At 42.7% G+C, this 142,327-nt stretch overlaps 12 protein-coding genes across 14 annotated transcripts; 9 read left to right on the top strand and 3 right to left on the bottom strand.

The window, feature by feature from the left end:
- Positions 1-11,025: 11,025 nt before the first annotated feature.
- Positions 11,026-20,179, bottom strand: LOC131268656 (WD repeat-containing protein 35-like). Its single transcript, XM_058270897.1, is given in 4 exon segments — positions 11,026-13,411; positions 13,413-13,928; positions 13,993-14,075; positions 19,357-20,179. Coding segments are annotated over 4 exon segments (3,576 nt in total). The 3' UTR covers positions 11,026-11,257.
- Positions 20,180-30,465: 10,286 nt separating this feature from the next.
- LOC131268646 (peroxidase-like) lies at positions 30,466-32,488 on the top strand. Its single transcript, XM_058270885.1, has 4 exons — positions 30,466-30,818; positions 30,936-31,655; positions 31,725-32,055; positions 32,126-32,488. The coding sequence occupies exons 1-4, from the start codon at positions 30,466-30,468 to the stop codon at positions 32,486-32,488; spliced, it is 1,767 nt and encodes a 588-aa protein (XP_058126868.1).
- A 4,836-nt stretch (positions 32,489-37,324) lies between these two features.
- On the top strand, positions 37,325-39,341 carry LOC131268637 (peroxidase-like). Its single transcript, XM_058270874.1, has 4 exons — positions 37,325-37,664; positions 37,788-38,511; positions 38,581-38,911; positions 38,979-39,341. The coding sequence occupies exons 1-4, from the start codon at positions 37,325-37,327 to the stop codon at positions 39,339-39,341; spliced, it is 1,758 nt and encodes a 585-aa protein (XP_058126857.1).
- A 2,503-nt stretch (positions 39,342-41,844) lies between these two features.
- Positions 41,845-43,916, top strand: LOC131268627 (peroxidase-like). The gene is made up of 4 exons (XM_058270861.1): positions 41,845-42,193; positions 42,347-43,070; positions 43,141-43,471; positions 43,554-43,916. Exons 1-4 carry the CDS (start codon positions 41,845-41,847, stop codon positions 43,914-43,916), a joined length of 1,767 nt encoding a protein of 588 aa, XP_058126844.1.
- A 1,380-nt stretch (positions 43,917-45,296) lies between these two features.
- On the top strand, positions 45,297-46,827 carry LOC131260363 (ribosomal RNA-processing protein 8). Its single transcript, XM_058262063.1, has 4 exons — positions 45,297-45,433; positions 45,491-46,128; positions 46,222-46,458; positions 46,527-46,827. Exons 1-4 carry the CDS (start codon positions 45,353-45,355, stop codon positions 46,738-46,740), a joined length of 1,170 nt encoding a protein of 389 aa, XP_058118046.1. The 5' UTR covers positions 45,297-45,352; the 3' UTR covers positions 46,741-46,827.
- Positions 46,776-49,306, bottom strand: LOC131260362 (death-associated inhibitor of apoptosis 2). The gene is made up of 3 exons (XM_058262062.1): positions 48,681-49,306; positions 47,334-48,600; positions 46,776-47,261 (listed from the first exon to the last, which is right to left on the bottom strand). Exons 1-3 carry the CDS (start codon positions 48,867-48,869, stop codon positions 47,173-47,175), a joined length of 1,545 nt encoding a protein of 514 aa, XP_058118045.1. The 5' UTR covers positions 48,870-49,306; the 3' UTR covers positions 46,776-47,172.
- Positions 49,307-49,695: 389 nt separating this feature from the next.
- LOC131261448 (splicing factor 3A subunit 1) lies at positions 49,696-52,653 on the top strand. 2 transcript variants are annotated; one of them, XM_058263481.1, is made up of 4 exons: positions 49,696-49,862; positions 49,937-51,632; positions 51,768-52,191; positions 52,268-52,653. In XM_058263481.1, exons 1-4 carry the CDS (start codon positions 49,751-49,753, stop codon positions 52,367-52,369), a joined length of 2,334 nt encoding a protein of 777 aa, XP_058119464.1. In that variant the 5' UTR covers positions 49,696-49,750; the 3' UTR covers positions 52,370-52,653. The 2 variants fall into 2 exon arrangements, with proteins under 2 accessions (XP_058119464.1, XP_058119463.1); XM_058263480.1 differs by having other exon boundaries at positions 49,937-52,191.
- Positions 52,654-53,745: 1,092 nt separating this feature from the next.
- On the top strand, positions 53,746-55,466 carry LOC131261478 (acetyl-CoA acetyltransferase, mitochondrial). The gene is made up of 2 exons (XM_058263521.1): positions 53,746-53,888; positions 54,056-55,466. The coding sequence occupies exons 1-2, from the start codon at positions 53,868-53,870 to the stop codon at positions 55,274-55,276; spliced, it is 1,242 nt and encodes a 413-aa protein (XP_058119504.1). The 5' UTR covers positions 53,746-53,867; the 3' UTR covers positions 55,277-55,466.
- Positions 55,467-57,032: 1,566 nt separating this feature from the next.
- On the top strand, positions 57,033-77,250 carry LOC131260595 (receptor expression-enhancing protein 1). Of its 2 annotated transcripts, XM_058262362.1 has the most exons (7): positions 57,033-57,312; positions 67,247-67,319; positions 67,402-67,599; positions 68,445-68,558; positions 73,154-73,395; positions 73,472-73,589; positions 77,155-77,250. In XM_058262362.1, the coding sequence occupies exons 1-7, from the start codon at positions 57,281-57,283 to the stop codon at positions 77,248-77,250; spliced, it is 873 nt and encodes a 290-aa protein (XP_058118345.1). In that variant the 5' UTR covers positions 57,033-57,280. The 2 variants fall into 2 exon arrangements, with proteins under 2 accessions (XP_058118345.1, XP_058118343.1); XM_058262360.1 differs by lacking the exons at positions 73,154-73,395; positions 73,472-73,589; positions 77,155-77,250 and adding an exon at positions 69,283-70,430.
- Positions 77,251-91,193: 13,943 nt separating this feature from the next.
- Positions 91,194-92,627, top strand: LOC131259080 (uncharacterized). Its single transcript, XM_058260499.1, has 3 exons — positions 91,194-91,262; positions 91,344-92,088; positions 92,152-92,627. The coding sequence occupies exons 2-3, from the start codon at positions 91,345-91,347 to the stop codon at positions 92,500-92,502; spliced, it is 1,095 nt and encodes a 364-aa protein (XP_058116482.1). The 5' UTR covers positions 91,194-91,262; position 91,344; the 3' UTR covers positions 92,503-92,627.
- A 560-nt stretch (positions 92,628-93,187) lies between these two features.
- Positions 93,188-95,164, top strand: LOC131272779 (gastrula zinc finger protein XlCGF28.1-like). Its single transcript, XM_058274632.1, has 3 exons — positions 93,188-93,363; positions 93,514-94,268; positions 94,345-95,164. Exons 1-3 carry the CDS (start codon positions 93,223-93,225, stop codon positions 94,463-94,465), a joined length of 1,017 nt encoding a protein of 338 aa, XP_058130615.1. The 5' UTR covers positions 93,188-93,222; the 3' UTR covers positions 94,466-95,164.
- Positions 95,165-107,219: 12,055 nt separating this feature from the next.
- LOC131268610 (disco-interacting protein 2) lies at positions 107,220-141,403 on the bottom strand. Its single transcript, XM_058270838.1, has 22 exons — positions 140,727-141,403; positions 140,371-140,633; positions 139,951-140,337; positions 139,834-139,917; positions 138,543-139,767; positions 137,828-138,479; positions 137,575-137,749; positions 129,866-129,943; positions 126,720-127,052; positions 119,439-119,567; positions 118,023-118,968; positions 117,001-117,959; positions 116,278-116,414; positions 115,653-116,208; positions 113,328-113,554; positions 112,787-113,252; positions 112,602-112,692; positions 112,357-112,519; positions 111,052-111,549; positions 109,983-110,219; positions 109,557-109,911; positions 107,220-109,485 (listed from the first exon to the last, which is right to left on the bottom strand). Exons 1-22 carry the CDS (start codon positions 141,401-141,403, stop codon positions 109,382-109,384), a joined length of 8,742 nt encoding a protein of 2,913 aa, XP_058126821.1. The 3' UTR covers positions 107,220-109,381.
- Positions 141,404-142,327: the final 924 nt, after the last annotated feature.

The raw sequence follows: 142,327 nt of genomic DNA, 5'->3' as shown, positions 1-142,327 counted from the left end.
GAAACATCTGCTGTATCAGCGGACTAAATGTTGGAAGACATTGTGTGGTAAGCGCAAGTGCCACAGTGTTTCTTAGTTAACATGATTTGCAACTTACTGTTGGCTATATTTCCGAATCTGACGTAATTCGGATCGATGAATAAATGTGCCAGCGACGAGAGTAGTGCATGTTCGAAGTGCAACGTAGAGTGCAGACATTTCTAAAGGAGAAGATCGTCGGACACACCGCTTTGCCACAATTTTCTATCAGGAAGATCGTGAGCATCGTAAATTGTTTGAATTTCAATGTAAGTGCAACATCAGTATGATCTATGCAGATATGTTTTAGGAAGAATTATTTTACTTTTAGTCATTTTAGTTGAAAACATGGGATAATAAAAATCTTTTTCGTTCCGGCAACAAATGTTGGAGACAGAAAAACTCGCTCTGCTTGGTCCTTTCGCTGGTCGGTTTTCATTATGTTGAGGTACAAAATTCCCACTCAATAGTTTGAGGACGGATTGCTTTTTGTGCCACATTTAAATTTAATCATCATGCAAATTAGATCTTGAGCTTCATAATCCCTATGTCATCCGGGGATTTCCGATCTTCTTTGCTTAGGGGCATCTTATTGCTGGGTAGGTTGTAGATAACTCAGAAGAATCGTCTCGCCAGAAGACGAATCCGAAACGAGGCCAGCGCTACCTCGCCTTGATTCAAATTGTTTTTCTTTGCCACAACTTTTCTCGATCTTAAAAATTGTTAGTTTTTGATATCGAAGCAGTCTAGAAGGCTGCATATATAAAGAAGTTCACCTAGTTAGTTGTAGAGTAACCAGTCAACCGGAAACATATGCAATAAACCAGATTCCCTAATTACAAGAGTTTTGAATTGAACTGATGGTTGAATTCGTGTCAGTATGAAATTTTTAGTATGTTGAAGGAAATTTGTCTTTCTACGTTTTGACCTTACATCCAAAACTTTTCTGTGAAGCTCATTTAAGAAATTCACTGAAGTAAGCTAAGGAGCAATATGGGCTCAGCTATCAAATTCATTAATTTTCAATGTAACATATTTCGTCGAGTCGCGGTTTAGTTTCTATTCACTTTCTTTATGTGCTTTCTTTATTGCATCATCGGTAATCTTGCCAACAGTTGTACATAGTGTTGAGCAAGTGGTGAACTCACTTCAGAAGTGAAGGATACACTGCACTACTTGTATCCTTGGAGATCCTGAAGGACTGACCTTGCCCCAGTGAAAACACTGCCTTCACCGATCCTCACTCTTTCACGACTCCGCGAGATGGTCGAATCCCCCAACAACCAGGCACGAAGCTTGCTTCTTTCGTCTCCTCCTTGCCGTGGAAGGTTCCGTTCGGCGGAGATGGTTTATGTTTTGCGGCTTCTGTTGGCTTTGGTTCCTTTGGTCCGTTTGGTACATTGCCTCACCTTGATCCCCCTAAGCGTCCCTCCTACGTCTCTTGGGTTTTCAATGATGCCGCGACTTTTGACTTTGAAATAGACTTTCGACATCATCGTTCATCTTATCAAATTTGAAAGTTACAAAAATAAAAGAGGAAGTGTATAATTTTGGTAAGGAAACTAAACAGATCTTAACGTGAAATAAAGGAATGCTGTTTCAAAATTGAGCCGTGTAATGTATGATTTGTTGCGTAAGCAAATTGTATTTAATTAATTAATGTATTTAATTAATTGTTAGTTTTTTTTCGAAACTTTAATAAATTATAAAAAAGTTTTGGAGTTCGTTTACCGTAAAAGGTATTCAATTTGTTTTAATATTAATTCAAATCGCTACTATCTGCGAATGTGCTGCTTAGTAGAATGTGTTTTTGGAAAAAGATATATTAATCAACATAAAAGCTAATTTGTTTCTACATGCCATACAATATTAGTTGTTACATTGATTGCTGTAAACAATAAACTAAGTTTCTTAAACATCTCTTTACAGACTGTAAAAACTCAAGGAGCTGAAGTATTTTGCGTAACGATTGAAGAGATGGAAAGATCAACTGGTAAAAATAATCGTTACAAGGAGGACGATAAATCAGTCTTCGAACAAGACGCATCATTTTCGGGAAAAAAGATACTTGATGCTGATTCGATAACAGCAACGGATCCCGGTATTTTAAATCTAGCAAATCAGCAAGAAGGGGTCAAAACGAATGAAGTGATGCATCCACCCCAGCAAACGCCTATAGCCCAAGTTTCGTCAACGAACGATGATGTTAGCAATTCTGGAACGTTCGATAAGAGCGATTCTAGCAAAACATATGGAGGAAAGGATAAAGCATTAAAAGACTCCAATAATGGTACTTCTGCAAAACAAAGAAATCTAGGTATGATAGACTCTCTTGTTGGTGCAACCTATCAGCAAAAGCTGTCCATACCGGTCATATGTCGAGTTGCTACGCTGATTCGAAAAGATAAGCAGTTAATCTTCACAATAACCAATGACGATGAAGAAGGTGGATTGTTTGACGACATCGTATTTAAATCCAACGTTGGAGACCTTCTCATCCAAGCTAAACACAAGGAAAAGAAGAGCAACACCATCACATGGGACGACCTTATAACGACGGAAAAAGATGCGCCGTTTGCGATTAGGAAGTACTTGAAATGTTTTTTGGGGACAGAGTGGGTTGAGAGGGAAAAGCAGCCCGTATTAGTACTTTGTACAAACATTGGACTGCACGAAGATGTCAAAACGTCCGTTAAAAAATACCCTTTTGGCACAAATATCGTTGATACTATTCTCAAATCCATCACTAATGATGCCTATAAGATTGATTTGGACATCTTGAAAGACGAAACCAAAAACAAATTATTGGACTACTTAAAAGAAGACTCCGAATTAGGAAGTCTCGCAAAGTTGATTGCACAGCATATTTTCCAGAAAAAAAATGTCGATTTTCGTAATGATTCGGTTCAAACAAAATACCGATCTATCATAGAAAATGAGATTGCCGTAAAGAAAAGTATAGGCCACGAATGTTACGAAGTAAATGCAGGGTTTTTCAATGATAATGCGGAATTTAAAAGACTTTTTGAACACGAATACAAACTTCAACAGAGAGAACAAATAATTCGGGATGATATGAAAGAGAAAGGCATTAAGCTTGAAAAGGCAAAACCAACAGAATCTCAGAGCAGAGAGGACAAGAACAATCCTAAACGAATATGCAATTCGGATGTAGCTGATCTTGCGACACAGCTAGCCCAACATATTTTCCACGAGAAAGATATTGATTTTCAGATTACTGTATTAAAAAAATACCAATATGTCATAGAAAAGTTTATTGCTACAGACAACAAAAATCGCAAAGGTTGTTACGTAGTCGATGAAAACAATTTCACTAAAGTGGGTGGTAAGGATTTTAAAAGGTTCTTTGATATGGAGTATCAAAACTTGCTCAACCCAGAGCCTCTAGACATTTGGGGAGATGTTCAAAAGAAATGCATACGTCTAAAGAAAGAAAAACAACCAAACAACAGCGGCAAAAAGGAATTACCAAAACCAATAGAAGATGATCAAATCAAGAAGTTTTTCAAATCATTTAAGATAGTTTGCAATACAAAACACGAGGAAGACCAAGTCGTTGCCAGCATTCTTGAAAGCGAAGTGTTATCCAAAAACATAAGAGAACAATCCTCTGCCGTGTTTACTTTTAACAAAGTTGGAATGTGGGTTTTGAAGAGGATGATAGACAAAAGCAGGACACCTATTCAACGACGGGATGTGGATGAGCTGTTTATGAACATTGAGTCATCGTTAAACTTCTCGCAGTTAAAAGCCTTATCAAACTCTAATTGTAACAAATTGGATAATTTGGGACTTCAATGCAAACGGGAAGTCTTGCAAGAATTTAAATTATACAAAAACCTCAATTCGTTACTTGCAAAAATAGAAACTAATAGAAATGAGGAATTCAACGTGGATATTGATGAGTACAACTACCCCTCGTGGGTTGTACCTCAAATAATACAGACTATCGATTCCAAATTGGATTTTCTATTTTTAGAAGACACACAGTTTGAACCACGAAAAAAACAGGTAATGGATGTCTTTGGTGTAATGAAAAGTCCTCTTATTTTGGTCATTGAATACACAAGTATGGCCAATATTAAAGGGTATATAGAAGGGCGGGTTGAAGGCATGTCAACAAAAACTATCAAAAAGATCATACTTATCGACCAAACTTATAATGCTTTAGAGGTTGAACGGGATCTTCTTTTCCGAGATCTGATAGACGAAAGCAGAGCAAAAATAGTCAATCAAACCAAGATCATGAATTTCTTTGGAACCGAAACATCAATCAGTGAGCTTATCCTCGATGAAGATAATCTTAATTTTGTTTTGGATTTCGAACAGCTTTCCAGTGAATCACGAATAAAATGTAACAAATTGAAGGATAGCTTTGGAAAAGTTAAAGAAATATTCATTCATAGAAAATGGGAGCGATGTGATAAAAACGAATTACGGGAAACATCCAGTTCGAGCTTTTGGTCTGCCAGAAAAGAAGGTACGACTCTTACCAAACTATTTCCTGGCAGTGAAGATGATAATAAAATCAGTTACAACACATTTTTAGATTATAACGGTGAAAATTTAAAGTTTCTATTGCATGGAAACAGCGAATACACACATCCCCCTGGTGTTGAAGGAAACACTCAGCACCAAGTAAAGTCCAATAAAAGCGATCCTAAAGTGCATGTAATTTTCAACGAAGCAGGTTCGGGGAAATCATTCTACCTGACTTGGTTAGCTACGTATCTTCAAGATGAGAGTCCGTCTTGGTGGATTATTAAGTTCAATCTTAACGAATATTCCATGGTATTCGATCAATTGCAAAAAAGGGGTGAATTTGAAGCTATGAGTGAATTGATCACGACCAGATTTCTTTTTCAGCTTGTCTACTTAGCTTGTCTTGTCGATAACATGTTTCTAACAGATTCAAATGAGAAATCCAAAAATACTCGGGCAATTGCGGAAGCACTTATTTTTTCGAACGGTTGTTTGAAGCTGGATGAAAACAAAACGAAATCCGTATCTTCTGAGGAATTAATATTGCTTAGAACATTTGAACATAAATTCAACAGCAAACAAATTGTTATTTTGATGGATGGGTTTGACGAAATCGCGCCATATTACAAGACGGTGGTCCTAAACCTTGTATCCACGCTTAAAACCTTTGATGGAATTCGTAAGGTGTACCTATCTAGTCGTCCGTATGGTTTGAGAAACGAAGTAGAAACCGCATTAGAAGATTGCGCATGCTACCGTTTAGTGGAATTCGACCAACAAGATCAATATTCTTTTATTGATCGATATCTTTCAAAGCACTTTGACGGATACAAATCATCAGACGACGCAAAACAAAAACAAAGAGGGACATGTTGTGTTGTTTTTGCAATTTTAAGAGAGATCTTGGGAGACCTTATGGAAACCCCTCTGTTTGTATCGATGGGAATAGAGCTGTTGATGCCTATGGTGAAAAAGTATATAAGTGTAGAAGAAGAATCCATTTTTAAACAAATTATTGAAGATTGTGAGAACAGTTTTGAACTTCTTGGCATGGTGGAAAGTTTTGTTGAAAAGAAGCTTGACATCTTGAACATTGAGAAGACTGGTTTAACTATTGCTAGTTCTAAAACGGTCGTGGCATTGAAAAATACAAAACAAATACACGAAAAGGACAATGATACCCACTCACTGTTGGCTTTGTACACAATTATACACGAAAATGATATAGAGAAATTATTGACGGTTGAAACGCAAAATACTGCACTACGGTACATGGAAAATGTTAAAAAAGGTTCAGAAAAATTAGTTCTTATCGATGGAGTTGTAAATAACACACCGATCTTCAATCACAGGTTGTTTGCAGAGTTCTTTGCAGCTCTTTGGTTTTATTCGAATCAAAATACTACCGGTGTTAAAGCCTTCCTGAAACTTAACATTTATGAGACGATGGACAGAATAGAAATAAGACAATTTTTAGATAGAATGATTTGTAGAAAAAGTCCACTTCATATGGCAGTTCTTGATGGTTCAAAAGGTAAAATAGAGAGAATTCTAACTGAAAACAAAAACTTCATTACTGCTAAGGACGATTGGGGAAGAACTCCGTTGCAATTGTCATTTCTACTTCCTCCATCCGAAGGCCATAAACAAATTGTTGAATTCTTGTTGCAACGGGTTGATGAGAATAGCGCGAATATACAAGACACATATTTCGAATGGTTTTCATTGGATTATGCATATTGCGTTGACTTCTTATTTCCACGTTTCAACAGGGAATCATTGTACAACTATGACGGTCCAGACTACGTAGTGGCATTATTACACAAAGGAGCTTCTATTGATACTCCTGAAATGTTATCTAGATTTTCTACAAAAGAATATTTTATGATCATCGTATTCGTGTTGATTATTGAACTCTTCGTAGAAAGAAATTACAACCCGAACTTTGAAACGATTTTCACGAAATTAGTAAAGAATTTAGGATCGGATAAGGTACTTAATTTAAAGATACCGATTCATGAGCCGTATCAAGAAATGGAAATTTTTTTTAAACCATATCCAAAACTAAATCAACGCATAAAAAAAATGATGGAAGACTTCTCCAGTAGTATACCAATTTTAGAGTATTACATCTTTATGGATTCTGTAATGTCGAAAATTATCATTGAAAATTTTAATGAAATCAAACTCAAACGACCTAATGAATACCATTTCAAGTTAGCATTAAAATGTCGTTCGGTTAATGTTCTTCAGTATTTTATCACAGGTCATCGAGAGTATTTGAAAGTGATAAAAGACAATTTTGAGCGGGAAATGTGGGAATTGCTTGTATACTTGCAAAATGATGAACAGGAGTTTAAATATTTTTTCCACATATATTGCACTCGGCATAACATCACTTGCCGCGAAAACACTCCACTTCAGTCTGAGAAATGGAACAGAGGATTTTCATCGCAACACGATCTTATGGAAAAGTTTCCTTCAAAGTTTGAAATAAGAGACGCTACAGGTATTGATAATGGTACAGAGTTTTTGATTGCACGAGCATTGCACCTCGATAATGCATCCGCAGTCGAATATTTATTGCACAAAACAAAAACAAATCTAGACAATCGTTTCATTAGGCAAATTTACATTAACTGTAAAATAAAGTGGTATTGTCTAAGCTCATATCATTTCCTTCTCGATAACTGCATAGATCTTACTAACACTGATGAAAATGGTAGAAATTTGTTACAATTTGCGGTATGTTACGGTGATTCAAATTTGGTAAAATGTCTCATGGAACATTACAGTTTCCAACCGAAGGAAATAAATACAAGAGAAAACAATTGGAACGCTTTCTTTTACTGCGTATCAAGTTGCGGAAGGGATGATAATAACAAAAATATCTTCGTTTATATGCTAGAGAAAGATCCTGTGAACTGTTTTAGTCAATTGGATGCTAAAGAAAAGAGTGTTTTTTATTATGCAGCTAAAAATACCAGTAAGATTTCTCATTACATCATTCAAAGAAGATTTGAGAAGCAGTTGGAGGATTTGAACTCAGTTGAGATCGTTGATTTGATAAAATTATTCAAAGCATCAAGCTTGAATGCAAAGGACATGTTAGAACATCTTCAGTATCCACATTTATGTGATGAAACGAATTGTCAATTGATTTGTGATACTCTGGAATCAGTCGGGGAACTTCGATACCACGATGAAAAGGGTAGGAGTCTTTTACACATCGCCATTTTGGAAGATTGGGATGTTTTAGGAAAACGTCTCATTGTAGATTTTGGCTTTGGTGTTAAGGAAATCAATGAAAAAGAAAACAATTGGAACGCATTTTTCTATTGTGTGTCAGAAGACAAACGTAATAATGAAAGCAAAACACGTAGTTTTTTGTATATGATGGAAAAGGACCCTATTGATTGTTTCGAATATCTGGATTTGAATGGAAAAAGCGTTTTTTATTATGCCGTCAAGAATAATCGTAACATTTCTGATTACATCCTTCAGAGCAAATTTAAGAAGAGGTTGCAACATTTTAGTTTCGATCAGATTATTGATTTGATTAATGTCCTCAAAACATTAGGTTTTGATGCAAAGGACATGTTAGAATATCTTCAAAACACACATTTGAAAGATGAAACGAAATGTAAATTGATTTGTGAAACTCTGGAATCAATCGGGGAACTTCGATACCACGATGAAAATGGTAGGAATCTTTTGCACATTGCCATTATGAATGGTTGGCATGTTTTGGGGAAATGTCTCATTGTAGATTTTGGTTTTGGTGTTAAGGAAATCAATGAAGAAGAAAACAACTGGAACGCTTTCTTCTACTGCGTGTGCAACAGTGTAAATGCTTCAAACAAACTGAAAATATTCACTTATTTGATGGAGAAAGATCCTTTCGACTGCTTCGGTCAACTGGATTTGAAGGGAAAGAGCGTCTTTTGGCATGCGACGCATAATAATGAAGAAATTGGTAAGGATATTTTCAAACGAGAGTGTAAATTGCAGGTACATCTTCCTATCGAAGAGCGAATCCCTGTGTTGATGGACAAGTTAACAAATTCTCGCCTTAACAGCCCCGACAAGAATCTTAAATTTGAGCAAAATGATTTGTTTGAGGAAAAGCCACTTAAGATCTTTTGCGATTACTTGAAAACAACTAGAGAACTGAACGACAGTGAAAAACACACGGGTAGGAATCTTCTGCATATCGCTTGCAGGAAGGGTTGGTTAACTTTGGCGAAATATCTCATTGAACATTATGGTTTTGATGTGAAGGAAATCAATGAAAAAGACGATAAAAATAACGCTTTCTTCTACTGCTTGAGCAACAGTGAAAATGCTTCAAACAAACAGGAAATATTCACTTATTTGATGGAGAAAGATCCTTTCGACTGCTTCGGTCAACTAGATTCGAAGGGAAAGAGCGTCTTTTGGTATACGACGAAAAATAATAAAGAAATTGGTAAGGATATTTTCAAACGAGAGTGTAAATTGCAGGAACATCTTCCTATCGAAAAGCGAATCCCTGTGTTGATGGACAAGTTAAAAAGTGGTAACCTCAATGGCTACGGCAAGATTCTTAAATTTGAACAAAATCATTTGGTTGATGAAAAGTCGGTAAAGATCATATGCGATTACTTGAAAACAACTGGAGAACTGGACTACAAAAACAAAACAACGGACAGGAATCTTCTGCATATCGCTTGCGAGGAGGGTTGGTTAACTTTGGCGAAATGTCTTATTGAACATTATGGTTTTGATGCGAAGGAAATCAATAAAAAAAACGATAACTGGAACGCTTTCTTCTACTGCGTGTGCAACAGTAAAAATGCTTCAAACAAACAGGAAATATTCACTTATTTGATGGAAAAAGACCCTATCGACTGTTTCGGTCAACTCGATTCGAAGGGAAAGAGCGTCTTTTGGTATACGACGAATAATAATAAAGAAATTGGTAAGGATATTTTCAAACGAGAGTGTAAATTGCAGGAACATCTTCCTTTCGAAGAGCGAATCCCTGTGTTGATGGACAAGTTAAAAAGTGGTAACCTCAATAGCTACGGCAAGATTCTTAAATTTGAACAAAATCATTTGGTTGATGAAAAGTCGGTAAAGATCATTTGCGATTATTTGAAAACAACTGGAGAACTGGACTACAAAAACAAAAAAACGGACAGGAATCTTCTGCATATCGCTTGCATGAAGGGTTGGTTAACTTTGGGGAAATGTCTCATTGAATATTTTGGTTTTGCTGCGAAGAAAATCAATGAAAAAGAAAACAACTGGAACGCTTTCTTCTACTGCGTGTGCGACAGTGAAAATGCTTCAAACAAAAACAAGCTGGAAATATTCACTTATTTGATGGAGAAAGATCCTTTCGACTCCTTCAGTCAACTGGATTCCGAAAATCATAATGTGTTTTATTATGCGTTGTTGGATAATGTTCTCATTGCAGACTTTATTATACGAAATGAGTTGCCTGCAAATAATTCCGTTTCGGTTAAAGAATGGGCTTCGATGTTTTCAAAACGGTTAAGTGAATCAAAACTAACGGGTACGGATATTGATAGATTTTTAACAGATTGGAAGCAACTTTCTACTGTGGACGCAAAACATGAAATTTACGTCGAAATTAAATCAAATTTTGAAAGGATGAATTGACGCAGAATTAACAGCAAGCCCAAACAATGTCAATAATCTAGACGAATTCGATTAATCCGTCGAGATAAATAGATGCGGCCGCAAAGTCAGATGTTGTCGACTTGATCGATTTGTTAGTTGTAAAATAGAAATCTTGTAAATTTGATAACATATTAAAGAATACAACTAATTATTACCAAACTTGTATTAGAAACTATGTTAATGTAAGGACCAGAAACTTATTGAGCAATAAACTCGCACTTAAGTTCTACCTCAAATAAACAACATGCTTGATAGTATTTAATCAAAATATCCGAAAGGTGTGTTTCTGGGTTTGTGGTGAGTTTTTTCGTTCCTAGGGCTTTTGTATAACTTCACTTCATGGTTCAAAATTTATAAATCAAAATGTAAAGTTTTCTTGCCCTCGCTAAGGATATTAACTGTGGTTCTACTTTAGAAACCCTCCTATCGGTTCCTGCGCTGTAGGTAGGCAGAGTAAGTATTTTTAAATAAGAAGGTAGGTAGAGTAAGTTTGAAGAAGTTGTCCAGTGTCTTATTTACCTATTTAACTTTATTACGTTTCATTTTCTTTCTACTAGGAGTAATTTCATCATAGGTTGTCAACTTAATCACGTTAATCATCCAGTAATTCGTTACCAATCATTTAAACCATTTTTCCACGGAGTCCTTCTGAGTTTATTTTGGTGTGTTACATTTATTGCAATTGAAAGCGTTATCGACGTTTCATACTGCCCGATGATTGGTTTCCCAACAATATCTAAAACATCTTCTTTGCATATTCATAATAATTTGAAAACTGTCATACTTAATTCTTTTTTAAACCTTTTCGAATGTAGCTTCCCAAAAATGTAAAAATGTTGATGTTAAAAGTAATATGATAAATGAAAATAACATAATGGGAACATCGCATCGTAGGTATTGTAACTATCAGTTAACTGTTTCATCTGTTGGGAAACAATAGATTTGAATAATGTGTACTAACCTTAAGAAAAGATCATGATAAACGGAGTGTTCGATAAACTTGAACGCAGGTACGTAATAAGCATGTGTGTTTGTGTGCAGTAAAACATTAAATCTCCACCGCTCCCTTCGCCGGCGCGATCAGCCAGAGATGGCAGAGGGGGCACGTCTTGCGTGACGTCATTTCCAGCGGGTGCGCGACGTGGTAGCAACCGGAACACTGCCAGGCGCCGGTCGGATTGGTCAGCGGCTGTCCGGACGCGATGCACGGCGGAAAGCGATTGCCGCAGCTGGGACAGAGCGTGCTGCAGTCGGCCACCGGCGTCTCGCAGGTGTAACAGCTGACGTGCTTCACCTTGTTGTCCTTCGGGTCGTAGCGCGAGAAGATGCTGATGGCCAGCTCCTCGTACTGCAGCCGACGACCCTCGGAGATCGTCTCGATCGCCTCCAGCTTGATGAACGCCTTCGAGCAGGTGCCGAACGAGCGATCGGCACAGCTGGCCAGGGCGAGCAGCGCGTACAGCACCTCCACGTCCAGCACGTCCTCGTACTCGCGCAGCCGGAGCGCGCTAATGACGGCGCTATGCAGCAACCCGGAGCGCAGTTGTCGCTGTGCCAGCAGCATATAGTGGTACGCCTCCGCGTGGTGCCATATCTGCTCGATCAGCACCGCATCGTCCGGATTGAGCTGGGCCAGGACCGCCGCTCGGCTTGGGCCGCCCGCCTGCAGCGCCATCTGCTTTTCGATGTACTCCTCCGCGAGCAGCCCCGACAGCACGTACAGCTGCTTGATGCGCACGTAGTCGGACTTCTTCTCCACCTCCGCCTCGGCCATCTTCAGCAGCAGCCGGGCGGAGTCCAGGTAGCGGCCCGCCTTCCGCTGCAGCTCGATCGCTTCCGGCAGCTTGCCCTCCTGCAGCAGCTGGGCCGCGTGCTTGCTCAGCAGCGTGTTGATCTGGGGCATCTTGTACTTTTGCGCCAGCTCCACCGCCAGTCCCCACTGCCGCAGGCCGATGCAGCTGGAGACGGCCGACTTGACGTCGCCCAGCTTGAGGTAGGCGGCGACCGCCTGCTCGCACATCCCCACCGTGGCCAGCATCTGGCCCAGCTTCGCCAGCTGCGGGCTCTTCTCGGGGAGCTTGTGCATGCAGCCGACCAGCTCGTCGTACTGCTCCAAACCGTACAGCGCGTCCATCAGGCCCTCGATGTGGTGCGCCTTCTCGTAGTACTCCTTGGCGCTGCCCCAGGCGCGCATGTTCATGTAGTGGTGGCTGATCTCGCGCCACGCGTTCTCCATCTGCTGGTCGGACGTGCCCGGCCCGAGCCGATACAGCTGCACCGTGCGAAACCAATCGCACAGCGTCTGGCGCAACCGAACCGCGCAATCCCGTCGATCCACGTCCATGTACAGGTTTTCCGCCTCATCGAACTCGCCGAAGAACGCGCCGATCTCGGCCCGCTGCAGCGCTTCCAGCTGGATTGTCCTGAGGCGCTTGATCAGCTGAATGCCCGGATAGTTGCTGCATCGCACGAACGCCGCTTCGGCCGTCTCGAGGTCCAGCTTCTTCAGCGATGCCTCCGCCAGCAGTCTCCACAGCCGCGGGTGTGGGTTATCCTCGATGAACTGCTTCGCCTCGGCGATCCCGACGTGCGCCAGCAGGTCCTCCGTGTCGCGCAGCGATTTGACGCGCAACTGCACGAGATGCTCCTTCACGTTCGGCGTCGCACCACCCTTGATGATGTCGTCCAGCAGGACGCCCGTGATTTCCAGCTCCTCAAAGTGGCAGATGTAGCCGGAGCAGGTGATCGGTTCCTCCGGGTCGGCCCCGCGCAGGATGTACATGCGCGTCTTCTCCATGATGGCCAGCAGCTGCGGGTTGTCCTTCGCCCAGCAGATGGCCCACACGTCCTTCCGTTGGATGTGGCCGCTCGATTGCTCCAGTTCGTTGCTCGTTGTGTCGTCACGGAGAGTCAGCGTCGTCAGCACGCCGTTGCAGTCGATCATGGCCGCTCGGGTCGAGTTACAGTTGATCGCCAGCTTATAGCTGCGCGTCTGCAGATAGTGTCGGTTGCGCAACACCAGATGGGGCAGTGTGTACTCGTGGATGAGGCCACTCTCCCGGCCGATCAATAGCAAACTCTCCGACGATGCCAGGCAACAGATGGGATCCTGGCTCGGGTCCACCTTGGGCGGGATTTCGTGGACCGTTTTCGAGTCGAGATCGTTTAGCACTTCCAGGGCGGGCGTGTCGTCGATGTGGTACGTTCGACTTGATTCCGCAAACCGCCAGGATCGTCCCGTAATGGTTCCACATACACGAAATGGCCTGCACTCCCGTATCCACCACAACCGGCGTGTCGTCGTTTTCGTGCCGCATCAACTGCATTCGACCGTTTTCGTAGCAAATTGCCAGAACTGGACGACTCGGCGAGGTGCCCTTATGGAACCTACAAAGGCCCACCATCGTAATGCTCTTCGACGGCGTAAGGTACACACACTGTATGTGCAGCTTCATCACGAAGATGCCCTGGTTGTCGTACAGGTGAACCTCACCATTTTTAATGCTGAATAGGAGCAGTCTCCCGTCCGGACTCCATTGTTCGCCGGTCAGCGATACGTTCTTCAGTTCCTTTCCCCAGATCCGGTTACCATCGACCGAGCCAACGATGACAGTGCCATCTTCGTAAACGATGCATATCTTCTGCCCATCGCTCGTCCATGCCATCCCCTTTACCGTCGACTTTTTACGATCGTTCGTCATCTCCTCGTACCAGGAACCCTGGAAAGGATGGTATATCAAAAATATTGAACAGCCCGATGGCATATAAATCCCACCAACCGACCTTGTACAACATCCACACCATAACGACGTCATCCTTGTCGGACGAGAAGGAGGAAAGCGGACGGAACAGTCCGGATTGCGAATTCAAATCGAATCAATGGAAGTGTGACAGATTCTAATCCGGGTTTCTAATCAAATTTTCGATGCCGATCGTTATTTTTTGCCCTACTTTGTTCAGATGTAACTAAAAATCTCAAATTTGGAAGATCATCAGCATCGAAGAACAATATCGTTACAATGTGAAACGAAAATGTCAGGAAACAGCTAGTGGAAAAGAGAAAAACTGGACTGCTGTTATTTCCCCCCGTACTTTCCAGATTTTCATCATTACAACTTTGGCTTCGTATCACCGTTTAGAGGACATACTGCCTTAAAAATTCCTCTTCATCAGTTGTTACGTAACATGGAATCGAACAGTCATACCTTCATACAGTCTAGTGATGAGAAAACTCCAAAATTTCAGGAGCAGATCAGATCATTTGCTCTCAGTCAAAGATCGGATCAGATCAGAAGAGCATAATCGTACTCCAATGCCATGCCGCTACGGGTAAGGCTGGTGTCATTGCTTTACCGCACGATGTTTTGTCGGACGACAGGTCCGCCAATTTTCCTGTAATTTTTCAATTTCTAAGGCGATTAAATGAATTTTATTATTTTTCTTAGATGAAAGCCACAACTCCGAGTTTATAAAGTCCAACTTTGTTGACAGATAAAATCGGATGCGTCCATCCGATAAAATCAAATGATTTTGATTTTGCCGTGCGGAGAAATCGTGCGAACCTTGCAGCTGTCAAATCCCATACATTTTCGCCTGTCGAAAGATCGTGCGGTAAAGCACTGACACCAGCCTAATGGCGTCACTAGGATCATAATGGAGCAGATCAGATCACATCGCCATAGGCCCGCCGGCAAAGAGCATATTGGATCAGATCAGAACACATCGCCTTACCGCTACGGGTAATGGCGTCACTAGGATCATAATGGAGCAGATCAGATCACATCGCCATAGGTCTACAGGTAAAGAGCATATTGGATCAGATCAGAACACATCGCCATACCGCTACGGGTAATGGCGTCACTAGGATCATAATGGAGCAGATCAGATCACATCGCCATAGGTCTGCCGGCAAAGAGCGTATTGGATCAGATCAGAACACATCGCCATAGCGCTACGGGTAATGGCGTCACTAGGATCATAATGGAGCAGATCAGATCACATCGCCATAGGTCTGCCGGCAAAGAGCTTATTGGATCAGATCAGAACACATCGCCATAGCGCTACGGGTAATGACGTCACTAGGATCATAATGGAGCATTTGCTCTCATATTTTCGGATCAGATCAGATCATATAATCAAGAGAGCAGATCGGATCATAAGAAGCTATTCCTTCTTCTCATCACTAATACAGTCCTTCATAGAGCCCCGCCCAGGTAACCACGAGCTGTCATCTTTGGAACATTCAGTGTTTATACCATGTGCGAGAGCGAGAGCGCACGACTAAGGAAGCAATCCCACTGTGCCTCTCCCTTTCCACCGCATCACACAAATTTGTAAACAAAATCAGAAGCAACGTTGCAAGCTTTCAGCACTTCGGAAATTTTGATTTTATCAAAAGTGGTGTCCATAACTAGTGAAAATGGCATACAAAAACAACTTTCTAGGGCAGCTTAAGCGTTCAGGTAATTTGTACAAAGTGAATGGGAAAAGATTTGATCAGGAGAGCCAACATTCTTGTGGAATGGATCGTAAGTGTTTGTGCTTGTGCTGCTCAATATTTGAATGCGAAATTTAAATAAATGATTATTTATTTTAGAAGCTCCAAGTACCAGTGTGGGTCAGCTAGAGATTAATGATGATTCTTTGATCGTCTTCGATCTAGTTGTCGAAGAAGGCCTCGGAAGAAGAAACGCGTTCTGGAGACGATCACGGTCAAGACGAAATCTCAAGAATCGATGGTTTACCGGATAACGTGAGCAGTGTAGATAGCTTAGATAGTAGTACAACACGACGATGGAGGAATGTATAAGGTTTTTGGCAGTTGTTCAAAATTTGTTTAATTCGATTGTGAACAAGATGTTAGATATTTTACGAGAGAATCAGCTGCCGAAGAACGATTGTACTCTTTTGAAATCTAATAAGACCGTCGCGAACATTATTGCAGTGAATGGTGGTCGATATTGGCACAAAGCCATCCTATGTAGGTTGTCCAAACGATTCAGGTAAGATGATTGAAATACTAGTCGAATGCGCTAACACGTATCGTGATGTTGAATTATTATTTATTTCTAGCAATGTGAAATGTCGATATCTCTAAATTTATGTATCGATGGGTTGCCACTACACAGACGTGGCCTGAACACGTTTTGGTCGATTCTTATGAACATCCATGAGCTACCAGAAGTGGCTCGGTGGCAATCTTCAGCGGCTCGTCAAAGCCGCTAAGGGTCGAAGAGTTCCTAAGACATGTCTGCAGGAGCTTAACGACTTTGATTACGGAGCCATCACCAACGAAGTGCAACATGAGATAAAAGTTCGTGCAATTATTGCTGATGCAGCGGCACGAGCATTTATTAAAGGTAAGACTTTCTTTCTCTCTAATTGTTACTTTACTCATCTTTGTTACGTCCGTTTTCAGGTGTGACAAACTTCAATGAGAAACATGGTTGTTTAAATTGTACTACCGAAGGCGAATATAATTTGAATTCCCACACATTAGTTTTGAAGGGCGTTTGTTAATCTATGTGAACCTACTGGCCTAAATGTTTGACTAGGTTTGTTTACCTCACTGAGTGGAACCAATACCAGGGAAATAAAATTCAAGCTTGCGGCCATTCAAGTAGATGAGGAGGGTCAACATCTATTTATACGTTAATCTCATTCATTAGTGGAGTAAGTTAAGAAACTACTAATCAATCGAAAGAATAATATAAACATGTAACATATATGGGCATCCAACATACACAATAAATACAAAATATTGTTTTTTCGTTAAATAACGACACCGATTCATTTTAATTAGAGTTTGACTTTAAAATATTTCTACACATAAAAGAAATATCGTTAATTAGTATACATAAACACTAGAGAAACCAATAAACAAAATGGAAATCACAATAGTGTAGTTAAAAAAAAACCCAATAGCAAATCACTTTTCAATTTTCAATTCACAATCATTCCATGGAATTATGAAAAGCACCATACGGATTTGGAAAAGTAGCCAAATCAATGAAACACACAATGAAAATGATGCTCCACCAAGTGATGCGCCGACATGAATCTCCACGGAATTACCCAAAGCAAGCAACCAAATTTTGATCCACAAAACGCACCTGCAAAACCAAGATCAAAAAGAAAGATTTGGCACCTGCAAAACCAAGATCAAAAAGAAAGAATCGTTTGGTGGCAGCATATAATGAATCAAAGCAAAAGCAGTGCATCAGCATACAGATACATACAGATAAATTGCGGCTACTGTTACAGACTGGTGCTTTTCGTTGTGCCAACTGTGGTCATCACCTGTTGAAAATGTTTGTTGATAGATATTGTCAATTAAGCTACCAATCGTCGAAGCGGAGCGTGGCTCATGTGATTTGGTGAGCCGACAACAACATACCTCTTCTTGTGCCAAGCAGTTCGAGTCTCAGAAGCAGCAAACACCAACACAAGTAAGTAACAATACTAGTTATAAAAAGATTTGAACCAAATGATCCATATTCCCCTCTAATAGGTTGGACAATAATAGTTGCAACTAAATGACAAGCGACCCAGGTAACCACGAGCTGTCATCTTTGGAACATTCAATGTTTATACCATGTGCGAGAGCGAGTGCGCACGACTCAAGGAAGCAATCCCATTGTGCCTCCCTTTCCACTGCACCACACAAATTTGTAAACAAATTCAGAAGCAACGTTGCAAGCTTCCAGCACTTCGGAAATTTTAATTTTGTTAAAAGTGGTGTCCATAGCTAGTGAAAATGGCAAACAAAAACAACTTTCTAGAGCAGCTTCAGCGTTCTGCTAGTTTGTACTAAGTGAATGCGAAAAGATTTGATCAGGAAAGCCAACATTCTTGTGGAACGGACCGTAAGTGTTTGTGCTTGTGCTGCTCCAAATGTGAATACGAAATTTAAATATATGATTATTTTTTTCAGAAGCTCCTAGTACCAGTGTGGGTCAGCTAGAGATTGATGACGATTCTTTGATCGTCTTCGACCTAGTTGGTTCAGAAGAAGAAACCCGTTCCGGAGACGATCATGCTCAAGACGAAGTCTCAAGAATCGATGGTGTACCGGATAACGTGAGCAGATTAGGTAGATTTAGTGGAAGTACTTCGAAGTAAGACAACGCGACGATGGAGGAATGTATAAGGTTTTTGGCAGTTGTTCAAAATCTGTTTCATTCGACTGTGATCATGATGTTAGATATTTTACGAGAGAATCAGCTGCCGAAGGACATGCTGTTTAGTTTGTCCAAACGATTCAGGTAAGATGATTGAAATATTAGTCGAATGGGCAAATACACGTATTGTGATGTTGAATTATTATTTATTTCTAGCAATGTGACTTTACCTGCTTCGATGTCTCTAAATTTAACTATCGATGGGTTGCCACTACACAGACAGATTCTTATGAACATCCATGAGCCTCGGTGGCAGTCTTCAGCGGCTCGACGAAGCCGCTAAGGGTCGAAGAGTTTCTAAGGCATGTGTGCAGGAGCTTAACGACCTTTTGGATTACGGAGCCATCTGTTGACTGGCAGAGTTTTTCTTTCGGTATCGCTTGGGTCTGCTGCTAGTCTGCTTGGGTGTTAATACACGACTGACACGAGTTCAGCTTTTATTCAGTATCTTTTCTACACGTTACTACATTCGGGTTACCGTTTATACGCATTAATCCAATTCGCTGCATTTGACGTTTATAAATAAGAGTTCATTTCTCAACACCCTCTCTCAATCCAATTCTCTCTCGTAAAAACTTAAATTGGATTGCTTCCATGGGCTTTGTAAAAATATCTGCTAACTGTTCTTTAGTTCCTATACGTTCTATTTGCATAAATCCTCTTGCAACGAGTCTAGCCTTGTACTTAACGGAGCCATTTCCATTATCTTTCACTCGAAAGACCCATTTCGTAGTGAGGGGTTTTATACTTTCAGTCATAGACACTTTCTTCCATACATTATTCCTTTCCATCGATGTAAGCTCCTCCTTAATGACCACCCGCCATTGGTCCCTCTCTGAACAAGAGATTGCCTCATCAAAAGATTGGGGATTGGGATCTTGGCAAACTGCAGAAAAACTCATCTCGTAATCATTGTATCGTTGTGGTAATTTCCCTCGTGTCTTCCTTTTAGTTGAGTGACCCTCACCGACATCATTGTTGGAATACGGATAATCATCATTTTCCTCGGACTGATCCGAAACTGTCTTGAAACTATCCTCACTTTGGGCATGTCGTAGAACCGACTGCGCCCGAATCTTATAACTTGCAAACTCCGTGCGCACATCCTCAACTTCCTGCTGCTTTTCCGCGTTCGCTTTCCGCAACGCGCCTATCTCGTCCTCCAGTGTAAGGTTCTTTTTGAGAAGATTGCTTTTCTCTACCTCCAGCGCACCGCACACCTGCTCCTTATCAGCGGCCATCTGCTCCAAGTCGACACGATTGTTTTCCACCCTCTGCTTCAGGCGATCGTGCTCGTCGCCCAACTCCTCCAGCTGTCTCATCAGGTCAACCCGCTGGTGTTCGCTCTGGCGCAGCTTACCCTGCATCGTGTCGGCCTCCTGCTTGAGCTCGCGCGAATGCTTTTGCTGTGACTCGAGACTTTCCTCCAGCAGGACCAACTGCTGCTTGAGGCTTTTGATCGATTGCTCCTGCACGTCGATCGTACCCTCCAACTCCCTGACCAACGTTTTCTGCGCCTCCAGCTTTGTGTTTAGCTCGTTCAACGACCGCTCGTACGCTTCCATCTCGAGGCTGAGTACGTTGGCTTTCTTGACCGCTAGCTTGGTACGGTCGAGCTCTGCTTTCAGCTCCCTTTGCAGCTCCTGCTCGTCGGCAAGTTCCTTTTCTTTGGACTTTAAGCTTGCCTTAAGGCGCTGATTTTCGGCATCGATTTCTCGCTTTGCCAGCTGAAATGCGTCCTTTTCACGCTTCAAATTTTGTATCTGCGTTTGGTACTCCCGATGTCCCATTCTTCTATGCCATGTATGCTCACAGCTTTTCGTTTGAAACGCATACTCGCACGTGTATAGTTTATATATATTTCCTATAGCTATCGCTACAGCTACACACTTTCCGTTAGCATCATTGATAATACATTGATTATCCATAAATATAACTTTAAATCCCTTTTTTGTCAACGCACTCACAGAAATTAATCCTGTTGTTAAGCTAGGCACATACAAGACATCAGAAATATCGATCGTTCTTAATTCGTCATTGTCCGCAAGACAATTAATACGACCGCTACCAAAGCCCGCAGCTTCCACCTTTTTGCCATCCGCCATCGCCACTTCGGAACCTTGCGTGATTTCTAACTTCTGGAAAAAATCTTTAAAAGAAGTCATGTGCTTCGAAGCACCGCTGTCAATATACCATTCTTTTGGCTCTCCCTGGCCCACAATCCATGCGACGGGTTCGCTAGTATTAGTTACACTATTTGCATTCTCGGAACATTGCTTTTTAAACAGTCTGCAATTTTTCTTGAAGTGCCCTGGCTTATGGCAGTGATAGCAATTCTTAACCTCGGCCCCGGGGCCATTTTTCTTCTCATAGTATTTTAACACTGCGTTCAACGCCATCCCACCTTCACTGGAGTTTGTTGCACCTCGTTCCTTCCGCTTTTCGAATTCGCCGAGAAGCTTCGATTTTACGAACTCTAGCGACAATTCATCCAACGGCTTCTGTTCCAACGCTGTGACGAGGGGATCGTATGATGGTGGCAGTGAGCACAATAGCATCGCCACTTGCCATTTCTTCGGTATGGGTTCGCTGGAACCAGCAATCCGTTGCAGCAATTCCGAAAACTTCCGCACGTGCTCCTCCATGTTCCCTTCTTCGCCAAGTTGAAGAAGTGTTAGTTTCTTGAGCAGGTAGATTTCTGACGCCTTCTCATGATATGCTTTCAGCGCCTTCCACGAATCCTGTGCCGTTGCGCACTCCCTGACCAAACCAATTTGATCATCATCGATGTGGAGCCCAATAGTTGCATTCGCTTTCGTATCATCTTTTGTCCATTGTGCCGTTGGACTTTTTGGTTTTACCTCTGAAATAACGTACCAGAGTTCCTCCTTTTTCAGCAGCATCTCGATCTTATAGCGCCATGTCTGGTAGTTGTCATTTGTTAGCCTTGACACAGCTACACGAAATGAATCCATCCTGAACTGTCTTTTGTTCGCTTGTTGGCTCGAACAAGAATCCCTTGCAATAAACCGCAATTCACCACAAATTCAGGCTACCACGATACTTTCTAGACAACTGGGCCCATAACCTGTTGACTGGCAGAGTTTTTCTTTCGGTATCGCTTGGGTCTGCTGCTAGTCTGCTTGGGTGTTAATACACGACTGACACGAGTTCAGCTTTTATTCAGTATCTTTTCTACACGTTACTACATTCGGGTTACCGTTTATACGCATTAATCCAATTCGCTGCATTTGACGTTTATAAATAAGAGTTCATTTCTCAACACCATCATCAACGAAATGCAACATGAAATAAAAGTTCGTGCAATTATAGCTGCTGCTCTGGCACGAGCATTTATTAAAAGTAAGACTTTTTTTCTCTCTAATTGTTACTTTACTCATCTTTGTTACGTCCGTTTTCAGCTGTGACAAACTTCAATGGGAAACATGAAAGTTGTTAGTGTACTACCGAAGGCGAATATAATCCGAATTCGCACACATTAGTTTTTAAAGGGCGATCGTTACTCCATTTGAACCTACTGGCCCAAATGTTTGCCCCGGTTTGTTTGCCTCACTGAGTGGAACCAACATACAAGATACCAGGGAAATAAGCTACTAGCTAGCGGTCACCCAAGCAGATGAGGAGGGTCAACATCTATTTGTACGTTTATCTCATACATTGGTGGAGTAAGTTTAAGAAATGATCAATCTATCGAAAGAATAATATAAACATGTAACATATATGTGCATCCAACACTCACATTAAATACAAAGTATTGAGTTTTCGTTCCATAACGACATCTATTCATTTTAATTTTAATTCAACACTGAAATAATTTTACAGATAAAAGAAATATCGATTATTTGTATACATAAACCCTAGAGGAACAAATAAACAAAATGGAAATCACAAAACCTATCTTGACAAAAAAAAAATATCATATCATGAAGCTTTTTCAACAGGTGATGACTGACCACAGTCATTCCATGGAATAACGAAAAGCACCATTCGGTTCGAAAATTAGCCAAATCAATGAAACACACAATGAAAACGATGTTTCACCAAGTGATGCGCCAACATGAATCTCCACGGAAATACCCATAGCAAGCATCCAAATGTTGGCCCACAAGACGCACCTGGAAAACCATGATCAAAAAGAAATACTTAATCGTTTGGTGGCAGCACATAGTGAATCAAAGCAAAAGCAGTGCATCAGCGTACAGATACATACAGATACATTGCGGTTACTTTTACAGCCGACTGGTGCTTTTCGTTGTGCCAAGGAATAACTGTGGTCAGCCATCACCTGTTGAAAATGTTTGTTGATAGATATTGGCATTTAAGCTACCAATCGTCGAAGCGGAGCGTGGCTCATGTGATTTGGTGAGCCGACAACAACATACCTCTTCTTGTCCCAAGCAGTTCGAGCCTCAGAAGCAGCAAACACCAACACAAGTAAGTAACAATACTAGTTATAAAAAGATTTGAACCAAATGATCCATATTCCCCTCTAATAGGTTGGACAATAATAGTTGCAACTAAATGCGCAATACAGCGGCTGATCCCAAAGAGTGGGAGATGCAAGATCGTCAAGTGGAACTACAAACTATTTTAAATTCACCGTTTTTTTATTTCATATCGCTATACTTTTTCACCGGGATTGACCGTCGGTAAAAATGGCCGCCTCCATGAGTTGTCAAAACTCAAACGGCTGGGTTACAGTTCCTAATGTAGCGGTTTATTGGAAGGTGGAAAAACGTTCTAAAGATCAGACAGAATGTTCCAAAGATGCTTGTCAATTGTTAGTTGGGGAGACCGGTGGAAATACAGCGGCTGATCCCAAAGAGTGGGAGATGCAAGATCGTCAACTGGAACTACAAACTATTTTAAATTCACCGTTTTTTTTTTATTTCATATCGCTATACTTTTTCACCGGGTTTGACCGTCGGTAAAAATGGCCGCCTCCATGAGTTGTCAAAACTCAAACGGCTGGGTTACAGTTCCTAATGTAGCGGTTTATTGGAAGGTGGAAAAACGTTCTAAAGATCAGACAGAATGTTCCAAAGATGCTTGTCAATTGTTAGTTGGGTGGTTCAAATATCTCTCACTCCCCTCGAAACCTAACTACATTTGCCACAGTAGGAAGGTTTGATTTACATATGGTCAAAATTTTATTCCGGATATTTTTCTACAATGTTACTGCCGATTTTTAGTGCGATTGATTCATATATACAACCGGACGCACTTACAAATAAATAGTATCCAATCAAACATATTTTTTTATGGTTTATTTCATCGCAAACACGTTTTTTGCTCACCAATTAGATTTATTTTTGACCATCGTATTTTTCCATAGTAGCCGTCAGCATTTCTGCTGTCTAAAGACAAATCAGTGTAGTGATGGGATAGCTCCAGAAAAGAACGACATTTATTTATTTATTTATTTGTATAGTCGTCGGATCTCATAGGTCTTCACGACACAACTTAAGTATATTCTAGTTACAAAAACGGGTTAAAACGCGTGATTACAGAATCGTTATACGAGGCGAAGACGTAGGCGCTCACGAAACACTGACGTAGAAAGATTAAAGTCACATAAGTCTAATACTGAGTTCAAATTGTTGCACATAACTTGTAGCGGGTCGCATTGCCCATAGTTTGTCCTGGTACGTTCAGTACGGAAATGAAACCTCGTACGAAGTGATCTGCTGGGTGCATAAAAGTTGACCCCACCCAGAAGGGCAGGGGAGTCGATTTCGCCTTTCAGCAGTTTAAATAGAAACGTACACAGCATGTCCTGACGACGCTTGTCAAGAGGATCCAGGCCCAGCAAAAGACATCTTCGCATCCGATCCAGCAAAGGAGCGAGTCGTTTCGTATATAAAAAATATGGTATTATAACACCGTAATCTTTATTCATTTATTCATTATTTTATGCTGCTGATTAAGTCACGGACAAAACGAATATTAGAATTATATTCGCTGCTCGATCAAATATTACTTCTTATAGTTGACTCGTGCGTAGGAAAGATAACTTGATTGCTCAGGCAAGTACGCAGTAAGGCCTGAAATTGGCAAGTGGTTAATGCTAGTCTACCTGTCCCGTGTGAGCAAGGAGCTGGTATTCAGGTGGCTATATGATTTCACAGCGTATGTAATTACAAGCTTTCAAACAATTTGTTACCGGTAAATGATTTCTCCGGAGCGAACAGCTTTCGTCAAATTGTCTGCATGCCAGTCACTTGCCACTTACGAACGAGTGGGTCAATCTTTAAGCACAATGAATCTTCATAATGCAATATTTGTTTTTTGTTTTGTTTACCTATACCTTTTGTTTTGTTTACCTGTATCAGCTCAGTGTTGATAGCTGCCAGCAGCACTTGGAGTGCGTCGTGTGCAGTAAAAATATAAGTGCGAAAAATAGTTGTGTTTTCAATCTTACCAAGCTCGTTAATAGATAAGATTGGTTAATAAAGTGTTTGCTTTCATTTAAACATGTAAAGCAGATAAAAATCGATCGTGCTTTAGTATTGTCAACGCTCTTCCACTTGTTGCTGGCAATTGAAAGAAGATAAGTATTCCATCTTTATATTGTGCATAATTGTACATAATAAGTGATATAGTCTTTCTTCTTTTGCAGGTTTTGCCAGAAGTTGACCTAGGAGTAGAGCCAGTGAAGTGTAAAAAGAGAAATTAAATTAATAAAACGGTAACATAACCTAAAGGTAAATTCCAAAATAGTTGTTGTTTACATTTTCGTATGACATTTCCCTCGTGGGCATTGGGAGACCCGGAGGGTATGGGGAAAAATGTGGGAAGGGAGGAACGAGGAGGGGTAACCCATAACAGAAGGGGAGTGAGTTCCTTCCCCTCATTTTTCGAATTACTGAACGCCATATATCAAAAAGACTCCTATTGCTTGCCGTTCAGTGATTCAAGTATATGGCGTTCAGTAATTCTAATGTATGGCGTTCAGTGATTGCATGCAAGTTTTTGTACACCGGGGTGCCGTCCGCAGATGCCGCGATAGTGGCGAAGACCTGTCGCTCGCGAACTTAGCCAAATTTTTCGATCCCGCTCTCGAATTTTTCGATGGAGAGATCTTTTTTGGGTGATCGAACGCGCGCACCCTGCATCACGCTCGCTCCCGTACAAGGGGAAGCGCACCGAGCTCAACATTTTTCCATTGCGGCACATCGCGTTGTGCGTGTGTCTCAGTCGCTGCGTGCATCCGTCGCTGCGTCCTCCGTCGCTTCAAGCATGAGCTTGCATTTCTCCATTAGAACGATGGAGATATGAATATTGTTTACTCCTTCGCTGCGTTCATCACATGCGTAGAGCGATTTTGCTAGATCGACGTAAACAAAGCAACACGGTAAGTTCGCTTAAGTTTTTCGGCGATAATTACATATAATTTTTACATTTCACCTATTGCAGGGTAGTATATCTAGTATTCAATGAACTATCAACTATTCAACCTACGATCCTAGCTAGTTGGAGACATCTTTTTACGCAGAATGATAAGTTCCGGAGCAACGCACCTGACCGATAGAAGCTGAGCAAAAAACTTCCTCAACTAGCAGGTAAGCTCTGCAGTGAAGTATGTATATTTCATACGAAATAGTTTATTGTATAGTGTGTATGCTGTTCTTGATGGATTATCGATGTTAACTTACTTTTTGGTGTTATTGGATTCATAAGAAATCGAAAAATAAAAAGATGAAAACGCAACAACAAATTTCGTCCAGTGTATTCATTCGCGCAAGGGCTGTCACGTCACAGCCGCGCGTAGAAGCGAAAGAAAAAATCTCTCGGAAGTAACTCTCGGGTCTGGGGCTCTCGCGCGCTCACCTCTCAAAAATTGCACGGATGCAGCTGCTATTCCCCGCGGGAAACGGGACTCATCTCCCCTTAATTTCCACCCGTTTCACACTACTTCCACCATTATTTCAACCCCTTGTTCAACAAACTGCTATACCACCCGTCCCTATGCGTCATGCACTCCCCTTGTTTCGCCTTTCCCGTCCACGATTCAACGCAGCGAGCAGCTGCGATCGTGAGCGATCTTCTCCTCCATTCCGAATCCTACCTCCTGCTTCAAACAAAGTGATTGAAGCTAAAGGTATATCGAAAGTCTAATTTTTGACATTTGTATCCTTGTCAACGTTGTATAACCATGCAAATATGTTGTCGATTCAATTTTTCGACCAAAAACATTGAGTAATTTTGATACAAAATACATAAAATAAATCCAAAATATTTGTTGCAAAGATTTAGACTATCAGTTTGGTTAATAGTAGCCAAGAATCTGCTTGGCATGAATAGTTTTGACATTTCTGTTTTCTTTCACATTTACCACATAACCTTGAGTTCAACAATCTTGGTATAAGCTATCGAGACGTCATTGCTATGTTGTGATGGTGGCTATGTGAAGTAGAATGATGCCAAAAAATGTGCAAAAAGTGTGTTAATTTGTGATGTGTGGTGAGAAATCTACCATGAAATCAATGTTGGTAAGTAAGATTCCTTATACAGGTAAGTGTTATCCATAATTAGTTCAGTATTCAGGGTAAGTGGAGTAGCATTGTAATTGTCCATTTAAAGGTTCTAATGGAATGTGATTACTTGTCTGTTCTTTTCTTTCCAGAAGGTATGTAATTAGAAACTGTATTAATGAACAAACAAGGAAAATAAAGTTATTAAAATGTAAGGAAACATTGCGTGTTGTATTGATTTACGGCATGATGACTGGGTTGGTACACACGAATGGTTGGGGAAGGGAGAAGGGGAGAGGAGAGAGTGGTGTGAAGAGAGGACTCACTCAATTCAGGGGAGGGTCGCTCAAAATCGCTCACGTTTTGACTGAATAAAACTACTCTTTTTCAGTCATTTATTCAGTCATTTAATCAGTCATTTCTGTCCCGCAGGGACTGGCGGCTTAACCTTCAGGTCTACGACCAAAAATACCTACGTTAACATACGACCGCCTACCCGGGTAGGCCATACGTTTTGTATGGGGGTTTGCATTTTGCTGTGCTTCAAAGCTAATATGTTTTGTTCTAGATGCCGTAGTGAGTTCAAATTTTCAGTGATGATACTTAAGAATGTTTTCTAACACATCCCATTCAAATAATAATATTAAAAATTCGATAAGTAAGTAATTTTTTCATTTAAATATATTTTATCCCATAGTACTACAATCGCCAACATGTAAACCATACATTTTCAATAAGTAATTGTGTTTGTTTATACTTCTTAAGTTTCTGGTGAACTAACTTCTAGGTGCCTTTCAACATTTTTGCTTATAAAGTGAAATTTCAAAGATTTAGAAATATTTTTCCATTAAATTTTACGTTTTGGAAATGTTCATGTTCCTCAGTAAATTCAGTGGCAAATCTGGAGGAAATTCTTCATTATACATCGTTACATTGATATTTAAGCCTTAACATTTTAAAACTTAGCTCATATACATTAATTCGATCGTTTTATTTCAAACGATAACAGTTTCTTTTGTATTTAATTCAACCCGTTGCATCATGATTTTCTTGCAATTAATAAATAATTATTTTGTGTAACAAATGATGAAAGTTCACCTAGAAGATGCCGCTGTGTGGTCCAAAATGTAGCATAATTTGCATATTTGTAGATCGTCTTCGAGTTTATCTCATTACTTATTGTTCGAGGAGTAAAACAGTCTTTCATAGTGTGTCTGAGATAAATTAGGATTGTTTTCAATATAAATATAAAAAGAAAAACCCGAGGGGCACCTCCTTTCACCTACTGGTGGTTTGTCTTGGTACAAACTCTTTTAAACTCTCGTGCAAAACGTATGACTTACCCGGGTAGGCGGTTGTAGATTTAAGGGGTATAAATGGAAAAATGGTGTAAAAAAATACTTAGAATAAAAATAAAAAGTCGGTTTTCGGCAGAATGATACAAAACATGTTGCTTGAGGCATTCCTGGAATTTCGAGTCGATATAACTGTTCAATTCGAAGTAATTGCAAAGAAAAGGGCAAAACTTACCCAGGTAGGCGGTTGTAGATCTGAAGGTTAAAATATATAACCGATTCGTGTTGCGCGCAATATGACGGCTATTTTAGCCCCGAGAGCCTTTGCGTACAAGATCGAGCAGAATCGAGCAGAATTGATCAGTGCTCGACTTTCGTGAGAGGGGGGGGACATCATACTTTGTTTTTACCAATTTTATAATTCAACTATATTCAATTGATATCTTTAACACACAATAACAACAATTCTTTATTCATATCGTTCAGCAATAATATCGACTCGATTAAGATTTATTAAGGCAAATAATTATTTATTCTACTTTTTTTCTATTTTTCATTCCAGACTTATCTCTGCATTGCATAGAACGTGTAATTCGTGGGTAGTCAGCAAAATAAAGTGGTAAATAAAATGAAAACCAAACTAAAATAATTTTCGTTCAGCGTATTTATTCGGCGCACGGGCTGTGACGTCACAGCCAAGCGTCGGAGTGAAAGAAACAAATACACCGCGGGGAAAAGTAACTCAAGGCCCTGGGGTGCTCGCGCGCTCACCACTGAAATAGCCCGCGAAGACGCTGCTATCGCGGGGAGTTGTCGCTGCCGGCTATTATTTGCAGATAGCCGGCTATAACCCGCTCAACTCGAGTTTATAGCATTCAAATGGGTAGTTGGGCTATTTTAGCCCCGAGAGCCTTTGCGTACAAGATCGAGCAGAATCGAGCAGAATTGATCAGTGCTCGACTTTCGTGAGAGGGGGGGGACATCATACTTTGTTTTTACCAAATCCGCTATCTTTTCAGAATTTGAAATACCGTTGTTCTGTGTTTTGCACCATTTGCTTGAATACCAAGTTTCGTTTCAGGCATCCTTTTTGTTTGAACAGGCGGTATTTCACCTCAGGCCAAAATGTTACAAAAGCTGCAAGGCATAATAAAGATAAACAATCCAGAATGTACGAATCCTACAAAAAAACTGCCATCACGGAGAGATGCAAACGTAGTCGTGCTGTACAGACGTTGAGCTTCAAGTTGTTAAGGGTGCGTGGGGTAATATGCTGGTAAAACGCACTTTTTCCAATTTCTTATGACAAACGCGTTTGGTCGCAAAAACAGTATTCACCATATGAGTTTGATAGCTCTACATACACTTCTTTAAGGATTAAATAGAGCAAAAGCATTAAATTGTTATTTTTTTTGTTTTTATACATGGCTTATATAGTTCGGTTGATTAAAATCATAGCTTGAAAGTGCATACAAATACTTGTAGTTCTATTAAAAATATATTCATCTATGAACGGAAAAATGTGATTCCCTTCTAACACACTTAGCACAACACTTCTCGAGCCGTAATAACCTTTCGTGTGTTGCCAAACTCACGAGCTAAATTATAACGTACAATGTTACACGAGCAATAGCCATGCCAAGACATTCGAAAGACAACGGCATCAGCTTTATCAAATTCAAACGATTATTAAAAGGGTACTTTACACTTGGCATAAGCTATTTCCATTGCGCTTGGTTTTTCCAATCGCTTCCTTCAATATAAAAATGAAATTTCAATCAAAACAGTCGATTGGGGGTTTCAAGCTTGAAAAACACAAATTACCACGGCGTTGCGGCGCAGTATAAAGGACAGGAACTTTCGGTAGCTTTGAGAGTTCAAATGAAGACAACAGTTGTAGATCTGTCGCTCGTTGTTTGATCAGTCTGTAAACCGGCTGGGATATGTTTAGCTACAAACTGCGATACATACAAGACGAGTACTACCAAAAATACCACTGAAAAACACCTATCCTCAAAACATGCAAAATATATCACGCCAACAAGTGTATCTCGAAGTGATACAAGAGTGTGGATCGAGCGAAAATATAAAGATATACTGCTTCAAAGGAAGGTGCTGTAAAAAAGGAAAACAAAGATACAATAAGAAGCATAAGCAAATAGATTCTGTTTCCTGGTATTCAACGTTGATGATAAACAACCCTCGAATGCCATTCGCGGTGTATAAATAATCATTTTTGTGCCAGTCTAAATTTATTCTTGTACAATTGTTCCAAAAGTCAAGACGATGGAGTCCAACGGGATACTCATCTTACTCGTGATAACGGGGCTTAAGGAGATCCTAAGCCAGTGCACTAGCTCTCCTTACAGATCGTTTAATGGAACCTGCAACAACATACAAAATCCAACATGGGGAACGGTGAATACGCCGTTCTCCCGCCTTATACCCGCGAACTACGGCGATGGAAAATCGAGCCCTCCAGTAGCGAAGGACGGCACTGACCTCCCGAATGCCCGACTACTTTCAGTCGAAGTGTTCGAAGAGGACGTACAACACTCTCCAGATTTCACTCTGGTGAATATGCAGTTTGGACAGATTGTGGCCCACGACATGGCTCTAATCCGCGGTAAACCTAATAAGTTTCGAAAAATTATACTTGCTGAATTTAAACGCACAATGAAGTTAATTTTTACTCTAACCAGTTTTTGAATCACATACCAATTCCCTATCACTCTTTTCGTTCTGTATTTAGCTAGTGATACAAGCCCCTGCTGCGCAAACGGGCGATTACAACCAAACCCTGGATACAGATGTATGGCCATACCAGTGTCAGACCGGGATCCTGTTTTCTCTGCTCGTGAAATAGAGTGTTTAAATATGATCCGATCGATAAATACCTGCGATTTAAATCCTGACTGTACACAGGCTGAACAGATTAACTCCGTTACCTCGTTCCTGGACCTATCCGTAGTGTACGGTAACAGTGCTAATGAAAGCATTCAGCTTCGATCGCTAGATTCGGGGCTATTAAAAGTTGAACAACGCGTTGGACAGGAATGGCCACCGAGGCATCCAAGTGCATCCACCACTTGTAGCCTGCGAACTCCGAATGAAGCATGTTATCTTACTGGCGACGGTCGAGCTAACCAAAGCCCACACCTGGCCATGTTGCAGGTGACTTTTGTGAGAGAGCACAACCGCATTGCAAGAAGATTGAAGACGCTCAATCCAACTTGGGATGATGAGAAATTGTTCCAAGTAGCTAGGCGCATCAACATTGCTCAATATCAACATATCGTGTACTATGAATGGCTTCCAGGTCTACTTGGCCAAAACTACATGTTGAATGTTGGACTCCAATACCAGACGACTGGTTTCAGCAACGATTACAATCCCAATGTTAATCCATCGGTCATTAATTCTCATACAACGGCCGCATTCCGATTTTTCCACTCGTCCATTCAAGGCATTTTGAAGTAAGTTCGACTCCGTAAAAGTTATCTGCCGATAAAAACCCTTAAGCCTCAATTATCGTGATCTTCTAGATTCTACGAGGAAAGTCGAAAATCGTTGACAAAGGTTGACATTAACGACCACACGAATAACCCCACAATCTTGGAGCAAACATCGGATCGGTACCCCGATCTCTTGCGCGGAATGACCACACAACCGATGGGATTGAACGACATCAGCTTAGACCCTGCTACCAAGCATTTCCTCTTTAGATTCAACAATATGTTTGGCATAGATCTAAAGGCACTCGATATACAGCGTGGACGCGATCATGGTCTACCAGGGTACAATGATTTCGCAAATTACTGTTACAAAACACGCGCCACAAATTGGGATGATTTCAAGCTGTCGCTGCTTCCCGGTGTAAGTATACAAATTATGTGGAAACGTGTTTTTTCAAACCTATCATAAATTCGTTTAATTGTTTTCGCAGGCGGCACAGCTTCTCAGCATTTATTACAATTCTGTTGATGATCTTGATCTATCGGTGGGCCTGGCATTCGAAAAGAAGATCGATGGAACCCAAACTGGACAGGTCATGAGATGTATTTTGACCGAACAATTCTTACGCACACGTAGGGGAGATCGTTACTTCTACGAAAATGGACAAGCGGCTGTCGGATTTACGACCGTGCAGCTGCGGGAGATTCGTAAAGCAAATATTGCCCGAATTTTGTGTGACACTTCGGCAGATGTGCAGCAGATGCAATCCGCGGCATTCCTGTTACCGTCCAGAACGAATCAAATTGGCCCGTGTAGTGCACTTCCCACACCAGATCTCAAGATTTTCACATAACGTTCTTCTTTGAAAATGGAAACACACCGGGAGCATTCACACCTTCGCAGCTTAATGAGATCCGCAAAGCCAGTATTGCGCGTCTACTGTGCGACAATAGTGAGTTCCAACAAATAATGGATGTCAACCCTCCGGTATCGCACCGAACCCATCCAGCATTAAACGTTACCCGTTCAATCGCCTACCTAGGTAGTTTTGGGAATTTTGTTTTGTTTTAACTCTTGATTTGATTGACGTATCGGCATGAAACTTTTAGAATGCCTAGAAAAACTCATTTTGTATCGTTTTGCTAAAGAAAAAAAAAATTCCAAAGAGTGTAAATAATTTTTATTTGCGTTTACCCGGGTAGTCCATACATTTTGTATGGGAGATTCCGTTTTCCTGTACTTCAGACTAAATAACTTTTTATTGAGATGTCGAATCGATTTGAAATTTCCAGTGAAGAAACTTGAGGGTATTTCCCAAATCATCGTTTAACTTTTACAATTTTAAAAATTCATTAAGTATGTTAATTTGAGGTTCAAAAAAAATTAATCCTTCACATCTACAACAATTTATCTTGTGTAGTTCATATATTTTACATAGAATTTTGCTTTTTCTGTATTTTAGTACTGATATCTTTGCTCTTAGATACTTAACTACTTGAATTGAACGACCAAAAATGAATCCGCACAAATCACTGGAGCACCAAGGCAATTGAGCAAATTGAATAGATCGGGAACCTATTAACATGTTCCGTACCGCGTCACCCAAATATGGGTGACAGCAGTTCTAGTACTAAAAAGTTTTTGACCCATAAATAAATGAAAATGCAACATAAAAACTATTGTAATATTTTATATAATTTTTTGGCAAGCCAAGTTTTTGCTTGGCCTTCGAAAACAATCGGTATAACAAATATTATAAACAAATTGTAATTAAAAAAAATGTACTAAAAATTGTGCTAAAACGCTTGGTACGCAACGTGCTAAAAAACGAAATACAAGAATGATTAATATTTTTCTTTGGTACAGTTATACATAAGGTTTGTTACAAAAATAGTTATAACACGTAAAACTGTTTACGTGTTCCCTGTTCTCATAAATTCATGTATTTTGGTTCCTGCATTAGCGCCCGTATCGTGGAAAGTGCGGATTCATTTTTGGTCGTTCAATTTCCATTGTGCGGCATTCGCGAAAAAAAATAGTACAGGTCTGAAACTTTCAAAACTTCATTGTTACTTTTTACTAATACTACTAAAAATATTAGTTTTTCGCTGACGCCACTAGAGGCGCCACAGTAGCGCGCTTTCCTTGGTTCAATTTAGTTATGGTCATGCTTTACCTTCATGCTTCAGAGGAGAACAGAGTTTTGTCCGTTATTTTATTCATTTTGCGTCGGAAATGCTGTTCCAAGTAATTCTTCTATGTGTCTGTTCGGTTTTATCTATTCTAAGGTTTGAGTTTTTCCATAACTCTCACTTTTACTTAGCTTTTGTTGTACTTTGAATCACACACATAGTCGAATAGAAGCGGATTAATAAACGTGTTTGTGGTGCACATTTTCCGAACAAAATGATGTGTAGCATAATTTTATTTAATATTAGATTAAGATTTTAAGACCTAAACGTAAGGCATAAATGTTTAAATTATAGAATTCATATTTCCGAATGAAAGAATCCTATTTGAACATTTAACATTTCTAAAACATGTTTGGAAAAAAAATGAATAAATTTCTGAAAATTTCAAGCAATTCAGTTTCAACGATCAAAGATATTTATACTGAAATACAGAAAATGCAAACTCTTATCTAAAATGTTGGAGCTACACAGGTTTGGGTCATAGATGTGACGGGTGAAATTTTTTGGAACCTCAAATTAACATACTTAATGAATTTTTAAAATTATAAAAGTTATACAATATTTTGGGAAACACCCTCAAGTATCTTCACTGAAAATTTCAAATCGATCCGACGTCTAGATAAAAAGTTATTTAGTTTGAAGTACAGAAAAACGGAATCTCCCATACAAAATGTATGGACTACCCGGGTTGAACGTCTACGTCACTATGGTAACTATGGTTGAACGGGTGACGGTTAAGCTGCTGATAGACGAATGCAATATTTCAATGCAATGAAATAAAACTTGACATTTGTACCTTAAATGACAGTCATTGGAATATTTCTATTTTCATTAAAATATTGCAATGATCTAAACGGGGTGGTTTAGCATCGAAATATTGCATTCACTGTTATTTTTGGTAGAAATGTCATTGCATTAAAATATTGCATCCATCTATAGGGGGCCGGGTTTCGGAGGGAGTCGTGTAGTCGTGGTTTTAGGCACCAGTCAGAAATGGCGTGGGTTCGTATCCCACCGCTGTCACCAGATGTAGCGGACCGGGTTTCTTTAGATAAATCTTCCTTTATTCATTACGCTAAGCTAACTGATTTGGCGATGCGCTCCAAGGTCCATCGGGGCCTTGGATCACACCGCCCAACTTAAGGCTAGTTCGGTTGGGCTCTTTCCCTCCCGTGCCCAACCGTCCTACTCTAACAAGCCACAGGGCAATGCGCGCGTGGGACACGACACCGATCGACGGTGATCGATGGGCTGCGCTGTTGCTAACGCCAGGTTCCCCGCGTACACTGACCCGTGGCTGAAATGCGATGTACGCAAGATTGCATCGCTTCACATCTATTAGCAGCTTTAGATGTGCGTTTTTGGAAATTGAATGCTTTTAAAATTGCTTTAAAAAAAATAAAACATAAACAAATGTATATAGCACAGGATTCGGGATACATTTCCTAAAAAGGACCAGATGATTTAAAGGAAACCGAAAGCGCCAGCCGGATATGATATCATGTTTTCAAAGTAGTACCCTTTTGAATAGAGTATCAACTTTCTAAACAGTAAAGTTACATAAAAATTGGTAAAGGTTACTTATTTCAAAATCTTCCGTTTAGCTTTTTGTACATTTTCATTCTTATTTTAGTTGAGTTTTACAGTCTTCCACCATATAACAGGAACATCTCGTGCAACAGTCTTAATCTTCATTTTTTGAGACTAAACCTGACATCGTGAACAAATCCAATATTGATTGAAATATTTTTTTTGTATAAAGCACTAAAACTTTCTTACGTGCCGGAAAAAAAATCAGTTGGCGGGCCGGATTTGGTCTGCGGGCCAGACTTTGCCAACCCCTGCTCTAGCATATGCGTTCACCCTCTTGAACAACATTCAACATTAAACACAACTAAGAGGATTTAGGGCACGAACAGTTGGCATCTAAACAAGCTTGGAAAGTATACTTAGGATCTACCCAACGGTAAATAAATCGAATTTTATATATCTAAGCGTCTATAAAAATCCACAATCTTTCCAGAATTTGAAGTACCGTTGTTCTGTGTTTTGCACCATTTGCTTGAATACCAAGTTTCGTTTCTGACATCCTATTTGTTTGAACAGACGGTATTTCACCTCAGGCCAAAATGTTGCAAAAGCTGCAACGCAGAATCAATAAACAATCCAGAATTTACGAATACTACAAAAAAACGGCCATCACGGAGAGATGCAAACGTAGTCGTACTGCACATACATTGAGCTTCAAGTTGTTAGGGGTGCCTGGGGTTTCTTATGAAACCGCGTTTTGGACGCGAAAAAAGCATTCACCTTCAGTAACTAAAATATTGTTACCATATGAGTTTGATAGGTCTACATAAACTCCTCTAAGGAAAAAATAGAGCAAAAAAAATTTTTTATACATGGCTTACATAGTTCTGTTAAATAGAATCAGAACTTCAAACTGCATACAAAAATCTCGGTAATTATGTAGGTTACTTGTAGTTCTATTAAAAATATATTCATCTATGAACGGAAAAATGTGATTCCCTTCTATCACACTTAGCACAACACTTCTCGAGCCGTAATAACCTTTCGTGTGTTGCCAAACTCACGAGCTAAATTATAACGTACAACGTTAAATGTTAAATGAGCAATACCCATGCCAAGACATTCAAAAGACCAAGATTATCAAATCCAAACATTCATTAACACGTTAAGCGCTACGTCGGCCCCATGCGGTCGACAGTGTTCTTCCCCGTAAGCCGGCGTCGGTCTTTTCGGACCGACAGAGCCCGTTGGGTAGGCCGGCATTTCTACGAATCGCTGGCAGAACGGAAAGCAGTGCAATTTGGGTATAGCGCTTAACATGTTAAACGGTACTTTACACTTGGCATAAGCTATTTCAATAACGTTTCGTTTTTCCAATCGCTTCCTTCAATATAAAAATGAATTTTCAATCAAAACAATCGATTGGGGGTTTCGCTTGAAAACTTGAAGCTTGAAAAACACAATTTACCACAGCGTTGTGGCCCGGTATAAAAGACGGGAACGTTCGGTAGCGTTGAGAGTTCAAATGAAAACAACAATTGCAGATCTGTCGCTCGTTGTTTGATCAGTTTGTATATCGGCCGGGATAAGTTTAGCAACAAACTGCGATACAAGACGAGTACTACCAACAACACCAGTAAAGCAAAGCGATAGTTCAAACAAAAATACCACTGAAAAACACCTATCATCGAAACATGCAAAATATATCACGTCAACAAGTGAGCATGGTATCTCAAAGTGATACAAGAGTGTGGAGCGAGCGAAAATATAAAGATATACTGCTTCAAAGGAAGGTGCTGTAAAAAAGGAAAACAAAGATACAATAAGAAGCATAAGCAAATAGATTCTGTTTCCTGGTATTCAACGTTGATGATAAACAACCCTCGAATGCCATTCGCGGTGTATAAATAATCATTTTTGTGGCAGTCTAAATTTATTCTTGTACAATTGTTCCGAAAGTCAAGACGATGAAGTCCAACGGGATACTCATCTTACTCGTGGTAACGGGGCTTAAGGAAGTCCTAAGCCAGTGCAACTCTCTTTACAGATCATTTGATGGAACCTGTAACAACATACAAAATCCAACATGGGGAACGGTGAATACGCCGTTCTCCCGCCTTATACCCGCGAACTACGGCGATGGAAAATCGAGCCCTCCAGTAGCGAAGGACGGCACTGACCTCCCGAATGCCAGACTACTTTCAGTCGAGGTATTCGAAGAGGATGTGCAGAACTCTCCAGATTTCACTCTGGTGAATATGCAGTTTGGACAGATTGTGGCCCACGACATGGCTCTCACGCGCGGAGGTAAAAATTTGTTTCAAAAAATTATACTTGCTGAATTTAAACGCACAATGAAGTTAATTTTTACTCTAACCAGTTTGTGAATCACATACTAAGTATCTATCACTTTTTTCGTTCTGTTTTTAGTTCGTGATCCAATCACCTGCTGCGCAAACGGGCGATTACAACCAAACCCCGGATCAAGATGTATGGCCATACCCGTGTCAGACCGGGATCCTGTTTTCTCTGCTCGTGAAATAGAGTGTTTGAATATGGTCCGAACCATAACTACTTGCGATTTAAATACTAACTGTACACAGGCTGAACAGATTAACTCCGTTACCTCGTTCTTGGACCTATCCGTAGTGTACGGTAACAGTGTTAATGAAAGCATTCAGCTGCGATCGCTAGATTCGGGGCTAATGAAAGTTGAACAACGCGTTGGACAAGAATGGCCACCGAGGCATCCAAGTGCATCCACCACTTGTAGCCTGCGAACTCCGAATGAAGCATGTTATCTTACTGGCGACGGTCGAGCTAACCAAAGCCCACACCTAGCCATGTTGCAGGTGACTTTTGTGAGAGAGCACAACCGCATTGCAAGAAGATTGAAGACGCTCAATCCAACTTGGGATGATGAGAAATTGTTCCAAGTAGCTAGGCGCATCAACATTGCTCAATATCAACATATCGTGTACTACGAATGGCTTCCAGGTCTACTTGGCCAAAACTACATGTTGAATGTTGGACTCCAATACCAGACGACTGGTTTCAGCAACGATTACAATCCCAATGTTAATCCATCGGTCATTAATTCTCATACAACGGCCGCATTCCGATTTTTCCACTCGTCCATTCAAGGCATTTTGAAGTAAGTTCGATTTCGTAAAAGTTATCTGCAGATGAAAACCCTTAAGCCTCAATTATCGTGATCTTCTAGATTCTACGAGGAAAGTCGAAAATCGTTGACAAAGGTTGACATCAACGACCACACGAATAACCCCACAATCTTGGAGCAAACATCGGATCGGTATCCCGATCTCTTGCGCGGAATGACCACACAACCGATGGGATTGAACGACATCAGCTTAGACCCTGCTACCAAGCATTTCCTCTTTAGATTCAACAATATGTTTGGCATAGATCTAAAGGCACTCGATATACAGCGTGGACGCGATCATGGTCTACCAGGGTACAATGATTTCGCAAATTACTGTTACAAAACACGCGCCACAAATTGGGATGATTTCAAGCTGTCGCTGCTTCCCGGTGTAAGTATACAAATTATGTGGAAACGTGTTTTTTCAAACCTATAAATTCGTTTAATTGTTTTCGCAGGCGGCACAGCTTCTCAGCATTTATTACAATTCTGTTGATGATCTTGATCTATCGGTGGGCCTGGCATTCGAAAAGAAGATCGATGGAACACAGACTGGTATGCTCATGCGATGTATCTTGACCGAACAATTCCTGCGCACACGTCGAGGTGATCGTTACTTCTACGAAAATGGACAAGCAGCTATCGGATTTACGGCCGTCCAGCTGCGGGAGATTCGTAAAGCAAATATTGCCCGAATTTTGTGTGACACTTCGGCAGATGTGCAGCAGATGCAACCCGCGGGATTCCTGTTACCGTCCAGAACGAATCCAATTGGTCCATGTAATGCTCTACCAACACCAGATCTGAAGGTTTTCACGTAACTTCACAGGTGTCACAAGTGAAATAAATGGATAGACATATTGTGATTAATTTCAAAACACTATCTTAAAATGTAAAACGTATTTTATTTATGTTCAGAGTCGTGACAGAAATCTTACGTGCTATGTAATTAAAATAATACAATACGAATCGGTGAAAAAAAATTAAAAAGCGACTGTTTTAAGAACATAAAAACACTTTTAACTTTTTTTGAGGACGATCGTTCGACCCTTGGGATCCTGGGATACAGTAGAAATAGGAAAGTTAGGGTCTCAATCGGGCAATAGCGGAACATAAGTTAAAGTGTTACAGCGGAATATAAGTTCCGCCAGAGGGGGAGAGGAGTAAGTAAAAGCAAGTCATGTGGAGCGACAGATAATTACTGATGAATGGAATAATAAGAAATAAACTTATTTTCAGAACCCGGTGTCACCTCCCCGTGTTGAACCACCGGTTCAAGAAAATCACCTCAACAACTTTGTGAGAAAAGGTAGAACAGATGGGTAGAATTATAGCAGCAGAGCCCCTAGTATATGGTAACAAGATCGATCACAGTCCTGCAAGGGAATACACAGTGGCGGGTTTACACTTATGGAGACCCTAAGAGGGAAAATGAACGGGGCCCCAATGCAATATAGTAAAAAATGAAAAATTTTCGTCTTTTTTGCATACTTTTCATCAAATTGAATGTTACCAATTGCTGTTCCCTACAATCAGTAAATTTTCTGGTGAATTCCTCGATGTTTGATTTACCAATTTTCTTTAACAATGCTTATTTAATAAATAAAATATTTAAAAATTAGGTATTTAAACTTCCCACTTCAAGATCCGCTTAAAGTACTCGTTTGAACACGTGCGTTGTTTTAGAACTGTTGTACCCAAGCTGGTTAGTTGAATTCACTGAATATGTTTCTTTATTTATCTTAACTTGTTTCCTACTCGTCTGATCGATCCGCACGTGGTTCAGTTCGTACCGGTACTACATCTGTCGCTCTTCGATCTGTCAAGCCCTTTCGTCTGTGGAGCCTTTGTTTCATCCAGCATCCATTATCGTTATCGTAGTCGGATTATCGCACCTTCATTTGCACCGGGTGCCACAAGAACGAATAACGATTTTAATTTTGAATGGTATGCAGGGTTTTCAAATACAGTTGGTCCCCGCAGTACGCGAATGTTTGGGACCGAACGCAATAGCGTATATCGAATTTTCGCGTATTGCGGATTTCCTCTGCCATATCGTTTATTGAAGTACTCATATTGAAGAGTTGACACTGAGAGGGAACCGCTTATTTAACATATCTTTTATCCAAATAACTAATAAGTGTTCCATTTTTTATATTGCATAGTTATATCTCTGTTAAAAAATGCATATTAAAAACTTCATTCTACCAAAACAAAGTAAAATTGACTAATCAGAACTCGAGCAACGCTACGAGCTGTCAGTTTTAAAAAATCGCGTATTGCGAATTCGCGTATATCGAGTATCGCGTACTGCGGGGACCAACTGTATACGGCATCATCTAACAGGATATTTCCTGGTGAAAAAACCTGTTGTTTTAATGCAAATACATAGTTGTATCCAGTTAATTGACAATGAAACTTTTTTCTTCCGTTAACCTTCGACTCTGATTATATACCGGACAATAGTTTCATTATTTCGTTATGGTTCATTGAATTACATTTAACAGCATACAGTAAAATTACCCATTGTTGTGAAACTGACCCCGTTCCAATTTATTCCCTGTCGATCATTAAAGAATGTTGATGAATTCTATAGAATGTTTGTTTAAGTTTAAATCTTTCGCATTTGACCCTTGGACGTTGAGGGCCCCTCCCCCCACACATTGTTGACGGGCGTTTTTTACCCAAAACTAGCTGCTATCACCGAGGGTCAGTCGCGGCGTGTATTGATTTACGCTATGCTTGTAACCAACGTTTTCGATAACTGAATTGAGATGCAGTGAACTGAGCCGCTTATCAGGGAAATCAGTGATTTTGCATACTAGAAGTCGTGGGACATCCCCAACGGCTCAGCGTAACATCTCCATGTATTCGAAAACCGATACCTACGGTATATCTGTAAAGCATAATGGCTCAAAACCGATATCAAACGACGAGACACACGGCTGCGAGCAACTTCCAATCGTCCAATAAAATCCTAGACCGCAAGTGGAGGTACATCGTACATACCTAGCGTTGGGGTTGAATTCTAAAAACAATGGAAAATTTATGTAACAGTTTTGATTGAACAGACTGTTAACACATGACGGGAAGCCACACGCCAAAATTTGACAAGTACGACCCCGTTTCTGCTGGCAAATACATAACATGGAAAAAATAAACATTCTCAACTTGCGAGAAGCTACTAGAATAAGCAAACAGTAAACAGATGCTTTACTTAAACCCTGGACAATGATGTAGCAAAACAACTTTCGAACGCCATTCGCTCTGTATAAATAGGAACCATTTTCATGCCAGTCTAAGTACTAGTCTCGCTCGAAAAAGATGTCAATGAAGTCCTACAGGATACTTATCGTGCTAGTGGTAACGGTAATCCAGGAGATCCAGAGTCAGTGCACCAATTCTTCTTACAGATCGTTTGATGGAACCTGTAACAACATACAAAATCCAACATGGGGATCGGTAAATACACCGTTCTCCCGCCTTATACCCGCGAACTACGGCGATGGAAAATCGAGCCCTCCAGTAGCGCAAGACGGTAGTGACCTGCCGAATGCTCGGCTCCTTTCAGTCGAAGTGTTCGAAGAGGAAGAACAAAACAGTCCGTATTTCGCTCTAGTCAATATGCAGTTTGGACAGGTTGTGGCCCACGATATGGCATTTGCACGCGGAGGTAATACTGATATCCTCATGTTAATACTATCACTTCAATGGCGAATTTTTAGTCATATCATTTCAGAAGTCATTTGTCCCTAAAACTGTATTTTACTCGGATTCGAGACTGAATGACGAATTTTCAGTTAATTATATTAAATGGTCTTTTCAGTTTTCGATCCGGTTACATGTTGCGCGAGTGGTCGTCTCCAACCAAATCTTGGATCAAGATGTATTGCCATACCAGTGTCAGACCGGGATCCTGTTTTCTCTGCCCGAGGAATAGAGTGTTTGAATATGGTCCGTACAACAACTACCTGTGATCTAAATACTAACTGTACACAGGCTGAACAGATTAACTCCGTTACCTCGTTCCTGGACCTATCCATAGTGTACGGTAATAGTGCCAATGAATGCAATCAGCTGCGAACGCTGGATTCGGGGTTGTATAAAGTTGAACAACGCGTTGGACAGGAATGGCCTCCGAGGCATCCAAACGCTTCCATCACTTGTAGCCTGCGCACCCCAGCCGAATCATGTTACCGTACCGGTGATGGTCGAGCTAACCAAAGCCCACACCTAGCTATGTTACATATCACTTTTGTGAGAGAACATAATCGCATTGCAAGAAGATTGAAGACACTCAATCCAACTTGGGATGATGAGAAATTGTTCCAAGTAGCTAGGCGCATCAACATTGCTCAATATCAACATATCGTGTACTACGAATGGCTTCCAGGTCTACTTGGCCAAAACTACATGCAGAGTGTTGGACTCCAGTACCAGACGACTGGTTTCAGCAACGATTACAATCCCAATGTTAATCCATCGGTCATTAATTCTCATACAACGGCCGCATTCCGATTTTTCCACTCGTCCATTCAAGGCACTTTGAAGTAAGTTCGATTCCGTAAAAGTTATCTGCAGATAAACACCCTTAAGCCTCAATTTTTTCTATTCTTCTAGATTCTACGAGGAAAGTCGAAAATCGTTGACAAAGATTGACATCAACGACCACACGAATAACCCCACAATCTTGGAGCAAACATCGGATCGGTACCCCGATCTCTTGCGCGGAATGACCACACAACCGATGGGATTGAACGATGCCAGCTTAGACCCGGCGACCAAGCATTTCCTCTTTAGATTCAACAATATGTTTGGCGTCGACCTAAAGGCTCTCGATATACAGCGTGGACGCGATCATGGTCTACCAGGGTACAATGATTTCGCAAATTACTGTTACAAAAAACGCGCCTCAACGTGGGAAGATTACAACCTGTCGCTGATTCCAAATGTAAGTAGAAAAATTATGGATGCTAACGAAATATATTATTTCAAGCTCTTTATCATAATTGCTTGCTTTTTCGTTATCACAGGCTGTGGAGCTTCTCAGTATTTATTACAATTCTGTTGATGATCTTGATCTATCGGTGGGCCTAGCATTCGAAAAGAAGATCGATGAAACACAAACTGGACTGGTTATGCGATGTATCTTAACCGAACAATTCCTGCGCACACGTAGAGGGGATCGTTACTTCTACGAAAATGGACAAGCGGCTGTCGGATTTACGGTCGGGCAGCTGCGGGAGATTCGTAAAGCAAATATTGCTCGAATTTTGTGTGACACTTCGACAGATGTGCAGCAGATGCAATCCGCAGCATTCCTGTTACCGTCCAGAACTAATCCTCTTGGTCCATGTAGTGCACTTCCCACACCAGATCTCAAGATTTTCACTTAGTTTAGAAAGCCGACCAGAAGCAACCGATAAATAACGATAAACTTAATTTAATTTCAAACTGTTGCATCATTCTACATGTAACTTGATTGCAAACCTTACAATCTTTGATCTTTCGTAAGCATGAACATTTTCTGAATAAATACGTGGAGATGATTCAAGAGGTTTTTCAAATCTCATGTGCATCAGTAATCCCTTTGAACAAGTAGCACAGCAAAATAAACTACCGTTACTTCAAACATAACTCACCGACGCACTTCCGCTGGATTCAAGTCCTGAGCCGGATACTGCAACATATGGCCTAAGTTGCCGGCCCTTTACCCCTTAGAGGTCTACATCACCAGGTTAGCTTGCGAAGGCCAAGGAAGCTGGATTCAATTACCGTAATAGTGTAAATGCTCGCAGACGTAGAAGAAGAAGAAGTCGAGAACCTGCAATGGCCGAAAAAAGCAACTGCGGTACGGTTATTTAATGGAGATTCAGTTGTTTCGATGTTGTTTTACCACTAATATTGTTTTGTGGGAAATAATTGTAGATAATACGTACCTTAATATCCAAGCCATTGCTTCCGCATATGTTTACGAACACTATTTACATTTTGCATCATCATAATCTAATCACTACTGCTGTTTATTTTTCTCAGCTGTTGGCATCGAACATTCAAATCTCGATTGCTGTTGCGTTAAGTAAGAGGTTGCTGGGAGGAAGCAATACTTGCTTCAAGTAACTTAGGAAATGAGGATCTGAAGACTCGAATAGCCTAATATCCTTTGGAAATCTTCGAATGAAAGACCATCGTTACGATCCGATTGGACATCACATCTTGCGCCCACACTACTTATCCAGTAAATCCACAGAATCGTATCCCGTTTGATTACTCCATAAGGTAAAGCACATTGTTGACGAAAATCAAATTTGGTTCTATTGAGCTGTTCCAGTTTCGTGAAAGGTGTAACAACTGGATCCGGGGATCTTCAATCGACAGTGTTGGATTTCTGTTTATTTGTTCTAAACTTACATAAATGAGGGAAACTTAAACATTAGGTGAATCAAGGAACATGTCTGATTAACACAACTGTTTATATTTGGAAAAGATTTGAAACTGTTCAAGTGATGGATAGAATCAAAATTGCACAGGGTGATTCAAAAACAGTTCAAACTAAAACACATTGTACATTGTAAGTTTGAATAGTATTTCATCGATTATCTTGAAGTTTAATTTAGACAACGACAATTTCGGCACTTTACTCAGTATTCGTTCTTTAATACAATGTTTAATAAACCTTTTCTTTGGTAAATATAAAAAGCCAACATTCCTACCCCCTTGCGAATGACATTTGGTCTTCTGTCATACAAAACAGCACGTGCAGTTTGTTTACATCATTTTCCGAGCTTAGTTTGCTTTTTCATTCCCGGCTACTCGAGCTGCAGTAATAACCATGAGCAAAATATTTAACGAATGTGATTGGGAAGATGATTTACCGAGCATTGGGACCAATTTTAGTTTTTCCAGAAAAAATGTGAGTATGATTCTGGTTCATTTATATCATGGAATAACATACATATTTTATGTTTAGGATAACAAAAAACAGAGAGATAATAGTACAGATAATGCTGGATTTACTAAACAAGGAAACAAACAAAATATGCCGATAGGATGGTCTGTCCTAATTTCCAAACAGACTAGAAGCGAAGGTGATGAAGGATCTGTTAAGGCGAAGAACGGAAATACGGCTGTAACAGAAACAAATGGGAAAGGTACCAATCCTAAAAGCCGTAAGCGGAAAGCTCCGCAAACAGAGAACGTTGACAACGATGCTGCTAGTACTGCAAATAACGGTAAAAAATCTTTCGGAAATAAGAAAAGCACAAAAAATCACGAAAGTAGCAATTTACCGAGGAAAGACATAAAAGAGAAAGTCAAGAACACTGATAACCAAAACGGTGTAAGTACCGTCCAAAATTCAGTTGACACTCAAAAGAAGGATAATGCAGCTGATGATCATGATTTACGCAACAAACTAGTTGCACGCCTGAAAGGATCCAGATTTCGTTTCATCAACGAGCAGTTGTATAAAACAACAGGAGAAGAAGCTAAAAAGCTTTTCCAAGAAGATCCGGATTCGTTCACAGCCTATCATGAAGGATATCGGCATCAGATTGCGCAATGGTCAATGAATCCCTTGGATCGTATAATCAAGAGCATTAAAAAACTGTGAGTATCTTTTCAATTGATCGTGAATGTAGTTGCGCAAAAAAATGGCCCAGTTTAAGATCTTTCTTCACATGTATCAATTTAACATTTCAGTCCAAAGGATACAATCGTCGCCGATTTTGGCTGTGGCGAAGCGCGATTGGCACAGTCCATCCCGAACCAGACATATTCACTTGATCTGGTATCACACAACAGCAGCGTTATTGCTTGTGACATGGCCAATACTCCACTGGAGAGTAATTACGTAAATGTCGTCGTATTTTGTCTTTCGCTGATGGGTACAAACTTGGTCGATTTTCTTTTGGAGGCGAATCGGGTACTGAAGGTCGGGTAAGTTGATTCGGCGTTTTATATTCCATCGGAGTTGTCCTAATTGATGACATAACTTTTTTTTACAGAGGTTTGCTGAAAATCGCCGAGGTGTCCTCTCGCTTTGACAACGTTAATGAGTTTGTTGCCAATGTGAAAAAGTGTGGCTTCGCGTTGGTGAACAAAGACACGAAACACAAACTATTCTACTTTATCAACTTTAAAAAAGAACGTACGGTTATTAAAGGTTCGATAAAAATCAAACAATTCAGCTTAAAGCCCTGTTTATATAAAAAACGATAGAGATGTATAGCTGAAATAAAAAAATATATGTATAATCTGGTTCTTTTTTTCAGTTTTTATTCAACTTCAATCCATTTTGCCGAGGTATTCTAATGTGTATTTAAATAGGAATAATATACCAAGTTATGTTTGAACAGTTCATATCGCAGTTAAATAAAAAGGAGTCCTCTAGTCCGCAATAGTTCACGAGGCGACTAGGCAAGATTTTGACTTTGAGCAAAGCATGTCAAACCGTCTTGTCGGTGAAAATATGATTTTCATTTTATCCTAGCTTTTCTATTTTAAAATAGAAATGAAACAACAAAAATATGTCAACTCTGTCCAGAGATTCGTCGTGTTATGAACGATCAACGGGGGACTGCTGCATTTCTCGGAAGTATATTCGTCGGTGGATCTACAGATGTCTCGGGAACGAGGCTCAACGTACAACGTTTACGAAAGGAACGTGCGTACCCGACCTTTAATGAGCGCCCGACACACAGGACATTTTACCACAGCAGGAGCGCACTGTACGCAGGATACTAAAAGAAGGAATAGAAAAAAAAAATCAGTACAATCCTTATATTATTTAAAGGGTGCCCTACTTGACTTACCTAGATGACCGCAAGGGCAAAACACAACGCCTACCTCGTCCGACATACAAATTTTACATTCTCTTGCATCTTTTAGTCGTTTATTTTCCTCCTCCAAGCGAATTGTGGCCTCGTCCGACATCTTTTTTCCCGTGACGGTGTTAAGACACTCAGGTACGCTCGAGGTTGAGCGTGGTTCAATTTCCTGCTTGTCGCAGGGATCGGTTGGTTTGGGTCTAGGAAGAACATTGTCGGATTGAGGTATCCCAGGTTTAGATTGCTGCTGGGCAGCTGCCACAGAAGACGTTATTGCCGTGCTTATCCACTGTGTTAGTTCATTTTCAATCCGACGTCCCATACGGGACGAGGTAGTGGGTTGTAAGTCTTCCTCATCGATTTGATCGTCTAGTACCGCTTCCACGAGCTCGTGACAGTGAAGGAACGGTTGACCGAGCGTGTCTAACCGACGTTTAGTAGCCGCCCGAATGCGCCCCATATTAAGACCCATCTGCAGAGCCATCTGTACCGGTTCGGTGGTGAGAGCGTCGTCGAGTGTCATGGATGGAACGACAGGACCGTTTGAAGAGCTTTGTGATTGCTCGAGATGCTGCTGCTGCTGTTGGGGGATCGCCGAGGACTGACTGATTTGTGACTGTACGTTCTCGATGAACAGTTGCCCTTTGACTAGTTGCACGAACTGACACTTTGGAAAGCACCGTGCGTGTTCGAACCAGGGATCATCATCGACCAACCAGAAGCGTAACCCACCATCACAATGGAAACAACGTACTTCATCCGCAATACCGAGATAGTAAAATCCTGCCTGCGCAAGCCGTGCCGGATCCTGCACGTGTCCCATAGTCCAGCGTTTAAACGTCCTAATACGAGCATCTAGCGTGCTTAGCTCGGGCATGTGCGGCAATTGTACAGGCTGGATGCCAATGGATGGATCCGGCAATGGATCGGATCTGATAGCATTCTCTAGCACCTTTTGACACATGGGAAAAAACTTTTCGTGTTCGACAAACGGATCATCTCCTTCCTCCCAACGTCCGATCACACCGGCACAGTATGCACACTGAACCTCATCCGATTGGTGGGTGTAGTAAAAGCCTGATTTCGCCAACGATTCTTTGCTGATGAACGACACAGGCCAGTGGACGAAGGAGGCCAATCGTAGCCGCTCATCTTTCACTTCATTGCCTTCCAAGATGCGACAATTATCGGTACGTTCCGGATATAATATAAATATGCATGCAGGACTGAGCATTCTGTGTGATTCCTGAACCTAGAATAGATAGGAAGCGTTATAAATCAGAACATTTAACACTCTTCTTTAACTTTGCAAAACGAGCTCACAATACTCACATCGATTAAATCGGTGCCAAGCTGTAGTACTACGCCACAAAAGTAACATTTCGCTACTCCCGGTTCAGTCGCAAAGAACCCAGCTTTAGCTAAATCACGTGTAAGTGCCACCGTGGCGCTTGCATCTGCCCCGATCGGCCAATTACGAAAGCTGAACAATCGATTTGTTTCGGCGTACATCTCGGCCATGTTTGTGCGCTTATGTTTGATTTATGTGCTATTCTGGGTTTTTTTTTTCTTTCGGAAGACGAATCAATCGAACCACTGCTACCGTCCGCTTCGTCAGCTCTCTCCAAACTCGATGAAGAGGTTTGGAAAGTTCACAATATGAGGGGATTTTTTCCGCGATCAACAACTTCGCGGGGATTCCACGAAGCACACTATGATTTGTTGATACTTTTACTTAATCTCTGAACAGATGATTCACCATTAAACTTGTACAATATGTATATCGATGGCTTCACTAATATTTTTACATCATCGATTTTAGCGCGCATGAAATCAGCTTGCGAATACTTTGAAAATAAGGTTATTTATAGGAAGCGGGTGTTTGGGAGAAGTTCAATAGATTCATTATGTTTATTCTACACCATAAACACTTTTTTCGATCGAATTATACATTTGATATGATTTCTGTACGAATGTTTGGATTCTGCTAGTGTTGGCCGAATCGCGATTCGGAAGATCCTTGAAAAAGTTTTGAACAATGACGTTCAGGTTGATTAGGCCAGGGTCTGCTAGAATTCCTTCTGCTACACAAAAGAATTACATTACGAAAATTTAGTTCGTAACATATTGAAATCTCACATTCAATAAAGATTTTTCGTTTAACCAACACGATATATTGAGTCTGTTTTCAAAACACTCTAAACATGAAACTGAAAACCTCATATAAACTGTTCAATTTATCAATTAGGGCATGTTTAGTAGACCCCGACTTAACCAACAAAAATTACAAAACTTTTTCTGGCAACACTGCCATTGAGTTTAGGTTTGACGTTTGCTGTTGAGTGGCGCTTGGTTTTTGCGGTATCCTTTGCTGATTGTATCGGTGAAAAATAGTTCAGATTATGGCTGATGTACAAAATAATGGATCCGAAAAAGAGCTGGACGTGGATAAACCAGCTCCAACTCTCTCTGGTCCCATAGTAGGCATTATTTACCCACCCCCGGAAGTGCGAAGTAAGTACGATTACTCGCTACAACGCGAAGGCCCGTAAACATAACATTTGCACATTTCAATTGATTGTTTGCAGATATCGTCGATAAGACGGCAAGCTTCGTGGCCCGCAATGGTCCAGAGTTCGAGAGCCGTATCCGTCAGAACGAGCTCGGCAATCCGAAGTTCAATTTCCTCAGCCCTGGTGATCCGTACCATGCGTACTATCAGCACAAGGTGCAAGAAATCCGCGAGGGTCGCACGGATGGCCCAGCCGCATCCGCTGTGTCGGCGGGGTTGCAAAAGTTGCAGGTAACAACGGCGACACAACAGAAGCAACAGGAGCTGCTGAAAGCGGTCACCGAGCAGCAGTTCGTTCCTAAAGATCCACCACCCGAGTTCGAATTCATTGCTGACCCACCCTCAATTTCGGCCCTGGACTTGGATATTGTTAAGCTGACGGCGCAGTTTGTCGCCCGTAATGGGCGACTATTTTTGACCAACCTGATGAATCGCGAGCAGCGGAACTGCCAGTTTGACTTTCTTCGACCACAACATTCACTGTTTCAGTACTTTACGAAGCTGCTCGAGCAGTACACCAAAATTTTGGTGCCACCGAAGGATCTGATGAACAAGTTGAAGATTGAAAGTACCTCCGGAAAGAGTAGCATGAACGTGGTATTGGAGCAAGTAAAGTATCGGGCCAACTGGATGAAGTACCAGGAGATGCAGAGCCGGCGCGAGGAGGAAAAAGTGGAACGTGAGCGTATTGCATACGCGCAAATCGACTGGCATGATTTCGTCGTGGTGGAGGTGGTAGACTACCAGCCATACGAATCGGGTAACTTCCCACCGCCGACCACTCCGGACGAGGTCGGGGCGCGAGTACTGATGGAGGAACGTTTGAACGAGGAAGATCATGACATCGAGATGCAGATCGAATCGGACAACGACGATAGTGGTGACGAGCGGGTCCGTGCTAACGACAACGAACAGGTGAAATTGTCGCAGATGGAAAATTTGGTTGGCAAAGGATCACAAAAGGACAACACGCAGGTGCAGGACATGGACGAATCGTCTAGTTCCGGCGAAGAGGAGGCCGATCCTCGCCAGAAATCCCTTGCGGCCCCTGTTGCACCGCCGATGCACGATAAGGTTATTGTGAAGAAGTACGATCCGAAGCAGGCACAAAAAGCTCAGAAACCGGTGGCGGCTGCGGTGGATGACTATCTCATCTCGCCCATCACCGGCGAGAAGATTCCCGCGGCAAAGGTAGCGGAACATATGCGCATCGGACTGCTTGACCCGCGCTGGGTCGAACAGCGCGACAAACACATCGATAAGCTGGCCCAAGATAATGTGTACGCACCGGGGACGGCCATTGAGGCAAGTCTTAAGCAGTTGGCGGAACGGCGTACGGATATTTTCGGCGTTGGTGATGAGGAGGCAGCGATCGGTAAAAAACTGGGCGAAGAGGAGCCCCGGAAGGATGATCGGGTCACCTGGGATGGACATACGTCGAGTGTGGAAGCGGCCACGCGTGCAGCGCGCGCTAACATTACGTTGGAAGCACAGATTCATCAGATCCATAAGGTAAAGGGGCTGATACCGGACGAGGAAAAGGAGAAGATTGGACCGAAGCCAATTCCGGGATCGGTGGCTGCACCTCCGAAGAATTCGCAGCAGCAACAGCACCAACAGCATCAGCAACAGCAACAACAACATCAACAACATCAGCAACACCATCAGCAGCAGCATCAGCAGCATCAACAGCACCAGCAGCATCATCATCAGCACCAACAACAGCATCAACAACACGCATCTCAGCAATCACAGTCTTCGCAGCTTTTACAACAGCAACAGCAGCAGCAACAGCTTGCTCAGATGCAGGCCCAAAAGGCAATGCCACAACTTCAGCAACATGCCGTCCCGCCGCCGGTTCCTCCGATGATGATGATGGCAATGGGACCGCCGCCCTTTGCGGTGGGTGCTTATGTCCCACCGTTGGCGCCCCACCAAGCACCACAGATGACACCCGGTGCCGCCCCAGTAGTAGCCGATCCCCAGCAAATGTCTGGACACGACATGCAAGGGCTCGACGAACCACCGAGCAAGAAATCGCGTACGGAGGATAACCTTATCGAGGAGAGTGTGTTTATGCAGCGACACGGTGCTATTGGCCCGATCACTATTCAGGTGCAGTGTCCTAGTATGACCGAAAAGAACGATTGGAAACTTAGTGGACAGGTACTGTCTTTGACGGTCAACTTTTCCGACACTATTAGCTCGGTGAAGGCGAAAGTGCAAACGGAGACTGGAATGCCTCCGGCGAAGCAGAAGATTTTTTATGATGTAAGTTTTAAGTTTACTTTATGGCATATAGCATAATTTTAATACTTTTTTTGAAATTTCTTTCCTTTCTTTGCAGGGGATGTTTTTCAAAGATAACAACACCATTGCCTATTATAATCTTATGAATGGCGTCACTGTGGCTTTGCAGCTGAAGGAGCGTGGTGGAAGAAAGAAGTAAACTAAATCATTTTCCCTAGTGTGAAACATTGTATGTCCAGTTCAACAGATAATCTAAATTTCATTTGCAGATAAAATAGCATTTAAAGTGTTTAGGAATAAAATGTCATATGCCAAGTCCCGTTTTGCAAGACTATGTATTAGACAGATTATACAAAAATGCATTTAGAATGATTATCTCGCATATTCCAACACCTATATTCAAAATAATTGTAACTATTTCTCACCACGTTTGGTTTGATTACCTGCAAAAGGTTTAATAAATTCGATAAACTGATGCCGACTAGCAAATTTGTCTTTTTATGTCAGAAACCAAATCACAAATAATCTATTTAACTAAATAATGAATTATGCAAACTGAACACTTACATGACGCTATTGATTTCGTTGGTAAAGAACAAAAATCGTTCAAAGCAGTACAGTTTTGCTTCAACACCGACGCTGATGAAAGTTGAAAGAAAATATTTCGTTCGATTTAATTCAACTCAATTAAACATACTCTGGATTTTTTTAAATTAACCCCTCTATCAAATTTGATTAAAAAGAGACAGCTGTATTACTTCATCAATCCACGGATAGAAGTCATTTCAACCACTACATGCATTTAGGGTAAAGTGAGGCAAAATATCCCCCCTTAATGGCCTTATCACACTGGTCACCAATGCATTGCAATGGTGGCATTGGTAAAGCCACTGGATCGAGTAAATCCGATCGAATCGATTCGATCGAAGCCCGTGCTGAGACAGACAGTTTTCTTTGGCCCAATACAGCTAAAACCATGCCGGTGCATTTTACCCCAACTGGGCATCTTGCCTCACTTTCCCTTACAATTCACATGTTCTGTTGTCGACTTGGCAACACTATCGTGTAGCGCAGGGATGTCAAACATGCGGCCCGCGGGCCACATGTGGCCCGCAAGAACATTGGGTGCGGCCCGCGACCCCTTTGAAACATTACATCGAAAGAAAGAAGATAACAAATGCGGAGCAATAAGTTAGCTATTGTAATTATATACCTTTACTTTTCTAAAATCTTTACCAAAATACACAATAGTGTTGAACTGCAACATATATTTCAATAAACTTGATTTGAATTCGTTAAAACGATTGAGCAACAAACCCTCTCTTTTACTCAAAATTGGTAAATTTTATAAGAAGTAATATAATATGAAAAAATGTGAAAATGTAAAACTGTTAAGATAAAACCACATTGATAAGAACATATTTTCATCACTCTAATCAATTATATGGTTTGGCCCGCGAGCCTATTTTGGGAGAAAATGCGGCCCGCGAACCTATTTTGGGAGGAAATGCGGCCCGCAAGGTGAAACGAGTTTGACATCACTGGTGTAGCGTATTCTTGAGTATCGAGCTGAAAGGTAGATTTGGACGTGCTTACAAATTAAGCTTATCAGGTCTGGTCAGTGATACGGAGTTCGTAGTCGAGGTCTGCTGTTTTTATTCTGGTGTGCAGCGTTAAACACGAGTTCAAGATTCAAAATGGTCCTTAAACTTGCTCAGGTTAGTTTTTCTACAGAGAAATGCAAGAAACCGGTTCTAGAAAAAAGATTGCTAGAGTATTGGTGGTTATGAGTAAAAGAATTACGTCGAATTTATGTTCGCAGGCAAAACAACTTGCCATTTATGTAATCACTTACGCTGCGTTTGTTGTGATCGTTCGATTCTAGCTGGCCAGCCGTACCATCGGAGTGCGTGCATACTCGACCTCCGGCAAACGGAACGAGGTGGTGATTGTTTCGGCCACCCGTACACCGATCGGAAGCTTCCAGAGCAGTCTCTCCTCACTGTCGGCCACCCAGCTCGGAGCGGTCGCGGTTGAATCGGCTGTAAAGCAGGCTGGCATCGCCAAGGAGGACGTCCAGGAGGTGTACATTGGCAATGTGAATGCGGCAGGTTTGGGTCAAGCACCGGCCCGCCAGGCGGTCATCTTTGCCGGATTACCAAAGTCTACCATCTGCACGACGGTGAACAAGGTGTGCTCGTCCGGCATGAAGAGTGTCATGCTCGGTGCGCAAACACTGATGCTCGGCCAGCAGGAGGTGATCGTCGCCGGTGGCATGGAGTCGATGTCAAATGTCCCGTACTATCTGAAGCGCGGCAGCACCCCGTACGGAGGCGTCAATCTGATCGACGGCATCGTATTCGATGGACTTACGGACGTGTACAACAAGTTCCATATGGGTAACTGTGCGGAGAACACGGCTAAGCAGATGGGCATCACGCGCAAGGATCAGGACGATTTTGCCATCAACAGCTACAAACGAAGTGCTGCCGCATGGAGCTCGAAAGCGTTTGATGCGGAAATCACTCCCGTACGTATCGCCGGAAAGCGTGGTAAGCCCGACACGGTCGTGGCAGAAGACGAGGAGTACAAGAGGGTGAACTTCGATAAGTTTGGCCAGCTAGCTACGGTGTTCCAGCGCGAGAATGGCACCGTCACGGCAGGAAATGCTTCCACGTTGAACGACGGGGCGTCGGCCGTTGTCCTCATGACCGCAGAGGCAGCAGAACGATTCAAGTGCAAACCGTTGGCCCGCATTGTGGGATTTGCCGATGCGGAAACGGATCCGATCGATTTCCCGATTGCACCAGCACTGGCCGTGCCGAAACTTTTGAAGCAGACCGGTGTGCGCAAGGAGGATGTGGCCATGTGGGAAATCAATGAAGCATTTTCGCTCGTCGTTGTTGCTAACCAGCGTAAGTTGGACATTGATCCGGAGAAGGTGAACATCCATGGTGGGGCCGTTTCATTGGGACACCCGATCGGAATGTCTGGTGCTCGGTTGGTAACTCATCTTACGCACGCCCTCAAGCAAGGCCAGATTGGATGTGCATCGATCTGCAACGGTGGAGGTGGCGCATCGTCGATCCTGATCGAAAAGCTGTAAGATTCCAGAGAATGGGTAACAGAGTGACTAGCTCTGATAAATTCCCGGTTACACATTTGTGGGTATACAAAAAGTGCATTTATTAGAATAGCTCTGCCGAAGGCAAGTCTGCAGGCGCCATAAAATCAATCGATATATTTTTCTATGCTACAAGCGGTTTTAACAAACGTTCAATAAAATTGAAACAATATCATTTTTGTTTCTTTTATTTCCCACTGCGAACCGTCAGCATCGATACAACGGAGGATAGGACGGAAAAGCCACTGTTGACGCTGTATACCCACGATCACTGTTCGTTGTGCGATGAATTAGTTGAGCAGCTAGAAGCCGAGTTTTCTGGACGATACCGACTGGAAAAGATAGATATCACAGAAAAGAAAAATGTTCGATTCTTGCGATTGTACCGGTACGATATCCCGGTGCTGTTTCTAAACGGACACTTCCTATGCATGCACCGTTTAAATGCCGATTTGCTTCGCAAACATCTGGATAAGTTGGAAGCATAAACAAATAATTAATTGTTAAAGTATTAAAGTATTTTTTAACGAACACGATTATTGGCCCCAAGAGTAGACTAGTAGGGGTGGATGGGGTAATACGCACCCCTTAAGGAAAACTATAAAATTTTCTAACAACTTAGCTCTTGATTGTTGATTTTATCACTGGATAGGATTCATAAAGGTTCAAACTAGTTACCAATTCAGGAATGTTTTTTTGCTAATAAAAACGTATTTTTTCAGTTTTGAAAAAGTTCAATTTTTGATCGATCTGTATCTGGTTGAGGAAAAACGCACCTTTGCTAGGGGTAATACGCACCACAACAAAGGGGCAATACGCACCACAACAAAGAGGCAATACGCTCCACAACAAAGAGGCAATACGCACCACAACAAAGAGGCCACATCCACTGTCAAATAAAGTGTCAAACTGGTGCATTTTACCCCGACATACTGGGTGCATATTGCCCCCATTCATAGTTCCCCACATTTTCAACTAAAATATGAGTAAATTTGCATACTTTCCGAAATTTTCATGAATAGTCTCAAGCACTGATCATCAATTCACTAAATTTCGTATTCCTCGTGGGTAAATATCGGTTTTTGCACTTAATATTCCTTAGCGGAAGGGTAAGTCACATTATAACAAAAACTGTCTGAGCTGAGAATCATTTTGTTTTGCGTTTATTTCTCGTTTCTGTTGATGTAGAGCTATCAAACTCACAGGGTGACCATATTTCAAGTTGATCTTGCAGAGTGACTACTTTTTACGCGTTGAAAACTCGTTTTTCAATGGAAATGGGAAAGGGTGCGTATTGCCTCAGGGGTGCGTATTACCCCAGCCACCCCTACCTCAAGGGTTAACTGGATGTTGTTGGATTCCGAAACATCGATTGACGTTTGCGTTGAATGTCGCAGGACATACGTATGTCCTTTCAAAAAACATTGAATAATGAAAATCGTAATAATAATCATTTCCATATCTTCGTACACAAACAATAACTAAAATTATGTTCTCGTTTGATGGGAATGTACATTATTTTTTGGAAAATATCGGTTTTCCAACATGCATTTTGAATTATTTGTGAAACGATAGCCTGACTAACCACATACACTTCGCCTCGGTATTATAAACCATCCTGGTCGCGTTGTTTTGTTTCCCATATGACTTGCTCTCGCGCCTCTGCTATGGTTCCTTTGATTGTACGTCCATGCGCGCTCAAACAAGTTTTGTCCGTTGCCGTTTCCAGTCGTGGTTACGGAACGTCGCGATTCGCGTCCGGTAGTGTATGGTGTTTTTTACCAATGCTCAATATTCTGTGTAGTTCACCGGGTCGAAGCGCGTGTGTGTAAAAGTGCTGTTATTGCCTCACAAAGTAGTACCAAAATCGGTTGAAAAAGTTGAGTGTTGTTTTGATTTGGTTTCGGTATCGATCGCTTGGCTCAAGGTTTGCAGTTTTCACAGTGCAAGATAGATGCATGAGGCAGAATAGCTGAACGCGCAAACATGATAAGCGCAATAGTTTCCCGTTTGGTGATGTGAGTGTCAAAAATCATCGTAATCGAAATGCGGCATATTTTCGGCAAAGTCTGCTGGAGTATGCATTGCGTGTATTTCTTTCAATCAGCCCGTCATCAAGGTTTTACGGCGGGCGAGCGAGCGAGCAAAGCAACACTTGACTACAATATTCCTGAACAAAATCGCAAAACTCCTTTTATGGAACATGGCCGAGGACATAGCGGGGCAGAATGGATGCAGTATGGCTCCGTGGCAGTATACCGAGCATTCGCCGGATTGTATTAGTCATCGTATCGCTGCAAAAGGCCAGGGAAAAGTTGGATGCTGAACAGAAACTGCAAAGCACTGCGAGCTGACGACAGCTGAAATATCGATCCTATGCAGCCTTCGCCGGAGGATGGTCGAGAGAGAAGATCTAGCGAAAGAGAGTACGAGTGCTAGAAAGAGATATCTCGGTACCAGGAGACACTAGCTTGAAGACGAACCTTGTTCCTGTGCAATCATCTGGTGTTTCCCTTCTTGGCAGTCAATTTAAATTGGTAAAAACAGTCCTTTTGCAGTCGATTCTACTGTCTCTTCGGAAAAAGTTTAAGAATAATGGTTACTAGGGTAATCAGAAAGAAGGATCCATGGATCTCGTTGTTAAAAGCACATTTGTTTACCTCATGGCCCGCCGTTAGGTCGTGGCAAAAATGAAAACTTTAAGTTGTCGAAAAGGGCACTTGCTACTTCTCAATGTTCATGCGTGTGCACAATGTGATGTAATTTCTCATTACATTTGTGGTCGACGGACTGGAACGATGAAAAATGTATTCATGTGGCTTTTAATGTTATTTTACGTCATACGCTGTAACAACAATAACAACAACAAACGGTACACCACGTTCTAAACTGGCTTTGTTTTGATATTTGCCTGCTGCCCGTGACGAGCTTTCTCTGTTTCGTCACATCTTGCAGAAGGGTGCGCTGGGAGTTAATTTTCCTCACAATGCGATGACAAAGCCAAAATGTCACACTCTGCACCTGCTTAAATTTTTCCTGTTTTGTATATGCTATATTCTCGAGCACGTGCACCACGTATTCCATATCGTAGATCTCAGAACGTAATTGTTTCATTCGTAAAGTAGATCCTTTGATAATGAATTCAGCATTTTCAGATGCTCAATACTGTTTTGCACACATGGTCGACGACGTACAACATTGGCAACTGCCAAAAGTTGCACTTTCAATTAGGAATGTTGTATCCATGGCCGAGGCACAGCAGTCGGTTTCTTAATCGAGGTGATAATCGAGGCCAGACTGACTGTCACCAGATGTTTTTTTGCCTTTTACAGTGTGAAAAGGTGTATTTCTACTTATGGCTTATGGTTGCAATGATGTTTATTGAGTTTTTGACTTTTCGATTGCACTGTTTCGTGAATATGAATATAAGCTATATATGTTGGTAGCCGTTGTTGCAACGATTTTGAAAAATTGTGTTGGCTATCCTATTCGAGGTATTGAATGTAAAACATGATATCGTAAGAATTCTAAATAATATTTTAAACATTCAAGAATTCAACCATGATGGTTCGCTACTTTTTTTGTTTAATTTTATCCCTACGTTTCCTAGACATTCTTCATTTGTATGTAAACAATCTTCTGATTCGTTTCCTTGTACAAGCAAACAACATCATTCCACAATTTGGACCATATTAAAGTGAACTAGCTGATTTGATAGTTACACCATGTAACGAAATCACTCGGATTAAGAGAAGTAAGGAAAAATGTTGACCAGATTCCAAACATTCAACCAAAAGCACAACGCCACATGGTTTTCCGCCGGTTAAGGCAAAAACCAGTTCGATATTGATTTTTGCTTTCCTCCACGAACACTGCGGGAGTTCATCCTTTGTTTGTTGTTTATGGGAAGCTGTTGACCGACGTCTGAGGCACATGATTGGCTACCGGATCACCTTCAATGTTCTTTCTCTCTTTTTCCTAGCAGTTGTTTTTACAGAGAGGTTGGTCCTAAACTGAGAAAAATACAACTTGCCCTAGAACCATGCTACCATACGCCTTGAAGCATATCAAGCATGTGATCAGCTGTTCTATAAGAGTTACGCATTTATGAACCATGTAGGTTATGCTTGGCTCCATACAAGGTGGTAGGAAACCACCACGGAGTTAGTCGTCCATTAAGACAGTGCCAACAGCTTGCCGTCACGAAATCAAGTTCGTTTCGTTAGGCCCAGCTCTTCTCCTGTTGCTAAAACCAACCGGAATCGTAACCTTCAGCAGTTCTCGTTATAAACACTCGGCATTGGTAGAGGTTGAAAGGAAGCGCAAAATTTGCGTGGGAAACCCTGAGAAAGAAGAAAAGGAAGATAAACAGCAACAGACTGGAACGGTATGAATAGTTTGCCCTCAGAAGAATCTTAAGATAGGCACCGGGATCTGAGAAATTGTTCAAAGTCTTTCCACGTACCTACAGTTCTACCAACTATTTTAGTTTTGCAAGCAAGTGAAGGTATGCCACGTCCAAGTGACTGTCGCACACTCCAATTTGTTCCTAATTGAAACGACGACGGCAATGGTAACGGCGATTTGCTGAAAGTTGCATCGTCCGCATACTGGGAAGAAAACCGGGTTGGACGGGGACGATGATTTCATTCATGATCGTTGCCCACGTTGTGGGTTAAATGAAAACGAATGGTCCGCCTCGGAGGTTGTTCAGTTCTGCCCATGGATTATGCATCTCTGAAGATGGAAAGAAGAAATTTTGGAATTAAAATCTTGGGGAATAGTGTTTAAAGGTCGCATATTTTACTTAAAAAATATTGACTGTATTCAAATAGATAATTATGCATTAAACTATACCTTATTTTTATCGTTTTAGTTCAGTTGCTTCCGTTTTGTAAAAGAACCAATTTAATGTTGAGCTTGAACATATTTGATTACTTTAAGAGTAATGAAAGGCTTTCTGCATGTTTAAGGGTTCCCCTATAGTTAATGGTAAAACAATGTTCGACACTGACTTAACATTCAAGCATTTTGTCCTTCTACTTGGCGGTCAGGGCTACCTACCTACGTTCCCAAATTGGAATTTGGATCCCAACGGTAACAAATGATGACTATTATTTATGGTTTCACCGTTACCAAATATGGAGAAATGATGTCATTGAAGCTTCCTTGCTTTGTCCTTGTCGCCAACCAAACTGGTTAAGATTAGCTTTTAAAAAGAAATAAACTGAAAACTACCCGGTAGTTTAGCATAAATTCCTTTTCAACGTTTTTTTAATAATCTGTAAATTTGTCATTTCGATGGCTTGTTTGGTTCGATGCTTTTTCCCACGACACGAATTTATTACCGATAGTAGTGTCTCGTTTTTGAACGCACCTTATAAGCGTCACTTGCTTTTCGGACCCTTTGATCCGTAAACCGGTGCTGTTCCGCATCGTCTCACGAATGCCATTTCCTGCCCTAGTCGTGCGTGACATGCACGTACCTAAGCTTCGGTGGGGTTCCCTTGTGTCGGCGATCCGATTTACCGCAGTTCAAGTTCACGATCGCTCTTCAATCAGACAGTTGTTGACCCGCCGCCGTGGAATCGTAGTTTGGCCGCTCCTTCACTTCGATTGAATGGCATAACCGGTTCTAGTCGATCGGGGAGACCATTTATTTTGTCTAACTATCGAAACAGAGAGGATGATGATGGGGTGTTGCTTAGAGGTAGCAAGTTTATGAGTTTTGTTTGAATATGGATAATTTAATAAAAAATGACAATCATAGCAGATTGTTTCGCAGAAAATATCAACAGAAGCACATGCGAAAGGCCGGTGTTTGAATGTGTATCAATGTTTGAAATTTTAGTTTTTGGCTCTTGTAACTCTAGTGTTTTGTGATTTAAACAAAGTTTGTCTTAGAAGTTTGAAGGAGATAAGTATCAAAAACTGAAAAGGCCACTTTATTATATAGATATAAATAGCTTTATATACATTATGTTGGAAAAATATTTGCTTATAATGGAGGAACCGACTACTGTTTGTTTAATTTCGAGAATGTTTGAATGTTGCCAGAACGACGCCCTTTTCGTTCGGTTGGTTCATATGCTAGAGATTTTCCGCCGGATGGCCCTGTGTGCAGTTCGTAAACCGAACACACACCCACAAAACACGCAAAGAGCTTCCACCTCTCTCCTCAATCCAAACCTCCTGGAAGCTATGGAAAACATGGAAACGCGACCGAATTATTAATTTACTGCCAACAACGGGCCACCCATCCATCCGGTGTTGTCGGCACGGGTTTATTGGCCCGTTTTGCTCACCGGTCGCGGTTGACGTCGTCAGTGTAAACAAAGCAACACTTCCACCGGCCGGTTTTCCGTAGCCAACTGGAGTTATGAACTGCCTGAGTATCCGCGACGTTAGATTATGCGCGAAGGGGCACGTGTGTCACTTTTAACAGCGTCCGCCAAAGTCCGCCGATCTTCGTTCGTTCGTTTGTCCGTTTTACTTTGAAGGAATGGATACCAAATTCGTAGTTCCCGTTGACCGGTGCTTACTACAGCTGGTAGTTTGTCAAACGTATGCGTGTGGGAGATTGATTTTCTACCTTACACCCACGTACATCAGGTGTTTGACCTATTTATTTTTTCATTTTACACCGGCTTACTACTGACGACTTGTGACATTCTAAAAATTCAGACGTCGTTGTTGAGCCTCTTTTACGATAGACAAAAAATGCTAGATCAACTGTTTAAAGTTAAGCCGGATAGCATTTGTCGGCAGTTTATTATGTTGGCAAGAGAGAAAGTGATCAACTTAATTTTCGGTCGGTCTTTTAATGGTATATTGGAAACTACTCTTTTAATAACTTTTCTTCAATTAATTTAATGTTTTCATGGTTGCATAATATGTTTGAAATCGCTTTCTAATTATTAAACCCTTCGATCAATATCGATTGCAATGGCCTCATTATAGTTTGAATAGGTGACAAAACCTACTTTTACAGATGGCATCTGAAATATAGGCAGTTTTAGTCATACGAAAAGATCAGACTGAAATATATTCATCAAATATACATGTATGTATAAGCTTTACATGTGAAAAGTAATAATGACAAAGTAGACTCACAGTATTCCAAAAATCTAACTAAAACTCGGACACAAGTAGATTAATTAACATATGATTTGTTGGATCTCTGTTGGATACCAAAAGAAGCATTTGCTCATTTGCTGAAGCATCTTAAGATCATTAATTTATTTGATCCTAAATAATTTGTTTGACCTCACTGGCGCTCATTTTTTTTTTGCAAGAAAACGTGTTTAAACATGTTGTACTTTTATTTGTGCACCACCAATTGGAACAACCGAAGATACGATATCAGTTTGTGTGTTTGTTCGGCACACGCAAACCCTTTGAAAACTCCTTCACGTTGACTTGATGATCTCATTTTTCGATAATGTCATTCCTTCAAAATGCGTGTAGAATTTTCTTTATGTCGATACTGAAAATGTGATACTGGAATATGAATTACATAGCTGGCCATTTTTTTTTGTAATGGTTGCTCACCCAAGACACATTTTATCGTAGAATTATCTACTTTTCCAAGCGGACCCGTCAGGTTAAAATTTAGTATGAAATCATTCATCAATCATTACACAATTTACAACCTTCAGAGGGTTAATTGTTGTGGAAAATGATCTACAAACTTCCAAACGATCGTATCGGATCGCCGTTGACTGCTGATTGTTGCTCGTAACCGACCGATCATGCGCAGAGGTCCTTTTCTCTCAGATCATCTCAAATTTTTCTTGTTTCTATCGGCTGCAGTTTTCTCTGCTTCTCTCTTATTCTCATTTTTCCCACTCTCTTCCGGCATCCATTTTCACTCACAACGGGTGGTGGCCACCCTAGAGTGTTTTCCTTGTATTCCCAGTCTAGTGTTTCCGATGCTGTGCTACGGATCCGGCGTAGAACACAACACTCGCGGTGATCGCGGTTCGTTTAGACGTTATTTTCGTTTTTTTCTGTTTGGAATGTGTGTGTATGTGCGTTTCTTTTGGTTGGTGCTTTTAGTTCAGTTTGCTTTTTTCCTTTTTCGTATGGATTTTTTGACAAATTTGAATAAATCCTAGTGCTTTTTAAGTGCAAATTATCGCAAGTCTGAATTCTAATGACGTAATTTAGTTATTGGTACGCGAAAAAAATATTTTTTGAATAATTTTTGTTACAATTTTGAATGTGAAGGAATAAAACCACATGTGCTCAGTGACGATCTAATTGCGAATAACAATCTTTGGGCCAAACCTACACAAAATTAATTGAAAAAAAAAAACTGTTTCATTCCTTATTTCCTCGCACTGGTCAGCGATTTTTCCTTCGGGTGGCCCGGCTATCGAAGTAAGCAAGTTTGTGCGAGTTTAAAAATAAGTGTGTTATCCTGTGAATTATTATGTCCGTCGGCTTTGTTATACCGTACCGTTCGGCACGCAAAAGGGAAAGAGAGACGAGGAACAATTCTATCGGATTGAGAAACACGTCTAGAGCATATTGTGTTGGATAGTTTAGTTGCACACGACATGAGCCATCAACAATTGTGCCGGCGGCTGCACAGGGTAAAGAAGACATAGCATTTTTTTTAAAGATCAGCACCGGGTCGAGACGACACGTCACGGCACCATCTTCGTGACAATTTTGGGGTTGGGTGGTCGGGTTCGATGGGGCGGGTTGTGATGATATGTGCGAATTTTAACCCCTGTTTGCCAATCGTCTCGTGGGCAGTACGTTAGGAGGTTCCTTGCATAACTGTCTGTCTAATATTATTTTAGAAAAAATGCTAATCTTGGGATTTTATAAATCATATGCACAATAATAGAAAAATCGTATGTATGACAATTATTGTCGACAGCATAAATTATGAAATTCGGGAAAACCCATCAACTTATTACTAACAATCAAGCGGAAGATATTTTCCAGTTATACGATCACATGGAGACCGATCAGTAGGATGAATCGCTCGTTGAAGACTACGACAACAGCTCGTTTCTTGATGGTTTACTGTGAAGGAAATCTTTGTGCCACATTTTCCTCCTCATCATGGAGGCCCTCATGCTGGTGTCATTTAAAAAAAACCGGAACAACCTAGTCGGTACCAATGGGTCGTAAAGCCCGGGTTCAAACGGTCGATCGTGGATGTGTGTATACAGTCAGGGAAAATGGAAAAACCAACTAAACATTCCGGAGTGGGCGAAAGAGACAGAGAATATACAGTCGGTTTTCCCTATGCGTTAGTTGACGCCGGAGTGATGTATCTTTTGTTTGGATTCTAAAATTAGTTCCGGAATGGGGTAAAAAGAGTACCACGCCACAGGGCAAACCCGTACTTATCCTCTCGGGAAGAGTGTGCGTGTCAGACCAGGGGAGAATCAGGGTAACAACGTACCCATTGATTGCATGCTTTTCGCATTTGTTTGTGCCTCTGCAAGTGTGCACTTGCATTTCTTCTGCACGCACAAAATCATCGGACGGTTAGCTGCATAATGGACCCCGAACGAATTGTGCAGGTTGGATTTGTTCACATGCAATGGACTTTGGGCCACGGGATGTCGAAAACATCAACGCACTTTCCTTCACTTTGATTTTCGAGTTTTCGAATGAATTGTCGGCTTTAATATTGTTAGTAAATATTTATGTTTCAGTCTAAAAATAACATGAAAGTGGTTTAGGTATCTGATATCATGGTTTTTCTATTTATTGTATAGCTTTGACTTTTCATTTAAGAATCTGGTAAAATTTGTTTAAAAATAACACAAAAAAGTAGAATTAATTTTATACATAAATAAGTTGTCATAAGAAAAATCATCTCGAAATTTCGTAACATATTTCATTTAAAACAATTCCACTATGGTGAATATTCTCACTTAGAAACTGCAATTGTTATGCAGTTTTGATATTGAATGTTGATGCCACGTTTCATAAAAAGATCCATGGGATGCTCAAAATTTGTCAGGGATTTGTTCTACTGGACTTAACAAGTACAGACCGTGACCACTGCCATCGTTTTTGCAATATGTGAAAATGCCATATGTTAATTGGTGCAGCAACATTTAAATATAGTTTACGATTTTCAAATTCTTCCCTTTTCATGGTCCCTTTATTAATTGGCGGCTACAAAAGATAGCCTGGTAATTATTCTATCTTTCGCATTGCAGAAAAATTAAAATTCTAGTTGAAGTCGAATGAAATTTCTTGTCGAACAAAAAAACATGAAAATACTGTAAAACATCTACGAGGTTTGTGTACGCGAATGTTACGCACACGAACGAATTTATATTGATAGTCGCTTATCAGAAAAACAAGAAAACATTTGTTCAATTTTTATAATTTTGTTTTACTTCGCAAAACTATCGATACGGTTTAATCACTCAAATCACTATTTCTTTTCATTGTTGAATAAGTGTAGTGTGTGTGTTGATCGTTTTATTTTTCATTATCAGTTTGTTTGTTATTTTGCTAAAACGATCATACACATTCATCAGTCACTTCATTTCATTTTATTTTACATGAGACCTATTTTTGGTATGTAAGTGAAGCAATCTCGATCGATGCTCGACATTTCCGAACGGTTCACTCTTACTTTCACGATCAATCGCATCGACAGCGTGTCTCCGTTTAGAGTGTTTTTTTTTGGGAGATCATCATCATTCCTCGAATTGCATGCACATCTCCGCCTCGACGGCCGCCACATCCTACCGGCGACTGCACAAAATTCTCATTCTAATTTGGCGGCGGCCAGCATCGTCAGCGTCGCTCGGGTTGGCTTTGGCGTCTAGCGAGCGATTTGTGGCCTAGTTTTACTGCTCGAGCTTAACGTGCGTTCTGGGGTGGTGTGCTCTGTGGTGTTGCAATTCGCTTGATTCGTGCCGGGTTGGATCGCATCAGATGGTGAACTCGTCGTGTTTTGTTTTTGTTCGATTTATTTTGAACGCCTCAAGCAAACTGAACTCCTAACACGTACAGCTGAACACTCTGAGGGGTTTCTTCCGATTTTTACTCTCTGAACACAAGCGAAAATCAGTAGTATTCCTTCGCAGCTTCTCGATCGCTTGAGGTCGCTTAGTTTTTTTTCCTTTGCAATCGAGTGGAAAACCGCAGACAGCCAAGTAAATGTGATCCCTCGCGTTCTCTCCCTTGGCCCGACGACTCGCACATCGGGCTTGGCCCGCAAATGTTGTACCCCAACGAAATGCAGCCTCGGTATCGTCCATCGTCGCCCGACAGCCATCAGCAGGCCAGCGGTAGCGCAAACAATGTCAGCGATCTAATAAGCAAGTTCGAGGTACGCAGCTATCCTATAAATAGAGGACTACCGGTTGACCAGTTGTCGCCGGTAGTCGATCCTCCGAGTGACGAAGCAGGAACGTACCTTCGACGCTTTGGATTCTGCAAGGACGGGGAGACGCCCTATTATACGGCAACAAACGTAGCTCCGGCCGGGGAAGACCTGCGTAGTCGAGCTCGCAAAAGTCGTCAGTACTACTCGTCATTAGCTGCCGCGGATAGTATTCGTCCCCGTGAATTCAGGATGGATACAGGAGGACCACGAATCCGGCAGCCTCGACAGACTGGGCAGTATTATTACCACAACGGATCGCTGTCCTCGCTAAACGAGTCGGATTATTACGACGAATCGCCGTACGAAGGGTTGCGTGCTCCGCAGGGTCGCTACTTCCCTCGCCCGGACGTGGCCTCCGGCCGGTCCGGGATGGTCTTCGAGGACGTTGAAGAGGACGTAGTGCTGAACAAGGCGGAAGTGGCCGGCTCGCTGTCACGGTTCGGTGCCATACTGCAGATGCTGTCCCGCATTCCCTTCCCGCGGATGTCCGTCACCGGCATGGGGCTTTGCTCGCTCGTCGCCATCTTCTTCTGCCCGAGGGCAATCGGTTCGAATATACTGTTTCCCGGTTTCAGACTGCTCTTTGGGACGCTCTATCCGGCGTACGCCTCCTACAAGGCGGTGCGTACCAAGAACGTCAAGGAGTATGTAAGTATATCGATCGATGGAAAGTATGTCGGTCAGAAGAAGGCGCGCTTCCTTACGACCGTACCTTTTCTTTTTGCCACAGGTAAAATGGATGATGTACTGGATCGTGTTTGCGTTCTTCACCTGCATCGAGACGTTCACCGACATCCTGCTGTCTTGGTTTCCGTTCTACTATGAAATCAAGGTGATCATCGTACTGTGGCTGCTCTCTCCGGCGACCCGCGGCAGTTCGACGCTCTATCGCAAGTTCGTTCACCCGATGTTGACCCGTCGTGAACAGGTGAGTGTTCGATAACCCGATTCCCGATGCAACATCAATGAGATTGGTGCTACATTCCAATTAGCTAAAGAAAATTAAACGATAACACGAATTATATATCAATACTAAGCACACACATCAAGATCATCAATCTTCATATAAGATCGATGTTGGAAATTATATGTGTGACTGTTTTTGTGGCATGTTTAGCATATTTGTTATATACAAATTAATTTACGAAAGGCTTAAGGATCTAACGTTCGATTTGGTTTTCAAATCGTGTTTTCCGAATCTATCTTCAAAATCTGCAAACTCGTTCAATTTTCTGGCGCAACGACCGTCTCCGGCCATATTTACACCTGATGTGGTTACTAGATTTATTTCCTTTGTGCGCGTGGATATATCTATCTACAGTCAGAGGACTGACTGTACCTCTCGCACAGGAGAGGGTCCGGATTGCATCCGGTTTAGACATTTAAAAAATCTTTACAAAACGGCAGAAGTAAAAAAATTTAGAAAATGATCGTTAGTTGCTGGAAAAGAACAAATGGTTAATTTTCGAAGTCTTTTAGATTGTGCTTTTTATGTTGTTATATATTTATTAACTAAATGTGTTTGAAGGATGTTCTAAAATACAGATGTAAAAGAGAACCACCTCGTGTGGCTAATAGTCGTTGAATTTACGTAGAATTTACTGACCAAGGAGCAAATTTCTAAGACTAATAATGCTAAACATGACACAGTTAGGTTTGCTTGCAACATATTTTCATTCCTATTCATCCTCATATTTTATCCATTTACTAGCTGTTTTAATTAATTTGCTATATGGGAATTAATCTTTCCACTATTCTGCGTGTGTGTTTTAGGAAATCGACGATTACATCAATCAGGCCAAAGAGAAGGGTTACACTGCTGTACTGCAGCTGGGTTCGAAGGGTGTCAACTATGCGACGAATGTCATCATGCAAACGGCCATCAAGGTAAGTTCAAATTCAAATTTCAGCAGTTTTATATCAACGAAGAACACTTTCTTCGTAAATTGATATAGTGATAAATGGACCAAATGAATCGTAAATTTTCTGATTACAACATAAATTGCTAACATCATTCATGTATCATTCCAACTTCACGTTAATTGTTTACTACTTACCTTTGTTTTAAATAAATATGACTAAACCATTTGTACTTCTATGCGAATGAATGCGTTTCTCAAGTGGCTAAATGTTTGTTCTTGAGCTAGTCTTTGGTGTAAAAAATTTGCTGGTTTAATTAATTTTATTAGCATACGACAACTTAAAAATGCAACGCAATGCATCAAATACTGGTATAACGCTGACGAAGCATTTTTTTTCGTTTTGGTTTCGCTTGACCTGGCCACATTGCTCACACACCGTATTCAAATCGTCACAACTCACATTCAATGAACAAGCTTTACGTTACTAGCTCTTAAAAAGCACCCGCTAAACCAATTAACAAATATCCAAAATTCGTTTTTTGTTGTTTTCTTTTCTTTCTTCCGACACCCATCCGGTCAAATCGCTTTGGTTTTATTTTGCCATGTCGGAACACATGAACAATTTGACCACCAAACATCGAAATGTACCAAACCTTGCGTTCGACATGTCGGAACACATGAACAATTTGACCACCAAACATCGAAATGTACCAAACCTTGCCCTCTCCATCCCGACGCAAAATGTAAAGGCTTTCGGCACTAAATCTGACACCCCACTGGGAAGCATGATGCGCGTGAGCCAATCCGACAATTCGCTGCTACTGACAGCTGCAGCGGCCGCGGCCGTGGCCACCAGTGGTTACGGTGGAGGTGCTATCAACACCGGTGGTACACGAGCCACCAACAACGTGCATGATTCTGCAACCTCCGGGGAAGATGAGCGCGATACGTCGTACCAACCCGCTGCATCGTCATCAATCGCTAGTGGTCGAGTTCGTCGTTCCCAGTCGGTGGATTCTGCTCTCAACAAACCCGCCCAACGTAACCCAGCATCAACCCGAGCGTCCGCTGGTCGGAGTGTGACTCGGGCTGCTGCTGCCGCCGCTACCCAGTACTCCCACGGTGTCATTTACGAGATGGACAGTGAGGAAGAGGAGCAGCACTTCCTGGAGACGGAAACGGACATTGCACTCGGTGAAATAACGGGCCACAAGTACGCCACCCTCCCGGGACGAGGTCGCAGCCGTGCCACAACGCTCACCAGTCCAAGTGGTGAAGAATCCGATGGGACAGAAAGCATCAGCTCAAAAGGGCAAGGTCGTTCGGTGGTCACCGGCAAGGTTGCCAAACGGAAACCTAGCTCGACACTCCAACAGGACACGGAACTAGTGAAGAAAACTTCTCGAAGTGTTAGTACCAAGGGAGCCACTACGGCTTCCTCTACGACGGGGGCAGCTCGGGGTCGCAAGAAGGTTCGCAAGGAATCAGACAGCATCGACATGGACGTGGAGTAAGCGAGCGTATAGTTCGCACGCTTGCCTATTTTCTTTCATCCCAAATAGACACATGGCGGCAGGGATTTACTCTTAGTCAGGAAACTCTCCAGCAGGGCTTAGTTTTAAATTGAAAGACTCATTGAAACCATTTCAGTCACATGTTATTTGCTTGGCCTAGGGTTAGAAAATAATCATTTAAATGAAACACAATAGACTTATTCGCGTGTAGTAAAAGGCCACGGGAACTGATTTTCTAGAATAATGGTCGTTTTCTGTAAACTAATACGTTCTTTAAACGCTTAAATTTAGTCGAATGCAATTGACGTGGAGAAGTAACTAATTACGAAGAAGTTGCTCCTCTATTTGCTTATTTTTTGAATTAAATTTAACAGAACGATTAACATCATTTCATGGCTCGTTGTGTTGTGTGAGCATAACCCTTTCCTTATGTCTTCTACTTCATGAACACCTTATTATTAGACTTTATTCTCCTTTGCAGTAAATGATTACTAATCTGTTGCTTTGGAATTGATTTTTCGATCGAGTTAACTTTATTTAACTGTTCTCTTTTCTGGTTACGGTTTCCTTTATACTCAACTATCATCGTCCGCGTTGGCGCTCTGGCACTTCTGTTCTCTTTCTTCTCTTCACAGCACGTACCAACCGAACAGCTTCTGCATGTTGCACTCAATTCAAACGACTCCCAGGGTTAGACTTATGCTAGTGTTAAACAAACTATTGGAAGTATAAGGATTCTTGATATTGGAAACATTGGGACATAAGGCATTTTTACTTCGGCGTTCAATTGGCATACACTTAAGGGGATGAATTGAAGCGTATTTTACCAGTAGAATCGATCGGATAAATTCTACAGACTTTATATGAAAAACTAATTCCAAATTGTTTCATACTGCAAGGAAAACACAAAGCAATTTACTTACTTACTAACTTAATTAGTTGTTCAACTATATTGAAAAAGTAATTTTAATTACCAGTCACTTTTATGATGGCCCCTTGCTTCATTGCCGCACCAATCGTTTCAAAGTATTTCTGAGTTTTGGACTTGACGACAAATTTAATTTATACCTTAAAGCTTGAGGAATTTCTACTTGTGTCTGCTGTTGTGTGACACTTGACACTTGATTTGGTTTTAATATGTTGTCGGACATATAAGAATTGTTCAAGATTCCAAATTTGCTTTGTTCACACTCTAACGATAGTTCTATAATTTCATTGCTATATAAGCGATAAATAATCTTCCTTGTGAAAATGGTTTTATGCAACTCCAATTCTTCTGTTTATTGCTTCCATAAAAACAAACAAATGCTTGCTTCAAGGTCGTAGCAATTCAGGCCCCCTTAACGTAGAAGCTCTTAAAATATAAAAAAATAATCTCACAACATTTGAACTGTTTTCCTTTGGAGCATAGTACTAAGAAACTCTAATGTTGGGAGAACAAAATTAGCGTAATAAATCGAATTTTCATAAAGCCACCAAGTGTAGCATCTTGAATGATAATTAAGTTTTTTCTTACGATAGTGAAAATTAGAATGGTCCAAGTTGATAGTGTGGTCAGTCCACAAAAGGGCCAAACAGATAAAACGTTGACAAAGAAATCTCACACTGAAAAGGTATCATACATCGACATGAAAATGTAATGATAAGGAATATCATAAATTAAGTAGAAAAGAACAATCGACAATCTTTGATTAGCCAAAACAAATGATTCAATGAAGTAGTTTTAAATTGTAGTGAAAATAGATTCATGAAAATATCTATTTAGTTTAAATATTCTCTTTTATTTGGAGCTAGCTCAATGGTTGGCATGAAAAAGCGTTGTTAGCTACAATCGACGAAATGGGATTTATTTGTTTACGCACAAAGCAACTGAAATATTCAGTATATGAGTAGCAGACCCGTTCGCAGACATAAAATGAATAGCCCCGAACGTTGATTATTTCATCATCAAATTGGTTTTCAAATAAAGCAAAATGAGGGAGTTAGACATGTGCCAGTGTTTTACCTTCAATTATATTGAAATGATTGGCTTACTTTATTTAAATCAAAGAAAAAAATGGAGACAACTCCCCGACCATGCCTTTTGTTTTTGGTATAGACGCTTTCCCAAAAGATATTACTTAGGCGTATTTTTTTGTAAGAAGCCTAAATACGATATACAGGTGAACGTCGATTATCCGGGGGTGTCGGGACCGAGAGGTCCCCGGATAACCGAATTCCACGGATAATCGAACATATACTAAAATCCATTTATAATACCTGGTTTGAGTCTCGGCTAGTTCACTTTTGACCAGTTCCAGTTAGTTGATTAATCATAAAAAATGTTTGAATTACTTTCCTATGGTATTTTTATTGCTATTTTCGATCAGAGAAAATTTATTTGACACATTATTGCTACAAAATGTTGTGAACCAACCTAATATTCATGGAAACATTTAAGCCCGGTTGTGCAGTTGTCAGTTGCAAGACCCCCGGATAATCCGCCCCCCGGTTAATCCGGCCCCGGATAATCGACGTCCGACTGTATTACCAATAGATGCATCTAAACAATATCTCGACAGAAAAGAAACACAGTTTTGCTAGTTGTATCATTAGTTAATAGTCCACATGCTTCACTCGCGCTGATAACAAAACGGTAGGTAAGTTGCCCGCCACTCAAACCACCATCCCCATGCGGCTTAAGCTTTCATTTCAAAGATCTACAGAATAATCCTCCAGAAACGCAATGTCAACGATGGACGCTTAGGTAGGAAGAAATGACAACGAGAAAGCGTTTGGAGGAGTTAACTTTGTTGCTGTGTTTGAAAGTCGAATTTCGAGTGAGCTTTCTTTTGTTTGTTTCTCTCCGTTATGCAAATGCAGTTTTGGTATGTATTTTTTCCCTTTGTTTTGTTTTGTTCAGTGTTTTTAATGATCTTTTGATAACTATTCATATTCACGATGTACAGACACATGCACCATCGCTCACCTACATCTTACATTACTCACAGACATCGTCGAAAATAAAAAAAAAACACATGCTCATAAGTAAAAGAGAAAGCCTTGATAATTTGAAATATAAAGGGAACTGCTCATGAAACTAAAACGTTTTTTCCTTCATTCCCAGGGCGGTGGCGGATTGGTGCAGACCTTGCGCAAAAGCTACAGCCTGAGCGATCTATCCGAGCCGGACACGCAGCGCACGCAAGATGAGGTGGACGAGATTGTAAACCGGCCGCAGCGGGTGCTTCGCTCGAAGAGCTCGCGTTCGTCCTCCGGCAGCCGTCAGATGGATATGTACTTCCCGGAGGTGGAAATTGCCGGCACTCCGTACCATCATCAGGTTCCGACAGCGGTACCACCGTACAAGTGAGACAATAATGGCAACTGGAACGACATTTGCAGATCGATAACAAGCCTTTTATACTTTCCAAAACCTGCACAGTTACATTCGCTCGTCGGACGACATCAGCTCGGGATACTCGAGTGCGGAACCGGGTCTCAGCCGAACGGCGTCGATGAGCAACACGGCACGGCCGAGACTGAAATCGAAAACGCGTGAAGTAAGTAGCCGCTAGGGTGTAGGCGGAAAATCCAATCGAGAAACTGGGTTAGGTGAGCCCTTATTCTACCTACCTTTAGGAGAATAAAAAACGCGATTCCCTTCTTTGGGTTCTATAGGGTTAATGCGTGAGGAACAGATGTACCTTTACTTCTTTCGTATTCAAAGTGGAGAAGACCATTTGTTCAACTCGTTCCCCAAAAGGACACTAGAAAACAACGAAGGCGTTGCTTGAAATCCAAAACTACATCTAAAACAAAATTTTCAGATTTTTCTCACCAGTTTTGTTCAGACCAGTTCCGTTGACTACTCTTATGTTTTTTGAGCGGGGGAAGAGGTGTATCAAGAAGTTAAAAACGTTGAACGATAGTAAACAAATATTTTAGAAACTAGCCGTTTACAGAACGAAAAGAAAACAACAGAGTTTTTTAATTCGGTTGTTTTAAACGAATTATCTATTTTCCGAATCATCAACTTCGGTTTTCTTTTTGCCATTATAATATTTCTTGAAACCTCAGCTACATTACATTTTTTTAAAAATTAGAATAGGTGTAGTTTGCTCAGTCCAATGCTACGCTTCCTCCAAACACTTTAATAATCCCATTCGGATGGTTTGAATTTCGTCCTTTAAATTTCAAGTTAATTTTTATTTGTTGATTCTTTTTATCGGATTTTGTTGTGGATGGTTGTTGCTGGCCCTCTTTTTCCACCTTCGACAAGACCGATGATTACGAAGACGACGTATTTTACGACGGCCAGGACGTTAGCGGTGGAAGATCAGGTGTCTCGCCCTCCTTTTATCAGCAGCGAGCGACAATCTACGAAGTGCCTCAGAGGACATCGTTGCCAGCCATTACGCAGGCTGGACACACCGCCGAACTGGTTGGCTCCACTGGTCCGATCTATTCCAGTGGCACGCAATCCAGCGTCCCGGGAGTCGCGTTGAACGACAAGTATGCAATGTTTCTTGCCTGGATGGAGCAACAGAAGAGGCGCGAAGAGATGACGGGGAGGCAGACGATAGCAGCAACCGTGGATGGTACTGCGAATGAAAAGGAACCAGATGGAGAAACGGAGGAACGTCCAAATATTTTGGACTCAAAAACGTCTGGAACCAATCAGATGGAGGATCTGCTATTCGAGAAAGACGCACAGGGGCACGTAACTACCGAGGAGGGAAACGAAAGTTTACAAAATGAAAAAGAGGCGACCGTTGAAAATATCTCCCAGGAACTGGAAAACAGTACCAAGGAAAGCGTAAAAGCTGGAACAAATAGTACCAATGATGATCGCTCAAATGTTGACGATGACTTCCGAGACACGATATCCGTTTCTTCGACAGAAAACGATGAGTTTTTGGAGGTAGAAACAGTCGAGTCAATGACTGTCGGCGAAGCAGTTTCCGTTGGCGACGATAACCAACGCAATGTGAATGATATTACAGAGGAAAGCAACCAGCCAGTGGAGACGACTGACGAGAAATCTAAGGAAGACACTGTGAACGAGGTCGAAGTACAACCCGTACTGGAAAATGAAAGCGATTCACTGGCGGAGCAGAATCCTGAAGTGGTAATAGAAAAACCTCTGCCTGAAGAACCAAGCGAACAGCAACTTTCGTTCACGGTAGAGACGGTTGCCAAAGAAGAGCCGCCACAACTCTTGCAAGCCATCAGCTCGACCAGCCTAACTGCATCCACGTCTTCACTGGCAACGTCGGAAAGTAGTGAAAATAGTGTTATCAACCTGGGCATCAGCGATTCATCCCAAGCAGCCCATGCGAAGAAACACGCATCCTTCGGAAAGCAACGAAAGGCGCCGCCGGTGCCCTCTGGAGCATCCTCTCTTCCCGGTCCACCCGAGATGGTCGTTGTTCGAGAGCAACGTGTCCCCAAATCGCCAACCGTAGCAACAAAAGTATCTTCCCCACCTTCCAGAAGCCAATCGATTGAGAGAAAACCGGCTACCGGTGTTGCGAAAGTCAGCAATAGTACCAGCTCACCCAAGCCGAAGAAGTTCATGAGTTCCCTGACGGGAATGTTTAAAACGCACAGCGAAACAGCACCCACCGGTCGCCCCCGGACTGAATCGCCAACGACCGCGGCAGGAGCACATCCGAAGGAAACGGAAATCTAAGTGGCAAAAATCCGACGCCCACACATCCACGATCCACTTTGAAGTCCTGTCTTCATTTGAATCTTTCGATCGTGGACACAAAGGTTAGCGACGGAAGTGGAATCGGTTACGTTTTACGTTTGTGTGTTTTTTGTCATAATTTTTAGTTTGAGTTTTGTGTTTTGTTTGGTTCGCTTTTCCATTTTGATCGATTTCGTTTCATTACAATACCTTCGTCATTTGACTTTATTTTGACCATGGAACTGTGCTTGGAAGAAGAAAGTATTGTTCTTTTCAATCTATTCTTCGAATTTCTTTACAACACATTTCGTGTATCCTAGTTGAAATATAACGCATAGTAAGATGATAGAAAGATAGTAGAAGTGACTAAAAAATAAAATATCAACGCTTTCCGCGTCATGCAAAGGTAAATGATCTTCTTTTTGAGCTGCATGCCATGCATCAAAATATGCAAATTATTCATCAATGATCATTCGTCAGTAAAATTTTGCGTGTTACATAAAAGTATGAAGGCATGAAACATATGAAGACAATTGAATAATCTTTAAAAGAGATTTAGATCTACTTTGCTACAAAAGCATAAATAATACTGCGATTATTCTTTGGAAAGTATTTCTCGGGATGTGCGTCAGAAATCTTAAAATTTTCACTTGTTTGTATACGGTGTCATGGCTTCAACACTACACACATTGGCCAAGCAGTTTTTAGATCGTTGCATTAGTAAGATCAGTTTTGTTAAAAAAATTTTTATAAAATTTATAAAACCAACGGTTTTTGAAGACCAATCTTGTAGAACTCAGCTGATAAAAAAAAGATACCATAGGCAGTCAACGTATTAACTCTCTATTCTCCTTTCAGCATCATCAGGGTTTATTATGATCCATCAAGCCGATGTTAACCCCTATTCGAGGATTTTGTTGTGATTCTTTCAATTAAATCCCTTCACCTCACACCAAAACAAATTTCATTTGGCGAGATAATTTTGTATTATAACACATCAACATACTGATAACAAATCAACATACTTAAACTTTACGAAGTTCCGCTAACTTAACGAATGACGAATAGGTGCTAATTCGGACAAGAGATGACGGAACCCACGCCGTCGAATGCGTTCGTGGGTCGATTTGTTAAACTGTCGCGAACCCCCCAAATCCATTATTGTTATGATAAACTAGGACATTTTTTTTTAATTCAAACGCAATTTGACTATATGTGATAGTATATTCCGCCTTATAGAAAAATGGATCGCATCAAAATTGAACTGCTATGTTTTGACGATAGGAAAGAGAATTGATAAGATAAAAATGCATGTACGCCAGTCGCTGGTTCATCTGTATCTTATATTATTACCATATTATTCGCTGCGCGAACAAGAAAAGTAAAATCCAACGGATTTCACTATAAATCATTGTGCCTCGTTGTCATTGCAGGAAAAAATGTCCGCCAGCTGCACCACGCTACCACGCACCAAGAAGCCGGAGAAGGTCACGAAAACGCGCTCGAAAACGGAAAAACCATCGATCTAGACATTATTGGAGGAGGAGCTGAAGAAAAGTAAAGGATCTTGATTCGAATGTCGATGTGGACTTTGGGATGTTTTCTAAAACAAATCAAGGAATACAAGGAATACAAGGAATGAATAATGAAACGCCAGCTGTAAAACTCTGCGGTACCCTGTATCCTGCTTCGTTCTTTATTTATACTTCAAGTATAAGTTCTTAGCTCAATGTATCAACACACGCCACTAGGCATTACAATGCACCCATTTCTTATAGGCATTTATAAGTAGACAGAGAGTGGTATACCTAGCTAGAGAAAGATTGGTGAATTGAAGCAGAACACGGTACGATAATGGATGCCAAAAGTAAAACGATAAGCTGATCGGTAATAGTGGTTGATACGATTAACGAACGTACCCACACGCACAGAGAGTTGTAGGATAATTGAATAAATGTAGTAAGAGCTGAATCCCGCGAAAATGAATGTCTTATAGGAGAATGTTACATTTCTTTCTTGCTTCGCTTAGTAAGTTCTTAATTCGCTTAGTAAGTAAAATGGATAATTTATTTGGGGAGCATTATCTTCAGTTTATATAAAAATCTTATTTTTCGTTCAGTTCGAACAAATCGATCTATTATTATCCCTCTAGATAGAACTAACGCACAAACCCCTATTCAATACTATTATTTTAGGGAATAGCCCTGATGTTTTTGTGTTGTTTTCTCGTAGCAATTATGTCATTTGTAGACAACTGTACCATACTGAGCTTGACTAAGTTGTTTTAAAAAACACACGAATTGGTTAATGCTTCTCTTTGGTGTCATAATGTTGCATCAATTGTGATCTCGTTTCCACTTTACAATCATTATGATATCCTTGACTCATTTTAGCCAAACCCATGTTTCGTTTTTCACATGTTATATACATGCTGATCACTGACCATAATCATCTCCATTTCGTGCTACACTTCACATATCCATAGAACCGTTGAATTCATTCAAAGTGACACTACTGTCTAAATGGCATATAAAAGCAACTGCTCCGCAACTGGTCAACCAAAACAATTCGATCGACATACTTGTGCTGGACTTCCGGTAGTCCTACCCACAAACTATGATACCTTTAATGAACGTTAAACGATATCAACAAATATAATACCGGTGACTTTGCAACCCGATCAAATTGATAACGGCTCTGACGCCTGAACAGGATATAAACGTTGTAGGATGGATAGGTTTAACATACAAACACACATAAACTATAATAAACGATTGAATGGGGCGAAGGGCAGGAAGGAGGAACGAATAATAAGAAAAGAAAATATTACAGGAACAGTACCGAGGGCGATTGGTAAACGACTGGTGTAGAGAACTTAGTTAGAGCAAAGGAATAAAGGGCACTCCCAAAACACATGTTTTATGGAGACATATTCTCTATGAAAAAGGCATCTGGGGTGGCATCCTGATGGTCAGAAAGACTTTTGTTCGTGTGAGCTGATGATTAGAAAGGAACTAAAACTTAACAACAAAAAAAAAATAGACGAGAGTAGCGTATATCGAGTAGAAATGTAATGGCGAAGTGAAATGTATGGTACCCTACTAGCGATAGAAGACATATTGTTGTTCGTTTATTTCCATCCTCTTTTCACTACTTCTTGGAAAACCAGATGCACCCGTATAAGGTGATACGCTCAATTGCAGGCAAATAAAAAAACGTTGCATTGCATTGAACTATGCTTATTTCCAACAAAATAACATCTCTTGTAACGTTTTGGATCGAAAGAAGCGTTTAGGTTATGGTAAGATTATTATCAGCCCTTCATACTTTAGTTTGAAAAATATCAATCCATGGAAGGTGTGTCCACTAAGTAGAGGACAATAACAATAACGATAACCTAATAATACTCTCGGAAGCGAGGTTTTAATGCTACTACCGTGCTCATTCATGTGTGCTTGTATATTAAAATACATAATTTTAATACGTACTACAGAATTTCAAAGCATCCTACATTAATGTGCGCTTTACCACTTTTTTCATTTGAATCCGATTGATTGTAAGAGACCGTAGGACCTTTCTCCTTCAAATAAGTAGCCTTTTCCAATTTTTAATACATTTTCTTGATCATTGCGTTGTTGATGCAAAGTAAGTCAATAGCAGCGATAACAACTGGAACACCTTTCTTATTGTGTGTGCAATGGTGGAAATGGTCCAATGAACTGGAAAATATTCTCTTATTTGACAGAGAAAAATCCTATTGTTTTTTGCAATCAGCTGGATTCAAATAGAAAAAGTGTGTTTTATCATGCACAAAAAACTGATGCAATTGTTGTTGAATATATTGTTAGCAAAGAGTATGGTATAAAAAGTCCTATGACCATTGATGAAAGGGCTTACGGGTTTGGGAAACTCCTTACTCGGGGTCCACACTACAGCGCGACGTCGCCTGACAGGAGCTGAACTCCATATAAAAAAAACCATGCGCGATGTCGCGCGAATCGCGCTAGGTTTTTTTTGCATGGAGTTCAGCGCCTGTCAGGCGACGTCGCGTTACGCGACAGTGCAGTCTGGAAAGCGTGTTAAGCCGCTAATAGACGGCGCGCGTCCGACGCGTCCGCGTCCCGAATGTTATCGAACATCAGTCAAAATGGGGTCTAATTGACGTTTAACGAATTGTCATTTACCCGCGTGGGACGCGCATCGTCTAGCTAACCACCCGCCATTTTGAACGCGCGTCGCCAGCTTACAATCATTTTATTTTAAGTATTTAAGAAGAAAAACTCATTCTTTCTTAGCGTGGCAGGTGTGATATGTGTTTTTATACAACAACCACTCAACGAACTAATTACAACTGAACATTTATATTGAAACGTCAACGGACGCGCTAGCGCGTGGAACGCAGAGTTGCTTGCTCGAAGCAACTCTGCGTCCAGGCAGGCGCGTCGGCTAGCGCGTGCCGAAAGTGACCTAGAAGATGTCAGTTTGACAGATTGTAGATAACATTCGGGACACGGACGCGTCGGACGCCCGCCGTCTATTATCGGCCTAAGGTTTTATGTTTTATCGTGCTTACTAAAACTCGGTCTTTTTTCTTGCCCTGTGGCTATTGAATTTGGGTTGCCTTTGACTCAGCTTGTTAGTGAACTGTTGCCGGTAAGTAAATATCAATCAAGAAATGAATTTACTTCGTTCAGAAAATACTAAAAAATGTCAACAACAATACAATATAAATCGAGCCCAGAAGCAGCAGTGAAAACATTTGAATGAATTTGTGCTGAGTGTAGCCAAACACGTTGGACGGCATTTCATGAATTTGGCAGAATTGATGAAAAAAGCATCAATGTTTCTCCATTGGGTAAAAGAGTAAATGAGAGTAAAGAAAACCACAAAAATTATCACTCAAGAATCTATTCGAATATTGAACAAGACGCTACTCTAGCGAGGTGTACTTAATGTTGCGATCAGTTGAATATATTTTAATCATGAAATCACGTTTTCTCTGATTTCGGCTATGAACATTTTGAAACAATATTCTAAAAGAAATCGGAAAGAATCGAACATGAAACTCCCAGTCGAAGGATTGTTGCAGCGCTTTGTAGACCTGCGGTCAAACAACCTCGAGGAAAAGAAATAAAAGTTATAAACTAAACCCAACTCAAAATTTTTTTGCAGTTCCTTTATTACAATGAAATTGTTTACGGGTAACAAAAACATCTTCTGTGCAGCGATTTAAATGTTTATTTAATTTGAATATTTTTAAACACATCAGCTCATTTACATTTACATTTACATTGTTTACATTTACATGGTTACATTACAAAATGATTACATTTTTATCAAACAATTGATCAATACAATAATAAATCTAACTACATCTAACTACAAAAAAATAAAATAAGTAATCCTGCCAAACACCGATCCATGGCAGGCGGTGTCATCCTTCTTTGACTGTTTTTCCTTTGGAGCGTCGATTTCGGAATCCGTGTTTTCCTCCAGGAAATCGTCATCTTCGTAAAACATTTCTGCATCTCCTTCTTCGATGTCCCCTAGCGAAGGTTGCCAGCCCTGGAAATGAGTGAAAACATCTTTTAATACACGTAATCTTTTATTTTTTCTCTTACTTACCAATACATCTTTTTTTACCCTCGGGTAGCAAACGCCCACATCTATAACGTTGTCGTCCAGAACGTCGACGTCCAGAACGTCGTCGTCATCCAGAACGTCGTCGGCGTCCGGGACATCGACGTCCGGGACATCGGCGTCCGGGACATCGGCGTCCGGGACATCGGCGTCCGGGACATCGGCGTCCGGGACATCGGCGTCCGGGACATCGGCGTCCGGGACATCGGCGTCCGGGACATCGGCGTCCGGGACATCGGCGTCCGGGACATCGGCGTCCGGGACATTGGCGTCCGGGACATCGGCGTCCGGGACATCGGCGGACGGGACATCGGCGTCCTGGACATCGGCGTCCGGGACATCTTCGTTCGGGACATCGGCGTCCTGGACATCTTCGTTCGGGACATCTTCGTTCGGGACATCGGCGTCCTGGACATCTTCGTTCGTAACATCCTCATCCCGCATTTCGTCAACTGGTCCGAATTCATCATTTACTTCTATTGAGCTCCACAAAACGAATTCTTCCTCTTCCGGCTCCTTTTTGGACCTAAAACAACAAAAGAAATCGATCATACCCATTGTGTTAGTTTTGAGCATCCGTACTCAATCGTTACAAATGCTCAAATAATGAAATGTGAATGCTGCGATTGATTTATAGGCTGTTTCGAAGGTAGTAAATTTCATTTCATAGTCTACTAGATACAATCGGTTTTATTTAAAATTTTAGCAATTTCTTTTAAGATCTCAGTTGGCTGAGATTTAAAATTTTAGATCTTAGTGCACACTTATCTGATGTGTATATTTACTACGTGTAAGGTTTTATGTTTTATCCTACTTACCAAAATTTGTTCTTGTTTTCTTGTCCTGTGGCTATTGAATTTGTTGCCTTTGACTCGGCTTGTTGGTGAACTGTTGCCGGTAAGTAAATATTCACCTAGAACAGAATTTACGAAGACCTCGTTGGGAAAATACTACAAACTGTCAACAACAATACAATAGGCATCGAGTCCAGAAGCAGCAGTGAAAACATTTTAATGAATTTGGGCAAAGTGTACCCAAACACGATGGGGGCATTTCATGAATTTAACAGAATTGGTGAAAAAAAGCATAAATGTTTCTCCATCGAGTAAAAGAGTAAATGAGAGTAAAGAAAACCACACATTATCATTCAAGAATCTATTCGGATATTGAACAAGACGCTACTCTAGCGATGTTCACTTAATATTGCGATCAGTTGAATATATTTTAATCATGAATTTATGTTTTCTCTGATTTCGGCCATGAACACTTTGAAACAATATTCTAAAAGAAATCGGAAAGAATCGAACTTCCGGAAAGAATGAAACTTGCGGTCGAAGGATTGTTGCAGCGCTGTGTAGACCTGCGGTCAAACAACCTCGAGGAAAAGAAATAAAAGTTATAAACTTAACCCAACTCAAAATTTTTTTGCAGTTCCTTTATTACAATGAAATTGTTTACGGGTAACAAAAACATCTTCTGTGCAGCGATTTAAATGTTTATTTAATTTTAATATTTTTAAACACATCAGCTCATTTACATTTACATTTACATTGTTTACATTTACATGGTTACATTACAAAATGATTACATTTTTATCAAACAATTGATCAATACAATAATAAATCTAACTACATCTAACTACAAAAAAATAAAATAAGTAATCCTGCCAAACACCGATCCATGGCAGACGGTGTCATCCTTCTTTGACTGTTTTTCCTTTAGAGCGTCGATTTCGGAATCCGTGTTTTCCTCCAGGAAATCGTCATCTTCGTAAAACATTTCCGCCTCTTCTTCTTCGATGTCCCCTAGCGAAGGTTGCCAGCCCTGGAAATGAGTGAAAACATCTTTTAATACATGTGAGAGTGAATAGAGACCCAGAACAACGGAACTAAGTTTGGGAATATAAGGCGGGTCTGCGGTAAACGGTCGGTCAGTCGTAATCGAACCAAGCTCAGTGACAGTCGCGCTCGGAACTAGAACAAGTGGAAATAAAGAAGAAACTACAGTAAAAACTCCCCTCTCGTTATTTCTCTCTTTACATTTGGTGTCAGAAGTGGGATTGCGCTTCAACATTGCACGCTCGAGTTTTGCGAATTGTGCCTTTTGATTTTGCGCAATGGCAAGTGTAGAAGAATTAGTGGAACAATTTACCCGTATCGGCTTGGTGAAAAGGTGTGAGACCTTGGGACTCAACACAGACGGCACGAAGGAGGAATTGGCTGGTAGAATAATGGCGCATCGGGAAGGTGGAAGTCAAGACATCACGGGGGTGGATGACTATGCGGACGCCATAGAAAGGGACAGTGTATCGTCACGAGAGAATGTGAATCACGAGGTCCAGAGTGTGTCCATTCACTTTAAGGATGTGCAAGATTATTTGCCTACGTTCTCCGGAGCCGAAGATGTGTGTGCATGGGTGGTTGAGTTCGAGACGAGTAGCCAACTTTTCAAGTGGCATGAACTCCACAAGCTTATTTACGCTAAACGTGTGCTGCAGGGCGCAGCCAAGGCTTTTGTAAAAAGCATTCCCGAAGTGTCGTCGTGGAAGGAGCTAAAGTGTGCGCTAGTGGAAGAGTTCGAGGAAAAAGTGTCGAGCGCAAGTGTCCACGAATCGTTACGACACCGGAAGAAGAAGACAGAAGAAACATTTACGGAATACATTTACGCGATGTGTGCAATTGGGAAAAAGGGACACGTGGAAGAAGAATCCCTTTGCGAGTACATAGTGAAAGGGATAGACGACGATCCCTTGAACAAAGCCTGCCTGATCGCTGCGAAAACAATTAAAGAATTGAAAGGTCGGTAAAAGAGTAAATGAGGCCCCGGGCTAGATTCTCCTCTTCCTGCTGGTTCACATTTAACGCCTGAAGCTATGCAAAGCGCGACACATGCATTCGTTTCGAATTTTTGAACGCTAACGGTTCGCTTAAAAGACCATAACGGTTTAAACTAATCACGCAGTGGAGGTTGAATGTAGATTAATATGCTTTTACATGTTAAGTTACTAGTAAGTAAACTATACCACACATGATGGACAGCATGAAACAATGAGTTTAGCCGAAGAAATGATTTGGAAACGGCGGCGCGCCCGCAGCGAGCGAAGCGAGCGGACTGCGCTAGGTCTACCGAAAAAGAGAGTTTGTTATAGTTTTGAGAAATAAGGGGGGCCCGTGGGCCCCCCTCATACCGCACCCCTAGGTTGATTGCGTAGCCGAAATTAACGGTACACACTACGGTTCAAATACTCGTAGGTTGAATTTAACGAATTAATGTATCACCAATTGCATACATTCAGTTTAAACGTCCACAAGAGGTGTAGCCACGATCGAAAACATGGCGGCCGGGGCCTCATTTACTCTTTTACCGAAAGGTCAAATGAAGGGATACGAAAAATTGGTCGCCCAAATTCGCGAACAACGTCAGAAGCGACCAGTAATCACAAAGATTACGGATGGCAACAATCCCAAACAAATAACAGCGGCCAGCGTAAAATGCCGTACCTGCGGGAAAATGGGACATTTTGCCAAAGAGTGCCCTAACAAAGTAGCAGGACCGGTTTGTTTTGGCTGCAGCAGACCAGGTCACCGAGCACGCGAATGCAAAGACAGACCGAGTTTTTCCGGGAACACCAATTTAGTCAGCGGCGACAAAGGGGGAACGATCACCATGAGAATCGGAACGAAAGAGCTAAACACCCTTTTCGATACGGGCAGCCAATACAATCTTTTGTCCGAAGAAGCGCAACAGGCCATACGATTCCCAAGCGTTACTCCGACAACAATGACCCTCAACGGATTCGGCGGCACAAGAACTGCGGCGTTGGGAACAATAGTGACGACAGTGACGATCGACCAAAATGAGTACAAGGAAATACAGTTCTATGTTGTTCCTACTGGAAGCATGTGTTACGAGGCAGTCATCGGAAGAGAGGCTTTGAAAGATATGGAAGCGACGGTGACGAAAGACGGCATAAAAGTGCGCCCAAGTGGTAAGAACAAGGAGGAAGAATGTGTGTTTAGCGGTGACGTGTTTATTTGCGAGCCGGACAAAATAGTAGTACCACCCAAATTCCAGGAGGCAATCGATAGTGTCGTTAGTAAATACAACGAAGCATGGTGCGAACCAAAATTGGAGGACGGTCCAGTGAAATTGAGAATACTCCCAAACGAAAGCATTGTTCCTTTTCGACATACACCGGGGCGACTTGCGTACCCGGAAGAAAAAGCCGTTAACGAGCAGGTGGACGAATGGCTATCAAAAGGGATTGTGCAAGCTTCGACGTCTGATTTCGCCAGCCGGGTGGTCGTGGTGAAGAAGAAAGACGGCAGCAATCGTGTATGCGTCGATTTCAGGAAACTGAACTCGATGATACTCAAAGACGGATTTCCAATTCCGCGGATCGACGAGGTGCTGGAGAAGCTTCAGAGTGCAAAGTGGTTCTCGGTGATGGATTTAGAAAATGGATTTTTCCATGTGCCGGTCGACGAGGCGAGTAAGAAATACACCGCTTTTGTGACGAAAAAGGGGTTTTACGAATTTAATAGAGCACCGTTTGGGTTGTGTAACTCTCCTGCGGTGTTCATGCGCTTCGTCTACCACGTGTTTTTGAACTTGATCAATGAAGGCGTGTTAGAAGTGTACATGGACGATTTGATCGTTTACGCAAAAACGGCGGCGGAGTGTCTGTGGAAAACGGAGCAAGTGCTCATGACGGCTGCAGAACATGGACTCGCGGTGAAATGGAAAAAATGCATGTTTATGCAGTCCTCAGTCCATTTCCTTGGCCACTATGTGGAAATTGGCATGATTTCGCCAAGCGCCGAGAAGATCAATGCTGTGACCAAGTTCAGTGTACCGAAGAATGTGAAGGCTGTGCAGGCTTTTCTTGGGCTCACCGGGTTTTTCAGAAAATTCGTGAAAAACTACGCTCATATCGCTCGCCCCCTCACCAATCTTCTGCGTAAGGATACGGAGTTCGTGGTGGGAAGTCAAGAGCTGCTAGCCTTTAACCAGTTGAAGGAGATACTTGCGAGTGAACCAGTGTTACGGTTGTACGACCGTGAAGCAGAGACAGAATTGCATACCGACGCGTCGAAGGAGGGATATGGTGCGGTGTTACTCCAACGTTTTGAAGGAAAACTGCATCCGGTAGCGTTTTGGAGTAAAAAAACGACGGCCGCAGAGGAAAGAAAACATAGCTATGTTCTAGAAGCGAAAGCTGTGTTCCTGGCAACAAAGCAGTTTAGAAGATATCTTCTGGGTGTACCTTTTAAGCTGGTGACTGATTGTAATGCGTTTAAACAGACATTGAAAAAGGCTGAGGTACCTAGCGAAGTGTTACCGTGGGTAATGTACCTGCAGGATTTTACGTTTGAAGTGGAACATCGACCGGGATCGAGGCTTCGACACGTGGATTGCCTCAGTAGATACCCATGTCGTGTAATGGTAGTGACGTCAGAAGTTACGGCGCGCATCAAGAACAGTCAACAGAAAGATGAAATGGTGAAAGCAATTTGTGAGATCCTACGAAAAGAACCTTATGGAGCATACCACTTGAAAGGTGGCATACTATATTATTTGAAGGATGGACAAGATTTGATAGTGGCTCCGCGAAGTATGCAAAAGCAGCTTATTCAAGAGGTGCATAACAACGGACATTTCGGTAGTCAGAAAACAATCCATACGTTGACACAGAAGTATTGGATTCCTCAGGTTGAAATGAAAGTGAAACAAGTCATCGGAAATTGTGTGAAGTGCATATTGTACAATAAAAAATTGGGTCTGAAGGAAGGGTATCTTCATCCTATAGAGAAGGGCGACAAACCGCTGCACACGTTACACATCGACCACGTCGGCCCAATGGACGCAACGTCGAAGCAATACCGGTACATACTAACGATGGTGGATGGATTCAGCAAATTTGTCTGGCTGTACCCGACTAAAACTACGAGTGCGGAGGAGACGCTGCGGAAGATAGAAGAATGGTCGTCTGTGTTCGGGAACCCAGAACGAGTGGTGACGGATCGAGGAGCGGCATTCACGGCAAATTCGTTTGCGGAGTATATGAACACCAACGGGATCGAACACGTCGTTTGCACAACAGGGGTGCCTAGGGGTAACGGACAAGCGGAGCGAGTTAATCGTACGTTGCTCAACATGTTATCCAAGCTATCTGCCGAGAATCCCTGCAAGTGGTTTAAGGAGGTCCCAAGGGTTCAGAGGGCGATTAACGCACACGGGCATGCAACTACTGGTAAATCACCTTTTGAGTTAATGTTTGGCGTGCGAATGAAGAATCTAACTGATGATAAGCTGGGAGAAATATTGCGGCAGGAGATATATGAGGAATTTGAGCGAGATAGACAGGAAATGCGGTACAATGCAAGAAAGGCTATTGAAGAAGCGCAGCTAGCTCAAAAAAAAGAATTCGATAAAAAAAGGAAACCAGAATCGGGTTATGTGACCGGGGATTTGGTAGCTATACGAAGAACGCAGTTTGTGGCTGGTAGGAAACTGGCAAGCGAATATCTGGGGCCCTATCAAATTGTGACTGTGAATCGAAACGGTCGTTTTAAAGTTAGAAAAGCCGCTGAATGCGAAGGGCCGAATATGACAACGACTAGCATTGACAATATGAAGCTGTGGGCATATGCTGTCAATGAAGAGGAGCTAGAATCTTCAGAGGAAGAAGCATAGTGCCTAGCAAGGGTCTGCGTTAGGCGTCAGGAAAGGCCGAATGTGAGAGTGAATAGAGACCCAGAACAACGGAACTAAGTTTGGGAATATAAGGCGGGTCTGCGGTAAACGGTCGGTCAGTCGTAATCGAACCAAGCTCAGTGACAGTCGCGCTCGGAACTAGAACAAGTGGAAATAAAGAAGAAACTACAGTAAAAACTCCCCTCTCGTTATTTCTCTCTTTACATACATGTAAGATTTTATTTGTTCTCTTACTTACCAATACATCTTTTTTTACCCTCGGGTAGCAAACGCCCACATCTGTAACGTTGTCGTCCAGAACGTCGACGTCCAGAACGTCGGCGTCTGGGACATCGGCGTCCGGAACGTCGGCGTCCGGGACATCGGCGTACGGGACATCGGGGTCTGGGACATCGGCGTCTGGGACATCGGGGTCTGGGACATCGGCGTACGGGACATCAGCGTCCGGGACATCGGCGTCCGGAACGTCGTCGTCCCGCATTTCGTCATCTGAGCTCCAAAAAACTAACTCTTCCTCTTCCGGCTCCTGTTTGACCCTAAAACAACAAAAAAAATCGATTAAACCCATCGCGTTAATTTTGAGCATCCGTACTCAAACGTTACAAATGCTCAAATAATGAAATGTGAATGCTGCGATTGATTTATAGGCTGTTTCGAAGGTAGTAAATTGCATTTCATAGTCTACTAGATGCAATCGGTTTTATTTAAAATTTTAGCAATTTCTTTTTAGATCTCAGTTGACTGAGATTTAAAATTTTAGATCTTAGTGCACACTTAGCGTTCAACATGGTAAAACATCGGATGTGTATATTTACTACGTGTATTACTATTAGGACTTACGGAACCATGCATGATAGAGTCATTGATGGAATGTTTGAGTCTATCTAAATTAGAATAAAAAAATCCTTAAGGTACCTTATGAAGAAAATGTCTTCTGTTTTTGAAGAATTTCTTCTGACTTCAATATAGGGCGAACTGTAAGCTTATAGAATAGTTGGATAAAAATATGACATTGCCATACATTCTTAACACTACGGACGCCTTTTTCTTTGCGTTTAAATGTGAATTAAGTTTAATAGTTGATATCCTTTCTATTAGGGCCTACGTTACCACCTGGTCACCCCTTTAAAAATTAACTTGTACTTGCGCATATAAATAGAAAAGTGCCGTGATTTAAATGATCCACATTAAAACAACTTCCCTTAAAAAACGTTCTAAAAATATGACGTTCCATTGATAAGGTCAAAAATGTACTAGATGTATAACTCGTGTATCTAAATATACTAGCACGCATGAATGAGCTCGGTAGTAGCATTAAAACAACACTTCTGAAAGGTGTGTTCCAGATTTTGTAATGACTCAACACAGGTAAAGCATGACCATAACTAAATTGAACCAAGAAAAGCGCACTACTGTGGCGCCTCTAGCGGCGTCAGCCAGAAACTAATATTTTTAGTAGTATTAGTAAATAGTAACAATGAAGTTGTGAAAGTTTCAGACCTCCCACTCCTCCTCTGTCCTTGAGTCCTCTGACAGCCTAAAAGGACTTTACGGGCTGGGTCAACGACAGTGAGGTCACCGTACAGCTCGTAGAGCTCGTCATTATATCGGCTCCTCCATTGTCCCTCCTCACATACGGGGCCAAAAATTCTCCTGAGCATCTTCCTCTCGAACACGGCTAAGAGGGTTTCGTCAGTTTCGTATGTTCGGTATAGTCCCAGCTTCGACTGTCTTGACAGGTATCGTGAGTGGAAGAGATTTCTCAGGCTGTAATATGACCGGTTGGTTGCCAGCACCCTAGCGCGAATTTCATCTTCAATGTTGTTGTCGGTGCTGACATTTGACCCAAGATAGGTAAAATTTTGGACGACTTCAAAAGTGCGTTCACCTACTTGCACGTCATGGAGGCGCCTAGTAGCTGGTAAACATAAAGCTTCATATACAGTTACCAGCATGGAAATGTGCCCACCTCATCTTTTTTTTATTTTCGTTCGATATGTTTTCCTTAATCCAACTAAAAATATTGTTTGCACGAAAATAAATAGATTTTAATTTTCAGAAAAAAATCCCAAATGAAGCCCCCCCCCCACCCCTTTTTTTCGCAACCATTTGGAAGGAGCCTGCTTGGTTAATCCCTATCCATAAAAAAGGATCGCTCAGTATGCTCGAATTACCGTAGTATCTCGATCCTTTGCTCCCCGTCCAAAGTCCTTGAACCCATCATCCACTCTTCTATTCTTCCTGCTATCGTTAGTTATCTGTCTCCTAATCAACATGGCTACATTCCCAAACAATCCACTTCCTCTAAATTTATGTGTTTAATTTCCTCTGCCTTCAATAGCATGGTTTCCGGACACCAAACTGATTTTAAGGCGGCCTTTTAAAGTGTTTCCCTCTATTTGTTAGTGGACAAACTGGAAAAGCTTTTAGTGGGTGATCATCTGCTTTCTTGGTTCGAGTTCTGCTTATATGGTAGATCGTACAAGGTCAAAGTAGTTTCCCCCAGTTCTTCTGAACCCTTTTTAGGTTCGTACGGAGAGCCTTTGTTTTGGATCTAACAACCCGCGACTTCATGCGCTTTCCGTATTCAACAGCTCCTACCGTCTGTTTGACTACAATCGTCCTTTGTCCCTGTTCCGCTCGAGCCTTCGTATATTCTCTCCTTTCCCATCCCGTTTGTTATAACTCTGTTCATAGTATTTAAGCATTGTTCAACCCAAGCGGTAGACAATTGTATTATAAAATGAAATGAAAAGAAATACTTCATTCGGATTCCGACACCCAAACCCGCCACAGCGTTATTTGAGGCTATTATGATTGAAAGGACCGAAACGACCATGTGCCATACAAAAGGTAAACAGATGTCGTTTCGTTTCCACATATCGTCTCGACACGTAGGTCGCGTCGTTTTGGATCGTCGAGGCATCCATTTTTTCCTTTGTTTTTAAAGTGTTGTTAACCTTTTGTATGAGACAGCGACGAGAAAACTGACAGTTAGTGTCATTTCGGTCCATCCAATCATAATAACCTCAATTGTAGCGTTCCCGAGCAAATTGCTTCGATTTTAAAAACAAAACAAATTTTGACAATCGCGGGCACAAGACGTTTGTTATGACGATTGTGCGCGCTTGAGCTGACAAGCAGTTTATGGTTGTCTTTTGAACTGGAAGCATTGCAAACACAGGTAAGAAATATAAAATGGTAATGAAAGCATTTCTTCAGAGTGATACCTAGGATATATTATTAAAAGCATACATTTTTTCAGAATGTTCCTTGTGGCAGAAACAAAATGCGCACGAGGGGAAAAGGAATTGGATGTGGTCCCGCGAACATGGGTGCGAACCACGAAAACCGGAAGGTCTATTCTCCTGTGGCCAAGTAAAACGAAAGTGGAAGTTATAAAGGAAATGTCGCGAGACGCAACAAGCCAGCCACAAGCTCATTGGAACCGATCCGAATGTAAGATTTTGCGCACGTGCGAAACCTTCTCGGATGCCGAATCTGCTCTGGAGCAAATGTTTGGGCAATCATCTTCCGAAGATGATATACCCAACAAAAAGAATACGGCGATTTTATCAAAACGGCAAAACTTCGACACCATGTTTGTTACACTGTCGCCGATTCCACCGCCCGTCCCGAAGCAAAAATCTCAATATCCTGTTCCATCCACTGTTGTGCCAATCCTACCACCCACCAATGAAACAGTTGGACCAACAACCAGTGACCTATTTCAGCTTTTAACTGAGGTGAAAAAAGAAATGCAGAACCACAACAATAAATTGGCACAGATCAAGCAGCAGCAACAACACCAATTCAACCTATTACAACAGCGGCAAGATAGCATTGAAAAATCGTTAGCTGAGGTTATTGTTCAACAGAGGCTGATTTTAGAAGAGAAGGAAGACCCAATCCCATTTGAACCATCGTTCATGTTTAAGCCGATGGATTCCGACTATCAGCTGCAGGAGCTTGAGGCAAGGCTGAATGATGAAGCATACAAGCAGCAAATAGTAAGTGACTTTACTACGACCTAGGCTATGATGTAATATATCAGTCCTTTTTTAATGTTCCAGGAAGAATGGCTCAAATGGTCCGTTACAGGCAAGACCTCGGGTAAACGCATGTTATGCTGCTTCGATTTGTTGTTCTCGAGGAAATTGCAAGAACGGTGTACGTGGACTGGATTATCCCGCGATGGAACAGTTAAAATAGCGTTAATGAACCAACACAACGTGATACATTTATTCAAAACCATAGCCACTACAAATTCAGAGAGAGTTAATAGTAAGATGGTTGCTGCTTTCTTAATGCAGAGGCTTAAAAATATTAGGAAAAGGCCAGCTGAGCGGTCAGCTAGTGAAGCAATGCACACTTCTTCAGAGATGCTTGTTGATGCGGTATACATAAAAGAAGAATCATTTTGACAGCCTGACTATGCGTTTATAGCACATAGTTTCTGACTATGTGTGGCATAAAACGATTACCCATTAGCATTAGTTTTATATGAGCTGAGTTCAAGATATCTTTACTTTCCAAAATAATTATTTTTATGCAGAAAAATATTTTAGTTTGTTTTATTATTTCAATTTATATCCGGTGAAACATCCATAAATCTTCCGCGAGTACCTCTGGTTCGTGCTGTCAGAGAGGACGGAAGTACTGCAGACACGAATCGTGGCAGGTTCTTTTAATGTACGTGCAGCACCACAAACAAAGGCTTGAAAGCTAGTTCTTCTCGAAACACCAGTGCCCACCAAAAATACACCTTTGGTAGGATACGAGGTGTACATGTCAAAAAAGCCTACCTAAAATACACTTTTGATAGGTTACGAGGTGTAAATGATTACCCAAAAAATACTTGGCAATGTGGTTTTTTGGTTGAAGTGTACACCTTTGGTAGGAAAGTGCAGCACGGTTCTCCTTGCTTGAACGTTTCATAAAGTAATAAAAATCTCAGTCAAGACACCGGTCCATTTGAATTTCGGTGTACTACAGGTGCGAACGCAGTGTAAGTTTCTCACCTTCTTCGCTGGCAGCACTGTTCTGATGTGAAACGGAGAGCATACATCAAAACATAAACAAACATGAAAGGACGTAATAACAAACCAATCTGTTTACTTCACCATCTGTTGTTCTCAAAGAGTATGGCCGGCGAAGTTCTAACGCAAATAACAATCGAGGATGTGTGTCGATTTTGTCTCTCTAAGGAGCAATGTGTTCCCCTGTTCGTCGAATCATTCATCAACGATTTCTTAATGGAAGCAATCGATTTATTGCTGCTGAAGGTACGCAATTCTTTACTAGGTTGCATAGCGATAGCCTAACGTTAGATGAACATGTTCTGCCTTTTGAACAAGACATCCAAAACTGTATACTAGATGAACATACTTGTATACCTTTCTTGAGGAACGCTTTAATAGTGTTTTTCCTTCCAGGTAGACGAAAACGATGGCCTTCCAAACGCAGTCTGCGAACATTGCTGTCGGATAATGGTTGAGTATGCAAAGTTTGAAGCTAAAGCAGTCGAATCCTATCGCATCTTGGCCGAAGCCCTATCGGATGTTGGGTACATCGGAACATCGCCGTGTGATGAGATGAAGACGGAAGCGAAAGTCACAGAAGAGTACGTTGCCTTGAGATGTGAAGATGACGTGCAAGATTCTACCGGAAGTGACTGCCGGGTTGAGAAGAAGCTGGAAGTTGAAACTACTCAGCAAGAGAAGGAGCAAGAAGATGCAACAACCGTACAGAAAAACGGACTAGAAACTAACCATCAGGAACCTACGCATATAAGCAACGGAAATAGTAAAGGTGGACGGTCGAAAAAGAAGTGTCCAGTTTGTGGGAAACTTGTGTCCCAGCTCAGCAAACACATGCCGGTACACTCGGACACGAAAAAGTACACCTGCGAGTATTGTGACAAGCAGTTCACCTACGACACGAGTCTGCGAAAGCACCTGAACATCCACCGTGGCATCCGAAAGTACTTCTGTCAGTACTGCTACCAGCGTTTCTGCGATCGGTCCTCGCTGCGCTACCACGAGGCAAAACACCTCGGTGAGCGGAAGTACTGTTGCGAGGAATGTCCCAGCACGTTCTATACAGCATCCCAGCAGAAGCAGCACATCCGTTTGGCCCACCGGGAACGGGAGTTTCAGTGCAAGCAGTGCGGTAAAATGTTCCCCATGAAGTAAGTAAAGGGCGCAAGGATGCATAACTCGTGCAAACAATTTCTTACAGGAAGAATGTGTTTTATTTCTACGCAGGCATCATCTGGACGATCACTTGCTTAAGCATACGGAAGAACGACCGTACGGCTGCACGATTTGTGGGAAGAAATTCAAGAGGCGCAGGCACTTTCTGGACCATTCCGTATCTCACGAATGATTTGGCTGACCAGCAAATGTCTAAAATTTGTGATTCTTGCTTGGAATGTCCAAACGCACTCCCCAAACTCTTGCTTGGAATGCACAAGCAAATGTTTGAACCTAACGTATGAATTTGGCATATTATAGATCAGGGGTCGGCAAAGTCCGGCCCACGGGTCAAATCCGGCCAGCCAACTGATTTCATGTGGCCCGTAAGAAAATTTAAGTGCTTTATACCAAAAACACATCTCAACTTTTTCACGATGTCAGGTTTGTTTTCTTCTCAAAATTAAAGATTAAAATTGTTGTTCGTGGTATATGTTGAAAAACAATATCAAAATTCAATGAACAAAAGTGTGAAAATGTTTAAAAAGTTTTAGCGCTTTTTAGGAAATGTATGCCGACCCCTGTTATAGATTGTTAAGATTCTTTTCAGACTGATAATTTAGCTTTAAGCAAGAACCGTTTGGGCGCGAGAGGTCAATCTGCCTTGATCAAATTAGTCGGATCTCATCGAGCTGATCATTTTCATACATCACGTCAAAATAACCGAACTTCATGACGTGATATGTATGAATATTGACTAGTCGGTGCGCAGGCTGAATAACTTATGTTCCTGGGCGTCAATCAATCAACACCAGCAGTAGCGAAATACAGACTATTTATTGTGTCTTAGCAAATATCTTTTGAACTGTTAAACAAAAATAATGCATTATATCACAAATACCTAAAACTTGTCTAATGTTTATGTTGAAACTATCTTAATGCAAGTGATGGGAAACACGCTACCAGAAAATTTTTTTTACTCATTTCCTTTGGTAGGATAACTTTTACTTACCGGGAAAGTAAGTTTCATGAGATACTTTTCTTGGTTCAGTTGTCATAATTTAATCTGGTTTATTACGAAATGAATTTTTATGTTAATGCATTCGTATAAACAATAGTGCAGGGACCTCTAGCTATTGTAGTCTGCAGTTACCCACAACGTAGCCAATAGTTATTCTTCAACGAGCATTTCGACTCACGATGTCTCGTATTCAACATGGTTTTATGCCAAACAGATCAATCGATATCATGTGCTTCCTAAACTCTGTTATTAGTCTCTCGACAATGCCGGTCAGTTTGACGCTCTTTAGACGGTCTTCCAGGCTGACTCTGTCAACCATACTCTACTACTTGAAAAATTGACGAGGTATGGTGTTCATGGTGGCCTTGTCCAGTGTAGATCGGAGCATTCCCTGGTTCAAGCCTCGGGTCTCCATTCTGCTGGTGGAGTTCCTTAAGGGAGTATTCGCGGACCATTGATTTGTGTACTATTCGCTGATTATTTAAAAATGTTTGTGTCTGACGCGACGAAATGACGCCTTCTTCGTCTTCAGGACTCACCCGGTTCAGTGCTTAATGTTAAAAAGTGCCAAACTTAAAAAGTGACAACCAAATTTAATTATTACGCTGAAGATTCCCCGATCCCACGATCGGAGGTAGTCAGGGACCTTGGTATTCTGCTAGATATTATAATGGCGCTCTCTGACCATTTTAACTTCACGATTGCCAAAGCGCTTCAACAATCAGGATTTTTTGTTTGTGTTTCTAGGAGCTTTAAATGTCCGTTTACGTTCAATTCTCTGTATTGTTCGTTGGTAAGACCGAATCTTGAGTTTGTGTGCATTGTATGGACACCAGTTCAATCACGTGATTTAAAACACTGGAAAATATTCAGAAAACGGCCACACGTGTCTTGTATTATCGTTTGCCAGGCTGTCTGTTATTTGAACTCGATTCTCTCGAAAACAGGAGGAAATTAACAAAATGTCTCTTACTTACAAAATTGACACAATGTCTCTTAGAAACTAGTCTCAGGGTCTATCGACGCTCCTGATCTGCTAGAAAAAAAAATATCTTCACCCACCGTCAAGAACGTTGAGAAACGCAAACCCTCAATGTTACGGACGGACGATATGTTTTGTTCGTGATATGAATTTCGCTTTGACCATACAAGGAAGCATAGAACATGGGAAAAGACGCGGGACAAACTCTTTCTTCAAAAGACAAAAAAGGTTAGGACGAGAAAGAGAAGTCACAACGGAAACACATTTTTTCTTTTTTATGATCGAAGAGAAATCATAAAAATTGTCGATTTCCAGACGCGTACATAGTAAGTATGAATCCACTCGTAAACATTAAGCCTCATTTGCGAAGGACGCGAGAATAGAAAGAAACGGCGAGAAAAATTTACATGTAAATACCGGTAACGTTCGCGGTCGTGATCCTAAATAAACACAATAAGGACACGACGCATCGGCACCAAGAGGCAATGCGTGGGAGCGATAAGCAAACCAGAACGCCTGAAAGGACCCATGCAACGATGCGAACGAACGAAAGCGAGATCAGGTTAAGATCGTAAATTTTACTCCACTGGGACTCTCGCGAGGATGCTAGGAAAACTCGAGTAAATAGACAACATCCAGATGCCCATGCAGGGTCGCGTTTTCTCACAAGGAAAGATAGAAAGATCGCGTAACGAAGATCGAACGTTGGATAACCTTCCTATGTATAGAAAATCTTGTATTCTAGAGCGAGATCCTCTATGTAACGAGCCGGTTATCCGACCGGGCGCGAAGATAACACGTTAGAATTTCCTATTGGACACTTGGCAGTTCGATGGTTTTGGTATCAAAGTGTTCCGTCCGGGCCGTGACTGGCCGACGCCGGAGAAAACTACGCTTGATACTTTCAACCTAGAGTTAAGGCGAATCGGGAATCCGCAGAGCGATACGCCGCGAACGGAGAGTAATTCCTACGAATTTTCCTTAACTCTTTGGAAACAAGGGAAATCCCATTGGGAAGGGTTAGAACTTGTTGAAGTTTCAAAGTTCCGTCCGGGCCGTGACTGTGCCGACGCCGGAGAGAAGAATTCGAGGTTTTCGCTAAGTTCTTTAAGAGACTTACGATGAAACCGGTCCACAGCGCGACATGTCGCTAACGTAGAAGACTCAAGCGTAAGAATGTTGGAGTGGCGAAATAAAGATCGTTCGTCCTTTCCCCTCAAGTGCCGAGATGAAAATATCTGCTTTATGAAAAATTTTAATCGTTTATCTACTACTTTGATTCCTATCCTCTAATGAACGCGAGCTAGATAGAGCTCCGAAAGTAGCCGGTTACATTGCTCCAATTTTGGTCACGCATTTCAATCGTCGCGTCGTTGCCCGGGTTCTTCTGAGTGGTCGATGCTTCCCTTTTTTATCATAACATGCGTACCAACTGCATGCATACGTTGGCTGGAGTGCATCGTACGTTTATTACTCCTACACATTACTCCTAAAGTTCTCGGTACCAAACGCATTGTACCCCTTTCCAGTTCTCCTGGAGGCGCACTCCGTTGGTGCAGCAACAGCGGTAATCGCTGTTTCTTCCTATTCTCGCGACCTTCGCTTTGTCCTAACGCAGAATAGACTTGTCAATTTTCGTCGCTCTCTGTTCTTTCTTCAGCTCGTTCGCTTGCGGATAGTTTTTTCTTCTTAACGAATGGGACGAAACCTATCGTCCGTTCCTAACACTCTCTCTCTCGCTTACGTCCATTAGAAGATAGGAACAAATTAGTATATAAGCAGTATAAACAGTCAAAAATTTGAATATAGCAGACATTAGAAAGAGGCGAATGTAGCCGAAAGGCTCAAAGTCTCTATAAAAATCAATCCAACAATATATAGCAGACATTATCATTTCGACTTTTGTGTGGAAAAGAAGTTTCCGGCAATTATTTCAATTCCAGCATAATCTCTTTGAGCTTCCCTTTGACTAACACCTCATCATCGTGTTTCTTCCGTCTTCGGCCTGATCGGAACGGAACTGAACCGATCTTAAGGTTTTCCTTTAAGGGACTTGTGATTTTTTCGCGTAGTTTCTGCGTATAACTGTTTTTGTTGAGAAAATTCTAAGTCCTGGTTAAATTCTATCTTTCGAAACCGAAGGGTTTGCTTTGTAGCTGTACAGCTACAGTGAAAAGGTGTGCTGTCGCCTGAAGAACAGCTGTAGTGAAAAGGTATCCTGTCGCATGAAGAACAGACGTGCTCACTGAAAATTAACTGATACGGTGAGTTAAGGTGACATCCGACAAATAGGCAGCTGTGGGTTAAAAGGGTTTGTAAGCGAGCGCAGTACAGTGAAGTTCGTGAGCATCGTGAAGTGAAAAAGTGCGTAAAGGAAAGAGTAATCTCTTGGTGACCGGGTTGTATAAACGATACCAGGGAATTTATTCCTTGGACGCCGACCTCAGCTGAGATCGGTCCGAACCTTCAGTCCCGTCGCCAATTCAGTAATTGTACCGCACCACTGCCAAATTGGCAACAGGACACGGCGGCTGAAGCGTCTGTATGGAATAGCAGCAGTTGAGTGAAACTTAGACCAGTTGACGCTTGACAGCCTCAACAAATCGTGAGCCCCTAGAAACGGTCGAAAGGTCTTGATCGTAGAAATCTCTCAGATGCAAGCAATTAGTGACGCCATGCGGCGTTGAATATCAGGAAAAATCCTGTAAGGGACCTCAAGTAGCTCCGAAGATCAGTGCAATCCGTGCGTAACAAACTCAAGCCGCAACACAGTATACAGTGTGTGAAAATAAACCAGTAAGTTTAGTAGAACAAACACTAAGTGCAAGTGAAATCACGGAGCAGGAACGAGGCGATAACTGAATCATTCACGAAAGGCCAACCAACCGAAGGAAGACGGTGAAGAACCACCTGGGACTGGAGTTATTTCAAATTCACCAGAATTTGAAAGGTTGGTAAGTGAATCTTATTATCAGCTCCGTCAATCCCATCACAAACAACGTAAAGAGAAATTAAGCGTCTAGAAGGGCACCAAAAAGGACCACATTAGGTTCCTAGAATAAATAGGAAGGCTGCGAAAAGAAATTCCCGTGAAGCGTGGTCAACAACGACCGGCGTTAAGGGTCAAATAAAAGGAAGAATCATGCCTTTCACTGGTTTCACGGTTAACCCGAACGGCAATTGTCGCCTCTGTCTGGAGGAAGATGCGGAGGATTCCGCAATGGTATCTTGCTGTGAGTGCGAGAGATTGTTTCACTTAAGTTGCGTGGAAACGACTCGCAAACCAACGGATAAGGAAGAATGGGACTGTCCAAAATGCCACGAGCGAAAATGCGAAACGAAGAGGCTCGAGGTACAGGAGTTCACACTCCTTAAGGGTTTGCTTGAAGCTCAGGGTTTTATTCCAAGACAAGTGCTAGCGCAATTACCGAAATTCGGTGGCAACCCCAAGAAATGGCCGATTTTCAAACAGACCTATGATATCACTACTAAGGAGGGAGCCGTTTCTGATTTAGAGAACCTAAAAAGGTTAAATCGAGCTCTATTCGGCCCAGCTCTCAGATGTGTACATCAACTAATGAAGGATTCTCGGAATGTAAAGGAAATAATGTCTATTCTGGAGAGGGAGTTCGGGGATCCAGAAATGATATACATGGAGTGTGTAAGCGATCTTCAAAGATTGAAAAACAAATCGCGAAACATAGTAATAAAGATGAGCGAGGCGCTAGAAACCTTGATTAGAAATATTCACCTTATGGACAAACCGACATATTTGAATGATCATCGTCTAGTAAGAGAATTAATTGGTAAGCTTCCATACTCATTTCGATTGAAAATTGCAAGATATATAATAAAAATGCGAGCTGAAACACCGGCGAAACATCTTACAAAGCTTGATGACTTGGCACGTTGGCTAAAACCATATGCCGAAATACTATTTCATCAACAGGCAATCAAAAACCTGCAACGCGAGCCCGATAATGAATCCTGTTCGCTCTGCAAACAAGCGCATCACATAACTAAATGCAAAATATTCAAAAAACAAACACCAACAGAAAGGAATACAACGGTTACGGGTAAAGGACTATGCTACGGGTGTTTGTCAAGAGGCCATATAAAAGAATATTGCAATGAAAGGGTAACATGCAACACTAACGGGTGCAAAGGTCAGCATCACCGAATGCTGCACGTGCCCAATGACGTAATCAAAGAAGAGCAACCGGCACCAGTAAATAATAGCGAGGTGACGACAACTGAAGCAACGTTTCAAATCCTACCGGTAACATTAGCTAACGGAATCCATAAAGTCCAAACCTACGCCTTCTTAACACCAGGATCATGCTTAACGTTGATGGAAGAAACGATCGCTGAGCAATTGAAACTAAAGGGTAAAAAGGTTCCCCTTAGTTTGAAATGGACGCAAGAGCTCACTATGAAAAACGCCGAAAGTCAACAGGTGTCTCTAAAGATACGAGGTTCATATAAAAAATACTACCAACTGCAGGACGTAAGAACCGTTCGAAACTTGAGTCTACCTTGCCAATCTTTAGACTATGAAAGTCTATCCGAAAGGTACACTCATTTACAGGGATTGCCAATTCAGAGCTTCGGTGAGATTCGTCCAACGTTGTCAATTGGCTTAAACAATGCCCAGTTATTACTGGGGCGAAACCACCGGAGTGGACGATTAGGAGAACCCATCGCTATGCAAACCAGATTAGGGTGGCTGATATATGGGCAACAAAACGCTGACAATAAAATATCCTACACAATGGTTGCTTCCTCAGTAGAAGACAATTATGAAATAAAATAAGATGTAAAAGAAACTTTGATATACAAAAGTGGTAAAGATGAAATGTTAGAAATTTTATCGTTACACTTTTTAAAACATATTCATACTTATTTTCCTTTAATTTTTTATGTTTTTCAGCATAAACATTTTTGGTTTGTTACTATTAATGATTGTTTTAATTACTACTTGATCTTGATTTTTTCAGTTTTGCGTGCTTTATTTCATATAGCAATAGGTATTGAAATTCTCCTCGAACGTAGCCATTTTGGATGCAAAGGAACTATTGCCGCCGGATTTTGGGTGAGACTCACGAGACTAAGAAATTTTACGATCAATAATGCAAATACGACAGAAAAAGTCGAACAAAAAATGTTCAAGGGAGCTTCCTGAATTATTTTTTAATTAATTATTGAAAAATTTGAATCTTCATTTTGCTGACCCCCTCTTTAAAGACACAAATGGACGTCTACCCGAATGACGTGGTCAAACTATACGTAGCGTTTAGATGGATTCCTCCATTAATGGCTCCGTTGCCAGAATGCAGAATCAACACTCCCGTTTTTCGGTTCACGCACGCCATAGTAGACTACTTCGGTCCGTTCGATGTAATCGCGCTCAACGAAAAACAATACGGGGTGTGGTGTATTTACTTGCATGCGGCCTCGAGCAGATCCTCTTGAACTAGCGGAAAACTAAGGATCCTACTCGTTTTTACTGAGTTTTGTTAACATTCAGGCAAAACGAGGGACGGTATCGCACGAATACAGCGATAACAGAACCAATTTCTTTTGGGCTAACAACGAACTGAATTAATTAGAAAAGTTAAAGGTAAAATGGAATCAGGAGTAGACATGAAAATGAACATAGCATGGAATGGCTAAAGGAACGAGACATTGAGACCATAAAGGGTATACCCTTATACCCGTCATTATAATGACGATCACGTAAGATCGGTAAAGACAAACGCGGGTCATAGGGTAAGCAAACTAAACTGCTGCTTGGGGCCACGAGCTTTCTAGGGCCTCGTCCTTTAGGCTCATATTTTTTTAAATCAATAGTTTGGTGGGGTTATTTTTATTTTTCTGTTTGATTGTTTCATCAAATGCGTGATTAATTTGTGAATTTACTTTTGAATGAAAGTAAATGAAGAATATGAAAATGTGAGAATGATCCATCTTATCTGAATTTTGTTTGATACAGAAAAGGTGCGGTGTGTTTTGGGTAAAAACATTAGACTGATGCACTAACATGAACACAACAGAGGTTTTATTAAAAATGAGGAACATTTTCAGAATAGTTTGAGACCAATGGACATGCAATGGTCCTGCACATTTTAATATAGTAGTTTAGCTTAACATTAGTTTTAGTTCTTTCATTTTTAAACATTTCAAGATTGTCACTAGTACTACATAAAGAATAACATACTCGTCAATTAGGTTCAAAAATAATAACTTGCCTGGAACATGGTTCTCTTGGACAGTTATTGATGATTTCGCATGAAATGAGGCTTTGACATCAGGTTTTTGGCAATGATAACTTTTCAAATGAAATCAGGTTTTTGGCAATGAAAACTTTTCAATGAAATATTTTTTTTTTATTGCTAGTTTTACAAACAATGAAATATTATTAAGGAAAAATTGCAGTTTAATCTAAATCTGAATATTGATTAAAATTTTTTAGTTTAATCCAAACTTAAATTTTATAATTTTTCAAATAAAACATTAAATAATGAATTTGTTGCATGTTTTTGGGCTCATAGCTGCTTGGGGTCATAGCACCCCTGAAAGCAAAACAAAAGAACAGGAAAAGAGCCGTTGCCGAAATTAACACCAAAACCACTGGGGTACAGAAAAGGGTAAAGAAAATAGCGGGAGTAATCTTGAACAGTGAAAGTAAAATTTCTGTCCTTTTCACATAGAAACACATAAAAAGACCGCCTCTTTACCATCAATAGAGAAAAGGTTTCAGAAAGGGACAGGCATACAGCCGTCTACCTGGGGTAACGGAGAAATACAGGCCCAAACGAAATACGCCGAAATGCGCCCTTAAAGATCGATTATAAACGCAGTAGCAATAATCGAAAACCCAATGTAATGTTGTTGAACTCATGGTCACTCGTGATCATGACATTGCTGTTCCTATCTGCGCAGGTCTTCGGAAATATCTCGCATAGATTAATTGCCTACGATTGTGCAAGCAATGATATCAACATTACTAGCTACTCGTTGATGGGAGTAGCGTCTTGCGTTTCACTAACATAACCAAACAAGAGGTAAAAATTCAAGACCTACAAAGAAGCCCGAAAATGTTCGCCCACATTGTAAACGCGTACATTGTAAAGGAATTCACGCCAAATGAGTTTAGGATCGAACAGGCGTTTGGCGAAATATTGTTATCCGTAGATCAGAGGATCAGGGAAATTCAAAAAAATTAAAAAAAAACCAGGGTCAGACGCTTATTGTAGGGAGCCTTAGAGGCTCAACTTGTAATAGTGGAGTCTACAGAACGGCAGGATATACTTGGTAGGACGGGCTGGTACATCGCGAGTACGACTACACGACGGCGGCACACATCGAGAATGAAAAGATAACGCTTCGCAAGGGGATCGTATGTGTACATTCGGTTGGCTGGTGCTTGGATGCGGAATACGGCTACAGCACGTGGGAGGTCGATCGAAGACGACAATGCGAGGAACGACGTAATCAACGAAGGAACGGTCAACTAAACGTTTGACGACGATGTCAAAACCCGATCGAAGGATGTCTACACGTTGGTAACAGAATCACACATGCTCTCCATCAGGGCTCGATCCACGAATCTTCATCCTGGAACGAATGGGATATCGGTGTCCCTTCGAAAGAAAGCGCAGTCATGGAAAGAACCTCGATCTGTTAATTTATTTCAGGACAGAAATTAACTGAAGTGCATGCTACTGTAATGACGAAGATATGCAAAATCGACAAGGCCTTAATAGAAACCAAGTTAACGCTCGCACGCCTTAACCCGAGCGAATTCGTCTCCAACTTGGTAAAACGATCTGGATACACAGCAGTCGCAACACCTGGAGTATTATACGTCCTTGAATGGATAGATAGATTGCACTAAACGCCTCCTAGCAAAATTTACGTTCGGATTAAGATGGTACACAACCAATCAACGTCTACGAGAAACAACGCCACTGGAACAACTGACCTTGGACATAATAACGACTCGGTCATACACCTCCTTTCCAAGCCTAATGGAAAGTGGCGTGTAAGAAGATGAAAGCCTCTAAAAGATGGAAAGCATGGTCTACTAACAAGGCGACAGAATAATTGCCTCATCGGTAATGCATGCTTCTCGATGCTCTTGCTACCGAAAAGGTGATTGACAATGCTTTAAGCAAATACTGGTCGAAATGTATGTCCTGGTTGACGTGGCTATGTAATGTGATGTCAACGGCAATCGGCAGAACTACTAGGGATTCCCTTACATCATTGCTTACCCATAAAGAATACATGGAGGGTACAACCGAATCTTAAACAGACGAAAAAGAGGCTGGACTCCAAACATGCGAAAAATAAGTTTCCTTCACTCGAAGAAAGTACCCTGAACAACGCGCCCGATAGTATTTAAGGACAAGGACCTGAAGATCCGTAGCCACCAAGCCACCGAGCCACCCCATCACACCAACGAACGACCCGCAACCATCCGAGCCGCGACTTACGCCGCACCAGCAGCCGATCGACCAACAGGAGCCCAGCAGCCCCTAGACCAGACCACCCCAGCGCCAGAAGCACAAGCCGATCAAGCCGATATCGTCCTATTACGGATGGCGTTTAACTATCCGTACGCGTTTTACGAGGGGCGGCGTTACGGACGGACGATAGCTTTCGTTCGTGATACCAAGCAGATAGAAAAATTTACTTCTGACCACGAAAGAAAAACATGTGAGGGAAAATACTGGTAAACAATGTATAAGGAAAGGCCACAAATTGGGGAAAAGACATGGGATGAAAATCTACCCTTCAGCGGGCTGAGGAAAAGTAAAGAAAGAAATAACAACAATGTCGCGTTACATTGCGAACAGGAATGAAGAAAACCCGTAGGCTTTGATGATTTTCAGATGCGTGCATAACAAAGTAGGAAAACAATCGTGAGCATTGAAGCCACGTTTTTAGGATTAGGCAGCAATGCATGGTATCGCTAGAAATCGAGACCAAAAAGGTCATTTATTAATCACAATGTTTAATCACAACGTATTCTCACGATTGACAAAGCCAATGACATCCAGATAACCACGTGACGAGAGCCAGATGCCCGCATAAGAAGACAGGATTCGAAGGGACAAAGCGTCAAGTGGATCGCTATCACGATCAGTACGAAACGTGTTGTCATTAGGAGAAAGGGAGAAGCTTAGGGAAGCAAAATGCGTAATGGAAATACAGGATCGCATAACTTTCCCACGATGCGCGTTGGACTATCTGGATTCTGGAACGAGATCTTCTATCTCGTTCACACTCATTAGTTAGTAGGAATTAAATTAGCATATAAGTTGACAAATTTGATCAATAAAGCAGACATTTTCTCCTCGACATTTGTGAGGAAAAAAAAGTACAGTTTTTTAATTCAACAATCCAGCGATCCGAAACCTAGCTTCACTCCACTCCCCTCCTTTACGCTTGATACTTCTCCGTTAGCGGCATAGTCACGGCCCAAACTAAATTCTTGAGAAATTCACAAGTTCTACCTCGACTTCCGTTGCGATCTCTTCGACGTCGGCGAAGTCGCGGCGCACAGAAAAAGGCTTCTCAAATTCTGTCCGAAAGACTTGAGTATAATTCACTAGAGTTCTCTCCATTGGCGGCATAGTCACATCATGGACCGAATTATCAGTTATTGATGATTTCGTTGCATTTCATTGTACATTTTACATTTTTTACATCATCTGATAAGGACCAAATTATATTTAAAAAATTGTCTTTATTATTACGGTCAAAACAAAACTTAAAAACTAATGGATCATCAAATAAATCAGTCAGGACAGTTGTAAAAAGTTTGTTGTCTACCAAGAAAATATTTATTTGCCGTTTCGACTCTGTGTATAGTTTTTTTTCTACAGATTTGTCATCAAGCTTAGAAGGATTGTCAACGCTTGCTCTTCATCACCTCGGTACGTCGTCGACGAACAACGTAGCAAGTAAAATAATACAACTCAACATCAGCAATTCATTTTAAATACATTTATTTTCCTTTCTAATCATAAACAGGTCCTGGTCAATGTTCCCCGGGTTTCCAATCCGGGTTTTGCGTGTACGTGTGTGTCCTCTTTGTGCTCCCACAACGTACGCATGTTTAGCTATTCCATGTTCGCTTGAGGAGTGGAGGAGAGGGGACATTTGGAGTGAGTGATCGTGCTTCTTCCCACCGTACGTACTATATTCGTCGGTTTTGACCCTTCGTAGTGGCCGACTTCCGGCCAGTACCATCCGGATACGATTCGATTATTTTCCTTTTTCTTTACGATATTCGAGAGTTGAAGAAAGAGTTGATAGATGTAAAGTAATGCAGTAAGTTAAGTTAATCGAAAGTGAACTCTTCTTCTTTCTCACCGACGTTCACCTACTACCTCCCGGCCACCCGCGCGACGGGTTTCCGGTACCGTACCTTAACCTTATCTATTACCTTTTTTCCTACTGTGATTTCATTCCTTCCGTTTACCTACCATTTGCCTAACGCAAAGTTTATTCCGCCCTTTTTATGTTTATTATGCAAGGAACTTAGACTTACTTGTTCGTTACGATGGAGCAGGGAGAAGGGGGTAGGGGGCGGTGGATCAAACTTCCGGATCAAGTTTATCGCTAACGATCAGTTAAGATGAAACGCAATCTCTGAACGATATTCGCTGGATAAAGCCACGGTACACTAATTTAGGGATAAATTCGTAAAGAAGTTTTTTTTCTAATTGTATGTATGTATCTGAGTGTGTGTGTGTGTGTGTCTTTAGCGATTGAGATCCTCAATAATAATTCGATTATAAGTTTTATGGGATCCACTCGACAAACAACTCAAATGCGCGCGTACAACACGAAAGCTGTCAATAGAAAGTAAACTAATGTGTTTGCAATATAGAAAAAAAAGTAAATAAATTTACAACTTACACAAATGTACATAAGAAGCGCTTTAGCTCCCCGAATCATGGAAGAAGAACATTTAAAATGTAGCCCTTTTTTACATCGTCACCACATGAACTATGTGAAAAGTGAAGCAGACTAGAAAACAAAAGCATATTGAATGCAATAAAGAGAAGGAAACATAATCAAAACCATCGCACGGTTGTATTTTACCTGTTAGCAAGCTTATGTCCTAATGCTATCGATTTTTTTCTTCATTCTATTCGGTCATCTCATCAAAACCGAAAGAATTTTACCACCCTAGTTGTCTTACATATCGCTCAACCTTGCACCTACCGAACGCGAACACAGTGACTTAAGCTTAGTTAAAACGGGACCGATCGTGAATGGATAAAAAATACTGTTAAACAGCAAGAGAGCTCGTTGGGAAGGGTAGGGAAGTTTTTCCGCAATAATTATTTGGAAAAAAGTCACTTATTTTTATCCGCTTCGTGTCACTAAATCAGCCGTTCAATAGTGGCTTTCTCATATCAACCAATTGGCGGAATCAATAGGATGGTTAATATAAGTCTATATGGAGGAAGAAATGGAGTTTTAGGATGCTTTTTAAATATTTATATTTCCCCACAAAGCCCAATCGTAACCGTTGTCGCAGTTGTAAGAAAAGGTCGGAAAGGGGTTTTCTAGTTCATGTATTTCATTCTCTTTACGCTTTCGTCGTTTATATATCCAACATCCGCTGCTTGTCAACTTGCTACATCTTAGTAAATCACAAAGGAAGTTATATTATTGTAACTACCACAAAAAACACTCGTAAACCTACATGTACGTCGAAGGAAGTTGCAGAGCAGGGCAGAATCGAAGAACGAGGAAGGAAAGTACGTCTGTGTATTGTTATCATGTGAAAAAAAATCCTCTTACTTTGAGGGCGTCCGTTTGTGTGCCGCTACTGTACTAAGTATACGTTATACACTTCGATAATACGAGAATAACTAATCCCTCGCCTCGTTCGCAAAACCGGCTTGGCGCTTCTTGCGGACAAGAGCAAATTGATTTCTGTTTACTTTAAATAGTGTTTTTCCTTTTTCACTTTCACGCGTTAGAGCGAATTTAGCTCCATTCTCCGGTTTGCTTCCCTTTTTATCCTTTTGCCTTTTCTTTACGTTAAGTAGTATGTACAGAGGTCGTATATAATCGTAATCTTCCAAAAAGAAACCGTGTCGATACAACCTAAAACGGAAGGACAAACGATGGAAAGCTTTAGTGTGACTTTTACTATTCTGTCGCAATCGTTCGCCATTTGTTCAAAAACTGTTTTTTAATTTAAAATGAAACCTCAACCTAAATCACACCAACCGTGAACCAAATGTACAACGCTTTCTATAAAAAAGGGAAATAGATTAGATAAATACCAGCGGCATTTTGGAGGTCTTATCGAAATTGCTAATGAATGCCGCTTCTAATCGCTTGATGATGATTGATTAAATGATTTGTTTTCCAAAGGAAGATTAGAGTGTGGTCGCTTCACGCTGCCCATTTGATGTTTCGAATAGCTTTATCGTTCTACCACTACATTGCGTAGGTTGGGAATTGGAATTCTTCCCGGCCCTGTCGGCAGAGAAATTTTTCATCGATATGGCAAAGGTTGCCTTCTCTATACAGCTTCTCATTCATTCTCATGCTTCGTTTGGGGAATACAAATTAATGTTCGCATCCCTTTTCCCCCGACATAACCGCACAACAACAATTCAATGGAATTTAGTTTCTAATTGCAACTACTACAAATTATTATGTGCGTTTTTGTTTGCGTATGCTTCAAAGTGAGTTTTCTTCCCTGCTCTTTATCGCTCTCGCTTTAGACATTTCTGGATAATTTTCCCTTTGTGTTTGCGCATCTGCACCAGCGCGGAAAAGAAGAGAAATGTCGTCAATGTTCTGTGAGCGCGCCCACTGCTTTTCCTCTTAGCAATCTCCTTGTAAACAGTTACGTTTCCTTTTCCGTGTTTTCGTCACAATTGTGGGACAATATAAGCACCTCGCAACCGCTCGCAAATTTCAACAACCGGTCGACGAATGTGTATGTCCAGTGTACAGAGTCCAGTGCGACAACAATGCTGCGGGGCGAGTGGGCGGTAGGCATCCGACAACGAGGCAGTTTGGTTGGCATTATTGGTTACGCTGCTGCTGCTGCTAGTTGTGCTTTACATGTTGTAGGCAACGTAAATCGGGTCCAGTTGGTCGGCGAGGAAACCATCGCGCAGATGCATCCGTTGCTTCTCACCGCGGCTGTTGATGGGAACAACGCCTGGAATCGGAAGAAAGCGAAAATGGTTAATGAACTTCCGCACGACACCGCTCCCACTCGATTTAACCTACCGGGATCGACGACAACGACCACGCCGACGATGAGTTGATGCTCTTCCAGCACCGTGTTTGTCACCAGCGGCACCAGATCGAGCGCTTCCGACTCGTTCCCGTCCAGCTCGACCACGACCACAAGCAGGTTGGTCCAGGTGAAGACGGCACACTCGGCGATCTTCTTGTGGCAGCGCAACACCGAGTTCTCAATGTCGATCGGATGGTAGTTCATGCCACGCAACGTAATCACCTCATCCAGTGCACCGACCACGTACACCGCATCGTGCAGCTCCTGCTCACTGCCTCCGACGACCGCCGTCGTTGCCGGAGTGGCCGCGTTCGAGCTTGTCGTCGAGTTGAGCGTATTGTGACCCTGGCAGAAAACGAATTCAAAATCAGTTTGAATCGAACGAACGATTGCTTACCACCGGAAGAGGAACATACCTGTGAATGGATTGATTCGGTATCCGAATCGCGACTAGCTATGCTCGGGGTAGTTTCGTCCAGGATCGAGCCCGCCTGCGAGCACTCGGTGCGGCGCAAGAAGCCTAGGTAGCCTGTCCGGGCCCAGATATCGCTGGTCGAACAGCCGGTCACTAGTTTAGCGTTGAAATGGTCGTTGTAGTCCGTCTCGTCGCCGTAGATCGTGAAGTAACCATTCGAGTTGTGCGGTGATTGAACCTGAATGGAATAAGAGAGATTTTCAGATTTAATACATGGATTACGAACTGGTAAGTTTAGTTTTATTTAAATAAACGTTTTACGTTGATTTGAATTCTTTCGTCGATTTTAAAAGAAAAAGCTCTTTTTTTTTTAGGAAATTCCATAAATTTTGGCAAAAACATGGGTTGTGCTATTCTTGCCCCACGTATAGTATGTTTTGCCAAAAATTCAGGATGATCGCAACTTCGATAAATGAAATCGTTGCTTCGGTTCTGCTATTGGAAGAAAAATGCCTTTTCACTTCAATTCTACCGAGGCAAGCGACCCAGCTCACCCAAACGGGGCAGTACAACGTTCAGGTAATTTACCGAAGATTGTATAGCACAACTGCCAGGAATATATAGGAACTGGCAATGCGCGGCGAATGCAAAACATTGCGTCAGTAAAACACAGCCTGGACCATAATGCCAGCACCATACAGAGGGTGCAGACAAACAGTAAGGCAATTTTTACTCATCAAAACACTAACAAGTGCCAGGTCATCAGACAAGTTGAGCTCTATAATGGCTACAGCGCATCATCGATGGCATGGCAACATTACTGTTCTACATAGCCTGCTAGGGATTATAGTGTTATATCCCCGAGTTTGAAATATTTTTAGCGTAAGTGAGAAACTTACAGTTCAATTAAAACTAACTAACTGTATAACGAACATGAGTGTTCTTAGGAGCCAAGTCCAGTGACCTGCATCCTCTTTGCAGAAAAACTTAATTGAACTCGTAAGTTGTAGTTTGCTTTGATTTAAGTTCGCTACAAACTGGCCCTGATTGAGTTGTCCTTGTTCACTTACCCAAATCTCTCCCAGATGCGAATCTCCACACTGTCCCTTCGAGTCCGGGTTGGCGATGATCACCTTTACGCCCGGCAGCAGCTTGCCCGATTCGACTAGACACAGCGAATTTGGTGCACCCCGCTCGACCAGAGCGACCCGATTGTTCCGCAGCGCCCGCAGGTCCACGTACACTTGGGCACTTTCGGCCGAGCTGGCACCCTGCACACAGATGGCCGGATTGACGCGACACCCGAACGACGTCGATACGCAGCGCGTGTTGAGGCCAAGCGCCTGGAACAGTTTGCAGAACTGCTGCGTGAGCTGTACGCGCGGGCGCTCCTCCGCCACGACGACACACGTCCGCACGCAGCCGAGGTTGATGTTACGCTGCTTCAGCGCCTGGATGGAGTTGCTGAGGGCCTTGGTGCACAGCTCGATGACGCCGTACGAGCAGAACGTGTCCCGCACGCGATACTGCGACAGTGTGCTCAGCCAAAGACTAGGATTGGCTTCCACCTGAAACGGGAAGGAAAAACAGGCTTATTAGTTTCACCTAGGTTATGGCTAAAATTGCGTACTTATTTATACAGAATATTGGAATTCGATAAAGAACAGATATTAAGATATTGAATATAACACACACCCTTTTTACTTTGAAGCGAAGATTTCCTTGTTGTATTTTGAACATGGGCAATGGCATATTTTAACCTGTATAACACTACTTTTTTCATCCAAAATTATTGCCTCGGAAGTTAGGGAATGTTGAATTGAAAGTGATCTTTTCTTCTAGGAATTTTTTTTGATAAATAAAATTAAAAAAAAATTACTTCTATTCAACTCATTGTTGAATGCAATGCACTAAAGGGTTGCAACATTTTTGAAAGGACAGCCAACACTGTTTAAACAATTTATAGGTAAGACCTCGTTGTAACTGATCTAAATTGTATTAAACTTAAGTATGGTACATTTAAAATTATTGGTTATTTAATTGTGTATTAATTAATTGCTGTGCAAATGGTAAATGAGAGCGAGAGCATGAAGTATACAAATATGTGGATAGCGTGTTTTTCAAATTATTTAAGAACCTTTTATTTGTGAGTAATTTATTGAAGATCAAATTTTCGGCTTGTTCCGTTCCCGTTTAACAATTAGGCAATCTTATCTCTCTTTTGAATTGATTCTATTATTACTGGTTTTGCTTAGTGTTCATTCTAAAAACCGCACAAAAATTAGACCCAGTTTGAAGTTGTCGGATACTGTGTAACAGTATATATCCTTTCAATCTATTTAAACCATATTAACAGCATTTCATGCTGAACTCACCTCGTACGGAGCGATCAGAATCGAATGATGGCCACTGTAGACGCTGATCAGGGTCCACATGGAGAAGCCAAGGCCACAGTACGGATCAAGGCAGAGTGCCACATGGCGACTAGGGTAGAGCTCACAGGCAAGCTTCAGACTGGCACAAAGACTCGACAAGGATCTGGATGTGCACGAGAGAAGATGAAAAATGTGTTACTACATCACTGATGTTTTCTTTTACGATGGCTAGGTATCTCCCTTACCGATGCGTTATTATGACGCCACTTAGGCGACCACAGGTGGAAACACTGAAGTCCAGGTAGGCCGTCGAATCCAACGTGCTGTTGGCGATGGCTGAAAGTAGTGAAGGGAAAAAGGATGCGTTTCCGTTAGGCAAATATCAAATATCAAGAGCGAATGCTCTTGTCGAGATCATCATTTTGCTTACCAGCCAGCTTGCGCTTCGGATTGTCCTCGATGTCCAGTATGGTAGGCCAGCTCTTGGGGTCGATTGACGTTGCGGCCTCACGTGATTTGAGCAGCTTGATAATGCTCTGGATCGAAAGGATGATACCACTCTTGGATACGTCCACGATCATGCGCACGGTGGGCAGGGTGGTGATGAGATTCTGCGGATGCGGTGGCCGAATGGTAACCGGAACTGCGCCAAGGTACAGACATCCGTAGAACGCGCAGATCAGATCCAATCCGGGCGGGAAGATCAGCGCAACGTGATCACCCGGATTCACCTTGCCCCGTTCCTGCAGCAGGGCGGCAATCTTTTCCGCCCGTTTGTGCAGCTCGGAGCAGGTGAGCGTTTTCGCGACCGCACCCTTCGCGTTGAGCAGAGTGTAGAGGACATGGTCGGGCGACGAGTTGGCACGCCATCGCAGGACTCCCGTGATCAGTTGATGCTAGATTTGGGCGAAACGGAACGGGCGTTAACGTTAATTTCTTTTGGCGCTTATTTGTGGCGAGTTCTCACATACCTTACGCTCATTGTCATCGGCCAGACCGATATCGCGACCCTGGGCAGATGCAAGCCGATTGCCCTGCACCAAATTACCGACCATGACGGATGCCGGACCAACGGAGGCATCTGCACCGCCGACGACGCCCACCGTAGAACCCGCGGTTCCACCCGTTCCGACGCCGAGAAGATTCGAGGCGGAGGACGAAGACGACGTTCCGGAAATTTGAAGTTGTTGGATAGAGCCTGATTTTAGTGTTTGCGCAATAGATTGTGTGGGGTTGGTTGTTGTTTTTTTGTTTGGATTTTCAATCAAACGTGATGGCGCGCGCATGTGCCCAGAAAGCATTGATGGCACATTTGTCCAACCACATCCGTGGTGATGGTGGGAGGCAATAATTATCAAGTTCGAGTGTGTTGGGTGTGTGAAAAGGTGAATAAAATTTTTGTTTCACAGTATAACATAAAAGCGTTTGTAAACAATGAAAGTGTAGTGCCGATAGCACAAGGTTGTATGGATACGTTTGCCAAGTTATCAGTGAAACGATGATGTGTGTTCCAATAAAGATGATAAAACAATAGAACATATGATCGTCGATTAAATAAATAAACAGTGTGAACGGATACATCGTGTATTTACAAATAGTAGGAAAGTTGTTTTTGTTCGCCAATGTTGATGATAGAAAATATCGTCGATGTTGTTTATGTTGTCGTTGATCGGTGAGGATAATGATGATGAAATCGATGATGCACGAGACAAAACAATAATCAAATGGTGATGGATCATGTGGTAACAGTTGTGAATGTTATGATCGAATATAAATGGGCACGATATTCATACATCCGCCGAAAGCCCACAAGAAATGGACAAACATATGAAGATTTTAGATTTTGATTAAAAAAAAACATTAACAGGACCATCATCATCATCGCGGGGCGACACGCACGTTTTGTTGTTAGAAGGATGCAGCACACCATGGTCCGTTAGCCAATCGGAGTCAGTAATCGGAGAGGTTAGTAAACGGTTTCCGCAAAACGCAAAACAACGAACGTTCGCAATACGGGGGAGTTGTTTTTACGGGTAGCAAACAATGTGCAATCGTAACCGGCACCGGAGTCATTGCAAGGAAGGAAAACCATCGCCAGTTATTTGTTAGTATGCCGAACGAATCGATATTGACGCGCGCGTGATAATATGAGGTTTTGTTTTGGTTTGTTATTTGTGAGGAGCAGAGCAGCATTTTGAAAAGAAAATTAAGAAAGAGAGAGAAAGAGAGAGAGAGAGAAAATGATATTAATTTTGAGAAAATGAAAACTATACGAAAACAATGGCAACCAACGAATGGTGAAAGATTAGTACACGCCAATCCAATGGGACGCGGGGCAGAGGTTGAGGGACATGAAAGGTAGGATTCATTTGGGGGAGTGAAAAGAAAGTGTTTAAAACCGGAACACCTTGGAAGAAGGAATGACTAAACCGGATGGAAAGGGGTTAATTTAAATAAATTGATGCCAAAATTGGTTCTATATCGTTTCATACATTTCAATAAAAAAATTCATTTGTGAAAATTAAATAACACCAAGTAAGTTTATAGTTTGATTTTAGAAATGAGTCGAATTGGTTATTATTGGTTATTCTTTATCTAGTGAATATCACAATATCTCAAATGTACACCTTCGAGTGGACCATGCAATACCTTTTTTATATCATTTGTTAAGTGTTAAAAATAATTTTAAAAAAAAGTCATAGCCAAAAAATTACACACTCAGAATGAGTACGGACTTAGCTTTACTTGAGTGAATTAGTAGAAAGGTTTGCATACCTAACAGTTTGATAATGTTTGCAAATGATTTGGAATGGCTCTGTTAACGAAAGTTTAGCATAATTTTGCAATAAAAAACACACACACTCGCACACATTTATACAAATTATGATGTGATGTTTTGGCGTTCAAACACGCGCCACTGTGCAATGTGCTCTACTCGGAGGCAATGGAAGAAAATGGTGGTTGGAAAAAGATTATGGTGAAAAACGAGTGGGAAGTGATGAATGACACGCGTATATGTAAAAAACAAGAAAACACCTAAAGTTTTCACTCTCATTCACACCGCAATCAGCACACGATCACACGCCAAACACACGCAAAAGCCATGCTCTTAAGGAAAGTGTCCTGGTAAGAGGCTTTCCCTCATGTCGAACGTTTCGACGACACTCACAAACACCCATACACACACACACACATACACACATACAAAACACATAGGTGGTACAGCGAGGTGCACGAAGGCGTACAAAAGTGTCGTCACAGAAAATGTCGATGGTATTTTCCCACCCAATACATACCGTGGTGCATTTCGCGGGGTTTCGGAAGGTTGGTGACGCAGGTGTGCGGGCACATGAGCACGTTGGCCGGATGCAGCGAACCTTCGAGGAATCGCCGCCGGGCCTCGGTCAGGTGGATGCCACCGAGCGGAGTTTTGGGCAGATGGTTCGGAGGCACCAGCGCCAGGCAGTAGATGCCGACCTGATGGATCGAATCGACCGCCTGCAGCACTCGCGACATCCACTGGAATGATTCTTCCTCCGAGCAGTCCGGGCGCTGCTCGGCGATGACGCACACCCGCTCGTCCCGCAGCACCTTTATGCTAAACACGGCGATGCGGCCGCGGTAAATGAAGCGCATCGGTTCGACGGCCAGCACCGTCGCGATGATATCGTCGGAGTTGTGCTTCCGGCCAGTCACCGTCATTAGGCCGTCCCGGGAGCCACAAACGAACACGAGCCCACCCGGACCGAGGAAACCGAGTAGACCGCTGCGTACGTATGTTTCTTCCCCGATCGGCTTCCCGGGGATCGTTTCGCCGTCCTTCGTGACGGGCGCCTCGAGAAGGGGTTGCACCTACGGAAGGAAGAGTTTGCGATTAGGATGAAGCGAAAAAGGACTAAGCAAGTTCTAAGGTATCCATACCTTGAAGGTGGAGTTTGTCATGCCCTCCAAACCGTAGTAGGCAGTTCCGCTAGATCCGGAAGTGACGCAGATTTCGCCGACCTGATCCGTTTTGCACAGCACCGGTGATCCTTCGGCACTGACGACAACCATCGTAGCTGAGGAAGACAAAATAATATTAATAGGAGTAAAATTAACAGTGAGGATTTTATTCTCCAGTTTATAAGTAACAGAAATAATAGGATTGGCGTTGAATTAAAGCTACATTCATTTAATATAATAGCTTTCAATAAAAAAATACCTAGAAAATTCGAATTAGTGTTCTGAAATTATTGATGTTTGAATTTGTATGCGAATATATTGGACATTGTATAAAACCATTTATCCTGTAACTATAACGATACTGTTAAATCTATTTTATATTTATATTTAATACTAGTCGTTTTGAGAGATAAACTGCTAGTTTTTCACCATCTTGCTACAAATGTCACAACATTATTTGGTTTTGAAGGACTAAGCATTATTTTTTTCTGTATTAATCGAAAACTAAAATAAGGTTTATGATTGATATTCTTATTTATTATATTGCCAATCCAAATGCACGGGGCAACTTATTTTTAAACTCAAGTTTAAGAAACATTTTAATCTAACAAAATTTAGAAAACCCTTTAAAATGGTTGCCCTTATAATAATAATTAATATAATAATAAGTTACATTGCTATCCTAGAGATATGACGACTTACCACTCGGCATAACTTGACCACAGTCCTGGAGTGTAAGTGAAGTAAGCGAATCCTCACTATCAACTCGGACAACGCCATGCGATAGTGCGGACATTGACAGAACGCCGCGGCCCGTGGCCGACTGATTGTAGCCTCCAACAGCGGACCGTCCCGGTCGGCGCAACGAAACCGTAAACACCTCCGAGCTGCTCGCACACGGACAGATTGCATCCGGCCGGAGTCCCTTCGATTGGAACACACTCAGGAACTGATCGCAACTGGACAGTGACCACGGATTTGCGCCGTCCGCCACCAGCAGCATCCGCAGCGACGAAAGTGAAATCTCCTTGTGATCCTTGGTGGCCAGCAGACCCCAGTGTAGATCCCGACTCTTCACAAGGCAGCACGAGGCGCGATACTTGGTGATGAGCTGCATCCAGGAGGATGGCCGAAGCTTCATGAGCGCGTACGGAATGAACAGAACGTGCATGCCGTTCAGTACGGACGTGAGGATACTGTGCCATAGACCGACCTCGCGCTTAAAATCGAGCACGCAGACGATCGTCTCGCCCTCGGTGTAGTGGCAGGCCATCGTTAGCGCACGGCAGTGATTTATCATAGCCTGGCGTGACACTGTCACGCCCATCACGCTTCCATCCTTGTCGGTCGTGTACTCGATGTACGCGTTCGAGTCCTCGCTGATGCGGTTGTTGCTGGTGTTGAAATCCTTCGGCACCTTGGGCAGGTGCTCCGTCACGAACCAGTGCAATCGGGGCCAGCCCTTCAACTTGGCCACCTCGCCGGTGGATGACTTCGGCAGTCCCTTCAGGCAGGCCTCGGAAGTGAGCGCCACATGGACGCCGCACGAGCTTAGCAGAAAACCGACCTGCTGGGGTGGCGAGTCCGAGCTGGACAGTGGCAGCTCAATTGGTAGCGGCACGAGCCCACGGAACATACAACCATACCAGGCTGTGAGGAAACTGCAAGAAAATAGCAAGATAAAATAACAGAACCTCGGTTGGAACCATCGATCGTGTACTCACTTTAACGGATCACTGTTTGGGTAGACCAGCGCTACGCGATCGCCCGGTTTAAGAGATACTTGTTCCGGTCCTTTGCTGAAGACCTTCGTCGAGAGAGCGTAGGCGATCTTTTGTGCGCGCGACAGCAGCTTCCCGTAGGTGAGCGTGGTCGTCATCTTTCCGTTCGGATCGAGCACCGTTGCCATCGGAGCCTTGAAGGAGCTCGTGCCGTACCGCTGCAGGGCTGCCTCGAGTGTACGCGGTAACCCGGATGGCACGATCAGCTGTTCCCCTTGCACCGGTGTCATCAGACTGCCCTCGGGCTTGGGTGCGTTCGGATCCTTCGGGTTAGCCGCGATCTCAAGCTCGATATCGTTGTCCTCGTAGAACTCAGGCAGTGGGCGTCGCTTCGGTCGCTTGAGCGTGTTGAGCAGCTGCTGTATCTTCGCGGACACCTTCCACCGGCCGGCCGTACTCGTATCGCCTGGTTCCTGGTTCGCCAGATTCACATAGCGCGTCACCCGGTCCGCACCGCGCCTGGTGTTCGCGCTGAACTGTGTGATGTCTGGCGCGGCATACGGTGTCCGTTGCTGCGGCTGGAAGTCGCTCAGATCGGTCAGATCGTAGCCGGGTTTGTTCTGGTACTGGTGGTTGTTGCGGTGTACGGCCGGCGGCGACCCGGCCGACGACGTGTCGGACAGCGTTGCGTGCTGTGTGCTGTTCGGCTGCGTCGGAATTGTCTGTGGTGGTCGGCGCTCAATGCCGTGCTGCGACGATTGCTTCTGTTGCTGCGGCGGGGGCAATGGCTGCGGTTGTGAGTGATGGTGGTGATCCCGGGAGGAGGGCAACTTCATCGGTTCCCGTGTGAGTATGTGATCACGAGGCAGATTGTAGTTGTCCCGGTCCGGGGTCGATATCCTTCCCAGCATACCTTCCTCCGGTATGGATTCATCTTCCGTACTGGAGTCTGCAGTGGACATGAAAAAGAGGCACAATTATAATCTAACAATTTTTAGTCAAAGCAACCGAATAACACGTCAAAAAGAATTTACTTTTGGCAAAATTTTAAGCCTACTATAATTCTTCCTCGTTTAGTTTAGGGAACCCAAACTAGTTTTATAACAGTAAAAAGCAAACATAAAACGATGTTTTACAAAAGTTGGCTGCCTATAGACGAATCATGATTGTTGAAAGACAATTAAATTTTAAAATGTCCGTCATGGAATGATGGAAGCGTTCGTGCATGCCAGGTAAGCCAATTGAAAACAAAACAACGGACATTGTAGTAGTAGTACGACGGAAGTCTCCATGATATCCCCTATCGATTGTGTGTTGCCAGAAGTGACGTGAATAATGAAAATGAGTATCGTTTCAGTAACGGAACGGGAGCCTGTTGGATTGCTGTGGGAGGGTTTGCTTTGCGTTTGAACCATTTACCTGAATCGTCATGGTCGCGCTCGGGGCTACGGTTAAGCACGGAGCTGCGTTTGGAGGGCATTGGTAAGCTAGGTTTGGGGCGATTCTTTAATGCAGCTAGTGCCTGCTGTACCGCCTCCTGGCGTACTTCTGTGTGAGCGAGATCCGTGTCGTCGGTGGTCAGATCGGTGTCGATGTTTGTGTGCGTCCGGCAGACAATGAGAGTGTGGTGTGGAAAGGATCGGATCGTGATCGTGGTTTTGTTGACGTCCATTGGTTTGTCATTATGGGCAGATTCGGATTCAGGAGCGGATGATAGTAGATGAAGTTGTCATGCGAACAACAACGACAGCCCGACGGCCGGCGATAAGCGAATGATCGCGATGTGGATGTTGATGACGGACATGGAGATGATCATGGTGATGATGATAGCAGCCATTCATCGCATCGGAGCAGGATGTATGCAAACAAAGGGAGCAGAGAAAGAGAACGCAGAGAGAAAAAAGAGAGCAAACAAAAAAGAAAACAATGTAAAAATGATTTTTACGCATCATTTCAGATGTTAACGGTTAAGGGGCAACTTTAGGAGTTTGATTTTCGTAAGTCTACGTCGATAGGATGGATATGTATAAGAAGAAGCTTATTTCTATGTAGCCGGTTCAGACTGAAGGATTACTACCATTCACCAACTAAATCTTCCACCATCGTTCGTGTGTGTAACTTTACTAGAACCCTACGATCGTGGGCTTATTCAGGGGATAAATGACGAGTAGACGATTGTTAACTAGCGTTCATTATGACAAGGTTATTAAACGTTGCGATGCGATGAAACCTCTTTCACCAACGCACACTCAATTGGGTCATCCAACGAATGCTGCATTAAACGATCGTAAGGGTAATTGGCATTTAAGGGAAGGTTCTAGCTGCGGCTTCTGGTTTCACGTTATTCTATCAGGTGTGTTTCTTTTTCTGTGCCACACGTGGGTGTTTCCACTTTATCAGAAGTTAACGAGCGGCGATTAGTTAATGTTTGCTCATTAGGGATATGATGTCTATCGAACTATTCGAAGGGGGTTTCACTATTTGAAGGGAACTAAATTCAACATCGACCCTCATGGAAGATGCCTACGCATTCAAGAAGGTTGACTATAAAGCAAACTAATTTTGATAGCTGAAAATTATGGGCATGATAAAGCTCGGTCGAATTTTCAACGAACAACCCATCGGAAACTTTTCGGAATATGCCTAGAGCTTCCGTAAATGTGCATGATGCTTAGTGTCAATATAATTTTTTTATAATGAAATGCTTTCAAACGTGCATGTGGGCGCCAGCTTTTAATGCCGTAAAATATTTATGTGCAGTATCAAGTCATCATGATCACACTCGAACAGAAAAAAAAGCAAGATTGATGAGCTGTGTCTGCGCCTGCATAATTCGTTTCTTTATCACAAGAAAGATTTACGATTGGTTCCACCTACAATTTTCTAACCGTATTTTATGTTCCAGCTAGTTGTGTCCATTCCACCGACTGCATACTGCGCTACAGTTTCACATTTGCTCGAATACGTAGGTCGGTGAACACCTTATAACCGGTTTCACGATTGTCAATCTCCAGCTGATCGTGAGTGTATCTTGCACGATGCTGCCAGATACCTTGCTCTTGAAAATCAAAACGTTCGAAAAATCCGGTTTCTATTGGCCCTTTTTCATGATAACGATCTATATGTACGCGAACGTAACTGACGTAACATGTTACCATATTGGACTGGGAGTAAAGGCCACGATCTGACCAACTAGAGACACTAGCAGAACCTGCAGCTACGCACGTAGCTAGGCGTCCATAACTGCTAATCTTTCTGTCTTGCCACGCGTAGGCCACTGTCGGTACGTTGGACCGTTTCGGTCGTTAAACGCTTAGCCGGAACGATCGCTTAGCTTTGAGTTGAGTCTTAAATCCTAGCGCCTTCCTGGCCATCCCTAGCAAAATGCCAAGCACCCACGAGTTCTGCCTCGATGTTGGTTCAATGTTCGCCCATCGCCAGTGAGGTTGTCGCCCGTTCATGCAGTGAACTTGATCGTCACTTGTCAATCAATAAGCAGGCGACAATAGTGGAGAGTAATCGGAGATGCTTCGAACCGGCTCGACCTCGACGCGACGTAGGTAGATCCAGACGGAATCTTTGAGCCGATCATTCGGACGGACGACCGACAAATTGTGTTATTTGATCGGCTACGCGGCTGTCGGGCTCGAGAGATGACGGATTAGAAGGGATAATTGAGACGTGGCACCATTTCGTTAATATTAAATTTTAAGCCTTCTTTAAACACCCTATATTTGCGTGTTAAAAATAATGTTATCTAATGTGATCTATTGCAGAAAGAAACAAAAAACTAATCAACACTTTTTCTTCTACAAATCTGTTTCATGCAGAAAGCTTTCGAAGATTGAAACAAACGAAACGAAATAGATAACAGAAAAACACGTAACATGCCAAACTAATCGAACCGTTCACAAAAATGCTAAAAGCCGTAAAGCATGCACAATTTCTCTCGCTTCTGTTTTGTGCTGAGATCGATGTTTTCTTCCTCCTTTCGAGCTCATTAGCGAATAATTGATATGAAACTAGATATGGACGCGATTGACGAGTGGCGAAAGTGTGCTCATGCAAACACCCACCACCCTCGAAGTTGCACGCTATGCCACGGGGAGTATAGTAAAACAGGGGCCGTGATGTATGATGCGCGCCAGCTGGATGTCTCGAGAAGCATGAGAGGGTTTCGGGAGGCTAGTACGGTTTTTTGCACAACACCCCAAACGCTCCGGTCACTATCAATCATACGGCGTGTGCACGCGCGACCGAATGGGTTCCGTTTGAAATTTCTTTCACCCAATCCGCCCAAGAAGGGGCTCGCTGAAGAGTGATGTTAAGCGTGTACCACATTAAACCGCCGGCATCGATCGCCACCGACGTCGCCGGTGACGATGAACACGTAACCCATGGAAACGCATGTAGCGTGCCACAAAACAAAACACCCCATCGTACGAGGTGCAGAAACGAGGTGCCAAACATAAAACATAAGCTCCAAACGGGTCAATTGAACCGTTTCGCGGAGTTGGCCAACCCCCAACACGTCTCGGGGTGTCGATGAAGCAAGACGATGGAAAGAGAATTACACCCTGGGGATGGTCCTAATCGATGGGGTGTTGCGAAAGTGTGCAGGAATTAAAGATCCATTTTTTAAACTCCACTTTAACGGGGAGGTTGGTGCTTTACGCAGATTGCCGTTAGTTGTGTGCTTAGAAGTTGCAAATCGAACGAAATTTAAATTCCGGCATCTTAATGCACGGTGTCGCGTTAATGAGTTTAATATTATACAACAGGGAGCAATTCGATTTTAAAGTTAGTACCAGGAATTGAAACCCAGTATAGAAAGGATGTTTTAATTGGTAATTTTGATCGAAATATTTGATTATGTTAATCCTTCCAGATTCTTAAATGCTTATTAATCATATTTAAAAGTTTAAATTGCTATTCAAACATCATATGAAAAGAAGTTACAGAATGAACTACTAGAGGGATAGTTTTGGGAACTGGTATAGATTTTGAATGTTGTTTTCAGACCTTACGGAAGTTGTATTTAGTTTTAGTATTATTGAACTACTGAAACAAGAAGTAAATTCGCCCTTGAATTTTTTTTTAAATAATTGGTCAATTTTTTTACTGTGGGTTGTTAACTTAGTCATACACATCAATGTGGGCCTGGAAGTAAAGTTCTTATAAAACTTCTAAATATGTTTTTTTACCATAATTGGCATTCATCATTCTGTTTATATATTGCAACAAATTTTGGATATCCTAAAAATGTTGTGTAATTTTTTTTATGAAGACATAAAAAACCGTGAAAGCTTTTGGCTTAACGAAGAGATTTTCATTTTTTTTTCCTACTGTTTGATTTGGACGGCGTGTGTTAGTTCCTATTGGTATAAGTGAGGAAACTGAGTTAGACTTATATGTAAAGAAGAGTAGAAGAATAGAAAAGAAGGTACGGTACGTGGAACCTAGTGGAAAGCTTCTGCCGAGGTATACCCGACAGCAGCATAGAAAAGAAGGACAGTATCAAACTCCAAAAACAGCCAAGAACGTTGGGTAAGGAATAAACAGTGCGGGTCAATAGATATGGAAAAATTTAGTGTAATTTTTGTTTTGCGGTGGACAAGCTATCGGCACTCAGCGCAAGAAGCATTGTGCGCGCAATGGTGGGGTGCAGATAAATTTACCACTGGTGTAGCGACTCTCGTGCCGTCCGATTCTTCTATTATTTCTACAATTCTTGCCGTCCGCCGGCCCACCACTCGCGGCTGCTGGTGTATTACTTGACCGGTCCGGATGTTCCGGGGGAAGCTGTTGCTGCTGGTGCGCTTTCGGGCGCAGTATCACAGGGGCCGGTGGGTCCATCGACGTTGAACTAGATGTCGAACCGGATGCGCCACCGGCTGGTGGTGGCGTGGTTTGCTGCAGCTGTGGCGAGATTCGCATCGCTTTGAACTGCACCAGCGCTTCGGCGGCGGCCGCTACCAGCGCTGACGAGTAGAGACCGCCGGGTCCGCCGGTTTGTTGGCTTCCGCTCAACGATGGCACTGTGGTGGTGGCGTTTGGCACGTTCATGGATGTCGCTGGTTCCTCAAGAACGCCGCCGGCCGGACCGCCGCTCGAGGCGGTCGAAGAGGTAGCAGTAGTTGCGGCGGCAGTAGACGACGAAAGCAGCACGTGGCGCAGCTGATGCAGAGGACTATGCTGAGGATGTTGCTGCTGGCGAAGTAGGTGTGATGGCAGTCCCCCCGCTGGCCGGATCGAATCTTCCGACTGCAGCACATCGGGTCGCCCAGCAGCTGGAGGGTGTTGAGTGCATGTTTGTGTGTGTGGGTGCGTGTAGTAGATGGGTGGATGTGCATTGTGATGCAACAGGCGTTGGTGCAAAGCAGGATTCAAACAGTGTGTGCACGCATTAGAGTGCGATGCACAGTGTGGTGCCGGCCAATTGATTCCGTGACCATCATGGATTTGTTTTTGCGCATGAATTCGTTGTTACGATGACGGTTGCATCGCGGTGTTTAATTTCCAGGTCATTTTTTTTAAATTTAACAGTACGATGTACAAAACACAAACAGTGACAAATCGGAACACCACACGACGCATGCACAAATGTAAATACATATTTATAGACATATAAACCAGAGAAAAGAAAAAAAGGAGAAAAACGAAACACACGTTAGAAATAAAATGGTACGAACACGGACGACTTACGGAACAACTGAGGATAATTATAATATAACAAAAAAAAATTGTACATTACAACCATAAACACACACACAACCGAGTGGCATGAAAACAAGTTCCCAAAATGATATATTTCAAATCTACGTTAATGTGAATTAATCATGCTTGTTGGCGTTCACACATCTAACATGGCTACTTACAAAATACATATTTTATTCGATAACCCCTTCTATACTACCTCTACCGAAAAGCTTAAAGACAAAGCTACAGTCCTAGGCTATGTCAAACATAACTTTCAAAGCGTATGCAAATAAATCCCAATCGATAATGGCGCCACCGACGACGAAGACCAGCAGTGGAGTATCAATCAATGAACTAGCGACACTAGGGTAGCGGGAACTGCGTGGGCTTTCCTCATATTACAGATGGCTCCTTCGCGTATATGGGCATTATTAGTGCTAATGATTGACTATGCTGTCGAAGCGGCGACCACTACTTAAGCACCTACACGGAGCACCTTCGCTGCCAGTGTGATCTCTGGTTTGTGATCCCCGAATGGAAGAAAAGAAAAAGTGCCCAAACCGTTTTCTTAGAAGATGTTCTGGGAAGGCAATTTTGCCTGTTTAGATGACCTTGTCGTGACTAATGTCCTTATGGAAGTTCCGGGAAAGGGAGATCATATGAGGTTTTAAATGCTTACCCCGTTTAAGAAGTTAAAACCCTTCGAGCAAGCAAAAAACTATGCGGATCTATCTAGAACGGATCCAACGAACTGTTGAAAACTGACTAAACGCGAACGCAAATCGTTGGGATGTGATGATCACCGTCGTCTCGCGAAGGGAAAGAGTCAGATGATCTTCAGTACAAAACTTCTGACACAAACCTAGCAATTACCGCTAGGTTCGGTTTGACTTATGATTACAGGAAAAAAGGAAAATACACCGTCAACCATGCGACCGGCGTTCAATCTCCATCCAAGGTGATACGGAGCGAGAGAAAGAAACATACAAAAAATCAAGAAGTTAAAAGGCAAAAAAAAACGGCAATCATACACAAAACGGAACTAAACATTCAAAATGAAACGGGAGGTAGGAAAGAAACACATCGGATGAGATTTCCCCGATCGAGGATCACAGCCAAACCGTTTTCAAGGGAAACTCGTTAGCGTGATGCTGCTGCTGCTCCCAAAAACTTCCCCACACGCGCGCGTCTACCTTTTTTCCGATTGGTTTCGTGCTGCCGACAGGGTGCTTAAAGGCCGCAGATCAAATTAAACCCGGAGTCGAGATATTTTCGGGCCAGAAAATGGGATTTGTTGTTTGCTTTCGAGGCACTGAAAAGGGACGCTTAACGGGATGAGCCTGAGCGAGGCGGCTGCTGAGGATCCGTTACTAGCGGTAGATTGACTAAGGTAGTCCCAAAAACGGGCCCATTATGATCGCTCAGTCATTGCCAACGGTCGCGTGAAGATGATGGCCCTCGGCATGTGTATGGGATGCGCCCTGATGGGAAGCTGGCAAATTAAGCACGTTACTCGAATGCAGCGAGTGCTGGGCAGGGGGACAAACTACCAGAGAGTGACGCTTACGATCGTAGGGAACACCTTTTCGATGGTGGAATGGATTTGGAATGAGCCTGAGAACCTTTCAGGTTTTTGGACGGAGTTGTCTACGGCATGTTCCATGGCTATCCGTTAACTTTCTAGCGTAGTCCATAAGGATTTTAATCCAATTTCTATTCCTGAATGTTCAATGGGTTAAAACCCAAGTAGTAAAACATCTTACAATGTTTAAACAGTCAAAAGCAGGATTGATCTTGAAAATTGGCAAGGCAAACTCCAGATATAAGCCTCCACTGTGAAATAGGCACCTTAGAACTCGCTGGACGCTGCCTAGATAGTCATTGAACTTGCGCTCGTAGGACCAAACACCTCTAGCGTGATGATTCACATATCTCTCGCGTTCTTCTACCAGAGCAAAAGACAGCTTTCCACAAAGCGTGTCAACTATGGCGTGCTCTAACCTGAGTGGTAGCGCTTCTCGTTGTGCGTCACCTTCCGCTGGGTGCTGCGCCGGGATCGGTTCTGCTGCAGCTGTTGTTGCTCACGCTGATCCCGCTGCTGCTGGTGGGACGACGACGAAGAATGGTGATGGCCACTCCTCTCCCTACTACTACCACTACCACCTCCTCCTCCTCCGCCACCACCACTACTACCTCCACCACCACCACCACTACCGGAGGAGGAGAAGATGTTCTGCTTTTGCTGCGACGCCGGATGATGCAGATGCGACTGGATGTCGTTGACATAGCCGGGATTGCCGCTACCACCTCCACCTCCACCACCTCCTCCACCGCCTGGGAGTTAGAAGTTAGTAGTCAGGATGAAACGAAAACAAAACACATACACACCACAACCACCACCCACAAATGAGATAGGATTATCGAGCTAATCTACAGGTGCAACATTGATATGGCTATACTTTTGGGGCGGAAGAAGGTTAGTACTCATGTCGAAGAAGGGAAACTAAAGTGTTGCTTACGGAAACTATATCTATCACTTATTTTTTTGTGGGATGACATGCAGTATTTTTTTCCTAACCCTCGCAATGGAGTTATCGCAGTCGGGCTCGACACGCGTCGTTTAGTCGTTACTTTCTTTCTCCCCAAACACAGCTGAAGATACTAGACTTTTGCCCGGATGTCTTGTAGACAAGCGAACTGTGGTGAGCAAAAAAAAAAAAACATCGGCACGTTTTGAACGTACACGATTTTGCTGGCAATTTTCCACTTTCTTCCAGCTAATTGTCTCGCGACTCCACCGGGAGGAGGATGAGCCCTGGAGGACGAACTACCTTGGCGCGGTGGTTTTACCTCCTTCACCGAGCATAAGGGCTTTTTTTATTGGTTTGCTTTTCGCTACAGTAAACGACAACAATTGTTCAAGCATCGGTTGTCGGTGTAACGAAGCAAAGAGTACAAGCGTTTGTCTATGTTTCTCTTTGCGGCCGAATTGCGGTTGCGCTTATGATGGGTTAATTTGTTGCCACTGTCAGCTGTTGCTTTCCACCGGGGAAGCAACGACAATGTGTTCCGGTTGTTTGGCGAAACTTTGTAATCGATATGATAGCATCTAAAAATACATTGCTTACTTCGCATTCACAAACGAATGAACTTCAATCATTTAATTAATTGACAAACTCGTTCATAGTTTCGTCTAGTCAATTATTAACAAATATTTTACTATTTGTCTATTTCCCTGTTACCAAAGTACCATTATCAGAATATTACCATGTGAAAAAAAGATGCGAAAACAAATTTGATGTAACTATAAAACATCAATAATTAATCCAAGCTGCCAGCATTCGTGATCTGTCAAACACGATTTAAAATTAGTCAAACATTTGTTACTATCATTTCCTCTCTCTGGACGGCTGAATTGTTGTCCAGAGGAAGGAAGTTAGCGCATGCTGTATTCATAACCCAATCACTTCCTCAATCTGGGTTTCATTTTTCTTTCCATGTTGTGTGTCGTTTGTTTTTTCTTTTTAGATATAACCATGTTGCAGTGAACTCGCGATCGCTAGCTCGAATGAAGAAGAAAACAAAACGATACCATTGTGGCGTAGTGTTTCATCCAACAATCATTCAAAGGAACCACACACGATCCCGCGCAACATGGAAGTCATTAGAGGTGTGTGTCCACTCGCCGTGAATGCTGCCCAGAAAAGAAGGGACAGGAAGTGAGTTACGAACGTCAACGGGTTACGATCGTCGCTGTGTACTCTTGACATATAGGAGCAGTTAGTTCTGGCATTGATCATCAATTCTAATCAAAAGCCAACCCAGGTAATGGTAGTGGGTTGAGGAACAAATGGAGATAGATGTAATATTTTTCCAACCGGTAACGTTGGTCATCGACGCTCGAAGTGACCCAAGACATTTCAGAAGTCACCCACCCTGTACGCGAGAAAGGTGAGTGGTGCGTATTGCACCACAGACCCAATCGTTGAGGAAAAAAGCAGTTAAAATTACAATTTAGCTGAAAGAACAGTGGGAGTTTATACCAACCGTTCATATACACAGAAACGTTAATGTGCTTTTGAAAGATGTTATCGAGCAGCAGCTCAATCTCTTGTACACATTTACAAATTTCCATCCACTCATTCTCGCAAACACTTCTTTCGTACTGTCATCGTCAGCCGGGGCGGCGTGTTTTAAGCTAAAAGCTAGAGGCCGCTAGAGGGATTAAATGTTCAAAGGCATTGGCCGCACATTAGCGAACTATCTCGCGTCGGTCGACGATCCTCCTCCCGATCGGCTTGGCATTTGAACGTTGACGCGTAATCTTTCACAGGCCGATGATGCCACCATAAATCAGTATTACACCGTAATGTACAGAATTATTGAACATATCACCAGCACACTAACGACACGCATTGGTCTGCATGCGAATGGCGCATGATTGCATGCAGGTTTTGTTTTTCCGCATTCTTGACCTTTTTTAATATATTCTCCCTACCGTAGTGTGATAGGAATAACATATAACAAGGTCTCCTGTCTTTGAATTGAGCTAATTCGAGGATCTAATTGCTTAAGAAAGTGGAAAATTGCCGTTGTATAAAAAAAAATAGAGGTAATATTTGAATTGGTAAAGAATTCTAAAACATACATTTTTGACCTTACAATTTGTAATTTCCAACATTTAAACCAACTCCTTACAATGGAAGGAAGATCTCTAAATCTTATACTTATAGATTAATCCAATAAATCAGTCTGTTACCGCCGAAAGAATTGCTATTGCGTGGTTGGCCACAACTGCACGGAATTCATCTCGTTTGGTAACAAACGACCTAGCTCTTCCGATCTGATTGATTAATAGCGTCCACGGTACAGACAAAGCAAGGTCCTCCAGATTTAGGCAATCGGACGTGTGTTAATTGACGCAATTTAATCATTTACGCTCTCCCACACATGCATTTTCGGAAAGCTGTCGAGAGGCTCGTAAATCATAAGCCCACCGAGCTCGCTGCCGGGTGGTATCCGATGTTAAATAACGTGATGTACTTTTTTTGTTTAGTTACTATCCACAGGTTTGCGTTTGCGGAAGATTTTAGAGTGGGAGGAGGTATTTTTTTTAGATAATTTTTGGACATAAAAGCGTCACTTACCATGCTGCACATTTTTGGACAAATATGGCTGCAAGAGTCTTGTTCGTTTCTTTTCGTATCCTTTTTGAGTGATGTCACCTGTGAGTGGGAAGAGAAGGAGAGAGAAAAAAAAAGGAATTAGTTAAAACTATGCAACAGCAGATTCTTAACTAAATTTATAACTATTTAATTTGGACGATTCTAAAATAGTACCTGTAAAAGTAAATCAAAAACCGAATGTAGTTGACCTCAACCCACACAGATTGCAACATGAATAAATTACCAATATGATGCACACGTCGCGCAAAAAAACCCGTCCTTCATGGCGAGCAAATGGTTCGGCGTAGAACGCGTGTTCAACGTGCATCCTTGCTCGAGTACCCTTCTTCTATGCAAACTACGAATTAAAACCCGAGAAGCAAATAGCCCATTGGCCAATGATGGCCCCCTAGGTTAGTTCTTTACAGTGGTTTGACTATATATTTTCCGTCGCGAACCTTCGGAAAAACCTTCGCCGAAGAAGTATGCCTCCACAAGGCATTCATGAAAGGAGCAACGAAAGGAAAAGACGCTCATCAATCGTAATGTGGCGAATGGCACACATAGACACACTCTTCGCCCCGTTGAAGCTGTCGATCGTAAGATGCGCGCGAAAGCATCACTTCTTCTCATCGGGTGGGCTGTGGGTGGAGATTGGATCGTGCGAAAAATCGCTCTACTAATGCACGGCGGTGCTGCTCTCCATGCTAATTGGAGCATCCGTCGTCGGAGTGTGTTCGGGGCGATGGCGTTGAGTGAACGCATCTCGCAACTAGATCAATAATTCCCACCCTGCAGTAAAATCGCTCGCATCGACGAAACATTTGTGGAAAGCGAACGCAAACCTCAACGAGGAGATGCGCTTACGGTGGAAAATATTTTTCCTCTTTTTTTAGACAACTCCCTGAAGATCTACGTAAGGGAAACATCCCAAATGAGCTTGGAATGGTGTGGTAATGGCATTAAGCTATCGCCCACCTTAACGGGAGGACGGGAATCGAATGCAACGGAAATTCACGGCCACCAAACGCGCAACCACTTCCATATGCGGAGAAGGTAAACCGGGGAGGTAGATTTCTAATTTCCACGCTAAATTTGACCACCATTTCCGCCCGCATCCAAACGCAATGGCAGATGGCTTTTGTGCGGTGGTTTTAGCGGTAAGCGATTTTACTTAGTCGGAGCACGTGAAGTGGGCTGGGAAGAGGAAACACTAGACCGCGGGAGTAACCACGCTGCCCTCCTAAACTAGTTTACTGCGCTAGGGAAGTGGTCCGCGAGAGGCTGGAGTTACCAACCCTAACAGCAGAAGAGGGAAAAAAAAACCCATAGCCGCATTGATCCACTGTAACTTACACATCCGAGATGAATAAATCAGCATCTCGATCGATTCGGCTTCCGATAGACGCTCCCGTACGAAGTTCTTTGCAGCTTCTGCAGTAGCTCGCTACTTTCCAAATATCCATGGCCGAGATCCGTTCCGTCCGCCGTGGTCCAAAGCTCGACCCGATCGATCGCTCGTGTGTTCGCTCATTTCGATAATTTGCAACTCATTGCCCAAACCAATTACCGGAGGTCAGTGGTGGCTAGGCTAACGGGGGTACTTTTTTAATTCTATGGTACTTTTTGCTTTTGCTACCATAGAATTAGGTCTTCGGTTGCGAGTTTGGAGGGTTCATCATGTAGTGTCGTCCCCGCGGGGGATATGCGGATAGGCTGAAACCTTGATTAAAGTCCACAAATTATTAATTCCCCCTTGAAGCGAATCGTTTCCCTTCCATTCGTACGCCAAGCGCAATATCCCAGAGTCTTTTACTTTTCACCAGGTAAACCGAGACGTAAGGTTCGGTCGAGAAAATATCGGTGGGTAGAAAAGAGACGATCCTAACCTTGACTCCAAACGAATCACGAGGAAGATCCAACTGCCGTTAGTTGAAGAGTTTTTCAACAGTTCAACAGCTCTATAAAACAAAAGCATACGACGCAAGGAGTATCCCGATATGTTCCAGCGCCATGGGAGCCATGATTTTTCTGCCCTTGTCCGTTGGTGTGATTTAAACTGCAAACTTATGGTGCTAGTGCTCCGGCGAGGAACGGATCGGACATCGAACAATAATGAGCAGCTTTATGCAGATGGTGATGACCGTAACGGTGATACGGCAAGTCCCTCTTCGTGCCGATCGTCTTCGCATATCGTTGCTGTTGCAAGTTCTGGACAAACCAGTCCAACCTGGCCAGACCTGCCCACGCTCGGGGAATTGCGTGTGCAGAAATTGTGCATAGCCACTTGCTGGCGTTCTGAGCTGCAGCTTCTTACGGCCAGAAGTTCCCAACCAACTCGCACAACATGACCATGCAACCTACAACACCGGTGGGATGATACACTAGGGGTGCATTGTTTTGTCAGAGGCAGCGAAAGCAGCAAAATAAAAAGAAATCGCACCAACGTTAGTTGTTTATTGGAATTTTTAATGTTCGCTAATTGCACAGTTTCGCACACAGAGGAGCCTAGGAGGGCGAACCCAACGGGAGGGTACCGTGGGTCGCACTAAGTTCTCCAGCGCGCCGCCTGTGGCGCTGATGAAGCTGTACGCTATCATGCTGGGCCACATTGTGGGCCGCTGGAATGGGGAGCCAATTTAAAACTGGAGGGCCCTCGACCTCCCTCTCTCCAGCCTACGGGAACATCCTCGTTCGGACGTTGGACTGGAGCCGCATCCAATTGAACACAGCTGTACCGAGGTGCACCTTTGGGTGGAGCTGTTTTATTCATGAACGAACAATTGAACAACGAGACGTACGATGAAAAACAAAAAAATTGCCCGCAGTGAATGACCATTCGAGGGGCTTCTTTTTGCCTCTTTTTTATGTTATTATTTCGTGATGTAGATTTTCAAATGAATTATTTTCATCGTGATTCAGTTAACGAAAGCCAATCCCTATCCCAAAGGTTGGGCAGGATTGCAAGGAAAAGAATAGAACTAAATTGTGTCTGCAGGTCAAGGAGAATCCCCATTATGATTCATTTACTCATTAAACAAACGAATGATTTTTTTTTACACAACTACACAAAACGGCATCAACGTCAGCAAAAGCTCACCAGTTTTAAGCTAACATAAGTTCATATTTAAACAACGACGGTAGTGGAAAATATTAAAAAAACAAAAGCAAGAAGCCGACAAAATAAAGCTCGTAAAAGGATACGCACATTTTATCACGCCCGCCCAGACTACCTTGACGTTGAACAGTGCATCACGCACAACGGGCTGATCGATTATCGATTTTACAAATAAGCAGAACATGTTTTAGCACCTGCTAAAAGGGAAACTTGTTTTTCCCTAGTGGCAATAACCGTGAGTCCTAAAATTGGTCGTACGTGATTCAATTTGCCCGATCTTAATAGGTTTGTTTGAAAAAATAAAATAAAAGAGCAAAGCGATGTGGGTAGAAGGTGACATTAGGGAGATGTGGTAATGGTTTACATCTTTTTCATGATTATCACTTCTGTTTAGTTATTTGTATCAAGCAGCAAGATATTTTATTTGTCTTTGCTCATAACATCTTTAAGCACAAAACATCTGTATTTCAGAAAAAAAAAACACACCATTCAAAGGACACAAAATAGCTTCCTCGTCGAGTTAATGAAGGCATAATTTGCCTGTCGCGGAAATGTGTAATCACTCCGCCGAAGCTCGTGAACTCGGGTTCCATGTACCGACGTGTCTAATTTCTGTCGGCATAATTATTGCCAATTGTTGACTTTTGCACAACGGCAAAAATAAATACACGGGCTGCAGGTGCTGCTGCAGCTGATGCGGCGTATGCCCGTACGGCCATTGCGCTATTTAGTCAGCAGTTGCAGTGCATCGACAAAAACAGTGACATCTTACGTAAAGCTTCACAGCTCTACAGGCTACGGTTAAATAGTGTTAAGTGTGCCGAGCGGAATGAAGTCGAGTTGCTCTCGCCCAGCTCATTGCGGACTGGATGGGCTTGTGCCCGGTCACAGTTCTTCCGCGGGCCAGTGAGTTGGTAATAGAGTTCTACGCTTCCTACTCTCTTTCACTGGCGAGTGGGAAGCCGATCCGGCGCGGTTTAGCTTACCAACCGGTCTAATTCCTGTGGTTTGCCCGGAGCAACTCTCAGTACCGCCTCCCAACCAGGGCCGTCCGTTACGGTACGACATTCGTAATGGTTCGTTTGAACCATTTCACCCTGGCTGGCCGATACTGTCGCTCCCACAGACGACAAGTATTCGACCATTGGTCAAGCATGTCGAAAATCACCATTTCAAAGTAAAAAAAAAAATCAAACGAAACAATTGTTTCTACGAAGAAAAGGTAAGACAGAAGAAAAGCGACGCACACAAATTAAAACAAAAACCCACCAGATATTGGAGGGTCTCTTGTACCGAATCACCAACCGTTGGTTGAAGTTTCTGTATTAGGTCTCGTGCAGAACCGTGCCCCTAACGTAGATACGTCAGGCCACTGGCATTTGAAATTCTGACACCGGAATCGAATCAATCCGATGCAGACTGGAGCTTTGTTGCAAAAGAGAAATGTGTCGTAGGCGAAGAGCAGTACACTTCTACCCTCTACTTCGGCAGTTCGGGGTGCTCGCTGGGGGGCAATCAATCATCAACACCTTTCGGTCACGGAGTTGGTCCGGTTTCTTCCGATCCCGTTTTGGGAGCTGGCACGTTTGACGCAATCGCAACCACCGGTTCACTAGCCCCAGTTCAAGAATGGGACTACTCAACGTCTAATAACTCTTTGGCGGCTCGGTTGACATGCAAAAATGTCTCCTGGAGGGCGAGCGATTTGCTCAAATTTGGGCGGATCAATCAACAATCTGGTTCTGGAGGCGGTTGCGTGTGCAGAACTTGCGTGTGCGGCCATCGGAGGGATTGGAAAATCAAAGTTTTGCAAACGGCGAAAAATTGCTTAATCAAACGTTTCGTGACGATGATTCAGCGGTAGATCGGTTGGCAAACGGGAAGGGGTCCTTTGACTGCAACCCATTTAAGGTAGCGTCGCAAATTTTAATCCATAAATCGTGCCACTCCTCGAGAGAATTCATCAACGTCTTAGGAATGGAATAAAATTGATTCTTAAACCAGGGGGTGGTAGAATTGGGTAAAGCTCTGATGCATAATCGATGAAGCAACATTTGCAATCCCAAATCCTCATTCTCTAAAGACACTCCCAAAGAACTCGTAAAGGGACATAAATATGAAACAGTTTCGCCTAGGAATTTATGTATTACGATCAGCATTGGGTTTGCATAAAGGGAGCGTAGGATTAGGCTTCTTCTGACGAGAAAACTTTGATGATAGGATTTGTTGAAAGTCACCAAATTGAACGACACAGATTGAGAATTATCCTACCCTAGAAAGGTGTGCAATAAAATTCCACACACGTGGATTCTGAATTAACCTCCCTTTACATTCATCTTGGGAGCTATAAAGAGTGTTCAGGAGAAGATTGAAAATCTCATCATTTTAATACTACAACATTAAAGCTTGGCGGAGGCCAACCAACCACAAGCAAAGCAAGCTTATCGTGACAGGAAACAAGCGGCTACAGGTTCGTTTGATAGGTTTATGGATCGTATAAAGACAGTTTATTTCGCCTCGTTTTAACAAGTCAATGAGCAAAGTCTTCGGCCGGCGAGGCCTGGTAAAATAATCCGAGGGCGGCAAGTTGGCAGTCTCGTGTATGTGTGTGTGCATGTTTCTGTTTGCCTGTTTTACGCCCACAGCCCTCCACAGCATCAATTTTGCATAGGTGGAGGGTCCCAGCAGCTTGTCTAACCGGAGTGCGTTGCCTTGGAGGCCGATACGGAACGAATGAATTGTTTCTGTTCCTTCCCATCGGGCATGAAGAGCACAAGCCACTCCTCTCTCCAGACAGTACACATTTGCGCTGCATTGACCTTGACTAACAGACGAGGTAGACTGTGATCCAGTTGACGATGATTCAAACAAAAGAATAAAGACTCGGAAAAATAACTTTTATGATAAAAAGTTTATTTGTATAAGCTCGATCATAATCTGAAAACGACCGGTCAAAAACAAAACCAAATGCTATATTGTTGGATGGTAAACTCAAATAACCAAGTGTGATATAAAATATTCTATCTTTTCAATAACCTTTCATGTGATAATCCGTTAATTCTACGACCTCGTTCGATTTTATGGCATAACATCCAATTAGACAAATTGAAAAACGCCGTTTGCGTGATATGGATGTCTTGCTTAAAAAAAGTAGACAAAATCCACCTATGCATAATAAAAAATCGTCAAATAGGAAAGGAAGGAAATGAATGGAGCTCGTAGAGACGTGTATGACCATGAATGAGGAAACACACACCGAATTACCGTGACACAAACAAAGAAAAGAAAACTAAAAATAATTTCATAATACCAATTCCTTTCGACCACACATTAAATCCTCTAAACTAAATATAAACTATGGGAAAAGATAAAAATCAGCTAAAGCAGAACAGTGGATGAATGTTAAAATGAACATAACAATCTACAAAATCGCTAACCTAATCTTTACTGTCAAGATAAGTCAAGGTTACAAAAGGGTATATTTCTTCTCCAGCTGAAGTTCAACCAAACCAATTAGTACGCACGGATTTCAACTTAGTGGAAATCATGGACATTCAAAACAAAACTAAAGATAAAACAACAGCATATCTCATGACTACCACCGTTAACCATTTAGCAACGTTTTTCCGTCAATCAATTAGCTTTTCTCGTCGCTTCCATTCAATGGTTTCTATTGTTGTTTCTTCTTGTGGCGGGTAGTGACAGACATTTAAAATGCAGATGTGTGCTTTATTTTGTTGTTGATAACTTCTTCGGTACCATTTTCATTCGGTTTATAACCGTCGTCCGCGTTTAGGTGTGAACGGACCTGTTGCTTCCGTTGCGATTTCATACAACGGGTTTATGCCTGACTAAAGACGCTCAATGCCATCAGTTTCGAAGCTCTCACAAGCCACACAAACCAAAATCGAGGACGTGGGACGACGGTGCGTGTTGCTCAAAATTGATTCCGTCTTGTTTTTGTTTGCTTGTACAGGAGGCGTAACGGGCGGTTTTGCGTTTTGTTGTTTATTTCTACAGTAGCCCAAAACAACTTATCATACCCGATTACCGCCATTTGTTAGACGTTTGTTGGGTCGGATTATATGGGCAGCCAGGGTTGGGCCGGGCTGAACACTAATGACTGCCATCTTCTGGTGAAATATTTCGCGAGGTTTTGCAATTTTGGACTCACGCAGATTTTCCTTTAGTGCTAGCTAGAAAGTCACTCAACCAGACAACGATCGCCCACAGGGGACGGACTAATTTATGCCAAACGGTCGAAATAGCTACCCCGAAATGGACCTCTCTCCGACATTCAGCTGTCACCCGTGGGTCAAAACAAATTGACAATCGCAACATTTTTGGTACAGGTCTCTAAAAAATGGACGGACAAATTTGCCAAGTACTCTTTTCCTTGACGATTTATTACAAACGGGCTCCCATGGATGCAGCAACCCTTCAGCTCGAAGGGAAATGAAAGTGCGCCATAAAAATGTATGCTATAAAATTGTCATAATCGGTGAGACGGTTTAACGCAGCCATTGTCCGTCCGAAGGTGCATACAACTCGTGAGCTTGCATGTTCAACTTACCCCAGTAGCTGCCGCGCCTCAGCGTGGAATGATTCTTCCGGACGGTGCGCTTTTTGGACTTTTTTCGCTTCACTTTCTTCTTGTGGTTCACATGAATGATGCTGATATCATTGTAATCGAACACATCACAGTAGTTCTCATCATTCTGGCCGTCGTCATCGTCTTCATCATCCTCCTCTTCGTTGGTGTGTTCACTACCGTGTTCCTCCTTTGTGCGCCTTTCGTCGGCCTTTTCGCCTACCACTACCACCACCTCACCGTTTGGACCCAGCACCCTTTTCGCTCCCTTACAGTTCAGTCTACTACTGGCCAGCGGTTCGCCAGAGTTCTTCCGTGCGCTTGGTACCATCGCCCGATCACCCGACTCTTCGAAGCACTCACAGTCACTGTTCATTTTGTCGCACCGCACGCAGTACAGATTGTCCCCAAGACTGTTGATCAGGAACTCGTTCTCGCTGAACTCCCCATCGTCGTCATCGTCATCGCCCTCGTCGTGATCCTCGATCTCATCGTCGTCATCATCCTCGTCGTCATCCGCAAGCGCTTCCTTACCGAGGTACTTATGACGATCGCTAGCCTTATCCCCATTCACCGACGGAAAGATACTGGCTAGTGAGATTTCATTCTGGATCGCACCAACGGATCGAATGCGCTTCAGCTCGTCCCCAGGGGCCGTTAGCTGGAAGTTGCTATCACCGAATGGAGCAGAAATGGACCTTTTAAAGGCCGCCATTGACGACATCACTGGTTCCTTATACCTGGTGACGATGGCCTTTGCCGCTAGGGACGGTTCTGCCCGAAGGAACTCTTCCTCGGTGTAGTGCCCAAGTGCGGACGAACCTCCGTTCAGTGATTCCAGAGGGCTTCCGTATGGGCGAACCTCGTGGAAAAGCTGCTTCCGACCACTAGCGGTCGTACCGGTGTTATGGTTGCCGCCTGCAGAACCGGTGGATTTGATCGACTTGGACGACTTCCCGCCCGGTAAGGCGGAGCTACCTTTGCGCTTGTCCGGATGGGGAAACACAAACTCCAAACCGGCGTCCGTTTGCTGAAAGTACCGCTGCTGGAGGGCGTTATTCTTGAACCGTATCGTTTCGTTCTTCGTCACAATAAACGTATCGTAGTAGTCGTTCTCTTCATCCACCTCCGGACCGGAAGTAACCGCGACCGTTCCTGGTGCGGCAGCATCACCCGATCCAGCCGCCCGACCAGCGCCATAGTCCCGATAGAATTCCTTAATAGCTGCCTCGTTCATCTTTTTCTTCTGGATATAGTAATGGCGCAGGCGCTTCAGGTGCTCCTCATAGAATGCCTCCAGATCGTGTATCTCTTGGTTGTACCGGCGATCGTTGCAAAAGTTTTCAAAGTCCCGCGCAAAATCGGGTGCCTCGGGTTCCAGGGTGCTATCAGCTACCGCTGCCGATGCGGCCGCACTCACTTCATCCCCGAACCCGTCCCCAAGCTTGCTCCAGTTCTCATCGTACAGCTCGCGGAAGATATCTCGCCCGGGGACGCGCTGCTTGCGGATCGACTTCTTGCGCTTCGAGGAGTTTCGCTGCACCACCATTACCCGCTTGAAGTAACCGTCACGGCTTACGGCCAGTTTCGGTGGTTTACGGCGCTGCAACAGGGTTGCCTTCTTCGACTTCCGGCGGAAGAGATTCTTCGGCTTGGTTAGCGTAAGGCTAAAGCCGGAATCGCGGGAAGACATCGATTTGAACGATTCATTCTTCACCTTTGGCGGCGGCACTAACCGTGGCCCGGGCGTTGATAGGATGGAGAGGTCCTCCTCCTGCTGTCCGAGGTTCAGTTGCTTCCAGATGCGGCCGGTGTTGATCGAGTAGAATTCCTTGTTCTTCGTGAACGGATTCTCCTTAATGCGCAGCGCGTACGGAATGCTGTTCTCCGGTGACGGAAGCTCCGCTTCATCGTACAGCGTCTGATCGTAGAAGATGTTGTTCTCCTCCTCGAAATAATTACTCGGGAAGATAAACTTTGGCTCCGGGATGCCGTTGGCGTTGGGAGTACCACCACCCTCCGACACCCCTTTGGGTGTACGCTGTAGGTCGAAGTTTTCGTGGCTCTTGAAGGTGCTCGTCGCGTCTCCATCCAGTGTGCCCGTCTTGCTCGACACGGACGCCTTTTTTGCCTTCTTGCGGTACTTGTTCTTTTGGTTCTTCAGCTCCACCGTATCACCGCCACCCGCCCCCACCAGCCCCGAGCCGTTGACGGTCAAGTTTTGTGCCGAACCGTGCCGCCGCAGCAGATCCTTCTCGTCCACCTTAATGTCAACGTCGATCAAATCCAGCGCCGAATCGTTACTCAACTGTCGATTGAGATTATCTTCCGAGCCTTTCAGGCCACCACCACCACCACCGGTGTCCGATTTTGCCCCCGATTGTTCCCGTCCGTCCCCCTCCTGACCATCGTCCATCGCTGGAATGCGTATCACGATCCCATCGCGCGATTTGCTGCGGATCATCTTGAACGTCTGCGTGTTTATGCGCGGGATCCGCGAGGGACTCCTCTGCCGTTCGGCGACATCACCGTCCAACGAGGGACTTTTCGGTGCGTCCTTTGAAACGCGCAAAAGTGGCTGCTTCAGACTTCCGTCCCTCCTGCCCGCCACAACGGACTCTTCGGGGCAGCTATCAAAACTCGTCTCCAGGTATCGCTCGTTGACGTGGGTCGTCGATTGCATCAAAGCGTTCGGTTCGCAGTACGTCCGGATCGTGACAAGGGTCGGGAGTTCCGTCGTGGTCGCTGTTGTCGTGGTGGCGGCGATGGTTTTACTACTGGCGGTGGCCGTTTTACCCGTCCCATTGGTGAAACTACCCCGGAACGACTTCTTCGACGATGCATTAGTGTTGTTGTGGTGCCCGGTGTTCGTTAGCGTATTGTTGCTTTCGATCGTGAACGTGCTAATGCTGTAGAACGACTTGTCGTCCGCCGTATCATCGACCGACTTACCGCGCACACTGCCTTCGTGCGCCTCGTCCTCCTCGGGAATAGCGTCCGAGCTGACATTGATGTTGACGTGCGAAACGTTCTTTGCCGCTCTGCCTCTCGCACCAGAACTTTCGTGCGCGGAAAGGTGCTTTCCACTCGATTGAACGACTAGCCGCTGCTCCGGCACGTTACCGGAGGCCGACACTGGCTTACCACTGAGATCACTGCTTTGTACTTCGTTTTCGCGGGATTTCTTGGGAACTTCCAGCAACTGGGACGATTGTTGTTGCTGCTGCTGCTGCTGCTGCTGCTGCTGCTGGAACTGTTTAGATGGTCTGGGCGGTTTCTTAATCTTCACTTTCTCCACGTTTCGCGAGACCTCGTACGTCTTCTCAATCAAGTCGCGGTTTTCGTTGATGTACCGATCGTTGATCTCCTGTAACGCACGGATCTTTTCGTCAAGCGACGCATCGTTCGACTCGAGCTTCTCCTCGAACGATAGCTCCGGCGTAAGGGACGACCCCAACAGTCGCTTGGGAATCGACGACGAACCACTGGCGTTCAAGCCTGCGTCCTCGTGACCACCCTGGACATAGTCCGGCACGGCAGGCTCACTGGCGTTCGTTTTCGACTTGTCCGTCGGGTTCCGGACCACCTTTGCCTGATCCTCGAACTCGTTGATGTTGACCAGGTTCTTGGTCGAGCCACGGAGTACGGCCGCCGCATTGCGCTTACGACCCCGCTCGAGGTAGCTCTTCCGGATGCTGATGCGCTTAAACGAGTCACTGCGCTTGAAGCTCTGGTCGATGCTGGACTTATCCTTCTGTTTCTTTTTCGTCTTCAGCAGATTCCGGATCGATTCGAACGTGATAGGCTTCATGGTGCGGCGCTCGTCGGTACCATAGTTTGGAGACCGTCCGGGATATATCTGGAACCAAACTACCGGTTCCTGGGTGAATGGTTCATTCTTGCACTACACGCTCGGCCATGGTGCGGGGTCCTTCTTCGCGATTCTAAACACAGAGAAAAGGGGAGGAGATAGAGGGATGGATCGATTGACGAATGGCGCGCACTTGTTGTCCACTTCGCTTTCTGTCGCTTGTAGCAACGACAGCGCAGACCACACCGTTGTGCACGCGGATTGCCGAAAGTGACCGAAATCAAACACAAATCTCAAGAACCGTCTCATATATCCTTAGCTGTAACAAACCACACGCGAAACCGGGTTGCACGCCGCAAGGCTACACCAACTCGAACACAGTCGCAAAGTACGCGAGTACGCGAGTAGAGCAGCTCGCAGGCCGATCCTTCCTCGTCATGACCTTGACGTGGACTAACGCAACCGTTAGTGCGGACCCCGCCGCTGGTGTTACCTTGGCGCGAAAAACGGGAAAGTCTAGTATGTGTTTGTGTATGTGTGTGTGTGTGCTCGCGTTCGCCGACTTCTTCGCCGTGGTATTTTTTAACGCTCCTTCCTTCTTCCACGCACTCGCGGAGACTTTCCTTTTGCCTCACGGGTAGTAAGCAGACTGGCGTGAGAGTGGGGAGGGGCACCAAAGCCCGCACATATTTTTACCACTCCCCGCCGCGACTGGGGAAAAACACTACATGGCCGACGATGTTGTCGAATTGGAAAATGTTCAAGCACCAGCAAAACAAAACCGAATGTTACTCCCCGCTGGAACACGCCGCAGAGTTTTCTCGTCGCATCGCGGGCGTAATGACCGTTTTGCATGTACCTCGGGCTTTTCGGTTTTTCCTCCCCATCTTCCTCGTGTCGGTGAATGATCGACGGAGGGGCATT

This window comes from Anopheles coustani, chromosome 3, assembly GCF_943734705.1.
Source record: "Anopheles coustani chromosome 3, idAnoCousDA_361_x.2, whole genome shotgun sequence".
Classification (NCBI taxonomy): Eukaryota; Metazoa; Arthropoda; class Insecta; order Diptera; family Culicidae; genus Anopheles; species Anopheles coustani.
Note: the sequence above shows the minus strand (reverse complement) of the source record. Positions and strands in the feature narration are given on the sequence as shown.

Excerpts from the sequence above, each read along its gene's own strand:
- LOC131268646 (XM_058270885.1), top strand. The coding sequence starts at position 30,466 with ATGGAGTCCAACGGGATACTCATCTTACTCGTGATAACGGGGCTTAAG. Across the intron at positions 31,656-31,724 it reads TCCATTCAAGGCATTTTGAA|ATTCTACGAGGAAAGTCGAA; the intron begins GTAAGTTCGACT and ends GTGATCTTCTAG. Across the intron at positions 32,056-32,125 it reads AGCTGTCGCTGCTTCCCGGT|GCGGCACAGCTTCTCAGCAT; the intron begins GTAAGTATACAA and ends TTGTTTTCGCAG.
- LOC131268637 (XM_058270874.1), top strand. The coding sequence starts at position 37,325 with ATGAAGTCCAACGGGATACTCATCTTACTCGTGGTAACGGGGCTTAAG. Across the intron at positions 37,665-37,787 it reads CATGGCTCTCACGCGCGGAG|TTCGTGATCCAATCACCTGC; the intron begins GTAAAAATTTGT and ends TTCTGTTTTTAG. Across the intron at positions 38,912-38,978 it reads AGCTGTCGCTGCTTCCCGGT|GCGGCACAGCTTCTCAGCAT; the intron begins GTAAGTATACAA and ends TTGTTTTCGCAG.
- LOC131268627 (XM_058270861.1), top strand. The coding sequence starts at position 41,845 with ATGTCAATGAAGTCCTACAGGATACTTATCGTGCTAGTGGTAACGGTA. Across the intron at positions 42,194-42,346 it reads TATGGCATTTGCACGCGGAG|TTTTCGATCCGGTTACATGT; the intron begins GTAATACTGATA and ends TGGTCTTTTCAG. Across the intron at positions 43,472-43,553 it reads ACCTGTCGCTGATTCCAAAT|GCTGTGGAGCTTCTCAGTAT; the intron begins GTAAGTAGAAAA and ends TCGTTATCACAG.
- LOC131260363 (XM_058262063.1), top strand. The coding sequence starts at position 45,353 with ATGAGCAAAATATTTAACGAATGTGATTGGGAAGATGATTTACCGAGC. Across the intron at positions 45,434-45,490 it reads TTAGTTTTTCCAGAAAAAAT|GATAACAAAAAACAGAGAGA; the intron begins GTGAGTATGATT and ends TTTTATGTTTAG. Across the intron at positions 46,129-46,221 it reads ATCAAGAGCATTAAAAAACT|TCCAAAGGATACAATCGTCG; the intron begins GTGAGTATCTTT and ends TTAACATTTCAG.
- LOC131260362 (XM_058262062.1), bottom strand. The coding sequence starts at position 48,869 with ATGGCCGAGATGTACGCCGAAACAAATCGATTGTTCAGCTTTCGTAAT. Across the intron at positions 48,601-48,680 it reads TTGGCACCGATTTAATCGAT|GTTCAGGAATCACACAGAAT; the intron begins GTGAGTATTGTG and ends TATCTATTCTAG. Across the intron at positions 47,262-47,333 it reads TTGCCCTTGCGGTCATCTAG|TATCCTGCGTACAGTGCGCT; the intron begins GTAAGTCAAGTA and ends TCCTTCTTTTAG.
- LOC131261448 (XM_058263480.1), top strand. The coding sequence starts at position 49,751 with ATGGCTGATGTACAAAATAATGGATCCGAAAAAGAGCTGGACGTGGAT. Across the intron at positions 49,863-49,936 it reads CCCACCCCCGGAAGTGCGAA|ATATCGTCGATAAGACGGCA; the intron begins GTAAGTACGATT and ends GATTGTTTGCAG. Across the intron at positions 52,192-52,267 it reads AGCAGAAGATTTTTTATGAT|GGGATGTTTTTCAAAGATAA; the intron begins GTAAGTTTTAAG and ends CTTTCTTTGCAG.
- LOC131261478 (XM_058263521.1), top strand. The coding sequence starts at position 53,868 with ATGGTCCTTAAACTTGCTCAG. Across the intron at positions 53,889-54,055 it reads TGGTCCTTAAACTTGCTCAG|CTGGCCAGCCGTACCATCGG; the intron begins GTTAGTTTTTCT and ends GTTCGATTCTAG.
- LOC131260595 (XM_058262360.1), top strand. The coding sequence starts at position 57,281 with ATGATAAGCGCAATAGTTTCCCGTTTGGTGAT. Across the intron at positions 57,313-67,246 it reads ATAGTTTCCCGTTTGGTGAT|ACTGCTCTTTGGGACGCTCT; the intron begins GTGAGTGTCAAA and ends TCCCGGTTTCAG. Across the intron at positions 67,320-67,401 it reads CCAAGAACGTCAAGGAGTAT|GTAAAATGGATGATGTACTG; the intron begins GTAAGTATATCG and ends TTTTTGCCACAG.
- LOC131259080 (XM_058260499.1), top strand. The coding sequence starts at position 91,345 with ATGTTCCTTGTGGCAGAAACAAAATGCGCACGAGGGGAAAAGGAATTG. Across the intron at positions 92,089-92,151 it reads AAGCATACAAGCAGCAAATA|GAAGAATGGCTCAAATGGTC; the intron begins GTAAGTGACTTT and ends TTAATGTTCCAG.
- LOC131272779 (XM_058274632.1), top strand. The coding sequence starts at position 93,223 with ATGGCCGGCGAAGTTCTAACGCAAATAACAATCGAGGATGTGTGTCGA. Across the intron at positions 93,364-93,513 it reads TCGATTTATTGCTGCTGAAG|GTAGACGAAAACGATGGCCT; the intron begins GTACGCAATTCT and ends TTTTCCTTCCAG. Across the intron at positions 94,269-94,344 it reads GGTAAAATGTTCCCCATGAA|GCATCATCTGGACGATCACT; the intron begins GTAAGTAAAGGG and ends ATTTCTACGCAG.
- LOC131268610 (XM_058270838.1), bottom strand. The coding sequence starts at position 141,403 with ATGAAGCCTATCACGTTCGAATCGATCCGGAATCTGCTGAAGACGAAA. Across the intron at positions 140,338-140,370 it reads GGGTAAAACGGCCACCGCCA|CGACCACGACGGAACTCCCG; the intron begins GTAGTAAAACCA and ends CCACGACAACAG. Across the intron at positions 139,768-139,833 it reads GGACGAGAAGGATCTGCTGC|ATACGGTGGAGCTGAAGAAC; the intron begins GGCGGCACGGTT and ends CGGGTGGCGGTG.